The sequence below is a fragment of the Acanthaster planci genome, unplaced genomic scaffold (assembly GCF_054643075.1).
Source record: "Acanthaster planci isolate LZ-2023a unplaced genomic scaffold, COTS_SCS Contig7, whole genome shotgun sequence".
Classification (NCBI taxonomy): Eukaryota; Metazoa; Echinodermata; class Asteroidea; order Valvatida; family Acanthasteridae; genus Acanthaster; species Acanthaster planci.
Window position 1 is genome coordinate 82,575 of NW_028257631.1, and position 144,179 is coordinate 226,753.

At 39.7% G+C, this 144,179-nt stretch overlaps 5 protein-coding genes across 12 annotated transcripts in view; all 5 read right to left on the bottom strand.

Annotated features, from left to right (window-relative positions):
• Positions 1-3,552: 3,552 nt before the first annotated feature.
• On the bottom strand, positions 3,553-38,033 carry LOC110989774 (hyccin-like). Of its 4 annotated transcripts, none has more exons than XM_022254392.2 (13): positions 37,888-38,033; positions 28,870-29,041; positions 26,394-26,514; positions 25,783-25,884; positions 25,119-25,247; positions 20,980-21,024; positions 19,311-19,391; positions 12,758-12,870; positions 10,493-10,588; positions 9,106-9,270; positions 8,257-8,344; positions 7,945-8,098; positions 3,553-5,238 (listed from the first exon to the last, which is right to left on the bottom strand). In XM_022254392.2, exons 3-13 carry the CDS (start codon positions 26,433-26,435, stop codon positions 4,835-4,837), a joined length of 1,419 nt encoding a protein of 472 aa, XP_022110084.2. In that variant the 5' UTR covers positions 26,436-26,514; positions 28,870-29,041; positions 37,888-38,033; the 3' UTR covers positions 3,553-4,834. The 4 variants fall into 4 exon arrangements, with proteins under 4 accessions (XP_022110084.2, XP_022110086.2, XP_022110085.2 ...); XM_022254394.2 differs by lacking the exon at positions 37,888-38,033 and adding an exon at positions 37,697-37,856; XM_022254393.2 differs by lacking the exon at positions 28,870-29,041 and having other exon boundaries at positions 37,888-38,032.
• Positions 38,034-41,104: 3,071 nt separating this feature from the next.
• Positions 41,105-64,018, bottom strand: LOC147795547 (transaldolase-like). Its single transcript, XM_087131668.1, has 9 exons — positions 63,821-64,018; positions 49,564-49,687; positions 48,825-48,932; positions 47,052-47,183; positions 46,102-46,162; positions 45,324-45,438; positions 44,507-44,636; positions 44,341-44,408; positions 41,105-44,017 (listed from the first exon to the last, which is right to left on the bottom strand). The coding sequence occupies exons 1-9, from the start codon at positions 63,909-63,911 to the stop codon at positions 43,857-43,859; spliced, it is 990 nt and encodes a 329-aa protein (XP_086987794.1). The 5' UTR covers positions 63,912-64,018; the 3' UTR covers positions 41,105-43,856.
• Positions 64,019-74,582: 10,564 nt separating this feature from the next.
• LOC110989776 (amine sulfotransferase-like) lies at positions 74,583-98,105 on the bottom strand. 3 transcript variants are annotated; one of them, XM_022254398.2, is made up of 7 exons: positions 97,734-98,091; positions 93,500-93,762; positions 92,497-92,726; positions 91,012-91,129; positions 82,246-82,340; positions 81,179-81,371; positions 74,583-75,653 (listed from the first exon to the last, which is right to left on the bottom strand). In XM_022254398.2, the coding sequence occupies exons 2-7, from the start codon at positions 93,723-93,725 to the stop codon at positions 75,544-75,546; spliced, it is 972 nt and encodes a 323-aa protein (XP_022110090.1). In that variant the 5' UTR covers positions 93,726-93,762; positions 97,734-98,091; the 3' UTR covers positions 74,583-75,543. The 3 variants fall into 3 exon arrangements, 1 of the variants encoding a protein (XP_022110090.1); XR_015423769.1 differs by lacking the exons at positions 74,583-75,653; positions 81,179-81,371 and adding an exon at positions 89,776-90,541 and having other exon boundaries at positions 82,245-82,340; positions 97,734-98,105; XR_015423770.1 differs by lacking the exons at positions 74,583-75,653; positions 81,179-81,371; positions 82,246-82,340 and adding exons at positions 87,618-89,436; positions 89,776-90,541 and having other exon boundaries at positions 97,734-98,105.
• Positions 98,106-114,317: 16,212 nt separating this feature from the next.
• LOC147795548 (sulfotransferase 1B1-like) lies at positions 114,318-125,401 on the bottom strand. The gene is made up of 6 exons (XM_087131661.1): positions 125,093-125,401; positions 123,993-124,225; positions 119,966-120,089; positions 119,225-119,319; positions 117,168-117,360; positions 114,318-116,823 (listed from the first exon to the last, which is right to left on the bottom strand). Exons 1-6 carry the CDS (start codon positions 125,307-125,309, stop codon positions 116,711-116,713), a joined length of 975 nt encoding a protein of 324 aa, XP_086987787.1. The 5' UTR covers positions 125,310-125,401; the 3' UTR covers positions 114,318-116,710.
• Positions 125,402-130,779: 5,378 nt separating this feature from the next.
• Positions 130,780-144,179, bottom strand: part of LOC110990500 (putative mitochondrial transporter UCP3) — a 17,081-nt gene continuing 3,681 nt past the window's right edge. Inside the window, exons 1-7 of one of the 3 annotated variants that reach the window (XM_087131667.1) lie at positions 140,473-140,592; positions 139,851-140,086; positions 138,880-139,284; positions 137,733-137,982; positions 135,942-136,151; positions 134,641-134,923; positions 130,780-134,115 (exon numbers count right to left, since the gene is read on the bottom strand). In XM_087131667.1, the coding sequence (XP_086987793.1) occupies positions 134,019-134,115; positions 134,641-134,923; positions 135,942-136,151; positions 137,733-137,982; positions 138,880-139,005 (966 nt within the window). In that variant the 5' untranslated portion in view covers positions 139,006-139,284; positions 139,851-140,086; positions 140,473-140,592 and the 3' untranslated portion in view covers positions 130,780-134,018. Of the gene's footprint in view, positions 134,116-134,640; positions 134,924-135,941; positions 136,152-137,732; positions 137,983-138,879; positions 139,285-139,850; positions 140,087-140,472; positions 140,593-144,179 lie in introns of those variants that run through there. The other 2 variants (XM_087131666.1, XM_022255534.2) reach the window with 2 other exon arrangements.

Here is a 144,179-nt window from a genome sequence, read left to right on the forward strand (position 1 = left end):
AAGTATTTCAAAATAACAACAATAACAATAAATGTGTATCCATTTCAAAACATCATAAATTCAGTGTCTACCCTATTAATGGTGACCTCAGAAAGAACAAAAAGATCCTAGCTAGGACTGTGTCTTTTAATTTCTACCTTGAATCGCTACAGTGTCTATTGCAAGCGTGCGAACCTGCATGTACTGTGTCCAATCATGCAACATACATGTACACCGTATAGACTAATCCGACTAGACGCCATAACTGCAGTGGCATCGCACTCACACGTACATTTTTTAGCTTGTCGCGCACATGCAATTGGCAAATCACTCTGCTAGTCGAAAAGGCTTGTAACGCGTGCGTTAACGCGTAATGGCTTCTACTTTTGGTGGTCGAATTATGTAGGCGTTCTGCCGGTTACGTCATCAAATCAGCCTCAGAGCGCAAACGGCAAAAAGGGGATTTTTTGTGGGCGGGAAACGCAGGATTTTTAAAATTTATTTTGGGGTCACGATTAATGGGGTAGACATTGAATTTATGTTTTTGAAATGGTTACATATTTATCGTCATTTTGAAATACTTCACGTGAACTAAATGCTTCTATTTCTGTGAACCTTTAAAGCTAAAACGAGGCCGGCGTAATATTTTTATTTCAAACCGGACAAGCTGCCAACTTCACGTGTGACGAACAGAAATCAGCTGTTATTTGGTTACCACAATTTTACCAACTGTCTTTTGCGTGCACATGTGTAAAAAACAGGCTACCTGCGACAAGGTCCATGAATTTCGCCGTGACGTTTTTAATTGGATTTTACTGGTACCCAAAGTGCACCACAGCCGCCGCTTCAGAGCCGTCAAGTCACTTAACATTGACTGAATTAATTAAGAAAACGACTTTTTAAAATTTAGTTGAACCTATGCACAGAAAGACAGTCATTAAAAGACAAGCATACGAAATTGGACGTCCTTACGCGAATTTTAGGCAAATATTCCTTTTTAAACAGTCAGCTAAAGAAGTAAATAAAAATGCGCCATTACTCTGTGCGAGTGCGTCTAATTCGAACTTTAAAGATGCGCTGACGTTTGTGTATGTTGTGCATGTGCGTTGCACTTGGAAAAGGCTACGTTACTCAATATTCATCATATCTGATTTCGAATGTTCTACAAGCACGCACATGGAGTCAAGTTAAGACTGCTCCCAGTCTTAAGCGATTAATAGAGCTGTATATATATTGTGGCGGTCGTACCAACACAACCCCCAATGCAGGTTGTCCTCGGCCGATGTCAGCGAGCGGTCTACTCTGAGGCAGCCAAGGGGGCAGTCTACCGCCAGGTGCGGCAGGAAAGCAGCTCAGGCGCGCACTGGGGTAGAGGTCAGGGTGCGACACAGGGAGCATCACTGACACAAATGGACACGTCTGCCCAAGTTGACTCTGGTTTAATAATAGCTCACACCTCTCCAGACACTACTAATGATGCGACCTCCACAGGCCCTGGCAATCTCCTAGTCAGGTCCTCGCCCCTATACTGGTCGTGATCCCGATACAGGTGTAACTGTAAGCTACGGGCACAACTTGTTTTACATCCACCAAAGTCCACCAATATAAACTTGTCCCCAGATGATCCCCCCCGGTAAGTCGTTTACTTACGGGTAACCCTACCTCCATGCGGGTACAGCCTCGTGGTTCTCCATGACAGACTGTGGCCGTTTTCCAATACTCAACTTCGTCTCAATTTCGGACTTCGTTCCCAAAACCAATCCCCGATTGTGGGCCTGAAGCTTTTTAAATTAAATTGGATTACTGTAATTTTTTGCTCTCTTACATCTTATTTGATGTTTTGTGGCACTATTAGACTAATTAGTGCGCTTACAGCTTCAAAGTCAGCTAGTAAAAAAAACCAGTTGAAGCCTAAGACAGAGCCTAAGTTGAGTATTGGAAAACGGCCATGGCAACTTTTGAAAATTTTAAAATCAGTCACAAAAGCCACGCCTGGGCCGTGCATACCATGTGCATGTTTTCGTAGGTTTTGTTGTCTGGACTTCAAGTTCCCAAGTCATGGAGTCACGATACACACATTGTGCACAAAACTTTATGTGCTCTGCTGTGGCAACATTTTAGTGATCATTTTCCTGTTTTTTATTCATTCTTGTAGTGTATTTTTTGCACACAACAGTTCTACCGAGATTTTTTGTTGTTGTTGTTACCTAAAGGTTTGTTTCAACCGATAAAACAAAAATCAACTGCTTAAAGGCTTTACTTTTGTGTAGTAAATCTTTCGTCCTTTTGCCGATTGTGACAAGCTAAAGAATTCTGGGTTTGTTTTCCCTTGGGTTTTCGGATAACGTCACATTCTACGGTCACATGGTTATCGGAACGAGTCAGTGATTGGACTGTCCATGAATAGGTCTGCGTAGCAGTTAAAGGCTAGCCTGAAAGCAGGATTTGTTGTGCGGGGTGGTGTGTGCAGTGCATGTGCCATATGTAGCATACTACAACACATAGCGGTTTCCAATGTAAAAACTCTGTGTGTGATGACTCAAAGCAAGATCTTGCGGCGGTCCTGTACCCATTAGTTTTGAAGCAATTTAAGGGTGTTTTTTATTGGCTTCACAAAAATTTTGAGACAACTGGGTGTAGTGTTGTAGACATTTCGAGTCATGGAGGTATTTTTGTACATAAAAGCCTATTCGTTTGGCAAGAAAAGTTGGCCTTGGAGATAAAACGGTCTTCCCATTTAACTGACTTTGAGTTATCAAAATTTTATTAGACATGTACATCCCCGTCTGCTTAACATTTGCTGGCCTTTTGGGAAAAAAAGGGCGAGGGCTGCTGCGCGGCCCACACTGGACAATCATCTAGCCCACAAAAACATTTGAATGGTCACACTCATTCGCACTCTGCTTATACATTTAGGATAGCACGTGTAGCAGAACTATTGACTGGCACTTCTCTTCAGCACGCAGCATGGTTACCTTCACGGTTGGATCGTCAGTGCTGCGGTGCGGCTTATACACCATTTTAAATCTTAATTTGCTGTGGCTTATACACCACACTGCTTACATGTACAGTATATTCTGAAATAATGGTAAACAGCCTTGGCAAATGAAACTGCAGCATAGGCAATGTGCATACATCTGTGTATAAAATGCTCATTTACCGGCACTTAGGTTTTGGTGCTCCAGTTTCATTGATGTATCATTTTTGAATACAGACACAGATGTGCAATTAGCAATGCAGAAGCTGTACAAAATTGAAGTTTTCCATAGGCTTGGGCGCAAACACGGATGTGCCCAGCAGGGCTCACTTTGAACTGCAAGTTACCCCACTAGCAATTTAATACAGATCCAAGATCTTTTCAGCAACCACATTAAAAGTTCTGAAGAATATCAATGACATGGTAATGTCAAAAGAGATTAAGAAAATTAGGAATGCATCAAGTTACATGAAATAAATGTGTTGTTTTTACACAAGAAACCATGTTTGTAATTCCTTCGATAACTTAACAAATTACCTTGGATAGCAGAATAACACAGGTTAATATAAGATAGGCATTTGCCACTTCACAAACAGTGTTGTGACACATTTGTGTCAGTGAAGCTTAACTCTTTATTTTCGTGTATTACTCATCTTGGCATCTTGATAAAAACACAGTGTGTGGATGAAAAATGTTTGGGGTTCCCACTGACACCTATGGTGCAAGATTCTTGTAAAGGCCTGTTACTCAGAAGTAGTTCTGGCAACTAGTGACTGCATCGACCAGTCATTTGCATTTATTCACAAGAGATAGCATAACACCAGGGCATTAATAACTTTTTGCTGAGGCTGCTCACCATTCAGTAGAACAGTGTCACCCTGGGTCATGCAGTTTTCATACTACACAGAATACTTTAAGTTATGACATAAATACAATTTTTGGGACTGACTGAAAATTTTACAGAATGACTACATTCATTCGACCTGTTCATTAAAGGTATTATGCATCTTTTTTGCTACAATTAAGATATTTTCTCAGAACTAACAAAGTGGTACCAACAACTATCACAGTGGTCAGCTTATAAGTAATCTTTCAGATAAGCCTTTACATGCACATAGGTGATGAAGCAGAACAAGCCTCCAAGCTCATCCATTGAGCATTCTCAAGGCAAAGCTAAGACAAAATGCACTGCTCGATGAATCACTAATGGAGACAATACCTCAGGCTAAGTAATGATATGTTGCACACTTCATCCTCATATTCTGCAGTGTAAAGATAACCTTAATATAAACTAAAACAAACTCAAATGCAAATGCAAGTGTGCCGGTAGCTTAACTTCATTTTGTAGTCAATGAAGAGGTCCGATGAGGATGTATACTCACAGACATTCCATTCTAATTGCGATATTCTAAATGATATACACGAAGTCCTGTAGTTTGCTTTTGGTTCTTTTCAGAACAAGGCTCATGTGATACCATCTTTTTTGGAGTAAAAGTAGTGAATTCCACCCATATTTCAACATGCTGTTGCCCAACTGTGAGATGGAATATGTGGGTTTTGGTGTCACAAGTAGCATTTTCAACTGTAAGAAATCCTCGTGTCACTCTGGAAAAGTATTTCTGGATATATCTCAGACTTGTATTAAGAGGATGTACTCTTCTAAATACAAATACATGTTTGTATATACAAACATAAATACGTAAAACATTATCTGCTAGTAGCTGCAAGAAGCACTATTGTGACTTCCTCCATTCAGCATGGCAAATTTTAAAGGTATTTTCTCCATCTGTGCTTTGTCTACCACTTTATATACCCAGTAACCAAATTAACACATCCTTTCTGAATAACTAAATTTACAAAATTTGCCAAAGAACACGCTTATAAATTAGTTTCCAAACTCTCACCTGATGAATTGGAAGAACGGTGAGTAGCTGAATGCAACTCTCTTACATGTGATACAGGGACAATCTCTGGATAATCTGGACTGGCTTCAGACAAGTTACATTCATTTCTGTCTTTCTTTGTTTGTTTGACATCTAATACGAGTCTTACCTCTTCCATTTCCACTGTTTCCACTTTCATAGAGCCTGACTGATCAACAATGGTCACATCTACACCGGGTGCACACTTCTGGGCATGTGTTTTCCTTTGAGGATATGCCAGTTCAGTGGAAGAAAGAACTGAAGCTGATTCATTGGTGCTTGGTTCTTGGGAAAGTCCATTTCTTTTTGCTAGGGCTTCTGTCTTTTCAACTCCTTCGATAGTGACTGTTATGGTTGTTTCTACATGGTTAATATTAAAAACAACATCATGAAAATTAGACCCAAGACACAGATCATAAACAGGTAAGGGAAATGAGAGGACATGCGGGAGCAATTAAAGATTACCACACCTCATACATATTCATGATTCTGAGCCAAATTCTCAGTGGTCCGTTCAACATCACATGTCAGTTGCTTATTTTGCTGTTAACTGGACACACAAGCCAGGATTGACACGTGGATCATATATGCACATGTGGTACACTGCACTAGGGCAACAGTACAATGTATGTACCAACCATGTATCTGTCAATCATTGCTGTAGGTACATCTGAAAATATGGCAGCATGTAATCAACATTTTACTGTGATTAAGGATGCCTTATTGAAATGGATCACTGGTATTAGCTCTCCATTATACTGTCCTCAGCATCAGAACTTGACAAACTACAATGGAAAACCGCTACAATGAACATGACAGGGTCCACACAAAATGTTCGGTACAGTAATTTTCAGTTCGGACACACACACACACATTCCGAACTCCAGCCCATTCAAACGCATGGTCCAAACTCCAGCCCATTCAAACGTATGGTCCGAACTCCGGCCCATTCAAATGCATGGTCCGAACTCCAGCCTATTCAAACATATGGTCCAAACTCCAGCCCATTCAAACGTATGGTCCGAACTCCAGCCCATTCAAACATATGGTCCAAACTCCAGCCCATTCAAACGTATGGTGGCCTGCCCGAAAAAACATGCCAGTGTGAGGTTTTTAGGCCAACACTTCCACGCAAAATAAAGTCAAAAATTTAATACACAGTAATTCCTGTCTTTTGTTAAATCTATGTTCACCTTTCATGTTTCACCTTTTTGGTAGTTTTCCTTGAGTCATCGCTTGAAAATTGCATGCAAGGTGATTAAACTGGTTCTTGTAGGTAAAACAGCACTTTAATAAATTGGCAATGCCGGGAACCATTCTAATAAAGTAGCACTTGGAAGAACATACAAATGTCATATCTGAAGGTGGCAACAAAATGTCGGGCAAGCATTTCTGAAAACGATCAAGATATTTATCAAAGATTAATGGAAGTACAGTAACAACTGCAAGGGTCTATCAGCATTTTTTTTCTTCTCTTGATTTTGAGGTTAAATCTCCCGGCTTTGTAGAGATAACCACGCTACGTTTTCTGCTATGAGTTACCAGTGTCAAAACACATAATCAGCAGCTGGGCCCAATTTCACAGCACTGCTTACCAAAAGCGAAAAATTGACACTTACTGTAGCAGAAAATTCTGTGCTTATGGCGAACGTATTTCACGGATTAGCGAGGAATTTTGGCCTATGGGCATGCGTACATCCCGCAACTACGGATTATGTGCTTAAAGGGTTAGCGCAGAATTGTTCTGCATAGCGCAGAATAGTGGACCACAAGCAATACATACTACGTTTATGTAGGCTATCCAACGAAGTGTACAGACTGTGCTCTATGTTGGCTGTTGTTCCAACGTGAGTGCAATGTTCTTCAACTTTGAGTTACACTATCATCAATTCTAAATAATGGTTCTTTATGTAAAGCAAATTTGTAATGATTTTGGAAAAAGTGCACAGGAAGTTCAGGGGGGAGTTTGGTATACCCAAATGTCTGGCATAGCAGTGTTCCACTGTATTCCAAAAGCTGTCACTTTCTGATAACTCAGGAGACTATGTTGACTTTCGGCCCTCAAGCTATGTTGTATGCTAAAAAAAGAGAAATATCTCACAAAAGAGAATATTTCAAAGAAACAAATACATTTTTCAAATGTAATTCAAAAAATGGTTGCGGAATAACACACAGTGCTGTTTGTATAAACATTGCCAACAAGTGTGACCAGATGAAATTATATGGATTTCAATTCTTTTTTCATCCAGAAAGACACAATTCTGCTTTTTTTACAAAACTTTATGGGTAAAAAGTGAAGAGTTCTTAATTTGCTGCTCAAAAGTCTCTTTAAAGGGCCTGTGTAATCCAAACAGTTCCAGGAATTTCCACCTAATTTTATTTTGGCTTTGTGATTTTGGCACAACTCTTATGAAATCCAGACACACTGCTCTCATGAAATATCCAAATAATCAGGAGGGTCAAAAATATTTACTTTTCCCAATGACACACGTATGATTAATGCTCAGGCTGACACAAGTTAATTCACCATGTTGACATTCCCCTCCAAAGAAGACCAAATCGTATGAATGAAGTGTCATGACCAGCTGGTTTGATGATTAGATGGTTTCTATGGCCACCATAGCTGTTGCCAAGGCCCTAACAGCAATGCTCATCATCAAGGGCTTCTAAGCAGCGGGCAGTAACCACTCCCTAAATAGCTCCCTGTATTTAGATATTTTAAAGGTGTCAACATCTCAGAAACCTAATCAAGGTTTCCCATGAAAGACTTGGCACCAATAGCTTGGTATTTCAATAGTTTGTGTACACAGTGAAGCAAGATTTAGATCATTCAAGGATGTCAACATGCGCATGCAGATTGGGTCCTTTCAGGGCAGCCATATGCCAGCTGACAAGCACTGAACATGTTGAACATGGTGTAACACCATGCATGTTGTTTTCTAATGACCTTGCCCTTTTGAAATGCCCAACTGGTTCATAATTACAATGCAGTAATTACTGTCATTTCACTCATGGAAAGTAACATTAAAACTATGTAACAAGTCAATGGATCAAGACAAAGTGTACCTTTTTGCCTCCTGGTTTTAAATGAGGCATTGGTGATGGCTGATCTCTTGACAACGGGTGAGGGAGGGGTGACAGCAACATTGATTCCCACAGGCCCATCACTAGGCCTGCCTGAGGGATTAGTATCCAATGAATGCTTGATGGCATTGCTCACCTGTAAAAATAATCCCAACAAAATGCATGAAGGTGTGAGAATAAAGGACAAATTTAGCCAAAACCAGTACCTTTTGGGCCAAGATGTGGTCAGTTCTTCTGAAATGTGGAACACGCTAAAATCAACCTCACTAACACTTCTCATGACAAGCTTCTTACCAATAATACATCTGCATAGAGTTCATAGTTGGCCCTGAAGTGGATATCTTCTAATGCATGTATTCCTGCGGAAGCTTGCCCATTGAACCTACGCAGGAGAGAATTATTCTGGTAAGAAATCTTCTGTAAGCCATGCTATGGAATAACAGTATAGGGGGCTGTTGGGACCTGATGAAAGGCACGGGGATGGGCTTCAATGCTCTCAAAAGAGCATTCTGATTTTTGGGGAGTCATCTGCGAAAACATCATTAAGTTCATGGTGCAATGAGTCTAACTTTATTTGGTATTACTAACAGAAAGGCCTTTGCAAAGTGCAGGTGCTTGGATTCTACAATCTTAGTATGCCAGCTGTATCAACCAACCCCAATCTACAATTTACTATAGTGATCCTATGATGCACCCACTTCAGTGCAGTTCTTATGACAAGAATTCATTTACTGGTTTGCACTAACCAGTATCACCACTACATCATACAATTACAGATATGCCACATGATTTGATGGCAGCAACCCAATATCCTGGACCAACTGATTCCAGCATGGCAGAACTAACATGACAATAAAAATGATTTCATCCCTGAGAAGTGCCTGCAAGGTGTCTTTCAATGTTCCCCCAGCCAAGCTGGTTAACGTATGGTGTTGACTTAAAAGAAGTTGGGACAGGCAACATGTCTCCATGGGCCTGCATGTTTAACACAAAACTGGATCTCAATTAGTCGTCCCAACACTGGTTCACTCCAACATTAGGTGGATTCTGGTGTCAATAAACCAATGACAGATAACTAATCAAGACCAGTAACAACAGGCCAAAACAAAAGGTGATGATTTGCAAAAGTTCAACTTTACTCACATGACAAAGTAAATACCAGTTAACATCTCCAACATGAATGTAGAGTCAAGAGGAATTCTGGGAGTTTTATGAATATCGAGGTTCAGGTTATGTTTGGAGACTCTGTCTGAAGATGAGCTCTGTTTCCATGCAAGATGTGCTCCAGAGAAGCCACAAAGAACCAAACTGAAGAAAGAATCATCAAACAATGAGTTTACGACAGATGTATAAATATTATAGTCAAGAGTTGCAAGTAACAGGGTGGGCAACAACAATTGAATGTTTTATGGACATTTATTTGAATAGCTTTTGACAGTAATTCGGACTGGAGGTCTTGCATTGGTCTTGTGATGGTGCTTAAGTATTAAGGGATTTCGACTGGAGTACTGCGATGCATAGAGAGATGTACATGTACTATATCACTCATTGAGTGATTCTACACCTTCAAATATAACAAAAGGCAAGTTATTAGCCAGCTGAACCAACTAGACATCCAGACACTCCTGGGAGCACAAGACACTATCCAGCTCTCTACAGTTTTCTATGAAAAAATCTGATCTGGCAGTGTTCCACACCAGTTATCAGTATTATGGCGAGTATTTTATTTGACAATACCAATTAACCACTTCCTGCCAGGGCAGTTATCAGTGTTGATGATGCTGGGCTGGGATATTTATCATTTTGTTCTGTTTTCAAAATTCTTTAACAATTCCTATCTTCAATTACTGGACACTTACAAACATGTGAAGGACTGTCTGGTGGCCTCTCTAGCCTGACAGACAAAATCTATTGACGCCTGAGTATTTCAGCCAGGCCGGCAGCCTTGTAAAAAGAGCCCAGATTGTGCGGTGTTATATAACTTTCTTTTGTTCACGAACCTGGCTCAGTGTGCTGCTGACCTCTTTTCAATAGGGGCCAGAGTAGACTGCAGCGGTGCTGTGTGGCTCATTGATGCGGTCGTGAAGTGCTGTTGTTTCCGGTGGTAATCCGCTCACTCTAAATGCCCCAAACCATGGTATACTGTTTCAAAACAAGGCTGGATTATCTCCACATTTGAGAGTGAAAAAATGTTGGCATTTCCCAGCAGCCTGGTCTTTTGTTCCCAGTTCAGTCTTTTGTTACAAGAGTCTATTCCCTTTGTCCGAGTTCCGTCGGAGACCCTGGCCACCTATATAAAGCATAGGTGTCCGGATCCGGAATCCCCGGCAGGGAGTGGTTAATGTTTATCTTCTGAACTAATAATTTTCTGCAAATTTTGAAAATTCACAATTCAATTTTGTCCATCCAATCAATAAGTATTAGCTACGAACAAAAAGAGGGAAGCAACTGGTGTCTAAGATGCTCCCGGTAACCAATATTGATTTCTTGCCACATTAAACTTACTCAAAACTCAAGTGAACTTTCTTACTTTGAGCAAATCTTGCAGAAAAATGCATGAGACACGGGAGATAGAAATCCAATATCTGCATTGTACTCCGACATAACGTGGGTAAGCACACTGAACCTGAAAAACAATTACTGACTGTTATTGTCTTTTCTATTTACATGTATACTACAACTGTCATGTACATAAAACATTTCTGCTATGACTGCACGCAGAAGTGTTGGCAATGATCTAATACTTTCATCAATCCTACATGTACGTGCATTGACAGGATCACACTATACAGCAGTTCAGAATACTGTAAGCAGTCATCTGTTCTTTACATTGTCACGTTCTCTGCACTTTTCTCATGGAACTCTTTCCCCATTTTAAGCTTGATTTTGGCTCATCGATTTTCCTTGCTATTACAAATCATACAGACAAGAACATCTCTGCCAAATTTTTAAATCAAAGCTCAAGACAGAATACTGTTATCATTTATACAGCAGCCTTCAATTTTTCACGGTTATTTGCTTGCATACACACATGAAGTACAAAATACACGAATAGAAGTCGCAATGCAATTATGCTGATTTAGCACAAAAAACTAGCCATAATTTCATTAGACCTCTATGCCTTCAATTGCCTTTACAGTGATTTATGACAAAGAATAGATCTCCATATAATACATCCTGTGACTTTTGGTTTTAAATAAGACTGACAAATATGCCAGTAGAGAAAAAATTCAATTAATTGGGAGGAAAATTCAAGAAAGCAAGCCAAGCAAAAGTCCACATATTAAAGCTGGCACTATTGATCAAGAACTGAAGATAGATACAGGAATACAATACTTCAGAATTGAACTATTTCTTGCAAAAAGAATCAGACTATCTTGAGATAATTAGTTGATTGCATTTTACTGTCTTCTTCACTTTCAATAATTGCTCAATCATGGGTACAAAAACTACAATAATCACTGTTTGTCTACAAGAGACCACTTTCCAACTTTAGTTAATATTTTGCACACAATTATTATCTAACAGTAGGGGAGATGGGGTTACATATAGTTGAAATTTTTTTACAGCAACGTCTACATAACACAAACATAATTTATTCCAGAAACTGTACCAGTTTATGAACACACATGTTACAAATTTAACCTATAAAGATACTGAACTTGTTCATGATTGCTTAAACAGTCCACCTTGAACACAACTATGTCACATTCCAATGCTGGAACATAGTATCCTGTTCCTTAAAAAGTATTGCTGCAATGACTTCTTTTATAACTTGAGTAACCTTATTTTTCCAAGAACTACAGGCCAAACACCAGAGGACGGATCAACCACCCCTCAAGTCAACAGTTTTTCTTTTGAAAAATGAATGGTAAATATTTGGGCCTTTTTCGTTTCCCTTCCTTCAAAAAACACCTCAAAAGCCCTGGTTAATGTAGCCTCACCCCTTAGGGAGGCCTTGAAACGTTATATGAAAAATACCGGTATTCCAATATTCCCCCCCCCAAAAAATTTGTCCCCTCCTCCCCACCCTACCCACTCCCAAAACTTTGGTTCTGGATCCATCCTTACATGCATCTTGCATGTATGCAAGAAGAATGCAGAGAGTTCTTTACACACCCTTATTGATTCGAAGAAAACTTAATCACATTGTTCCTTTAACACGTTGACTGCCGCGCATAATTTCAAAGGGACGTTCCCATTTGCCAAGCGTTGTATGCATTGCACACATATTTAACAGGTACCCTTCAGATGTCTGAGTGTGTGCATTTTACAGATGTATGTCCTCAACACTGCCAGCAACGTATTTGTGTTCTTCAGTGATGCCAGTGTATTCAGTTTACATCACAACAGCATTTCATTTCCCACAAATGTACATGTACCTGTCATGGCAGAATCTGGTACACCTGCGACCACGAGTATGCATGTATTCATACATGTAGTCAGCAGTCAATATGCTAATAAAATCAAATCTAGCTGTGAAAAATCTCAATCTTTCGATCAACCCCTTTGTTCCAACTAATCTTCTATCTTCAATCATCAGTTGTCACTCAGCGATATGCAATGCAAATGCGTTTGGAATGCGCAGTTGGTTATTATTAACAAACACAAATTTGAACATAAAGTTTGCAACTTGCAAAATGTTACAGCTGCTGTGTCTGTGCAAGAGGATGAATGTGTAGTACGTATGCATAATGAATTACGCATCGTGGTTAATGGCGTCTCTCAGTAGTTGACAAAGTGCGCTGTGGGTGGCTGGTTTAACCTAGCTATGTGTATTCCTCCCACTTCCTACCTGTTTTTAATGGTCAGTGCATTGACCTGAGACAGAGGCCCCCTGGTCACCAGACGATGGTTACTTTGCTGGTATGAAAGTACATTTTCTGTCAGTGCTAACTGGCTGACGGGCTGTAACACATGAAGGTGAAAAAAGCCATAAGTGATAAAAGGGCCATGACATGACTTTGAAGAAAAACTATTCCTTGCAAACATTTGTGCCTATGAATGATACAATAATTGCAAGTTATAAATTTAACATTTTGAATGATTTTCCCACTCTTTCCATGCTATTTAAGTGTGCTCCTGCTCACTTCGATGTCACTTTCTAGCAATTGCTTGTGCTTTGACAAGTTGCATAAACACTCACACTTCCAGGATGATTTGGTAATAATATATAAAAGTGCACATAGCCAAAAAGAGTATAAAACACTCTTGCAAATGGCAATATAAGAACTGAATATGAAGGCACGTGTAAATACGACACAAATAAGCATGTCAACAATTACCACAAACATCAGTATTGTAGACAACACTCTTTAGACATTCACAAGATCAACACAAGACCTCCAATCTGAATTCAAGTCACGAGCAATACAAATTCTCCCCCCCCAAGTGGGTCGAATCTACTTAAGAACACTTACTCAAATTACCAATACTAATTGCATATTTCCCAAGGCCAATGATCAACCAATAGTGCACCCTCAACTCCCACAATACCTAGCAGAACAGTCGCCATGTTCTTCCTCTCTACGAAGTGCATGAGCATCAAGGCCGAGTGGGGAGGAAGGGAATGAGAGCGATAATCTGGATAGGTATTCTCTAGTAGACTTGGCCCACTCTAGGTGGGGGAGAGTCTACTGCCGTCAACCTACTCAGATTACCAATGCATTTGCAGAGTAACACCGCACCTGAGGAAGGTGGGTAGGCGAGCTTGCACAATCATGAAGTACGTAGGAGATAATCCAAAGATATTTTGAGTATAAGGGACTATCAACTTAAAAGGGGGTAAAACCCTGACTCACTGTAACAGGTTGCTTGAATTTAATGATAGTCTCTTGCAGGGGTTTGGAATGGCCAGCATGGCGGAGTTACTGCTATGCTGTCCTGAGAACAGCTAGTCCATGAGAATGGTCCCCCTGCAACACATCACTGAGAAAACAAGAGATAAATGTTTAGGGAGATTTCCAGTATGCCACTTTACGAATGTCAGTTATAGGAATCCCTTTATAATAGGTCCAGGAGGACACAGCCCAGACATTATGGGATTCATGAAGTGTGCATTGCTCATCCGGGGTGGTAGGCCAATCTTCATTGGTAAAGTTAATTGCGGAGACATCCCGCCTGGCCATCATGTCCCTGGAGGTTGGGTCGTGAGGCAGTGTAGTGGTAATGAGTTGTTGGGAGGTGGATCCCCTGATGTCCTTCATCCTTTTCATGTACCACTTCAGCATCCAAACAGGGTACCAGAGTTTGAGTGTGACTGGATTGCAGAACAAAAAGATCCGGGGAACAAAAATATCTGGAAGAAAGGTGTCTGATTTTTTGCAAGGAACCCTACTTCCAGAAAAAATCTTAACTCGAGTGGTTCCCATCTTAGGTACGCGTGACAATTTAGATCCAGTAAGGGAAGGCCCTCAGGTAAGCTAGTCTGGTAGCAAAACCCCCCTTAATACCGGACAAGCCACCGGACTTGGAGACTGGTCTGGCGGTTGATCAAACACTCTTCCATCCTGGAGTCTATTGTTTGAAGTTTCTATCTCACGCATAACAATGGAGCCTCCCTCACTGGCACATCAAAGCCCCTGCCATGCGGTTTTGCAAACAATTCCACCTTAAACCAACACATTTACCAATACTTTGCTAGCCCTGTGACTCTTATGCATGTACCCCTTGTTTGATATATTTACTTGTGACCTATATTCTTTTGGTTTTAACACCCTCTGAATGAAAAATGATGTCCGAGGTCACTGAAAAAATGCTCTCAAATGCCTTTGAAACCCAAGGCATCAATTCCTGGATATAAATGAATTATTCTGGGATTTTGTTCTGTTCAAAATGATCACTGGAAATAAAGAAACAACCACTTAAAATGTCTCCAATAGTCACCATGGAGGCCAGTAGTGTTTCCTGTTCATGTACATGTACGTGTGAGCAAAACTCGGGAACTTCCGTTGGCTTGAATTTCGAATTTATTATCCACTATGGTTTGAGTTATCGGATGTATAGAATGTATAAACTTTTTCCTGCCACAGTATCTAACACGTATATAAATGAGTCAGTCTGTTCGCGTTTGGTTTAATGGAAGTTGAAAAGAGTTAGTGCTTATTTTCGTTGAAAGGTATGTCGTTTGAGCGAAGGCATGTCCGAAAATCGCTGATATTGCATGCTTACGTACGATGGTACACCCGGCAGTCAGAACATGAAGGTACTCATCCGAAAATAATGTTCAGCTAAGAATTCTGGACCAAACCCGATCCAGAACATTGGTGGAGTGCTCTTATTGCATGCAGCATTACACTTGAAAAATATCACACCTCGATGCAAACGCTGGCACTGCATACCTTAGGAAGTTAAACACTCTTTATTCTTTCTTAATACCCATTACTTCAAAAGAATCGAGATATGCAATATTACAAAGTTTCAAACAACGCATGTGTTAATAGTCAAAATAATCCAATCCACGTCAAGCCAACTCTTGCTAGCAGGCTTTAATCCGGTATTAAAGTCTTCTTTTGTTCAGCTCTTGCTGTACTCTGAGGGGCAATAAACTGATACACCTAACTGACTTCAAAGGGCACAGGTCAGACAAGCCTGTATACCGGACTAGGGCAGGCTGAGTATCAGCCTGGTTTAATACCCGACTGGTTAGGATCGGGCCCTTTCCATATCAGATCTAAATGATCACCGTCCTTTATGTGGCTATCTGATATGGAGAGAACTTTGATTTCACAGCCCCTTTGTGAAGTAACAACAGCTAGGAGGAAAGCCAGGTTGATACTTTAATGAGAAGGCCCAAACCTGAGAGAGGCCTATCTAGAAGGTTCAAACGGAAGGCCAGCCAGGAGTAGCAGAACATCCGGTAGGTTCCAGGACGGGATGAGTTTCTTAGACAAAGGGCATTCCACAAACATTCCCCTCAGAAGGTGATGGATCACTGAGTTAATGGGCGACAGAGATGGTCGAACTGCCTCAGAAGCCTCGCTGGACAGCCGCTGTGGCTGAATGGCAGTTTCTGATCGTGGACACCAAGAGGCCAGTCGAAAAGGTGCATAAGGAAGTCAGCTACGACTGAAAGAGGTGCCTTGGCGGATCTGTAGCTTGCCTTTACACCATGAATCGAAATGCCATATTCGGCTGTTGTAGATCTTTCTCATTGACAACTGATGGCCCCTGGTGGCCAAGGCAGTAGTGTCTCGAGAAAGGCCTACCTCTTGGAACGATCTTTGGACAATGTCCAGCAGGTTAGGTGTAGGTGAGATGGGTCCGGATGCAGGATGTGAGACTAAGGTTGGAATATGACATCCAGACAAAGTGGTAGGATCAGGGAAATGTTGACTAGTAGTCTGACTATGCAGGGAAAACCATGGTTGCCTCGGCCAGAACAGGGCGATGAGGAGGATGCAACAGCTGTCCTGTCCTGACAGTGCTCTGGGGATGAGTGACAAAGATGGGAATGTGTACGCTAGAAGTCCTTTGCAGGAGACGTGTAGTGCGTTGGTTACCCATGCTCCGGGATGTGGATATCGAGTGCAGAAGGTCAGGAGTTGGGTGCTTAGGTGGGACACAAAGATAATCTACATGAGGACTGTCGATCACATAGAATAGTGTCTTGACTACCTCAGGTTGAAGTGTCCACTATTATAGGACAGACCACGCCCCAAGCGAGCATCCGCCAGGCTGTTCTCCACTCCGGCAATGTATTTGGCTCATCATAGACCAATGGAGTGTTCTACGGTCCAGTGAAGAAGATACCACGTTAGAGGCACAGCCAAGGGGAGCGTGTGCTCCCTGATGGTTGATATATGCGATGGCTGTTGCATTGTCTGATCAGACCAGGATCGTCTTGCCTTCTATGGATGAGTGGGAGTGTAGGAGGGCTTTGGAGCCTGCCTGTAGTTCCAAAAGGTTGATTGAGGAACCCCAAAGGTTGGAAGAGTGGAAGAGCCAGGGCTGACATCAAGATCTGCAAATTAAGAGAGTCCCTGCTCAGCTTGTCAAGTTAGTCAGGTTAGTGTAGTGTTTCTTTCCTCGCCTACCACCTTTGGGGGCCTGGAATCGAATGTGGCTCCGTACACATGTGGAATGGGTTTTCAGTCTTCACCTGAGTCCGTGAGTTTCCCTGAAACATTTATCCAGGGTTTTCCTCCCACCTCTAAAACTGAACATTTTTTCATTGTCTTTTCACTGACCACCACCATTCGCTCATTATCATCCTGTTATTGGAGCTAATGAGAGTGAGTCAGGAGGAAAAGTTGGAGAGGCCTGCCGCCTTATGGGGAAACAACACCAGGGGACCAGATTTATGAGGCTGGTCATCAACCCCAGGAGATGGAGCCATGTTCTTTGTGTTCACCTGTTGCTGTTCTTGAAACATGGTGAAGCACTGTTATAGGTTGTCTACTAGATCATCCGCATGCATGGCAATACCATTGCAGAGATCAAGGGTCACCACAAGGTAGGTCGGTTTCTAGGATGGAGTGGTCTGGATTTGTCCCAGTGGAGATGTAAGATTGTACGTGGCTTCGGTGGCGGCGAAAGCCTTGTTTTTAGAGCAGCCAATAATTAGCCAATTATGTACAGGAAAATGAGGATGTGGGAATAACAAAGGTGTACTCCCACGGTCTTTACCACTCTGGTGATACTCTCAGAGAACGAGAACCGGAGGAATTTGCGATTGTCAGTCTGGATGGGAATACGTAGGTAGGCGTCCTTCAAGTCGATCAAGGATGTCCACACCGAGACTACGAGAGACTCCATCTAAAACCTCTTTGGTCAAATGAACTTGAGGGGTTTCAGATTGATCTCCACTTTCCCGGTCTCCTTCTTCAGGCTGAGGAAGAAAATAGACATAAAACCCTTTTTCATGAGGCAATGTGGGACCCGCAGGATGGCCTGTTTTTGGAGAAGGTCTATTATCTCCGATGCAAAAGTTCATTGTCTGGCTTGGTCGGTTGGGATAGGAGTCGGCCAGAGGATCGTGTTTGACAGAGGGTGACTTGTGAAGTCTGGCTTGCAGCCCTGTGCAAGAGTGTTGAGTACCCATCGGGGGGGGGTGCCATTGTGTGAGGGTCACCAGAATTCAGGACAGGCACAGTGGGTTGAGCAGCCTGACTATGGGCCCGGGCCCGGTTGTTGTAGCTACATGTAACGCAGAATCCCTGGCAGGACGGTAATGGGAAGATGCCACTGACAACTTAGCCATACTTTGTTCCAAAGTCTCCTGGTCTGTGAATGCGTGACCTAACATAACACATATACAGAGATAGAAACAAAAGAAAAACACATACGCACATACAGCAATAACTACATGTAAATGCAGTGAAAGGTGACATTCTAGCACAATCTTTATTTCGTCATAATTAAGAGATGCTAAAAAAGCACACCCATAAATGCAGTACAATGACTGCATATACATGTACATGTAGAAGTGGCACGGAAGAAAGTCTCATCGTAAGCTTTATTACACTCACAAATGGAGACAATACACACCTATACATGCACAACGATAACAAAAGGCAGTGAAAAGGTGTCAAAAAAGGAACAGTCTTACCACAAGCTTTATAACAATCAAGAATAGTTTATTAGGAAGTAGTAGTTGATTGAGAAGTGACACAGAACTTATAGTGAACAAAAACTCTCAAAAACATGTCCGTTCGTAACGGCACTAAGAAAAAGAAGAACATGGCGACCATTCCATTAGGCATTGTGTGAGATGAGGATGCACTACTGGTGGAATGAAAATTTAGCAAATGGTGTAATGGTCTAGGGAACTATGCAAGTAGTATTGGTAATCTGGGCAGGTTGAAGGCAGTACACGTCATTGTTCACCCTGCTGTTTGTGATGGTTTTGTCTGGGCCCTATTTCACGGCACTGAGAAGCACTCAAGTTTACACAAACAGAGGCTCAGTGTACCGGTATTTCATGGGGACCCTAAAGCAGTAAACACAGCAAAAGGCACTTGAAGGAAAAATTTGCTTAACTCGGTGACATAACAATGGAAATCTCAATGCTGGCATACTTTTTTGTGCTAAGTACAGCAACCATGAAATGTTTGCTGTGATATACACTTACCAATAAGCAAAGTTTTGTACAATGTTAGCAAAACAATTTTGTTTCTTGGGCCCTGGTCTAGTCTTGTGTTGGTCTCTTCAACACTGCCAAAAATGGACTTTTTAAAATTGAATATCTTAAGTTTTGGACGTCACTTTCTTTTCACAAAACTTCCATTCAAGTTTTATATTATATTATGTTTAAACTTTCAGCACACCACAAAAGTGTATGAAGTTTAAATCTTTTGACCTTAATGAAACAATCACCTCCGCCCCCCCTTACCACCAGGGTAACATACCTCATGATAAATGGATGGCTTTGCAAGAGTAGGGACAGTGAAGGACTCTATTCTAGAAATGCCATCAGGTTCAACCACTTCCTGCAGTTAAACATGTAACTCATGAAGATCACATCACATATATGTGTACAAATACTTGTCAAACAACTTGGAACTCCATGAGATTCCTCTGTGTGATAACATGATCCTAGTCAGCAGACCCCAGAGTTCACTCTCCATGAGCTAAGAGTCAATCTTATGAAATTCAACGTAGTGTACGATCTTTAGTAGGACTGAAGTGTAATGATGGATAGTCATGCAACAAATTGTTGGTATGATCAGTGGAATTAAAGTATGGTATTCCCATATGTCCAATATTCCCTGTCTCATATGCTTTTGACACAATGAATAATACATGTAGAGTGAACAACCATTAGAGAAAGATGAGCAAAATTTTCCCCCCAAAATTTTCAAAATCAGAAAAAAGAAAATAAATTACCTTAATTGACCCAAACAACCCACATGACCTTAACCCCTTGACGATGGAAATTTTTTTCCGAAAGCCAACTCCAAGAATTCCAGCCTCGCTTGGCCACGAAGGCCACCTGCCAAACCGCAAATTCTCGGTTTGTGGCCCTGCGTGCTCTGCACGCTTTGATCTACGCAGTGAAAAGGCTCATTGTTCGGTGGCATGTGGCTCTACTCACGCTTCCACATTCCCATTGCTGCTTTTAAAAGTGAGGACTATAAAGTGGAAAATATTTAATAAAGAGCAGTTTCCTCAATTAAATGAGTTTTATTTATCTCCTTCATGAAAGGGTTTTACACAGGCAAGTCATTCATCACAAAAGGAAACAGGGGTTGTACAGCAAGGCGAAAACAGGAGGATTTTCTCAGAGAGGGTCTCAGTACTGTAGCTCTGTGAAGTGGAATTTGTATCTAGGAATGGTCTCCACTATTAAATAATGACCCAGGATGCAGCAAGGGTTGAGGCCACATCCAAATTACATACTGTGGCTACGACTGCAATGTACAAAGCTGTGGTGGTTGCTGCCTTACCAGCTGCTCTATTTTTCATAGGTTTATGTATTTGGCCGCAATGGAAGCCAATAATTCGAATGCGGCTCACACAAACACGCTAACAGTTTGTTGAATGTCAACCTCGTTCCCATTGGCTTGATCTTGCCACACAATCTGCACTTGTACGTGTAGATGGTTGGGAGTAATCAGCGATTTCTGGAAGTATCGTTTCCAAAGCGTATAACAGAATGTGGGATCGTCCAAAAGGTCTTTTTTTCCTTTTTTTAAAATAAATAAATAACAAATGAATAAATTGGGACAGGTGTATTTCTTAGGGGCCGGCAGGGACAATCATCATCTATTTTTTCATGTGGCCTTACTGCAAATCCCTTAAAATAACTTTAAGCTCCCATCTCATGTTACATGCTATCTATAATTTAAGACATTGCGTGTCATAATGCATCATAAAATCGATGACACCAAGTTGGCTTTAGCTGGTGGTTGAAAGGGAGCTTGCTGCTTTACAGGCAGCCAAAAGTCCAGGATATTTGTGAGGATGATTTCTGTGAAGTTCGCCTTAGGACTGCACCTGAAATGCTTGTCTACATGTTCATTTTTTACATCTACTTGTACCTCTTACTGCAATGTGAATGATTGACAAGTTGCTTACCATGTTATAGATACCAAGCAAGAGACTCTCAGCTCTACCGTAATTCTGGGAAGAAAAAGAAAAAAAAAAAGGCATTGCCACAAAGAATCATTTCACAAGGTGTTTTAGTCACATAAGCATTTTTCACCCAAGTATGCTTTCAAATAATAAATTTTTCAGTAACTGTTTTGGATACCAGCAAATGATGGACTGTACCTTACATGTAGGAAATAAACATGAATTTGACCTTTAATACTAACTTACTTTCAATTAACAGAGACTTTGAAATGCATGTACACAAAATGATGCAGAAGGATGGTTAACCATAGTTAACCCTCCTATGCAAAGACACATTCTTGACACAGTTGTCCTATCAGTCAAAACCAGTCAAATTTCCTATACATGTATGTGTCTGTGTACTGGGGGGAATCAAGTGGAAGGAATTTTTGACTGTTTTTGATGGTTACAACAAAAGGAGGGTTAATGTATTGTTTACCATCTTATATGTATCTATGGTTAACTTATTGTTAACCAGGAAAAACACTCATGCTCAGGAATGTGAACTGCCATTGTACATGTATGCAGGATCTGCCATGATGTACTCTACCCATACAATTGCATCCAATATGTACTGGTACATGGGGACTTAATTTTTCACCTTCAAGTCTCAAAATACCTCACTCTTCTGGCATGCATTCCTTCCAGATACACGTGTTGCACTTAAATACTTGCAAGTTTGTAAATGATGATTAAATGCTGCAAAACCTGGCACTACATGTCTTTTCAGTGGGAATATGAACAATTACAATGCTTTCTTTGATCAATACAAGCAGCTGCAAACCTTTGCTAATTGTACCCCCCAATGTTGCTCAACAAACACCATATTACACCTGTCAGAAATACTTCTTTCATGAGTTCTAGAAACACCATAGAAGCCTGTAGTTAAAGTTCAGTACATGTACAATATATGCTATAAACAGCACTGCCATGTGTCATTACTGAACTCACCTGCCCACCAACAAGGAAATAGAAAAAAAGTAACCACCACTTTTTAAAGCCCAAGTAGAAACTGTGTGAACTATTTCATAAAGTTCAAGAAAACTTTGAGTCACTGCTAAAAACAGTTTGAAACGTGAGCATCTGGCAAGATGGTTGTGTAGTTTGAGCAGCTTGTCGGCATAGGAATGTGCACATCCCATTCAGGCAATGTCACAATAGTTGCATCAAGGCAAGATCACATCATGGCACTGCTTATGGTTTTAAACATTGGTTTATGAAGGCAGGGTTTAGTGGATCGTTGTAGAAATCCCATCCTCATGGAGATTTTCATCAATGTGATCGAACCAAGACAGATGCTCAACCAGGATATTCCCGAGATACTTGTATGAATGAACTCTCTCGATTGACTTCCCATTTAATTAAATCTGAACATGTATGTAGGTAACCCAGGGTGGAAACCAAAAATCATGAATTTAGTTTTACCAACATTAAGCGTAAGTTTACGGACCATCAACCTCCACTTAACTACATGTAACTCAAGACCATGCACCACATTAGATCCAATATTTTCAGGGATCATGCCATCAAACATTACCATGGTATCATCGGCATACTTGTTGAAGAAACCAATTCAATGTGTACAATGTAAATTTTCTTTGTGTACTTATCACCGAGAATGGGGCATTATGGAATTCAAGAAACAACTATGGATGGCAAAACCAAGGAAAGTATACTCAGAAATGTTAAGTTGTGTCACACTTGTAAAAGTAATTCATCCATTCACAAGTTTGTAGGGCTATCCCCCAAGGTAGAGCAAAATGTTCTTATTTATGGAAATGTGGGAATAATATGTGCTTGGCCGATCTTAAACGGCCAAACAAATAATTATTCCCATTCATAGATACCATTTTTTGTCAGAGAGTCAAAAGAAGTCAATATATGACAGAATTTCAATGATTTTGTTCTAGAAATTTTACTTTCATTTTCCAGAACACCGTCGTTCATTTCATGGTATATTCCTTGCTCAAGTTGTCCCAAGAATCTCCAAATATGGACTTGGTGCACGTGTGGTGCATTCTGCATACTGCGTTGCACAAAGACTCTTGGCCATGGGGATGGATTAAACTGTCTTGTATCAGGGTGTGGATTTACGGCTATTTTTGGAACTGGGTACCCATTTTTTGTCAACCTGGGTACCCGTAAAAAAGAAAAATTAATTAGAAATACCATTGCATTGGACCATGTGCTCGAAACAGGGTTCTTTTTCGTACATAGGAAAGAAGCAGCACATCATTCTAAGTGTCAGGGTAAATCTCTCCTACCTATCAAATGAAACTGTTACCTCAATTTGCAAAGTCTTCTTTTTGTAAGTATATGAAACAGAAAAAACCAAAACTGTTCATGAACATCAAAACATGCGAGAGATCTGCAAACCACCTACATGTCACACCAGCTACTGCACAAAGGAAATGTCCCAGATGCTGCACGACCACATACATGTGGAATACACATGCACAGATGGACTAGAACGTATGTGCGGACCAGATCAGTGCTACGGAATATGGATGTCATGGGTTAACAGGCTTTTAAGTACAAAATTACCACCGTAACCAGAACAATGCCCACACCCTCATATCCCCTTATTTTGAAGTTTTTGAATAAAAAGAACCGCCACCAAAATGCTTCAAATGCCATTGAAAGATTCGTAAGTCTAGGGTCAAGAGTCATCACTGCCAAGCGCATTTCTTTTCTCACTGGGACAATGCACGCTGCATAAACCAACGTTATCTGAAACTGCAACAAATCCTGGCCTTTTAAGCCACTGAAGCTAGCCTGATTGCTACAACGGGCCCAACTGTAGTCCCCTTCAGACAGTCCAATTGCTGACACTGTAGTGGCCATGTGACTGCAAAAGGAAAGGTCATGTGACAAAAATCCAAGTGAAAAACAGGACTAATGTGCAGCGCTTCACGTTGTAAACAAGACTATTACAAAAGTTTTGCTGCACGAAGGTAGTACGATAAAGTGGTCTTTTTTAATTGAAAGAAATTTTAGAATAACTCCATTCCCCTGAGGTTCAAGTTGCACTGTGTAAGTACTTCAACAAGGATACATTTGACTGGGTGACTATATTATAATTGGTCAATATTTCCCTTTTTTCAAAAGAAAGAAACACTTAGATCTGAAAGGCTTAAGTGCACAAAACATCCTTCCTGCTTTTTTGTTTGATTCAGAATCCACAGTTCCACTGAATCACTGAGGAAATCTATTTTGCTTTAATTTAAAAGTAATTTTGAAATTAAAAGTGACAACAATTACGGTACATTTCTTGGTATCAAAAACTAAGCTGGTTCTCTGACTCCTTGTGTTTATGTAGCACATTCAGTGCTTTGGTTACGATCAAATAATATGAGGCTGATCAACAACACAATTTGTGCATGATCGCCACTTACAGCATGTGTAGTACCGCTGCTACATGTATATTACACAGGTCCATTCTCGCTACGACATCAATCCCACCATAAAATATTTTTTTTTCAATTTTGTTTTATACAAAAATACTGTTACTGAACTCACACAGTAAGCACTACCACTTCAGCACAAAAGTCATTTCGGTCATTTACATTTTTCCCTTCTTTTTTACCGGTACCCAGCCTGAAAAAATGGAACCGGGATTGATAGTGACAGGTGGGTACCCCGGTAACCAGCATAGGCCTAGTATCGTATCCAGGCGCCAGAGCATTTTTACGCAACGGGCATTATCAAATCTTTACAGCAGGCATTATCAAGTGTTAATACACAGTCATGTTGTGCATTGTTGAATAGGGAAATGGTCTGAGGTGTTTATGAATATACAATATCATAACAATGTAAGCCTCAAATGGCAGCACTGGACTGTATACTCCCCAGGGAGCTGAGGTTTGAGAAATGTTCGGACGTTGTGAGCCTGATGAGCAGAGGAAATGATAACATACATGTAGATGTACATGTATCAATGCCTGTGAATGGCAGATGACCTGCATCTCATACATGCTGTAACATTATTATTACATACAATATATAATGTAACTCAACCTTGGTCCTCACAATCAAGCCTGAATTCATCCAGGGCCAGATCTCGGCTGGTCAATTTAGTTGCAATTTAACTAATATGATCCAACCTTGTGTAGTGCTAGTCCACGCAAGTAAATCCACATCACAGCTGGAACAAAGTGCAAGCAAAAGCGCTTCAGCTCAAAGTGTCCAGAGCGGTAAAATTCATACAACTGGCCGCATACTGGTTCCTGCAGCTAAAAGTGAAATCAAGAATATGAACATGTACCTTAAAATGTGTGTTCTTTCTTGCTTTGACATGTAGAAGCATACATGTACATGTGCGTGTACACAAACAAGAAGTATGAACTTTAACATCCAAAGACATGGTAATGATGAAACAAATAACAAACAGAGTTTTTGTACAAAAAATTCTCTTCAGTAACTTCAACTTCATAATTCATGTAGACATGTATATATGTGCAAATACATGTATTGAAAATGTACATGTACTTGTATTTGTAGACACTGGTTCCATGAAGAGTTGGTATACTTGGCATCATTTGTTGCATGGGCTAACCCATAAAATCTGCCTTGTACATGTAAGTTGAGGTTCATAGTTCTTCTGTTACTTATCCCTTCCTCTATCTTCCTGACCCAGAAACCCTATAGAATTTGCCTTCAACTGATATCATAAAATTTATTATGTGTGCCCACTCACAAAATCACATTACATTTTGATCAGAAAAGTTTCTGGTTAAAAGCTTTGGGAGTTAGTCTTAGCATACTTACACTGGAGTGAGGCTCTTGAAGAATTTCATAAATTGATTTGATGAGCTGTACATCATTTTTAATCTTTCCACAAAAAGTTGCTACATCTGTTCCATCTATGAACTAAAAACCAAATACACATTATAAATGCATGAACGTTGAAAAAATGTTCAGAGTCAATATCCTGGCACTGAATTACTGTGCATATTCAGGTAGCCAAGAATTCAGCTTCATGTACGTACAGTTTCCTACACTTGTACGTAACTGACCCTTGCATGCATACAATCTTTACTAAGGTTGAGATTTAGTAATATTTAAAAATAGGCATGCTTAAAATTTTGACAAAACTTGCAAAATACTTCAATACTTAGAGCAGGAATCTTGGTTGAACCATGGATCTATCAACTGCAACCAGAATTTAATTTGTGACTATTTGTGTTCATTTACAAGCAAATATAAAACAGAAATTTCAAAGTGACACATGTACATATACAATGTGACATTGTTTAAGTTAACAAGAGAAAGACTATGTAAATGTGTACTTCATTACCCATTTTACCTTAAATACAAATCAATCTGCTACTTGAACGAACGGCTAGTATGTGTAGACATTTCCAAGTTACATCACATACCTTATACTCGGTTAGCCAGTTTTGCACTTTTTTCTCTGCCATTATTAATCCTCAGTTCATCACTGATGGTACACTTTCCACTGCCTTTCAATTTTCTGACAGGAATGACAGACCTCAAAATCTACAGTCAGACAGTCAGGAGTAAAGCAATTTACATGTCAATTGAATACTAGACAGTATAACTAGAAATCATTACATACTACTGCTTGTTGTTTCACCTTTTTTACTTCTTGCAGTATGTATTTCATACATGTATGTCAATACTTTACAGAATCAGTTGTGTTCCAACACTGTCATGTTATTTAATCATTTTGGGGAAGCCTAACAAGAAACTGTGTAGTCATACCATTTTGGGCATGAAAAGAGGACAGGTTCTCCCAAATTATAAAAACAAAATTACATTGAAGACACTTTAATAGAAAGAGTTCTGTGTCTGGCCTTACACAATTTTTATGTTTCATAAACACAAAAAAGTTAGAAAACAAGTGTCTTGTTCAGAACCCTAAGGGAACAGCAAGAGTGCCAACTCCAGCCCTTGTCAAACTTGGTGTTAATGAAACTTCACAATTATAGAGGCTGGATGTGGAACTCTTCAAGAAACTCAAAGCAAAAATATTCAGGCACGTAACAGCAAGTGTAAGATATCAATACTTAAATTATAAGTCCTGTGAAATTTTTTTAATAGGGTATGTGTGGGGAGGTAATATCCAACCACTGGTCAACTGCTTCGGGGCAATGTAGACATGCAATTACAGTTTCACTCAAATGACTGCAGTCAACCCATTTTGTGAAGTCATCATTCACATTTTGGTATTGGTTAAATCTCGCAGCATTCACGGTCTCGGCCATCTTGCAAAATTTACTTGGGACCAACTGTAACGTTTTAGCACCACCCATCTCACACTGTTTAAAAGTCTTTACTTTATTTCTTTGATTGCAAAACACTCTACGTCCATGTCAAGCTATGAACATCAATGTTGCTATTATAACTGCTGTAAGTACACTGCAGTCCTTATGTTGTTTGTGTCTTCAATTCTTTATAGCGAAAGAACTTGGGTACATGTACCCATAAGTCTCCATAACAAAACAACTTAAGTAAACCTAAAGCTACACTGTTTTGCCATCAATATGATGCATGCATGTATACATGTACATATACATGTATGTGACGATAATACACGTATGGCAAAAGAAACTAATTTCTTAAAACTCAAACCACCAAGACATTTACTGTCAGATTTTGCAGGAAAGTAAAAATTAAGAATCACCCAAAAGAGCCATGTGGGTCAGGAGTGTTCATTTTGTTGGTAGTGACGCACTCATAATGCTTGCATTTCATACATGTCAGTTGTTTGTGAACCTGCAAAGTGCAGTGATGACCAAAGGCACCTCCTGTTTCCGCTTGTGGCCCTTCACGGGGCTCACATTGTACATGTAGTCAGCAGGTCTCTAATTTTGCCACCTTTTGTCAGGTCTCATTGATTTTCACAGTAAGTGGTAAAGTGACCTGGTGACTATACTGTCATGGACGTTACATTTACCTGGCACCTGCAAATAAAATGGTACTTTTGCCAGGCACCTACACAGTAGCTGTTTTTGGACCAAGAAATTCTTACAATGACAAATTTTAGTCTGGTTCAGTGACAACATACTGGTTGTCATTGCAACTTCGTATTCAAGAGGTGGGAAGGGAATGTTATTTTCACTTTGTGACAGTCCTTGGTGTGTCTTTCTTGGAGAATGTGCACTGTACTCTAAAGCTGAATAGGGAAGGAATAGTCCTGTGTAATATGTTGTGATAATCCAATTTTAATACGTGAACCCGTTTGTTTACAGTAGTAAAGGAGGGGCATCCCCTGCTTCCCAAAGTGGTTGAGCTGATACACATGTACATGTATATACCATCAACCCGACGCATACACAGTGTGTAAGACACGTGAAATGTGGGATGTGGTTGGGTCATTTTTCATCTGGAGATTGTGAGGATGGTGAGTAAAAGCTATAAATTTTGCCCAACATAGTTGGTTACATGATCTGGAACCCTTACACGTACATGTAGGTCATTGGATTTAAATAGATATGGATTAGGCCTAGTATCGACTGCTTTTTTGGCAAAATTTGATTAAGAAAGTTTTTTTTTTATGAACCATGATTTGACATAACTGGCATGACTGGGCTGCACTCAAAAGCCTACAGCATTACGAACCTATAAAAAGTCATACTCTCCAAGTCACACGGACATGACAAAGTAATGACTTGTGGAGTTCAGCAAGTAAGTCTGAGTAACATGGACACTACAAATTGGCTTTTAAAACATTTGGACATGGTCAGGCAATAGTAGAGTCCAAGTACTTTCCTCAAAATAGCTTGTACCAGAGTCAAAATCCTCCAAATTCATCCCCAAAACAGTCCTGAAACTGTCTTTGGGATTCTGAGGGAATCAAAGATAACAATGAAGGTGGTAAAGTTTACTCACATATGGGATAAAAAGAGAAATTTTCTGCTGAAATTAGAAATACTCATCGGCCAAGCTCAAAGTCACTCTGCATGCTGTTCTGCTGATTGTAGATTGTTACTGACTAGGTTCATGGTAAACAATTTCTGCAGACCTACATGGTTTTCCAAGTCACTGCAGAAGGGGTGCGGATCTGTTTTAAACATAAAGAAAGGAAAACATAGACAGCAAACCCAAAGCATTGAGGAATGACACAAACATGCTCAGAGGGATTGATAAAGCAGAAAATGGAAAATGAAATACATGGTGAATTACGATATTTATAGGAATAAAAATTACATACATATTTTCGGTGAAATGAAAACACTGAATTAATCAGAAAACAAAAACCACTAACTTCCTGGCTACAATAACACATCTTTATGGCACCTTTCCATACCAGCATGTACGTTTTTGGTTGCGTTGCGTATACGATACGTTCATGCATTTCATTTTCACAGACACAAAAATCAACTCCATTAACAGAACATCATGCGCATTGCATTCAACCGTGACAGGTACATAGCACTTGGCACAAATGTTGATGCGCATATGGAAAGGTGCCTTTAGTCTTCTAAAAACAGTGGCTTTTCCTCGAAGGTTAGCAGCAGCCAGCACCACACAGACATTTTATATTTACGCATACAGACACTTGAGTTTAACAAGTCAAGAATTGAAAATGAATATTGACATTAATAAATCCATCATTTGCGTATTTTTCTCATTTTTTGGTTAAAAGTTATAGTAGTCGAATTTGACGACGAGAAACATTTAAATTCAGCAATGACTGTCAAATTTGGCAAAGTTGTTCAATTCGTACTTTTCATTTCAATCTTGCATAAAAAATTTAATATTGCTGAAAAATGTTGATCTTCCATGAGAAAAATACTCTCGCATGAAACTCTGAGTCTTGCGCGAAATTTCAATTTTTCCTGAACGTTTTGCATCTTCCATGAGAAAATGTAATGCATGAAAAATTAAACCTTGAATTAAAATGTTGCGTCTCGCATGACAAATTTTAGTCTTTCATAAATTTCATTGTGTCTAGCAGCAAAATAGATTAGTCTTGATTTTCTTTTTGTATCGGACTTCAGTGAGGGCTTTGAATTAATTTCGCCTTGGCATTCCATGTACACAGCTACCGAACATTGTCAGGTTTATATCAGTCAGGAACCATTTCTGATTTCAATGGAAAATTTCTCTTTTAATACTGTATGTGAGGAAATAAACCACTTTCATTATAATCTTTGATTCCCACTGAAAGTGGGAGCATTGGACAGTTTTAGGACTGTTTTGGGGAATAATTGACCCGGGGTTAAAGCTTTTATGAGTGAAATGAATTAATGGAAAAGAAAGCATATGGAAGGTACATGTACATGTACTTGGACTCCAAAATGTCCAAATGTTAAATAAGGTGATTTGTAGAGTCCAGGTACACGTAGCTCTACTGAGTGGAGTGTTAGTACTCTTTTTTTCAAATTCTGTGTTGGATTGGTCAAACTTTGAAAAAGAGGAGTAGGCCTAGGCCTACTAATGCTCCACACAGTAAAGCTAATGTCCGTGACGGTATACATGTAGTTGCCAGGTCCCTTTTTTCCCCACTTACTGTGAAAACCAGTGAGGCTTGACAAAAAGTAGGTGGCGAAAGTACATGTACAGGTAGGGACCTCGCGACTATACGGTCACAAACGTTAGTCCAAGTTACATGTAAGTCTGGTTTCAATAGGGTCGTTTGTGATGTAGATATGAACAGAAGGACACCGTGCATGATGTCATTCCACTCAAAAATAAACAAAATAGCATTCTAAACTTTGTGATTTTTTGTGGAAAATACCCTTTTAGATTGACCTCATGATGCCAAACCCATATTCAAGTTTCATGCATTTCATTGATGGTCAGCTGTTTAATTGATCACAAGGATGTAATATTTAAGCATTACGAAGAAAATGGGCAAAACTTATGTCAACTGGCATGGCTGGGCCCTTGTTCATCGAGCATAGGTCTACCACGAGGAACATCTCACCCACGATATAAATCACATTAGCACAGCGCTGTATCAGAATGGATACAAATCAAATCAAGACGCAAGACCCAAGATCCACCTCTGGCAGAAGAATCACCTAAACTCAAAGACAACTAGTTAGGGCCCCTTGTTCTATTACGTAGGTTTCACATTACAATTCTACCCGGGTTTTCTCGGAGTAATTGAAAAAAATAACCTTGAGAATACCCGGGTAATTCAGAGTGTTCACACTGCCCTTCTCGGGGTTAGAAATTCTCAGGGTTAACTGCCTCGAAACCCCACTTAAAATGGGTATTTTTAACCCTACTCGCGAGGTGGGTTAAGCCATCAACCACAGGGTTAACGGTGGCCTTGAGACAATTCTCCAGGTTACTTTGGTAGTATGCATGCTCGCCAGGTTTCCTTCAATGCGGATTTTCTCATCGAATAGATAGGATGGCGCATGCACAACCAGCACTGTCCTCAGCTCCACAGCCTCAGGCAGGCACTGCCAATGTCCATTGTGGCTGGTATCTCATCGTATTCATACTTTTATTTCATACAGAGGACACCAGTCTAATTAACTAGTAACTAGTCTTTTTGATATACGAACACCATTATTATTTGCAAGGCACAAGTTGTGACCTCATGCTGCTTGCGTGACATGTCACGGGTACATGTACGCGTCTGTGCTTAAATTACATGTACATACACATCGGCTGCACAGTGTACATATTATTTATTATTATTATCTCCGGGTTGCCCCGATTGAAATGTGAACATGGTTACAATTACCCAGGTCTGCATGAAAGTGGGTACGCTAAATATCCTGGGTGAAGTTTGGAAGGGTGAAACAATTCTCCAGGTAAGTTTATACCTGGATATGAACAAATACCCGGGTGAATAAATTACACGGGTAAAGCCAAACAAGTGTGAAACCGGCTTTACCCTCCCCTACAAAAGTCCTTTTCACACTAGTCTGAACTTACCCGGGTAAATTACCTTGGTAGTGGTTCATACCAGGTAGGAACTAACCTTGAGAATCCGTTTTACACTGCAAAACTTCAACCCGCAATTTAGCTTACCCACTTTCGTGCCAACCCGGGTAATGTTCACACAATCAGGTGCACATGATTCTACACTACATCATTGTAGAAAAATGGCACCTGTTATGAAATTGGAACCCCCTAGTGTTGATTATACACTGTACTTCTTCTTGGTTTTGCCTGTTTCGCCATAGATAATGAAATAGAAGTGTTGATGTGTCCAGATGTGTACATGTTAAAAAAACTTATGCTGATGAAGCCATGTATGTTCACACGCCCAGCATGAGGTCAAGACTAGTGCCTTCCAAATAGTATATAAGAATTTAACTCAGAAAGACAAGTTACTGACCTTTATATGAAGTACATATGAAAATAATGCACCGTCGTATCTATTTGATGAAACAAACAAAGTTGCATTTTGAGGCAGTTAACCTGGAGAATTCTAACCCTGAGAAGTGAAGTGTGAGCACTCCCAATTACTCAAGTAATCTCGGGGTTAAATTTTTCAACAACCCTGAAATAACCCAGGTAACAGCATAGTGTCAAACCTGCTCTAGGCAGTATTTCCAATTACATCCAGCAAATCTTCTACTAGCATGATATATGTATGCATTCAATTGTCCCGTACAGCCCCTTGAAGATGCAGAATCTCCTGACCTCACACAAGGCCTCAGCACAAGCCAGGAGTGTTCAAGATCCTCTGCCTATGTGACAGATGCCTCAAAGAGACTGGCAGCGACCTCCCTACCAGATGCAATGGACACAAGGCCCTGTGTAGGAAAGGAGAGCTCAAAGAGTCTTCCATCATCAAGTACTTCCACACCAAAGACACCAGGTCAACTGGAGCCAAGCTGAACTCATCACCAGCATTGAATATTTGTACCCTCGCCTCATCAGGGAAGCAATCAAAATCCTTGATCATATCACAGTTCCCTAAGACATCGGTTTCAACATCAGTGACAGTTGGTGACCCATCCTCACACTCCAGTCCGACAGGTCTCCAATACCCTAGGACATGTTCCACCCAATGGGCCTTCCTCTGTACTATTCTCTGTCATGGTCTGCTGGAGTACACCTGGGTTAGATCCCGAGTTACATGTAGCATTGTCTACACAACTCACCTTCTCTGGACACCATATAAATCGCTTCACCACTGACCACGAACAGAGATACCGTGCACTGCCTGAAACGTTGAGTACCAATAACCCTCTGGTTCTCTTCAGAACCACACATACTGGTAATTTAATACAAAAGAGATTTTTTGCTTGGTGCTACTGTAAACCGTTTGCTTAACTTACATGTATGTGTAAACCCAAAATGTGCACAAACCAGAAAGATGTGCAGAAATGTGTAAGAAACACAATGCTGAGGATGAACTACATGTACATGATTCTGATGGCAACGACAAAAATGGCAAATGGAGTGGACAGACAGCCCATATGCAGAAATAAAATTAATTTAACCCCATTTGCAACTGCTAACATGAAAGTGAATTTTGTAATGACTATTGACGTGAATTTGTGAAAGGCGTGGGCCCATGAAAATTGCTACAGTATATGCATGTATGAGAAAACGCGGTCCCCTTTTGGAGACTGCGCCAGTACGCTTTCATCTCAGCAGCACGTAGGTTGTGGAATGCCTTGCCCTAGGACATGAGATTTGACCACTCATTGTATTCTCTTAAAACTAAACTTAAAACTTTCCTTTTTAATCAAGCATTTGGTAATTCTTAGTCCTTGTATTGTTTTTACATGTTCGTGTAACTTCTGCGGAAGGAGCTACTGCTGTGTGGTGTATACTATCTTAATTTGATAATCTGGTATGTGTTTTTTATTTATACTGTGCAGATTCCTTGCTATGTATTTACAGATTTAGTTATGAGTTCTTTCAATTAAAATATTTACGGTAAATACAACTAATGATACTTTAGTTGTTTCATTCTAGTTTTTTCTTAATTTTTTAGTTTATTTTGTGCTGGTCTTTTTATATTAATTTTAATTACTATTTTAACTATGTAATGCGCTTATGAGTAGGGGTGTCCCGGAGAAAGTGCAATATAAATTTAATTATTATTTATTTATTTATTTATTTATTTATTTATTTAAATGTCCAGATTAATGACATATTAATATAAATTATTCCACACCCTACAAGTTGTCGTGTCAAACAATTGTATCATTTAGCATTGTATTCTATCTAAATATTCTGAAAGTGTGCTTGAGATACATGTAGGGGCTACAAAAACCTATGCATTCATTCAAGACACTACCCAGTATCATGAATACTGCATAGGCCTACATTGTATGAAGCACAGGCCCGCCCGTCGGCCACAATGATGCTCAGATACAAGGTACTATAGTGGTATTTTTCAAAATGTTTCAATAATTACCACAGACTTCAACCAACACTATATTGAACCATAAATTGAGTTTGGTGTGCTTTGTATAGGACACAAACTGTATTCTTATCCAAGTGCTAAGGAAAAAGTGGGCATTTACTACCAAAAAGCTACCAACCTGGGATTGCTATCACATCAATTAAGCATCACCAGACATGTACAAGTATAAACCTTCCAAAAATGTGTTATTAGATTTTGCTACCAAAGGTGGTACCAATATTGGCCTCTGGCCCATGGACTAGGTCCCTACATGTATATGCTTGCATTGTAGTCTTGATTACCTTGCTCTTTGCATTTCTTACATTATATGGAAACCAGGGGTGCGTTCAACTTACGCTAGCATTTGAGCAAACGTTTGAATGCTGTGCATCATGCTACCAGTATGGACCGGAATGTGCCAAATGCTGTATACGTACATACATGTACGCTGCAGTTTGTTCACATGGCAGAAGACAGCAGCGTTAATCTTACTTGGTGTTGCCAGAATTTTGAAGAATTTATTATAGGCCAACTCGACGACTGTCATAATGTTCCTGATTTGGTTTCTGATATGATTGGGAAATTAGTTTAAGTCAATGAGTTCAGAGGAAGTTGAGAGTGAAGATTGCTGGATTATGTGTGAGTTGTGCAGGGGAAAATGCCATCTGCTAAGGAAATCATATTAGGGGCCATTTTATTTACAAACTCGGACCATAAACATTTTAAAATCAAGCTGAATTATAGTTTGTTGCTTTCCTTCGATTTGCCACACTTTCGTCCTTTCAGGTTGAGTTTCAGGCCCGATTGAAGAGTTATAACCATCACTTTAGTCCTCAGCTTCCATCTATTTTAAAAGTCTGCTAACCTTCACTAGGCTTAACACCTCTTCTACTATTCTAGAGCGTTTGCCAAAGTTTGCTAACACTGCCTATACATGTACTTGACACCAAACACGTTCCAGTTTGAAAATGTGTGCGTAAAAGATGCAACGTTTACATTGTTTGCTTGTGTGGAACGCAACCCTGGCTTCACTCCATGAACTAACGCTAGCCTATCTGCTAATGTTACACTTCATGTACACGTAAGACCCATAAAAAGGGCCCGCGGGAGTTCATTAGCCCAGGTTGGATGTTGTCTTCATTTCATTACGACTGACGTCCAGGTTCTAAGACTTCTGTACAAAACGACCACAAACTTAGTTCTAGTTTGTTCTTGGTTTACCTTGCTGAAGAAACTAATTTTTCATGTTTACAAGTTCTTCCTGACCTTATCTATCCACCAGGGGGGGTAGGAATTTCAGAACAAACCATGGACTGCAAAATCGAGGAAAATAAGTGAGAGAACACATTAAATTTGTGGACGTAATTCATTCCGTTCTTGAGTTGTAAAGTGCACCCACATACAGGGATCCGAGCTGCGTGCATGCACTGGGGTGTGCGCGATTTCCAGTGAAGGTCTATTGCACACCTGTTGCCACGGAGGCCGTGACTGGGTCACCCCGTTTTAACTCATCTGCCGCTATCAGAAACTTGCCCAACTTTCCATTTTTGTCATATCGGGGGCTTCAGACTGACCAATTAACACCCTATTAAGCTATTGATTACCCCTAAAAGGTTCCTTTATCTGTGCCAGTGTGTTCTGGAAAAGTTCTCCATCTCTAAAAGAAATATATTTGGTGTAACTTTTAAAATGGACAAATATGAGTAAATTGCTAGCAACAGAAATAGCGCCAAAGCCTTGCTGGATAATACCCTCTCCCCTTGACACGGAACTGCCGGGAGTCCCTTAACTTCTATTGAATTTTGTGGACACCTTTTGTCAATTTTAAGTCCACCTGTTAACACATAATACATGCTAAAAAATGGCCAAGTTTTGTACAAATCATGAATTTTAGCTTTCCCGTAATGGCTGTAGTAAACTCAGCTTCCATGCAGGTAACTAGGCCAACTGTCACCAACCCACGCCCCAGCCTTGCCCGGCCCGATGTCATGTGTACTCGGCATGGAGATTAATGGAACTCAAGCTGAGAACCACATTTGTTTTCGAAACGAGTGCATTCGGTTAGACCTTCAGTTTCGGTTTCAGTCAAAACATGTAGTTTTGATGTGCGTGTACGCAGCTCGGAATCGTCGTGCATCAGGTAGTTGTGCGCATACACAGTACAAACTACTGCACTGGAGTACAAACTACTGCACTGGAGAACGGCTGAACCTGCGTACCACAATGGCAAGAATTAATGTTACTTCAGACTTCATTTTCCCGTTTTTGCCTTTGGTGGTGTTGAATTCTTATCCTACCACATATGGAGATAAGGACGCATAGGAGTTACAGACATGAAATTGGCTCCTTGGAAAACATAGAAGTGTTGAAAATTTCAGTTACAAAATTTTTCACCCGATTTTTCACCTTTTATATCCTAGACTCCCTCCGTAACGTAGAACGGTCAGGGAGTCCACCTGGGGTAGGGAGTTCATTACCTTTAGCACCCTGTTCTTATAATATAATAAGGAAACAAAGTTCACTTAATCAAACTTACTGACATTAGGGCATGTACTCAATCCTGATAGGCTTAGTCTAGGTAAGTTTTGACAATACTTAAGCAAGAAAACCACAAATTTCTAACCCACGTTTGGAAAAAGACAACTGCTCGGCTTAGTCGAATCATGCCATTTTGTTTCTCGCCTGGTTACCTGACTCAGGCATTTTGGATTCATCAAAACAAATCTCCATCCAGGTCCAGACTACATTCGCTAATTTGTCATTCACCACTCTTCGGGGCAGTCATCTGGTCATGTACGCTGCAGTTTTACTCCAAAGTTTCCTTCAAAACCAAATGCCCTGTTCTCTTTATTTGTGATATGAAACTCATTGAGAGGATATCACCAACAACTTTTTTTAGATAGTGTTTTGAAAAAGTGGAATTTGTTCCCTTATTATAGGTACAGGTTGCTAAGTAAAGGTAATTGAACACCATGTATCCTGGCATAACCGAGATATATATGCAACCATACGTATGAAGCCAAACCATGATGGTTGTGTTTGTATTGCACATGCCCAATGTGTATTAGACTTGCGTTGCAGCCCTTCATTGTTATATCAACAGTAAAAACACCATCAATTTGTGTGAATTGCGGTAGTCAAGCGGTTACGGCATAATAGTTTGTGATGCATGGGGTGTGGGTTCGAATCACGGGTCGGAATTGTGGGCAGGGAGGTTTTTTTTTTTAAAGGAAAATAAAGCCCAAATCAAATGTTATTGGAGCCTAATTTCACACATGAAGTTTTTATGGTTGGTTGAGCATCAAGATGTCTTGCATTGTGCATGGTTGTGAACCGTGGTTTGGCTTCATATGTGTGATTGGCATATATAGCTCCATAACCTACATGTACATCACCATGCAACTTGCAAGCCTACTCCTTCGTCACACATACTACGGCCCAGTCCCGATTAACACTGAAACAGTGATTTCTTCCGATCAAGTTTATCCAGGATGTCCAGGGATATAATCAGACATGCATCCGCTGGATCTTATGGGCTGAAATCGCACCAGTATGCTCACTACTTTAATACTTACGCTGCTAACTACACCCTAGGTTGCTATTTGCAGACAACTCTCCTTTTAGGCCTACTTCAATACTTGTTTGGAGGATAGGAAAATATGTCGCCTGCAGTAAGCGTTTTCCCCGTCCGGACGAATTTTATCCTGAATTGCACATTTCACAGACTCCTTTGTATGTTTAAGTCACGGTAACCCGTACGGAGAACCTGTCTAGTTTGCACTCAGACTTCAGTACATACGAATTTAGTTCAGATCCGCGAGAGTACCTGTCGATCGTGGAAAGTTAGGCTGTTTTGTGTCGCAGCTATTACGCAACGCCTATCCAGTCTTAATCATTTAATACGGCGATCGTTGAACATGTAACACGGCTTGCTCTCTGTGACGTGACACAAAACAGCCGTCAGTTTTGTTGAAGGGTCCAGTCTACTAATTCAAAATTCAAGCTCCATTGAAAACAGTGTAAAATCAGCACTAATCAGGGCCCAATAGCATGCACGCCAACATCCCTGAGATTTCTGAAACACAAATTAAATTATTGTCTGGTCACTTATCTTTCAATTTCTTTTCAATTTTGTGTGGGTTAACCAATTACATTTTTAATTATTCCCACAAAACAAAATCACCCCCCATTTTTCCGAGTCCAACGTCTGATTGCAGCCAGTTTTTCATGTGGCAACCCTCAACTTTCTCGGGCACTTAGGACCATTTTTTTAACCGTAGTTTTTAGCCCTTCTGCTCTCATATAAAAGCTCAAAGACCCAGGGAGTTCATCCCGGCAACGATTTACACAATCTCACCATTTTGGGGGCCAAACAATCTCCTTTTTCAAAAGATACTGTTGGGGGGGGGGCACTTTTAATGCTAATGAGCTGGCCAGAAATTCTCACTTGAATTAGTGGGCTGCACCCTGAAGTCGGACCAAAATTTGTCCGTTGGGGATGGGAAATTTCGCAAACTGCATGCAGGCAGCATTTTTCTTCCCAAGCAAAAGGCGAGGATGGGGGGAAGTTAGCAGCATACGCCGGGCCCTGTTTATGGGTCTACATGAAAGTTGGTCACCATGACATGATTGGAAAAGGCCTATTAGTAGGTTGGTAGTAGGCCTATTCCTCTTTTTTGATTTTGTTTTCGATTTTGGACGGGATCGTCCCGCCCAAAATCGAAAAAGAGGAATACCAACGTTCCACTCAGTAGAGCAAGACCATATTATTCTGGGAAAACAACTGTTTCTACCTCCATGCCTGTAGCATGGAGGAAGGAACGTAGGGACATGCATAAATGAGTGAGGGTGCTATTCAGTTGGGAACTCATTTTCTGAAATAGGGAACAAGCCAAAATCTAATTTTCATTGAAATAAGGCATGAATAAGAACAAAGATTTTATGAAAATATGGATTTAAGCTTTTCAGTCAAAATCCACACTCATTTACGTGTACAAAAAACCCAGTTTGCTCTGCATTACATGTACAAAAAGTCCCAAAACATCTCAAAATGCCCGGCTCTGTTTATTCCTCACAGAGGAATAAGAACACCCTTTAAATCAGTGTCTCTTTGCTTTGCAGGGCCCGATGGAGTCCAAACTTGTATCAAAATGTTTTTTATGACACTCTCTCCAAGATCCTGTCAAAAGGAAAACAGAAAAAGTATAGGTTTTCCACTGCCATTTTGGAAAATGTGTAAAGGAATCAGTAATAGCATTCGTTTTCAAGCGAAATGGAACAAACATTCAAATCCCTGTTTCTGTTGAACAAAGAAAAATTTTATTTTAAAGAGGTGCATTCAGTCGTATAAAGTCGGTGTTCAGTTTCCTAATATTGCACTGGTTTAGTGTATTGAGATTCATTTTTGCTTGAAATTGAATGCACCTCTGCCATCCTTCATTCATCTTCATTTGAACTCAAGCTATTTCACAATATGCAGGCAATTTTGCCTTTGTGTTATTTAAGGTACGGTGTATGCCTGGTCAAGAAATGGAATTTGTTTGTGTCCTAACACTTACACATGTTTACACATGTTTAGTTGATTGGTTAAATGTTTGAATATATACATGATTGAATAAACCATAGGCTGTCATTAAAACTACTGACTGTTGCAAGAAACCTATCAACAGCAGCGCTGAGGGAACCTTCCTTCTTGTGCTGCTTTCAATCATAGAAACCCTGTATATTCTCACCGTTTGATAACAAACACTATAAGCATTCATGAGTAACATGACATTTATTATCAACGTGGTGTCATGATGTGTGTAACCTTGTATTTTCTGATCAACTGAATGTATATTTTACGATTTTAAATTACGGCAAATGAAAATGAATACTTACTTTTGAAGGGTCACGGTACAAGACAGATTTTCAGCGAATGAGAATGCATATTTGTTGTAATTGGCAACAAATATGTCGATCTGAAATCCCAATCACGTACTTGTAACCTCTTTTTTTAAATGCACATTCATTTATTTGGAGGATGCAAAACAAAGTTGAATGATTGTTATTACGAATATGAAACCAGATTTTAAGTCGTTTTCAAAATCTATGCTACATGTAAATTGAAATTTATTTCACAAATTCAATTGAGCATTTTCTGAAATTGGCCGGGAAAACCTATAGTTGAAAAATTTATGAGCCTCTCTACCTAAGGCACCAAGCATCCCAAACCAAGGCTTCTGCACTGCATTTATTCTCATGCATGAGAGTAAGCGCATGAGAATATGCACAAGGCATCAACAGGGGAAATAGCATAGGAACACTTAGCTGTGATGAATGCTTGAATCTCGAAGAGTGACCCTGCACTGCATAATTTACAACTTTTCTGGACTGTTTGTGTGAAATTATGGAGAGAGTCATCCCAATCCAAACTTCATTGAAAGACTGCTGAAAGGGGGCAAACATTCCACAGGAGGGAATTAATTTCCACATTGTGAATGGAGGTGGGATGAGCCATGGAACAACCCCTTGTTTATAAAAGATTCCAAGAATTATTATTGGAAAGGGGTTGAAATGCAGCTCTTTTTACAAAATACTGAACACAATGCTGATATCCTACACCCTCAGTTTCACAACATGCCCCAACCAAGAATGAGCATTTTTTCTCCTGGCATCCCATCTAATCCATTTTTTTTCTTAACAGAATATATACTGTACAACTGAAAGATTGGATTTAAGACACTTGATTGCCTGAAACAGCAGTTACAGTAAATACATCTATGATACAGATCATACAATAATACAAGGATATGTTCGTAACAGGTCTTTCTTTATTCAAACATCCATCACCAAAAATATAAATTGCATATGTATATTATATTAAGCAGTACTACACTAACGTGTACAATAATGCATCAAAATATCACCCTCATCTATTCACTCTCTCTGTGAACTAGACACATTTAAAACTTAAAAAAGGAAATGTTCAACAATAAATTCTGACATTATCCAAAAAAGAACCACAGACCATATATATAAAATAATGAAATATATATATGTATTTTTTGCCTTTGAGATAGATTCTGCTAGGATCGAAACGTCAGGCCCTTCTTGTTTTGTGAAAAATAAAGAATTACCAAAGAACACCCAAACCTAGCTTCAACAAGCAGATAAAAAGAGTTTGCCATAACGGACCTTTGTTTTACCAGTTTCTGGTGTGGTTGTGTTACAAAATTCAGTTCATCTACCAGTGGTGTAAAACACTGACTTCTATAGTCACTAATTTCATGACTTTCCTATGCTTAATTGTGGCTTCTTTAGTAGAGAAATAGGAAAATGTGAAACTAAACAACTATTTCTCTCTTCCAAACTTCATGTTCTAATGAAATCAATGTTTCAAAATTTGTAATCAGGAAATGACAAGGGCATTCATTTCTTATTTATCACAACTGAACTGAATGAGGAATTAAATCATTAACTCTACACAATCAACTTTTTCCTTACATTAATTTTTATCTCAACCATTAACCACAGTTCCAATAGTGGTGAACAAAGTAACACACAATTAAGGGCAGTTAATTACCTGATAACACACATCCATGTACATAGGTATCACAAATTCTTCACAAAATATCCTGCGCATTTTAAATACACGATGTACTATTGTTTCTCCAAAAGAAATCCGCCTTACACAAATGACCAAAAAATTACATCACTACTTGAAATAATTAAATGTGTCAGGTTTCTTTGGGTCACGGTATTTCCTGGAAAGAAGCAATATAGCTCATCTGTATGGTTCTACCAAGTCAAGGAATGTCATGATAACTAATCAATCAACTAACTACCACTATAAAAGATTCCATGAAAATATCTTACATGTGTGAATTCTGCTGTGTTACTGTTACCTGCTCATCTAGGCCCAATTTCATGGAGCTGTTTAACCATTTCATGGCAGTACTTGGCAGTACTTGTGGTTGTGTGTGAGCGCACACTGAGATTTCTATTGTTACACATACTATTATCATGCCCTGTCATCTTTTTTTGTTTTATATTCTCCTTTTTTTCTTGTAAATTTTTTCCCCACGAGTGGCCATTCCCCCCCTCCCACAACACCTATGCATGTACATGTATGCATCTCAACAGTTAACCAACTCCCGTGCACTAAATGAAAAGCAGAAATTACTTATATCTCTGAGTGATGTGACAACAGACTTATATGCACAAGTCTTCCTCCATTCATGAATACTCCCCTAACCTCAAGACAGATGGATCCACGAGTGTGTCACGGGACATCTGACTTCAGGAAACCCATCCCTGGACCTCTCTTCTCTTAGCAACCATCAAAGCACAAGATACAAAGACATTTAAATGGAAGGGCCAGTCACACTGACATGCATTGATTTGCTTGCTAACTGGTACATACATGTACATTTACATGCTTGTAGTATGTGTGTGTATTGCCGAAACCTGAATGACTACCAAAATGCATGTAAATTTACAAGAATGTTTCCAACATGCTCATAAGCAAAGCATAACATCACTAATAGTTACCAGATTATGCCATAAATGTAAAATGTAGGCTACCCATGAACGATGCGGACTGTGCCATGTGTTGGCAATGGTTCCATTGTATGACTTTTCTTCAACATACGAGTTCTTATTAGACTTGAAACAAGTCCACTTTTGCATTGACCACATCACACATCCTGGTGGTGTTCATACTGAACTGAAATTGTACTCCATTTCTCATGTTTGAACTAGTACATGTAGCTCTGGGTCTTACATCAACCCATTGCATTACCAACTTTCTATTAGCCTATTGTGTCTGCATAAAATACTCATTCTATCCTGGAGCAATATTCAGTTTTAATCTGTCAACTCTTGAACTTCTTAAAAATAAATCATTCCAATTTATCTTAAGAATAATTCTTGGAATTGTTTCTTCCTTATTTTTGAAGTTTCTTTTTTTTATTACCAAGGAGATTGATGCTAAAAATTTGTGCATGTACAAGTAATTAGGTAACTGTGACATAATCATAAGTCCTAAACATGTTTAAAGCAACGTTGTCAGGTTGTAATGTTTGGTAAAACTGTACAGAAATTTCGGAAACCAAGGGGGGATGTTTGGATGTTCAGTACAGTGGCATTCGATATGGCACCATTCCACTTTATATTAAAGAACTGAATCTATTTAAGCAATGAATCACTGTCGTGTTACAATTAATCTAGTATTTTGATACTGAAAAAAATACATGTACATGTAGTATACAATGCATAGCATAAGCACCAGACAAAAACAGTTGACCTACTTCTGGGATCTATTTCATTCTATTTATTGTACCATAAGAAAATTCTCAATCAAGTTACAAGTACATGTGAAATCTGTCATTCAACATTAAGTGTAAACACCAGTTATGACGGACAAAGATGCAGGGTTTTTATACACCAAAATGATGTATTTGTACTTTCAGTCACTGAATTGTATTGCTGAAGATTTGCTTGAAACTACATGAGACTTGAAGATCGCTGAAGTTTCTGTAACTGGCCTGGTCATTTGTTCTGACTAATTAAGTTTTTCCTTCAGCATATTCTCAAGCTTAATGGCATCGGCTGCAAAGTTGCGGATGCCATCAGAGAGTTTCTCTACAGCCATCCGATCTTCATTGTGAAGCCAGCGGAACTGCTGCTCACTGAGGGTCAGCTTTTCTATAGCCGAGTCTTGGGCTGGTAATGAGAAAATTTATTGCAATGGTTCACTTTCGGTAGCAATGCTGATAAAATAATGGTTTATGCTAACTTAACAAATTAGCACACACAATTGACCAGTGAAAATGTAGAAACTGGAAGAGCAACAGAGCAGTGACACACAAATGTTAGAAATCAAACTGGCCAGAATCAGTGAAGTTATGAGGCTTGCAGTTGGAAAATCCAGGATAGGGCATCACTTGACAATCATCACAATGTGCTTCAACTGATGTAGGAAAAATGCCAAAAAATCACAGAGACAATTCCCAGTGAACAGTTTTGATAAGTGGTGGATTTCCTACCTGATTCAACCGACAGCTTGCGAGTCAAGGGAGCATTGGTTGATTTTAGCTCTTCCAGCAATTTAGGACTGCAGGGAAGAAAAACAATAGCACAGTCTTATCAGTCACTACACATCCGACTAGGGTGGGATGGGTGTGATACTAGTAAGTGTGAATCCTCTCTCACCTGATAGTGATGTAATCCACACCTGCAAGCTCTGTGATTTCACCAATATTGCGGAAGGAGGCTCCCATCACCACTGTCTTGTATCCAAACTTCTTATAGTAGTTGTAGATCTTCTTCACACTCAACACACCTGGACAACATTGGGTTACCTTTAATGTGTAAACCTTCATTCCCTCAAAACTACACAGGCCGCAACAATTTTCTTTTTTTTTTAGCTTGCCCGATCGGGCAGGCCATGCTATAAATTTGCTTGCCCAAGTTGGATCAACACTTGCCCAAGATTTCTTGGAATCCACAATTATTATGGTGATTTAACTTAGGCCTACTGCATGCAGGCCAAAAAAATAGTTGTGCTTGTAACAGTTGTGATTACTTGCCTCACAAAAATAGGGTCAGTAGGTCAAAACATTTTTTGTCAATTTTTGTTTGCTGATTGAATGGCACGAATGGGGACGACAGCTTCCAAAATTATCTCAAAAAGTAATTAAATACCTGTCTTAATCCATGCAAAATTTCTACAGTTGACAAGCCACAAGAATTATGGACAATTCATACAGTGCTACTCATCACAACAACAAACTGACCAACAATGTTGATAAATGTGCATGATGCATCCAAACCCAGCGAGCGACAAACCTTGTGCTACAGCGGGATATTTGTTGAAACATATTCACTTCAAGTTCAAGCAAAACAACCTCAAATTAAACAATCTCAAACCATTTTTAGGGTGACAAATTACAATGCTGATTAAGAATTTTAAGACTAAAGTCAATACATTCAAAGCCTGGACATAAAACTCATCGAGCTGTTCACCTACCAGGATCCTCGGCAGGTTCGTAACTAGCCTTGCCTGTACTGGCTTTGTACCAGTCCAAGATACGACCCACAAATGGAGATATAAGGGTCACACCTGCCTCTGCACATGCCACAGCCTGCAACAAAACATAACAGCAAAGAAACTGCATTTACAACAGTTCCTTCTGTCTAGCTTGAGAGTTGACCATCCAGTCTGATTTGTAAATCCAACATTGTTTGCTCGGTGAACACAAGGCTGTTTGAAAACTATGTTGATTAACGAACAAACAAGAAATCCTCGTTTTGGTAATTCATCAACAAGAATCATTAAAAGAAGAATTTGAAATCCAGTTTTATGTATTGCTTGCTAAGGTATCCCACAACATTATTCATGATGCACCAAGACCATTCTTAAAATTACAATGTCACACAAGCAAGAAATGTAAACTTGTGCCATCTAGGCTTCTCCCATAATCTACTCACTCTTGTGATGTTCTTATCTGCTCCGTTTCATTTTGAATCATCTTTTGCCATGTTACCGGTATGTGATTAAAAACCTCCATAGACAGGATGGAGGTTTGACTTGAAGAAAACTGTTTTGACATATTATTTCTTGACCTTCGACTTTTATGGTCACTGTTGTTTGTGAAACCATAGAAGAATGGTGAAAAATGATGAAGAAGTGTTATTAAAAATGACGAATAATGAAAATAGAAAAACTAGCTTCACGTTTTTCCAAAACGTGTGGATGCACATCTATGACTGCCATTTTCATGGCCTTCATAATTAAGAAATCTTACCTGAGCAAAGGAGAAGAGGAGGGTAAGGTTACAATGGATGCCACATTCTGTCTCCAGAATCCTGAGGTTGGCCATAGAGAAGGAAAACAAAATTAATGTTTCCACAGCAACCAATGCATTAAACTGCTACCTCTACCATTTTCAAATTCACTACTATGCAGCAATCTAAATCTTGAAAACAGAAGTTTGGCAGAAGTTGACTGCATACGTTTACATACATGTACGTGTAGACTTTATCCAATTTTGAGGCAATTTTGATGACAGGATTCCAGTTTTATTATCTACAAACTGATGATTTGGATAGTACCAGACTATTACAGCTTGGCATGCATTCCAAGCCTCCCTTTTCATATTTTTTGAAAATCTGGTTTGAAACACGAAAACACTTGCATAATTAATCATCAATTTGAAATTTGTTTGTCAGAGCAATCAATAGACGGTAGTTTTTCATGAAATTTCATTTAATTTCTTTCACTTTTTTACTAAAGCTCCAACAATGAGGAGTTAACCGTGTTTACAACTGCAATATAGCTAACCCTATGAATAAAGTCTATTGATAATTAAAGAATGTTTACGAGTGCAACGGTTCACAATAATTGTTTATTAGAAAGAAAGTGCCAGGTGCCGGTGCGGCACAACTCATTATCTATTTTTCATTGTTTGCGTGCATTCTGTGTGCATTCATTCTGTTCGTGTGCATTCTGGGCGCTATCAATGCCACATTAAAGCCTAACATCCACACTGATCAGTTTGGTTTACTTCAGTTTGAAAGTGCCATGTTGGATGTGTGCATGCGTGGACAAGACTCTGAAACTCTTGTCAGCTCGAGATCCAGAATACTCAATTCTTTCATCTATTCCATTGAGGTACTTGTACATGTACGTGTAGGAGCTGTTGAGATTTTACTATATTTCACCATTCAAGGACTTTAACAGGTGCATCTGTATTACCTTGCAGCTTGAATGCCCTCCCATGTTGAGCTGAGCTTGATGAGAACTCGCTCCTTGCTGATACCCTGATCCTCATATAATGCTATCAGCTTCTTGGCCTTAGAAACCTGACGCTCAACATCATATGACAGACTGAAACAAAGTATTGGAGAGCAAAGGTTAGTAATTATGTCTCCAACAGACCACCTTTCAGTTATACCATTGACATCAAATGGTGAGAAATGAAACAAGTCTGGCTACCATCCCAGCAGGCCTTTGCCTCAATGTAATCCTGACATTTTTCTGTGAGCATGTGGACTGGTAGTGTTCATCCAATAGCACATCAGCTGTCTGTTTGTACAGGATGGTTATAAGTGACAATGAAGAAATGTTCAGTTTAAGGGGTGGGAGGAAAATACCCTTACAGGTACTGTAGGGATCAAAACCCTAATCCATACATGTATGTAGACCCAAATGGGATTGGACCCCTGGTTCACAGAGTTGGAAGGCCAGGAAAGAACAACTGCACCAACCTGACTATAGGCACCACAATTATGTACAATATAGTTTGATTTTGTTTGTGACTAAGGTGTAGTGGATAACTAAAGGCATACATTTGTACTGTAGAAGTGCTCTCACTCATTCATGTGATCACATACATTCAACTTCTACTTTCATTTCTGAGGTTTGCAATTTGTTATATTTTGACTAACTACGAATAAATACCAGCTAACTACAGTGTACATGTAATTTAAATAATTAGGTGCGAAACACATGTACACCTCAACACCAGACTTTGGGCCAAATCAAAAGATGTCATAGTACTGGTTCCAGGAGACCACAAGGCTTCCCCAAGATTGGCCATTACTGCAGTAAGTACATGTAAGTGTTTGATTAACAACTGTAGTAACCTAATGCCTATTTTCACAGTTATTCTTTATCAAAAGGATAATAGTCAATATGGGTGCCAGATACCAGTACATGTACGTTTGTCGTTATCTTGCTGATCCTGCACTACAGTACATGGTGTTGGGTCTGCCTTTGCAAATAGCAATGGCAAGGGGTTGACAAATCCTATTGCCTGACGCCTGGGACAACAACACTGAGGTGTCAAGCTCCTGCTTCTTATCAGCAGTGAAGTCTGACAGGCTACCAATGCTCTCAAAACTCAGGTGCAAACAAAGTGTATGATAAACTCATTTTCATGACAATTATGGGCTGTTTTTACCAAAACTTCTTGCTTATTTGTTCATTTAAAAGTTACAGTCCATAGTCAGCTGATATAGTAACTATTGCCTTTTCTTGAAATGCTAAGGTACATGTACACATGTATAATGCTATGCACATCACATTTTCTTAGCTGCCACCTGTCTGTTCAGTCAAATTTTTGAAAACACAGCCAGTTTTTCCATCAAGACAAAGCATGACTAAAGGAAAGACATGCTACAATTGTGACAAAGTGAATATCCAAATCCAACACAAAGTGTGTAAGTTGGAATGCTTTAGATATTAATGAGAAATGGAAACAGAATGTTAAAGGCCAAAGTAAAAAGCCTACAGTACATACATGAACATGCCAGTGCTTGTACAAGATATGCTGTTCAAATACATCCGGTGCATACATGTATATGTAACTCAGTGTGGACAAACAATACATGTAAATCAACTATATCAAAACTATACAAACAGCTGGATTTGCTAGAATTTACAATACATGAGAATGTTCACAGCATTATTTCCAGAGGGTCAAATGATTATATAAAAGTCAGACCTCATTATCGCAAACACACTCACCGAGCATCTACCTCTGTAGACACCCTCCCTGGAACAATCTTCAGGATTTCCACTCCAAAATTGACAAAGAGTTTGTCCATGGTTGATGTGACCTGCTCCTTGAGAACACTTAAAAAAAATCATGTCACTTTTTGTCAGTATGTACTTAAGAAATGATAAGGCATTGGTGGTACATCTACATCTTTATATCTCAAACGAATCAATCTCCGTCTTGAAATTCATGAAGTAAGAAATTCCTGAGTAAAATATTTAGGTGGCAATTACATGTAGGAAAACCTGTTTAAATTCTCTGCGTATTATAAAAGACTAACTTGTGCATTCTCAAGTAGATACACTTTCAGCTCTGTATACACAAATTTATGCCGTTTTAAACAACTTCATTGTTACTCGTTAAAACTGAAGAATACACAGAACGGCAAAGTTGCAAAACAAATGACAACAAAACATATTCCATGCTTCCACCTGCGAAACAGTGCATGACATTAAAATCACTTACGTTGCTGAAAATGGGTAAAATAATACAACACTCGTGTATCACTGTTGACAGAACAAGGAAAAGGTTTTTGGAACCATTTTATGTCAACCGGGCAAAGAGTACACCACTTTCCACACTATCAAAGTGACAATTAGCTGAAGATTAGATGCTGATGCTGCTGTTACGATTCTTGACCAGGTTTTTGCAGAAACAGTCATACTTATTTCTCTCTCTGCTTTTCTGGGGATCCTTTGAGCACATTACCTGCCATTTTTCTTGCCATAGTTGATTGCATCTTCTATCAGATGGTTGTATTTGTCAATCTTAGCAGCAGCCAAGAGGAGGGATGGATTTGTGGTGGCATCTGTTGGCCTGTACTGGTTGATTACTGGAAAACAAATGATAAATTATGATAACATTTACTACCCATCCTGAGACCATTTCACACTGGTGTCATGTCAACCTACCGGTACATGTTTATGTTGATGCCAACCTTCCTTGACTAAGACTCAATTTCAGCTTCAACACTAATCAGAATGAAGCACTATTCTACAGTGGCATTAAGACATGAATCTAACTGCCTTTGAGATTTTAAATTTGCATACTTTAAAACGGTCCTAACCACAGTTGTTGAAGTGAAGTTTAAAAAATGAATTCAATGGTCAGATATACATGCATTTGTTTACTTTGGACACTGGATGGCTGAAATAGAGCAAGGGACTCGGAGTATTTTTAAGGCAGAGGTTAAATGTACTCCCCCTAAAAGATCCAGGAAGGGGGCGGAATCCCCCCTCAACATTTTTTCACGATATACCCACAGTGCATTGTTTTAAGGGCTTGAGCCTTTGAGATTTTGAGAGTAACTCTTTGTAGTTAAAAATTTTTCAGAGACGGATCAGCCAAAAATATGGATACACTTTCCACTGCGGTGCCCCATGCAAGCTGGCTGGCACACATGTACATTGTAGCATTGAACTTCAAATGACGGTAACAACAAAATCATATGTCTGATTGAGTTCAAATTTCACACTTGTAATAATAAGGAATGCCTTTACATGCCTGCTGAGTTTCCAAAAAATCAAGAGAGGCACAGCCGAGTTCTAGGGGCCGGGGCAGGGTTAAGGGATGGGGTGAGAGACTGATTGGGTTCAGGGGAAGAGTGGCCCGCCAACACCACCAGGGCACACGATGCTTGAATGATACATGTGTGATTGAAGCATTTCACATGATCAATTCGTGACCAATAAAAGTTCAATATCTATAACACAAAAGTGTTTAAATAGTGCCCCAGGTGTCAAACAATGTCCAGTAGCCTGCTTGTCCCCCCCCCCAGGAGCTCATCCTCTACACTGACATAAAAAACTGGTGAGAACACTGCTCCCCTCCTGAAAATGACAGCCCCTAACTAAGCATTCCCCTGCAAAAGGTATCACAGTTCTACCATTGTGTCTGAAACAGGTGTCAGGTGACAAGCAAGTTGACTACATGTATGTACTGTATATGAGCAAAACTGAAAGTTGAGCACTACAGCAAAACTCAGAATGGCTCAGAATATATCATTTCCTTTGATGGTTCTCTTAAACTCCAGGAAATCCTACAAGGCCAGGGTGCATACCACGAGGAAGTTCAGCCTGCATATCCTGTTTACCTGTGCAATGTACTGGTAAATGTACATGTTCAGTATGTAGAAAATAAACTGAAAAACACTACCACATGTATTGTGGCTAAAAAGTTCTGTACTGCAGGTGACACTATCAAAGAGTTTGAGCTCTTTATGTTTGGAAAAGAGATCAGTTGCATATTGTGTAAGCTGTACAATTCATAAAAATGTACGTATTTTAATATGTTTGTGAGAAAATAACTGTACACCATGTACATAGATAATCTGCAAACAGCCACATGCATGTACAGCACAGTAGCAGCACTCAGCCGCTAACTTACTTCCTTGTACCTGTACATGTATACAATTTCTATGTGTATTTGCATGCCAAACAAGAGAAAACAACAGAAGACATTTAGCATGCTGGACATTTTGTTACATGCAGGTACTTGTCATATGGCTGAGACAATTCACCTCTTGTTATTGCACAGGTTCCTCCATTCTTTTCCAGTTGGACAATACATGTAGTCCTTCATGACTTTTGAATACAGTATGACATACAGGTGTACAATGTACATGTGCCACATGTGCCCTGATCTTGAGATGTTATTATCATTTATTCAGCATTCTCCACAAGGACACAGCACAATACATGTAAGATACACAAGGCCAGCAGCAAATGCCAGGAGATAAAAAAGATAAACTTATGACTGTGGCCCAAGGGCCTCCGTTTCCGATAATACTGACCTTAAACAACACATAAAAATATATATAAATTTAATTGTAAATGTTAAAAAAGGTTTGATCCTTCCAGTAAATAAATCAGTAAATAAACAAATAAATCATAAATAAGAAGTAGCAGAATAAAATGAATAAAGTAAAATCACCAAGACTAAATAAATTAGATAAAAATGAAACAGGATAAAATAATTATTTATAGGCTAAGATCAGCCTAAAAAAAATGGGGAGTTAGTGAGAATTAATAAAAGATTAGGTAAAATTAAAAATAGGTTATAAAAAGGCAATAAAGCTACACAGATTTTTGGAATCAATCGATATTATATAATTCGGTCTTGGGTGAGTTGATCCATCGTTTCAGAGGTAGCTCAACCACCCCAGTTCTAAGACTCTCTGGGAGTTCTTCCCAGTAACGGGGAGAGACGTTCACTGGTGAGATGTGGAGTTTTGGGTCCGAGCCCCGATGTGTTTGAACTTGACCTCGTCAATTTTCTGTCCACTGACCATAACATCACAGACAACTACTTTGCTATTAATTACACCATAAAGCGTTTGACAATAAATGATATCAAAAGAAATTTCCTCCTACACGTGAGAGTGCACAAATGGAGGATTTTCAGTCCATCATTGTAAACTCATTTCCATTATCCTTTTTCTTAGGATCATACCAGTGGCCGTACGTTGGATCTTTTCAATCTTCTCACAAAGGTGATTACTATAGAGGTGCCAAATGGGAAGCCCATACTCTAGATATGGCAAAACAAAAGACTTATACAGGGACAGAAAAGCATCTTGAAATACATGTATGTCCCTGGCAACACTAGGTATAAAACCCAGTAATTTAATAGCTTTCGTGGTAACATAATGGACATGATCATCCCAGGTTATGTTGTCAGTTAGAACAACACCAAGGCATGTCATCTTATGAACAACTTCAAGCTGAGAATTATTCAATATATACTGGGGGTTGAGAGCATTTTGGGACTAAGTAACTTGCATAACCTTTGTTTTACTTGTACTAAGTCGCACGCGGTTACTCACACACCATTTAGAAATTCTGTCAATGTCATCTTTGAGAATTGCTTCATCTGTCTGGGAATGTATTAGTCAACATAACAAAGTACATGTATCATCAGCAAATAACACAGTGGGTGATTCGGTACAATTAGAGAGATCCTTGATGAACAAATTGAAGAGTAGAGGGCCTAGCATGCTACCTTGAGGCACACCTGAGCAGACAGGGAGCCATGGAGAGTACGAGCCTCTGTACAAGACTCGCTGAGATCTGCCAGAAATAAAGGATCATAACCACAGCCATAGATTACCAGTAATGTTGAAGTGGCGAAAAATCTTTTTAAGTAAGGTGTCATGTGGCATCTCATCAAAAGCCTTGGCAAAATCCAGAAAGACTGCATCAATTTGACAAGTCTGAGGATAGTCAAGAATATGCAAACAGTTGTTTGTGACATTTAAGAGCTGGGTTACACAAGAACAATTCTTAATAGACCCATGCTGGTCACGTGATAGCAGAATGTTATCATCTAAATGAACTCTGATATTTTCAGCGATGATAGATTCCATGACCTTGCAAAATATCGAAGTCAGAGCAATGGGCTGATAGTTAAAAATGGTGCTGACATCGCCAGATTTGAAAACTGGCGTGATGTTGGATTTTTTTCACATACTAGGCAATTCCCCACAGCAGAGTGACATGTTGAAGAAATTGCAAAGAATAGGTGAAACAACATTGATGCACGACTTCAAGAGTCTTAGTGTGATGCCATCAGGACCCGGCGATTTGTCATCAGACATGTTGCCAACAATTCGCTCTATATCACCAATATTGAACTTGATTTCATTCAAGGTAGGAATTGGGAGGGAACAGAGAGGAGGGCTGTTGGGCAAGTTTGTTTTGGGGGAACAAAAATGGAATCAAAGTGTGGGCAATTAAATCAGAATTATGAATGGTAGCACCTTGATGGCTGATGATGGAAGGAAGTTCATCTTTTCTTTGACTGCGCACAAAGGCAAAGCGTTTCTTGTCAAATTTATCACTGAACAGTTCATTGATATACCTTAAATACGAAAAGTTCACTGCTTCTTTAACCTTATTACAGGCCGTCTTTTCCATTTGTCCACCGAGCCAACATGTTTAGCAGTACACAAAAAGCAGTGCGCTTTTTTAGGATGATGTGTATACAGTTTAGTGTACTGTACCCACCAAACTTGCAATTAAACAATAAGGCAGGAGGGTCCCCAACAACTCAACCATTATTATTCAAACATTTATAAATACAAGATGTGTTTACTGAATAATCATATGGGAACTGAGTACTTCTCACGGGGCTACCAGTCAGCATGCAACCCCTCTGTTAAGGAGCATTTTTGGCAATTCCATTTACACGCAAAAACGATCTCACGAGTACATGAGAGTTTGCGAGAAAAGCGAAAATACAGTAGTGTCTCTTCTACCCGCCAGGAAATCTGTTGCTTCATTCGTGGGTCGAAATGGCTTGGCGAGTGGATAGTTCACGTTTTTCACTATCAATAAAGTTATGTTTCGGCGATGATCGACAATTTCCCAACGATTTATTTGGACGCAAACTTGCTTAGTGTTTTTCACGAAAATTGCAGACCTCCTCTGTTTCAAGTGCACCTGATTGTATTTGCAATAACTGGATAAAATTGAGTCTTACAATTCTTCATGAAAAGGATCAACCTTCGTTTAATACCAACATTTTTGCTGCCGGGCCAATCAAAATGTTAAAGTTTTAGGCACTACTCACTCAGCGATCTCGGCAGTGTTTACATTTTTGTAAGACGAATGGTAAGACTCGTTCCCCAGTAAATGACCGACGTTCACTAGATTTCCTTCGACGCAAAGTCTGGGTTCCAGATTTCGGTCACACACATTTACGCCAATCTCTGATGTCACTTGATTGGCCAGTATTAGAGAGAATATGTCAATCAACCAATCACAAATAGTTTTTCTCAAAACACATACGGCAGTTTTCTCGGTTAATCTCACGAAGTCTTAACCTGCGATAATGAAAATTATGGGTGCACTTGACTGTTTCGCGACAACTTGAAAAGTAAAAACTTATTGTTTGGGTGGATATATAACTCATCTATCTTTCTGCTGTCAAGAAAATTCTGCCGGCCCAGATTTGGATCCACTAATAACCAGGTTTTATTTGGTACCCTCATTATTACACACGAATGCCTACATTTTACGGCTAATATCCTTCAAAAGAGACTGTTTTACGTAGGACATGAGACTGATATCTTAACTGTTCATTTATGTAAAGATATTCCATTATTAAAGGTAACAAAAGGTGGTATACAATTTTGAAAAGTCCACTACATAGCTCATTACATATGCATGACTCAGCCAGCCGTGCATACGTAGCAAATGGGTGCTGCGCCCTGACTGGCTACTGGTTACAGGCCGTATTCATCTCTTTTTTATTTCTACTTATTGTCTTATTATGCTAGTATGCATACGAATATATATGCTTATGTAATGTCTCTGTGAATGTAGTATTTGTATGTGTACCAATATAAGTAACTATGTTATGTATATATGTAAGTAGGGGTCCCTACTCGGCACACATTGCCTTTTTTTAGGGACTTCCCCTGCACCCTTGGGTGGAAAAATTTTGTTTTGTTTGTTTGGCCTGCCATTCCTTGGACATACCAGGCATTCTTGTTATTCTCTTTCTTTGTTCTGCGTTACTGGCTTTTCACTATAAATTGTTTCTCTAAGCCAATGCATACCCTTGAGGTCCTAACACCTACTGAGTGTGGTCGATTCGTTGACTGTTTTCCCTGATCCATTATTTTTTCACGTCAAAAATTTTTCTCAGATATAGCCTTATCGGCAATGTCTATTTCGGATGATACCACTAATTTAGCCGATCCGTCAGTCAATTTAATATTTGATAAGTTTAAAGATTATTTCGATACCAAGTTTGGTTCTCTTGCCAAGTCTGGAGATGACTCCTCAGCACTCAAAGAGCTGAAGAATAAACTGGAGGCCAAAGATCTCGTCAAGCCTTTCAACATGGCTCACTTTGAGTTTTGCGGTCAATTAGAGGTTGTCTTTGGCAATATCAAGTCCGCTCTGTCCTTGAAGAACGTTGAGGCTGCCGTCAATCTGCTACAGGAAGCTACAGGAAGCCGAAAATCTAACCCTAACCCATCTGGATAAGCATTAGACCACTCGGCTACAAAATGCAAGAAATTGGATTTTTTTATGCATGGGTAAGTGGTGGTGTCACCGTGTGTACATGTAGCTCCGAGATTGGTAATGTTGACGGCACCGTGATTTCCCGAAATCTGTGCTGGGTGAAGATGCGGCCACGCGGCAATGCAGGCGTCCAAATATATCTCCCGCCCACATTGCTGGCAACAAACAAAAGTAAAGGGTAAAAAAAAGTAAAAAGGCAGCAGAACTTGTTAACCTGTAACCGTTATTGCTCTTGTTTTCATGTCAGGGTGGGAAGCCTAAGGGGATGGCAGGGTTCTTGGATACAATGTAGATTAATCAGCTGGTAACTTGAAAGTCTAAAAGTCAATAAAAGGGATGTGCACACATTTTCAAGTGTTAGGAAAATTTTTCAATTAATTTGATGATCATTTATGTGCAACTCATGCCCTGTTCATAGAGTATAACAATTCCTGGTGTTAGGTTTTGACTGCTTATTCGACATTTGCTTGGGTGTCAACTTTTTTCCACAATAAAGCAAAAGAATGCATTTTAGAGGTTGAACAGATTGTGTTTTGACAAATTCGCCTTTGGGCCCTTATCAATTTTCGACAATGGCCTCCGTGCCCTTTTAAGTGGCCTTGATGCCCCTGGAAATTTTGACTTCTCCCAAGGCCAAAATGGCCTAGGCCCCTAAAAAACGAATTTCGAACCCTGCATGGGGGTGTACATAACATGTAAAAGTACATGTACACTGTACATGCTTGTTTTTTATTGCTGGTGTTACTGGAGGGTTAAAGTTGGATACATTATATATGCTGAAAACCTTATTTAAGCATCAACTAATATCTTCCAAACGGTTCAAGGTATAAACATAAAAACCTGGAACAAACATACATTTATGTACCAGTACATTGTACCTTGATGCTGAGAAGTGCATAATTTTGTTGTTTTGCTTGGAAAAAATAATTATATGCAGTGTTCACAGTTACTAAGTAATACAATACATGAATCGGGGTATTTCCTTTTTTCAAGCTTCTGTAGTGTTAAGTACCGGTACCTGTACGACCACTCAGGCCAGCTGTGTTTGCACAATAACGTGTCAAGCTTTCCATCTTAGTTGTCTGTCACCATGAATAGCTTGAAATCCCAACATGTGTCATGATATGACCTTTTTTACACTTAAGCTCTGAAGGCACTCTTTTTTTGCAAGTTTACTCCAGCTCATGACTTGTATGAAGACTAGTCGATATCATGCCATTGTAGCCATTTTTCTCACCTCGAGAATCGAGCTTGAAGACTTAATGAAAACTTTAATGGCTATACTTTCCACTTAAGCTGTTTTCATTCGGATTCTATGGTCATGATTTCTGTTCCGTGATGTGATCGTGTTAGTTGTTTATAGATATTTTATGTCGCTTTTCTTACCAGGAGTGCTTACCTGTATGGTTAAACTAATGTTGCGGTGCAATTGTTGTAGGTCTGTCAGGACTCCTAAAGATTTGTACAAGTGTCAGTTTCCTTAGAGATGCTCAGATTAATTTTAATATTGTTCCGAAACCTAAGCAATTCATGTTTATCATTTCTCATTGTTATTTTATTAGGCAAAGGCAGGCATTTAAGACAAGGTTTTAACACCCTTTCTTGTCCTTGCGGACTAGCTAAGTAGTGTCATTCTACGCTCGGGTGGCCCGTGGAATGACATACTTTGTGGGTTTCTTTATTATCCACATGAAAATTTTTGGAATCTAAAAGTCCCCAGATGGCCGGAAACAGCACTTTCTGGGTGTTTTCAGCTGTGTATACACAGCCTGGAATTAGGGATCTCATGTCTGAAATTTCTGAAATTTAATAAAAAATTTGAAAATTTGTAATTTTGGTCAACTAGGATGAGGTGAGAATTTTAGACGGGCAATTGAATTAGAAAAAAAAGAGTAGAAATAAATATTGATTTTATTCGGTAAATCCTTAAATATTGAATTAATTTCTATCTCTATGATGCCCATAATTTTTCATTGCTATTCAAATCATTTTTCATTTTTTTTTGTGTGTTGAAAATAAAGCGAAACATGCAAAATCTTGGCGGAATATTTTCCTTATTTTCTTTGTACGAAAGTTCGTACAGTATGCATATGGGATAACAACATTCATAAATGTGTGCAGGGATTTTTTGAACAGTCATTTTAAAGTCTACATGAACATAATTCAGATTGGCCATTTGCTTTTCTGACACATCTGGCCATGTGTCACGTGTATACTGAGCGCGTGTATCTTGCCATATGGAACTCGTTTACGGAAAAGGCAAAATCATGCTGTTACTTTTGAATAAAAAATTGCTGAGTTAATATTTTCACCGTGGGATAAACAACAATTAACGAATGCGGTGCGATCGTTGGTTTAAAAAAACGATCGCAGTGATCGTTTTATGCAACATCGAGCAGAAAATACATGCACCGAATGTTGCTAACCGTGGTTGGTGCGGCGAAAACAGTCACGGTCGATAGTCAGTTTTGCAAGTACATGTAAAATTGTTTTTCTGCCAGATTGTTAAGTGTTTAAACGAAGTGTGAATGGGGTCATTTGCAATTTTGTCTTTCTGAAAGTTAAGCCAAATTTTCTTTTCAAGTTGTGGAACTGGGTAAAATGCGGAACTGGACAAACAACGCTGTACATCATGGAGAGGGGGTTTTCCGATCTTCGCGCACTGAGAGCATTGCATATGCAAGCCTATGTGTGGCCTTCCAACCAATGGAAAGATTCATTACGTACTATGTACACGTGCATTACGCGTAACAAAGCCTCCTATTGGTTCATGTTAATATTTGGTCCAGATATGTTGCATATGCACGTACGTGGGTGCGCAGACGATATGCATGGCAGTGCAAAGTGAAATTTACGAAGAAATTTTACGGTTTCTTCACGATCTTTATATCTTCACGATCGATCCCTCGACCAAGATGCTATTTTATTTGGGTTCTTATCGGGAATACGTGCCGGTCGGAAAAGTTGATTTGGCAGATTGTGGTGGTCGGCAATTCTGCGTGCCGGTCGGGCCCGACTGGCGCCGACCGGCAGCGGCAGATCCCTGGACTAGAGTTTCTTAGATGTGTTTTAATGGTTCATAGTAATTCGATAATGTGCATGTGACTCAGGAAGATTGTGTACTTCTTAAGCAAAGATATTGTTTCATTTCTAGAAAGAGTAAGCAGTGCTTGGATTTTTCAGTCCCAGTCCAGAGTGCAGTAGGATCCATAGTGTTTTTTCCCATTTATTGTTTTCAAGTTCACATGAATGTGTAGTTATTTTGCAACAGTGGAATTTGGATTTGAACGTACCGCTATTCTGCTAGATTTTAGTTTTCTAGTTCAACTTATTTGTTTTGTTCCTAAATGTTTTGTTGTTAAATGTTATTTCAGCAACATGTGGAGTTTCCATTGCCGATTCATAACAACATGGATGACCTTACTACATGTATGACTACAATACTACTTGGTAATGAATTCAAGATGCATGCACAGGTACTGTACAATTTGCTGCATCATACCCACATGTACATGTATATTACTATACAGGTACACTGTAAAAGACCAACTGACCCTGAAAGTACAAACAGCTACTGTAGTCTCCTTGCCCTGTACATCACATGGGCCTATTTGCATATGCATTAAGTGGATAAAAAAGCTTTGAACTGGCATAGTACTGGTACATGTACCTTTGAAAAGCTGCTTACATGTACTGTTGAAAGCGCTATAAAAAATATACACAGACACTACACTACAGAGAATCCCTCAAATTCAGGCAGCATGGGAATTCAAATGAAAATATAATACAATAATCTTCAACACTGAGGAAGTTCACTGCATAGGAAAAATAAACAAAACAGCAAAATGCTGAGTTGTTAACAGTTCAAAGTGTGTTATTACAGGGAAGCAAGCATGCACACATTTGTTCAGTGCATAAATTTGTCAATATGAATAAGCTACATGACAAGCAGCCTTGGTAATATCCAGTGGCACCTTGAGGAAGAATATGTCTCCAAAACCTGGAAATGTTACCCATGACTATTCACAAGTTTCAGCCTGAAAGGTTTGGCAAGCACTCTTTTATAAACTGGTGCTAAGATTTTTTTGACAAATTTTAGAGGATCGAAAAACTTCCATAACTATTTTCTATGGTCTCAAGAACAACTAAGGATCTTCAAGTCAGAGGGAAGAATATAAAAAAAAGTTTTTTTTTTTTTTAAAACAAAAAAGCGGTATCCCTTACCAGTAGCACAAGCAGCCAAGACCTGAGACTTTACCATCAGTTGGATAGCGGAGCAAAAAAAACAATTTTTTTAACACTTTATCAGTAAATTGTTGGTTGGCAGATTTGAAATTGATTTTCATTTTCTTATTGTTCAAAATGCTGGCCCCGTTTCAAGTCTGTTAAAAAGTGACACCTCGCACCTTGAAAAGCATATCATTCAATCGTGCACAATCTCAAATGTACACATTTGTGTACATCATTCATCATTCCATGAGAGATAATTTATAAGCAAAAGCATACATGTACATTACTGCAGTGCCATACGATGGAGGGTGAGGTGTTTTCCCGTGGCTAATTCCTTGAGTTTGGAAAGGTACATGTACATGTACATCATACAGCAAGAAAATGTACACCACTTATGTTCTAAGAGTGAAAAATTGTAATTAATGAAGTTGTAGAAGATGGTGAAAGGAGCCTTAAGGCAAATGCGAATGCTCAATGGGATGCTCATACTGTGCAAAACAGTTAAGGCAAACTGCAAACTACATGTACATGTATAACAAAAGTTTTTAAGAGCACTAAAAAAGGGAGAAACATTTGAAATACGCCATTGGAAGATTTGTCTGAGGGAAAGAGTCTAACACTACAATACATGTATGCCTACATGTACTGTCTGAATTCCATCTCGTAATCACACTTTACAATGACCATTCATTCATTCTGGTTCATTTTTGTTAAAGATCAGTCACATTGCTTTTATGCAACAAGGTTATTAAACTGGGAATTGGTCATTATATTGACCAGTGTTATAGGTCTCGAGACTGTCTCAAGACCTTTTTTGTGGTCTTGATCTCGCCCTGTCAAAGTCTCGGTCTTGGGAGGGCCGCTCTCGGTCTTGAAAGCACCGGTCTCGGTCTTGGATGCCATAGTCCTCTGGTCTCCCCCTCGAGACCAGTCGAGACTATAACAAAATGCGCATCTAGCTACCAAGCAGTTGCAAAAGGCAAAATTACCTACGCTCGAGTCAAATCTTCAACCAGATATAAATACTACACAGTAATGTTCAAATTTTTTTGCAATGAACAATGAAATCGATGCTGGCATGAAGACTAGTCAATGCAGCATGATGCAACCTTGTCATAAGTTGTTACTTTATTTCCAATCCAGAGTAGCCATGCTGCTTGACACCATGGAGATGAGGTTGTGAGTAGCGGAATTCGCACACTAGACTGGTTCCCGTTCCCTACATAGTCTCCTGCCGAATGTAGGGGCCGAACGGGAACTAGTCTGTGTGTGTGCGCACGCTATGAATTGTGTGCATGTGTGAAAGTGCTTTCATTCCGTCTTGTATGTGTTATGTGTTGTTTTAGTAGTTTCGTTACGGTATATCTTTTTTGGATATTTGTTTTTCAGTATTTTGCTTACAAAAAACAGTTTTAGGACATTTGTTTTTAATGTTCACATCATATCATTTGGGGACACTCGGGTTTTAAAATGACCAGATCAGGGTAAAAAGTAGAGCAGCATCACTGATAAAAGAAATGAGACATTCTTTAACAAATATTTGACCTATTTGTGCGTGTGTGTTTATGCTGATGTTCTCATTTTATTTCTTTTATACTTAATTGTACTGGCATATGTTTGTCCCGTTCTTATTTACCCTTTTTGGTAAAAACTAAACATTGATTTATGGTTGGCCTTGGTCTCGGATATCATGGTCTGGGTCTCGACCTACAAAAGTCTTGGGATCGAAGTCCTGGTCTTGGTCTTGAAGGAGTAGGTCTCGGTCTCGGTTATCAAGGTCTCGGATACAACACTGATATTGACTAATGTGGCAGCTTCTCTTCACATTTATTTCAAAAAAATCATTTTGAGGGTTCAGTTCCACTGCAAGAATGCTCTAAGGAAAAAAAGATCAATGGGGGGTGGCAAACAAATCTAGCAATTTAATGATGACATAATATGGCTCTGATTCCCCCAGAGTTTCTTGACCTTGTGGCTGTAATAGGCTGTCTATTCCCTTGCCAGTTATTCTTAGCAAATGACTGCAGGCATCTGCCTTAATATTGTTGGAATCTTACTCAGGTCCCAAATTGGGATGATTCCACTGTGTCATAGGGTCCAGTGTTCACATAACCTTGAGTTGCCTCATCAACATTGTTTGTGTGTGAAAGCAATTCTAAGTCTGCTCTCATTGTCCCACCTCTTTTAATGCAAGCTTTAGCACACACACCAATCACATTTGCCCCGAAATAATGAAACAAATGCTGGCTTTTACTGGATGCTCTGGACAACCTTTGTTTTGATTTTGCCTGAGTTGAAGAACTTCAACTTGTGCCTTTGAAGTCAGTGGCAATCTTCAATAGTTTTTACATAATAGATTGTCTTAAAGACTATAAATTAAATTAAAAAAAAACCTGAAACTGTGAATTACCAACGTGACTGATCTTTGAAATTAGAAATATGTAACCAAATGTAAAGTCCAGGGACTTAAACAATAAAAGACAATAAAAGGTGTACAATAAAAGAAACAAAAATAAGAATAAAATTTACAGAAACCCTTAAACTACAACACATAAATAGACCACAAAGAAGTAAAATGCAGATAAAACATTTGGGAATATTGAAGTTTAATTTTCACCACGAAGAAAAAACAAAATACAGTGTGTACATGTACATGTACTCACAACAAGCACCTACCTAGAATAAAGAACAAAAACATGGAACATAAATTTTGATGTGTGAGTTCATTATTGAGAGTGGTGTTGTAGCTAGGAATTTTTTAGTGCCAGCTGTTTTTGACAATTTTCAAAAATAAAACAGCCCATTCTCTCTCTCAATGCTAAAAACTTGCAATGATAAAAATTTGTGCTGGCCGGCAAGCTTCATTTTCATCCCCATCACCAAAACAGCAAATAGTATCACAAGAGGGTGCACTTCAGTTAGACAAAAGATGGCGCTGTACCGAACATTTCGCAAGGACTCCGCTGTGTTTCATAGTGGCCTTCCAGTGTAGTTGCGCACGCGCACTGCACAAACTGCCATGACTGTACTGGAGAACAGCTGAAAACTGTCCACAACAATGGCAAGAATTAACTTAAGTTTATTTGCCCATTTTTGTTTTTTGGTGATGTGTTTAATTTTTAACCAACCAACTGTGGAGACAAGCATGATACAAATTACACGGAAGCATAGGAATTACAGAAGCAAACATGATGAAATTGGCTACTTTGACATGTTTGAAAAGGTAGAAGTGTTGAAAATTTTTGTTACAAAATTGTTCAACCCTTTTTAGACCCTCTATATCCTGGACTCCCTTTGTAATGTGTCAAGGTCAGCACGGTCAGCATGGTCAGGAAGTCCACCTGGCATGCCTGGGCCAACTTAAGGCCTAGGCCCTAGGCAGTGAACACACATGTAGATGATGGTTTATTAACTTAGGCAAGATTGAACAGAGCTAGCCCCCCACCCTTACAACAGCTATTTTCCTTAACAATTCCAAATAACGTCAGGCCTACTTTTCCTTTTTTTATAGTAAATTTAACACTAAACAACATTCTTCCCATCATCTTGCACCCTCCGCACATTAGTTGACATAGCAGAACTGTGCAACTGAAAGCTTTTCTCATCTAAACCATAGAGCAAGGAACAGATTATGAACTAACATGACTAGGCCTAAGGCATATCATAAAGACGGTCACTGAAGAGGCATGACACTCTTTACTTACGTTCAAAATCACCGGTGTCTGCAACGACAGTGGAGAAATTTTTAAGCTGTTCCAGTAGAGAAGCCATTTTTTGCCGCTTCGGGGAGGACATTATGCGAAAGCCGGAAATTTGCTGCTTTTATAAGAAGAGATGATGTCACGGAAATTTGCACATGTGCATTGATGCGCAACCCAAGGACGGCCAAGAGAGGACATCTAATATAGTCTGGTTAGCAATCTGTACATAACATCATTGATATGGTGGCGGAGACTAGACATTTCCAAAAATAGCACGCACGCATGCGCAGAAATGGCATTGATGGAAAGAAGTGAAGGATGCAGTGTCCCAATTCAAGGAAAATTCTCCGCCAGGCGGAGGCGCACAAAAAGTACCCCCCCCCCTCCGAGATTGTTTCGAAAAGAGGGGTCTGTTTGGGCCAGGAAATGGTGAGATTGTGTTAGTATGGCCCAGGATCATCTCTGTAGATTCAGGGGCACCCATCTGGGGGCAAAGCAGACAAAAATGGGATTGAAAATTAGTCAGAAGAGCCTCAGGAAGGTGAGGGATGTCATTTGAAAATGGCTGCTAGGAGGGGTTGGCAACATTCACTTTTTGGGGGGGGTGAGTTTGTTTTGGGCGGATAATTAAAAAATTCATTGGTCAACCTACTAAAAATTGAAAATCAAATGAAATCTGAAGGACCGAACAACACATTTTTTTGTTTGAGAGGCCTCAGGGACTTCAGTTGCCTGCCATGGGGCTCCAAACTTGGTTGATTTTACACTCTTTTCAATGGAGCTTGAATTAGTTCAGTGCACCTATGGGTGCAGACCACTAATTCAAGTGAGAATTTCTGGCCAGCTCATTAGCATTAAAAGTGCCCCCCCAACAGTATCTTTTGAAAAAAGAGATTGTTTGGCCCCCAAAATGGTGAGATTGTGTAAATCGTTGCCAGGATCAACTCCCTGGGTCTTTGAGCTTTCATATGAGGGCAGAAGGGCTGAAAACTACGGTTGAAAAATGGTCCTAAGTGCCCGAGAAAGTTGAGGGTTGCCACTTGAAAAATGGCTGCAATCAGACGTTGGAAAAATGGGGGGTGATTTTGTTTTGTGGGAATAATTAAAAATGTAATTGGTTAACCCACAAAAAATTGAAAAGAAATTGAAAGATAAGTGACCAGACAAGAATTTCATTTGTGTTTCAGAAATCTCAGGGATGTTGGCGTGCATGCTATTGGGCCCTGAACGGTGCTGATTTTACACTCTTTTCAATGGAGCTTGAATTAGTTCAGTGCACCTATATGCACCCATAGAAAACAGTGCAAAATCGGACCGAAATAGCGCCGCCTGTTGACTCTCGTGAAGAGGTTGGCCTTCGTTGTTTCACTGGAAATTCAAGATTATGGCCAGAAGATCACTTTTCGTTTCAATTTCCTGGGGGTTAGCAACGAAAAGAAAATTTTATTCGCCTTTGAACGAAGTATCCGCCCAAATAGCAGTAAAACTAAGCGCTCATTTCTGAATGTAGCCGCGCGCCTATCCAAAATAGGCCCGCAATTTGGGACTCAGTTTCGTGAAAGAAATACCCTGAACCGAAAACTGTCAGTCCTAAATTCGGGATTTATAGAAATATGTCTATGATGCCTCCTGATTATGGCCCGTCTTATTATAAAATCCCGTGGGATCACAAAATATTAAAGAGCTCGAGCGCAGAAAGACAAACATTTGGTGGAATGCACCCAAAATAGAGCAATTTGGTGGGCCCCGTTAGGTGCAATAAAACCGTTTTATTGGGCCAAGTTAACATACATGCATGATTCATGAGAGAGCTTTAACCCAGAAGCAAGCCGTCAGCTTTACCTGTGTTTTACGCGCTGTACATGTACCGTACATGCACATATGCACAGAGTACATGTACAATGTACATGTAAGCTCACGTCTACAGGTACCACTACCAGTTTTAAATTTCTGTGTGATTATTGTACGTGTACATGAACGTGGACTCGAAAATCTAGCTCTGTGCGGAATGACGCTTGGGTGACAAATCATAGAAAGAAATACAAACTGTAGCTGCACATCGATGTCGCCAAACAACATTTTTGGTGCAAGTTTTTGTTGGCCTTGTCCATTCCTCTGGTTTTTTCAGTGGGGGGGGGGGGGGGTTGGGTGGGGGCACGTTCCCCTAGCCTAACCCCCCCTGGCTACGCCACTGCCTATATGTTCATGTACATGTACATGCATGTACAGGGCAAAAAAAAAAGTACACAGTTCCGCTAATAACAAGGGACTACATGCAGTTCTCAGTTCTCTTTCCACAGAATTCTTTATTTAAAATGGACTACGTGTGTTAAAAATATGAAGATTGTTGGTTTCGTAGTTTATTTCAAAGTGGACAACCCAAGTTTAAGATGAATTTAAATTTAGCCGTAATGTTACAATCGCGTAGGAATATCATTTAAATTTATAATGAACAGGGTGTAACATGAGGGTGTATGGGTGTGATCATTCAAGCGCGGAGGAACTTTAAAACATCCAAAACAGTTAAAAATTCACCAACTACGACGCAATCAGAAGCGGATCCAGGATTTTCCCAAAGGGGGAGGCGTGATCCTGGATTTTCCAAGGGGGTGGGTGGGTGTGAACGAAAGCAGCAATGGTAAAATGCCCTACAGCATAGGATCCGGGGCATTTTGGGATTCTAGGCCGCTCTGTTGTGCAATTTCAGGCAGTATGACTTTTTCTTCTCCACCCCCATTCTTCTGTTTTAAATTAGTTATTTATTCATTCATTTTGGGGTTGAAAGGGGAGGGGGCGTGTACCCCCAGCCCCCTGGATCTGCCCCAATGGGCCTAAATGCTAGTGTGGGCACCGATGACGTCATCGCTACATGGAGCTATTAAAAAGCTCCATGGTCACTGCATGCACGACGTTCACGAAGCCGACTGAGTTCAAGTTCTCGCTGATGTAAACCAATATGCATGCAAGCATGTGGGTGTATGTGCAGAATACATGTTCATGTGTACAAATCGTGCACGTACACAACGCGCGAAATTTAGGTGCTGATTTTGCATCTTTTGACCTTTGAACCCTGCATCATGTATGACCATTTTATGCTCAACTCTAAGGGACCATAGCGAATGTGGTACCGAAAAAATTGTCCCCAGGCTACGCTCTTGCAATTATCAAAACTGTTGCATTGTGAACAGTTTCCAGTAGATAAATAATAGTATCGTGGGAACTGTAGTAAAAATGTCTGCAATGACTATGAAAACAATTACTAAAGATTTTATTTTTCATGTTGCTGAAGTGCACTGTTCTAAAAATTAAAACAGGGAAAATATAAGCTTTTGTGTGGTAAAAAGTAATTTTTCATAAACACACCGCACATTAAATTAGGTTTTGTGTAAATGCATTTCAGTTTTAGTGATAAGTGTTAATTTTAAAAACTAAAGCAAAGTTTTTAAAATCAAAATGCATATGAAAGTGCTCCATATTAAAAAACAAACAAAATCTCCATTTCTCAAAGACCTGCGAGTTCAAGGTTGTCACTTCGTAAAATAAATGTATGAGAAGTTAGTTTCTGAAGGAAACTGTTAAGGTTCTTCTTTCAAATCATTTGAGCTAGCTGAAAAACATTGATTGATAAATTGATAAATTTTCATGCAATAAAGCGTGAGTAAATATACTGTAACTAGTGACTAACTGCACTCCGCAAGTTTTGTTTTAGCTTCAGTTACTTGCAGTAAAATGTCAAAGCAGATCTTCAAAAACGTTTTTTCAAAATCTGTATTATGCAACTTGCAACAATGATCAATCATGCAACAGTATAAAACAAAATTAACTTGGATATTTAAAAAGGTTGAAACTCGTACATAACAAATAGCATTTCTAAAACAAAAAAACCAAATTATGTACTAGTACCACTACTTTTAATAGTTGTATAGGTAATATTACTGCATACAAGCTTTTCCAACAAATTGGGACAACTGAATTCTGTTCTTACATGTACATATATATGGATTCTACCTAGTTATAAAATAAATGCTTCCACGACTCTTCATTTTAGTGTTATTTTTCAAAATGTTCACACCAAAAATAGAAGTGCATTATCTTTGAAGAAACTTAGTATCCAAGCTGTCAGATATCTTTGATTTTAAAGTTTTTCAGTATATATACAGGCAGTAATTACCTAATGATGAAACACATATATGTAACGCATAGCTAACAATTTTCATGGATATTATGTATAAACATATCTATAACCCGCCATGAATATGGAGAAGTACAAACTACCTGTACTTGCAAGCTATTGCCAATTATCTGTATGTATGTTTAGAAAGTGATTTTTCTCAAATACGAAATGGCCGATGATATGTTGCGATAAACTGTTAGGCATACATTGGATGTCTCTTGCATGTTTTGTGCTAAACACTTTTCTAAGGTGCTGTTACAATGAAATACTATCATCAACGCAGAAACAATTTTTTTAAATGTGTGGTGTGACTATCATTGTGACCAATCATGCAGTATGAACAGGAACCAACACAAATAAGAACAATTTCAATTGATGGAATGAATGAGAGCAACTAATAAAATAATAACACATATTATTACTAAAACACAGCAGAAATTTTTAAAAGAAGAAAGTTTTAAAATCCAGGAAGTTGAGCTATATAAATCCCAAGTATGATAATTTTGGATAACAGCCAGGAAATGTATTTCATAATTCTAGGTTTTTTATGAAAATGCTGCCGTAAATTTTATAATCCTGCAATCAAGCCTGCCTTTGAGAGCAAACTGAATTGAATGATTCAGAAATTATTCATGTACATGTATTCCCATATGCAGCAAGGTATGAGACGGAGAGAATCCCCTCCCCTGCTTTGTGTTGGTCATTGTCTCGCAGGAATCTGTGGAATTCCTTTCAGACATCTTGGGGGATGTGTTAAGTAACAATAGTCTGGAATGTGTATAGGGATTGGACATGTTGGGGGGGGGTACCTGTCGGTCTCATTTCTTGCTGGGTATACTGAATTGTGGGATGTCAACGGCAGCCTGACGCTCAGTATCACAACTGCTGTATATCACTTCTCCGTGCAAGGCGTTGCATGCAGATGTTGCACAGTCACTTCAGCCCAAAGGCTGAAGTGACTGTGCAACATCTGCATGCAACGCCTTGTTTTCTATCGTCGGACTTGTACGTCCTTCCCCGTAACCTGGCCATGGCTTGACCAAAGTCAAGCCATGGCCAGGTTACGGGGAAGGACTTCCAAGTCCGACGATAGAAAACAAGTTGGGAGGGGCAGATGGCGGCACTTATTCGAAAAGCAGGGATGGAATGCACGCGTGGCTGAATATGAAGCGGTGCCTTTATCAGGATAGTGGTGTGATGGACATATCTTGAAGGTCGGTTGTTTAAAGGACGTTTACTTTTGTAAAAAAAAAAAAAACCATCGACCATCGTTGGTTCACTCTAGTCAAACACCCTGTCGCACGTCCAGTCCGCAGGGCAGTCGTGCATCCAGCCAGCTGGGCAGTCACACGTCCAGCCAGCCGGGCAGTCGCACATCCATGTCGCATAACATGTCAAAACAATGAATTAAGGGGATTGACAGACGAAATAGGTGTATGCACAAACAAGTCACAAGGCGCAGTTAACAGGACAAATGTGATCTCGCAAAGGCAGGGCCGATCACCTCCTGAGGATAGATAGCAAGAGCAACCCCTGCTACCCGCAGAACAAGCTATTTGCACATTGGTCACTTGCACATCCAGCCACATCAGTCAGGTAGGCAACCTCATTTCTTGTCATTAGCCTTTCAGTTCGACGTGAAGTTATTGCTCAGAAAATATAAGATGAAGAGCTGACATTCCAAGTATATCAAAACAGAGAAACAGAAAGAATGGCATTCACTATGGATATGCTGTGCACGAATCCTATCACATTGGTTTGAAACAGCGAATTTATTTTCTAGGTAACAATCTGTGACATTTTAGGACACGTTATCACTTTCTGGAGCTTGATATAACCATTTTGGGAGAAATTAGTCACATCCGCTCATGGAACTCTTACCAAACAGAAATAGAAAACCAGTAGTCTTTTAAATACTCCCTTTGGGGATGCAAGTTGCCAGGTATGGTTTGTTGAATACATGTGCTGGTCATACGTTGTGGGCTATCGCAAGCCAATTAACACCACCTTGCGTCTCTTCACCTGGGTACTGGCATTAGGGTTGGAGCACTCCGTATTTGCATCCCAGACTTGGATATTCTCAGTGTTTCTTGTCTGATGAGCCAATTGGCTCACAGCACACCGGCGTTACTCACTTTGCATGACTTTTTGGATACACGCTTACGCTGTTTGCACAATCCCCATCAGATTGGTCTGAAAAATCATGTTTTTGTATGCGAATGTCTCAGCATTTTCACTGTTACCTTTGGCTCTTGCAATATTTATTGCTTTCAATATATAAATGAAGGCAACGAAATTTTGCACAAGCAAAAAAGGCTTGGTTACGGTATGAATTATTCTTACGCAATCTCGTGAAGTAAAATGTAGATTTCAAGAGAATGGACTTGCCCACGACGTTCTGAAAGTAATGTCGCCCTTGATGTTGAGCATTAACGGCATATAAATTCAAAAACAATGACTTCCCACTGGAATTGGCGGAAGTTTAGGACATGCTTTTGTTACAACGCAAGTTGCGTTTGATTCTGCACATCTTTAATCTTACTGTATAATGACGGCAAGTTTCTGACTTCCTGCTGGATCCCTAAAAGCCGCATCACATTTTCAGAATGAACATCTGTTATCTGTAACACGTTTTGGGAAAGGTGATATATTTTCGTTAACAGCTCAGCTGTACCGATTCTCCATCTATATACACATCCACGAGCCTCGAACATCACGACCAGCAGTATGCAGTTCAAGATTTTCAAATTTCAAGATTTATTTCATTTTCTTCAGCATAATAATCACACACGATAATAAAACTGTTAATAAATACATAAATATGATTGAATGATACTACAATACACTTTAGAAAGGATGCTGTAGAGGGGTATCCAGTGAAAGCAATGCTTGTAGATTTGGGCCGCGTTTGTAACATACTTATTAAATTACAAACACACACACCCACACAATGTACAGACGACCACCTGTTCAGCGTGTTTATGCAGATACTTCAATTTTCGAGCATTGTTGCCGCTCAACGACCACGTGGTATTGAATGAAAAGACTAACTTGGTGAAGTTGGGAGTTACCCGGTGTGAGGATATGCAAACTAACGTCTGTGAATGACGATTTTGCGTAACACCCTGCGGAACACATTTCTATCACCCTTTTAACGTTTGGGCGGGAACATGGCTATGCAAATCACGGTTTTGCCCATTTAGAACAAGACGATGCATTGTGGCCTGGTCGATTCTTCAACAGGTGGCTTTTCTCCAGCAAGGGCAGAGCGGGTGAGTCCCCAAAAATGATTAATTCTCTTGGCATGTACATGTACATAAAAAGAAAATGCTTGTCTCGTCGTAAGTGTGAGAGCGCCTGTTGGTTTTATGTAAGGTATGAAAAGGTTTTTGGTAGATAGTGAAACGGCAAGTGCTGTAAAAGCTGAGCTGGGTGGTTTTTTTCACCGCGTCACACCGTTCATGAAAAAAATTAACAAATTCAAAGAAGAGGAATAAGACATCCCGAGGATTTATTTAAGTGTTGCACTTTCAGTCTAACAATTCTTAGATACAAATTGGCAGTTTCCTTTTTACTGCAAATTATATACGAGGGATACGATGCCCTGGAGTTTGCAAATTGTAACAATCAACATAACTTTGGAGCAACTGAGCAGCTGGAATTTTCGGCGTGAAGAAGGGCGTGTCTGGAATGTCTCTTCGAGTATAAAGTGGGTGGATAAATGTTAGGGGTGTCTTGAGGGGCGCGGGTTAGCGTAGCGGTTTTTTCCTCGCTTAGCACCAATGAGGCCCGGGTTTGAGTCCCGGCTTGGCCCAGGCTTTAAGTGCGTTGGTTTCCAGTCCATACTCGCTCTCGCAGGTTTTCTGCGGGCACTCCGGTTTTCTCCTGCCTCTAAAACTGGACCTTCTTCCTAACTCCGTAATGTGATGCTGATTAATAAAGTGTATGAAAAATAGCCTGAGTTGCTGAAAGCGCCATTAAAACAAAACAACAACAACATGGGGGGTGTCTTTCATCCCTCACCATCGGAACGGAAAGGACCGTGAGCTTCACGAGTGTGCCCACCCCCGAAGGTTCAGGGGAGTTAACCCCTGGGGCACACGCCTGGGAGCCGAGACTGGGAGACCGCCGCCAGGTGGAGTCTTAACCCTGCACTTCACCTGCAGTCATTTAACAACGAGAATCAAGAACCCCAAGAACAGAACTTTGAACTTTCCGTTTAAGTGCACAAAACAGCTGATCATGACGGTTGAAATAAAACCCACACGTTTTAAGCAGGTTACACTCCAAATTCAACCGATATCCCAAAACATAAGGTAGGCTTAAGGATATGGAATTCCATATCTGCCCTCGTGCGTCGCCCGTCGCGCGTCGCCCGTCGCGTGTCGCCCGTCGCGTGTCGCCCGTTGGTTTTTTTTTGTCTCGATTGCGCAGTGGTATTTTTAACTTTGACCCTTGATCGTTTCACATGTACATGTCCTTGTTCGATCGATCCACCATGCCTGACTCTCATTTTAGCAATAGAACTAGAAGATGTACATTTATTCGTTTTTGCAGTTGCGCCAAACTCCAATTGAAAGAAGAAATAATATCCTGACATAAATAATACCATTTTGGTTGCATAAATAAATCAACAAAATAGACTTTTGTTAGGGTAGATTGTTTTTCTTGATAACTTAATTACTCTAGACGTAACTTTACTCGTTAACAGCCAGATGTTAGGTCTATAGCCTATGTGATATTTCTGTCTGTCAGTGCACGATATCCCACAGAACGGAATGTAAATAATAGATTATTAACAATGTTTGATTCCCAATAGTTTTCATAAGAGACGAACTGATTCAACATTATTTTGAGGGCGGGTATACCCATGATGAAATCTGCTGTATACTCCAAATTAGACATGACTTTATTTGCAGGTTGGCTCACAGAAGTCTTTTAAACAGTAACGTTACTTTTTAGCCCCATAAATAATACCGATGTGCTGGACAACCTGTTCTCATTGCTCTATCCACCATGGCATACACACCCACAAAAACCAACACGTCATATTTTCTGAAACTTAAACCAAGTGGTAATAGCCCCACTAGTGTGGCACGGACTCTCACTCCCGATTTATGAGAGTCCGTGCCACACTAGTGGGGCTTAAGTGGTAATTGCCCCTTAACAATACATTTAATAAACAGTTATCCACAGCACGTCTAGTATTTCTGGATTTCAAGGTGAAATTGAGAGGACAAGATGGAATATCTGTATCGGTTGGCAGATTTCTTCCTGGAATTTGATGAAAACAAGTCAGCACATTTTTACAGCATGCAAATTAGAATAACAGTGTGGATAAGTTGGCCGGAATATTTTTGATGAAAAAAAACACTTGGTTGAATTCTCAGAGAGGCAATATTTTCTTGTTAAGGGGCAGGGGTAGTCTAGCATTATTGGATTAATTATGTGACTAGTATATGCTTCGCAGGTGGGATTTGTACTTGCCTTATTCAGAAAAGATCTTTAGAAGTGAATGGAATCAGGAAGATAATTAGGAGGAATTCTGGAAGATAATTCTGTTAAGAAAAGAAATAATCTGCATCACAAGAAAATGACTGGGGGCATTTTCGTTACACAATGACCTTCCGTGATTTATCATGTTCTGTCGATTGTATTTTTGTGTGTGGTTTGATATATCAGTAATTGTTGAATACAGAACGAGAGTGAGAACTAGTTTGCTTTAATTTGTGTCTGTACACTTTGTTTTGGTTCCCCTCTGAGAAGTGAATCTAAAATATGACTATGAGGGCTGGGTTTACTCTTCGGGGTGGGGATCATAACAAATCGAGAAACAAATGAACAAACCGTACACGGACCAATTCTAAATATGAAGTAATATTTTATGAAAAAGTTTCAACTGAAATGCAAATCACGTGACATGAATAGGTGCAGTTTTTCTCCCTAGGTTTCATACTCATTTTTTCTGATTTCCAATACTCGGCACTCATCCACCCGACCGACTTTATATTAGGAGCACAATAGTCCATCAGCCCGAGAGGGTGTAACATAAAAATCGTCATTGTGACGTCAGTGGGGGTCATGTGACATGAGATTAACAGGTGCAAACCCCAATTCTCCATGTCTTCAGAAGTAGAAGTCCGATTTGGTTGAAATTTTTCAAGTTTCTAGAAGGGAAGGGCATGTAGTTGATAAAATCAACTGAAGATGACATTATCAGCTGACAAGTCACGTGACATTAAATATCTAGCTTATTTGGGGGGTGAAAGGGGGCATGTGTCCCCCATGCCCCTGCCCTGTTAACTACTAGAGATGGGTCAAAGTGATCACCAATTACCTAATGGGTAGCAAAGATTGTTTCAAACAAAAATCACCTGGCATTTGTTTAGGCACGAGACCAACTGCAGAACCCGGCAACAGGTGGCTAGGATAGGGACCAGCAATGCAGTCAGTCAGTTTTTTCCTGTTATAAAGCCTTCTGTTTGGGGGGGGGATTATACCTCCCCCCATCCCCAGGATTTATGCCCATGTACTTGGGGAGGAAAAAGTTGCAGGACACCAAGACGGAACGACGGCTGGGGATTCACCACATAATACTGGTCTCTTATTCTTTCTCTACACTTTATTGTCTTTTGAATGTATAAAATTAGAGCTGAAAAATTCAGTTCAAACAACCTTCACAATGCAATATTAAAATTCATTGCTTTCTTCAAAGTCTGTCTACTAAGAATAGAAAAACTATTTTGTCAAAAACGTATCTACAGTATAGTATTCCATTATTTACGTGGATGAGTGATTATAAGATGCTGCTTTACATTCATCACACCCTGTAAATAAGCTAGAACCTGAATGCACTAAACGCAATATATTTTGTGTGTGATGAGTTGAATACATGAATGCATGTACATCAAACTGTATCTAGTCCTCAAATTTCAAAAAAGGAAAAATCTGGTTAAAAAGAAGGTCATCACTAAATTAAGCGAAAACATTCAGGTGCATACTACAAATACTACTCATGTACTGGTCTACTTATTACTTCTTCAATATACATCTTTAAAGCACTATTTATTTAGCATTTGTATCACAGCTGAGTCTGTAATTGTACAAAGGAAACTCTATATATGTGGGGTCATGCCCAATGTTGGGGGGGGAGGGTTGTGGGGCAGGCCCCACCTTGCCAGCAGCTGCCATTGCCCTCCCAACCATAAGCATCATAGTTATCGATTGTTCTTGTATGGAACTGCAAATGCCACAAGCTAGCAACAAGGCTGTGTGGGGTCCCATTTTTTCTTGTCCTTGTCACACATGACATACAATTTTGTACAGTTAAAGCACATTCTTTCATTTCCTCAAGAGATTAAGTAAAGCAAATTACCTGCGTGTTGAACAGATATAGTTTGAAGTCAATATTGACAATATTTTCATGTGAAATTACATAGGTCAGGTGTAACAACGCCACTAAAAATGTCACAGGTTTGACCCCAAATTTATAGGATAGCCCACAAATACAAACCACCTCTAATATCAAATTGAAACAATCTTAACTGATAATTTACTCGAATTCAAATGTGAGACCAGAGCCTGCCATCTTCTCCCTGTAAAGTGCATCAAATCTCTCATTCTGGGCCACAGTCAAGTAGTTTTTCCAGTCACCGACAACGCCTGAGGAAATGAAAAGAATGGTTTAAATGAAAGCAATTAACAGTTGGAAATCATAAAAGGCCTGGTAGAAGATTCTCACACAGGTACATGTATATTGTGCTAACACTAGCATGCCTACGACTGTGGAAACACATTCAGAATGATCCATTCATCACACAAATCATGCTTCTGTACTCTATACCTGTAGCAATGAAAGTGCTGTGCATATAGCAAAGAACAACATGCATAGAAGCTGGTATTGCATGCATGTATGCATGTGGGTGTGCACATTACGAAGTTTATCAACTGTTTGTGACAGGTTCATTTTGCAAAGGGGTGGTTTGTAAAAGTGGTAATCAACTCTCAACAAATTAATACTCAAATAGTAGTGTGTTTTAATTCCATTTAGATTACATTTTCAATTCAAGGATGGGTTCGGGTCATGGGAGATCAATTAATTTTGGATTTTTTTGAGGTACCCGCTGCTACATCTGACTCGAACTAGCCAGCCAACACCGGCAAACTCGGTGGTTGAGTGGTTAAGATGTCTGCACTAGTAAGCAGAAGGCTGTGGGTTCGAGTCCCACCCGAGTATGCTTGTGGTTTTTTTTTCACAAGCCTTCCTGGGCAAACGCCGAGTATACAGTGTTATAACACATGTCAGGCAAAAAGTCCAAAATCAATTATCAATTCAATCAAGCAGAATCTGTGGGAAAGGTGATTCATACAGCATTCTATTGCTGAGGCTGGCCTCTGGATCGGGAAAAATAACATGATCCACACTCAAAAACGTTCAATATATTGTATCGGTAGAGTGGACCAAGGACAGGTCTTGTCATTGGAAGCACGTGCATAAGTACCCTCTATTTCTTGATTTGCCAAGCCAAGGGCAAAAGGATACAAAAAGGCTACAATGCTCAGCTCACGGTGCACTGGGTTGAATTAAACCTGAAAAGTTTGTAAATACTCAGTCATGCTACATAAGGTGACTTACATTGTGTTGTGTTATTGTGTTATTCAGTAGAGGCATAAAGATAATAATTGCAGGAGCTCTACTCTTAGAAAAACCACAGAAATATTAGTCTAATTTGACTTTTCAAAAATCTTCCTGTAAGATTCTTCCCCTAAAAAAGGTTTTTGCAGGTTTTTGGCCATCTAATACAGCAACTGCAAAACTCTGATCATTGTATTAAAAATAACCGTACATACACTTATTTATTTACAGGTACAAATCATTTTTGTACCTGTAGGTATTGATGTTCATAGTCTGTTTAATCAACTTTCTTTCTGTCTCTGAATTTGCTTTGGAATGTTTGCAGGGCCACATGGGAAACCAGTTTTAACCTATTTGGACATACTCCAGGTAAAGAAAATATGAAAAAAATAAACAAGATAAATGGTTTCTGTTTGATGACATTTCAACATAATTTATTTCTTTTTCCTTTTTATCAGGGGCAGTTATCTGCCTGATCCTAAGTTTATGGTCCAACCTTAGTCAACTGAAGTGGCAAGTTGTAAAAATTTAAATCTAAAACAAGCATTCAGATTATTTCTGTCTTATCCAAACCTCAATAGCATTTGGACATCAAGAAAAGTTTCTATTTCCTAGGATTAAAGCAAGTGTATATTGTATAATCCAGCTTTAATGACTTTCAAGAAGCAAATACAACTTTTCCCAGACAAGTTAGGAAAATGTTTACATGATTTAATAAGAGAATGAACTTTCAAAATCTGTTTCTATTAAATATTATCAATTTATTTTCCAGAGGGTACATCATTTGGTTCATGACTTGTAAAAAAAAAATCAGGGTACAATTTCAATTTCCTAAATGTGCAGTGAGTTTAGGATATTGACATGTCATTTTAGCTAAAAATGAAGGCACATCTGCAATCCTGTGTTCTTTTCAGTTTACCGTCTATCTATTTTGCTAACTGTGTAGCCAGTTTCCTGCAAAGAGTAACTGAGCACTTGACTAGTAACATAGTGAGGAATGTTTGATTGACACATTAACTAAACCAGGTGGTGAAGTCTTTTGAAACATACAAACTACATATAGTGTAATTAAGCCTGTAAAACCCTAAGCGTTTTTGTTCAGGTTTTGCCACAAACACATTGTACAGCCAAGTGTCACAGTTTACATAAGCTTCCTAAATTCTCTTGTAATGGCTGCTAGAGGGAGATAGAGATGATTGGTTTTATTTGGGTCAATTAAGTCATTTTAATATTCATTTACCTTAATTGCATACAAGCTTTTGTGTACAGGGTAACCCTCCCCAAAAAAGGAAAGCCAAAAGTAACAATTTTTTTTCTCCTCAAATAACTATCAGATATTATGTTTTTTTTCATCAAATTAAAGTTCAGCATATTATCTTGTCACAGCTGAAAATTTCATTAAAATCTGATGATGCATAATGAAACATTTGTTTTGTCCAAGGGAAGCTTATAACGTTAATCTTGCAAGTGCAAGAAGTTGTGTGATAATCCAAAAATTATCATACAACTGGTGGGGTTTTATACTTCTTTCAATTTTTTCTAGCTTTTGACTTGATGAAACTGATGCTTATTTAAAAAAAAAGTAGTAAATGAATTTTGCATTTTAGCATTTATTAAGCACGTTTGAGGCTTTTTCATTATAACAGAACCCTTTTTAGTTCAGTATCTTTATTTTGTTTTTGACGATTTTTGCCTTTATATCTCCCAGACACAAAAATAAACTTGGGAAAAAGCTATTAAAGACCTCAAACATAGCACTTGAACATTCATTGTACATTTGTCACCAGTCGACCTATTTCTCTTATGGTCAACAGGTCTCTCAACTACACATCTTTCAGTCTTTCCTGTATACACACTTTTCCATTAGACTTTGGCCTCGATAGAATTGGATTCTTATAATAGAGCTCATCCAACATTGTTAGTGCGCCCTCTAGTGATAGCTTTCTGTAAGTACATTCCATGTGGCGCCATGCAAATTTAACCTGTGTACTTATAGATAGCATTGCGAATGCCCTTCCTCATCTTGTCATACAAATTGCGTGTGTTATTCGGCGTTTTATTTTTAGCGACACTGACGCACTATTATGCATTGGCCACATGTGCACGCATAGGGAGTCTTGCGAACGCCCTTCTGCGTTTTGTCACCCAAATTTTGTGTATTGTTTAGCTTTTATCTTAGCGACGCTGATCCACTTTTATGCATTAGCTGGACAGTAGTCTTCTTGGCTCAAGAATGCGCATTTTTCAGAGAGAACACCTCCGAACTCTGAGGAGAACACATATCTCTCCTGACTTTTCCTGTTTTGCCTGCATCACACACTATTGGTATTGCCACGTATTCACACTCGTGAATACTGTTGTAAAACATTTTTGATTTTCAGTCATCGTGGGTCCAGTGGTGCTGGATTGTTGGCATCAGGAGGGGCACAGATTGTGGAAGGCTGCGTGTTTCATTATCATATGCCTCTACCTCCTTCCACTTTGGAGTCTTGATTGCCACTAAGTTTTGGAAATCTCTCAGTTTCAGATACTGCCACAATTGACTGTCATTTTTATTGATCTGTACAAACCTGTATCATAACTTGCAAGTAATCAGTCTTGTATAGACAGAAATTGTACATTTTGTTTGAATCTATTTTATAGTAAAATCCTTTTCTGTAATTCTGGTTGCTCACTGGGTCTTCCCTCTCTGTAGCGCTGTTTCCTATCTTATCTCCCATCTAATCCCACTTGGTTACACTTTTAAAACAACAGGCTGTACATACAGTGAGTCTTAAGAAGGAAACCAAGATCAATTTGTTTGTTTCTTGAATGTGACTGATTATTTTGGTAAATGGTAACCATCATCTGTTTTCATTATGATGTCCTCTTTTGTTCGACACCAAGAAATCCAAAATTCCATCATGGATGACTGAGCATGAAGTGGTTTAATGGACCAAGTCAGAAATGGCTTTGTACCAAATACATGAAGCTGTTTTGCTGCTGAATTAATATTGTTCAGAGATGCCTTTTTGTCAGAATTACGCAATGTTTGATGGGAATCTCCAAAATGCAAGTTACCCATTTCAAAGCGATGAGAACAAGGGCATATTGGGGACAAGCATTGGAAGAAATGGTGGGCATGTTGAAGACACCGGGGCTAGGCTGCTTCAAGAATAAGCCCCTAACTGTGGTTGTCTTTGAATTAATGATTTTGGTAGTGTACTTAATGCTTCATGCTGTGCAAACGTGTGATGCATCTGGTGCAAAGCCATTTCTGACACGATCCATTAAACAACTTTATGCTGTGTCATGCTGTTATGTGTGATGGAAATGAGGATTTCTTGATATTATGAGAAAAAGGACATCATACATACTGAAACAGATCAATTCACCAAAATACTGGTAATTAGTCACTTTCAAGAAACAGAGTTAATTAATCTCAGTTTCCTTTTTTAAGACACCCTGTACAAATTGAAAGCCTAACCACATACATGTACTTGTAATCATTGCAATGAAATGTTATGCACATTCATTTATTGGAACGATGCAAAATGAAACTGAAAAACTAGTTACTACAAAAATGAAAGCAGAATATACATGTATGGTTAGTCTCAAATCAGCGCCAAACTAAATGATTGACAAATTCAAATGCACACTTTCCAAAATCTATACATACACATATTTCATGGTAGCATTACTGAATGTGAAATACACATCCACCAAATTTAATCAGCATAAAAAGTGCTAAACTTTTCTGACTGACTACAGTGTCGTCATCAGAACAACTAATATTTGGTGGTTAAATAAGGAGTGTGACTGAGCAGCAGCTGCCTCAACTACCAACTTACAGTAGTCTTGGGCCAAGACGGCAGAACTCGATAACGGACTCGATCGCACCGATTTCTATTGTGCCCTCTCGTGATTTCATTTCACCAATTGACAGCTCCTTCTACTGTCTTGGAAAATCTCTTACAAACCGAGGTGTGGCCTTTGAATGCAAAATAGTAGTTTAATATGAATATTCCTAGGATGCAAAATAGGATGCAAAACAGGCCGTGGGAGCATTGTAGCGGGTTTGTATCAATAGCGCCAGCTTGTTGTTTCTTCAGTTCTGTTATATAAAGTCTTTCAAAGGCGTATTTCTTCGTTTCTTGTTCCAATGCATCGACTGTGGCAATTATCAACGGTGACTGTATTAGTACTTTAGTAGTATGTTTTGCGTCACATAGTAATGTACATTACATTGCGTTGTATGGTCGACGATGTACAGTGTAGGGTACTGTTACATAGGTCATGCGTTGCAGGTCATTGATCCATATTTATCACATACAGATTCAACCGAAATTTCCTGGGCGCTGATTGGTTCCTCTGGAAATCCGGAGGAAAACTAAAGAAAAAGTTCAACAGTTTGTAGGAGATTCCCAAGAGGGTAGAACGAGCCGTTGATAGGTGAAATGAAGTCACGAGAGGGTGCAAAAGAAATCAGTGTGCTCGGCATATGCTCGATTGAGTCTGCTATCAAGTTCTGCTGTCTTGGCCCAAGACTACTACATGTACCAACTCAACCAACCTTTCCGAAGGAACTTGCCCAGGTTCTCCTCGCCTTTGCCAGCAAAAGCTGCCATCACTCCCTGGTCATCTGCCTTCTTGTAGGATTTCTTCATGTGCTCCATGCTGCTATTTTGTACAACACGATCTACAGCTTCCTCTGATAACGCACAACCAATGTGATTGGCTATAGCTATCACTGCTGATTTTGGATCCTGCGGAGTGAGAATGTAGCAGCACTAATGTCTGTCCTTTGTAACTTAACTTGTCACAGTGTGTGTATTTGAAAGAAATTAAAGTCAGGAATTTCATGATCTATGGCCCAGTGTCTTGACTAGAACACAGATACTGACTACTTCTCAAGTCAGACTTTGGTCACATTTTGTGAATTCAGGTCCTCATGAACAGAGGACTCACACTTACAACTACAGTATCTACATCACAGTAATGAAAAATCAAATGATCTTTATATTCCAACGAATTACACTTTAAGAAATTTGTTTATTTGGATTTGGCCATACACAGACTGTTATGAGCCACACTCACATTTCTTTTACAGGTTTAAGAGCTAGCTTCTAAATATGCAACATTTGGGGGGGAAAAGTAGGTTTTGAAGGAAATAAAGCCAGTTTATCTAAGATCAAGGCCGAAACAAGACCAAACCATGATCACTAATGTTGAGAGGTATATATACTGGATTTTTCCCAGGGGTCATAGAGCATTTTCGAAATGAGTGGATTCAACTTAGACTTTGGTTTTGCTGGTTCCAGCAATGTTGAAGCAGCGTTTGAAACCACATGTTCAAGTCTAAGCCAAATCCACTCATTTCAAAAATGCTCAGTCTAAAGATCCATCACATTAACAAAATGAACATTTCATTTAAAAAACTCAAAGGAAAAATATTTCTGTGAGAAACACTATGTATTTCTTCAAATATAAATAGCAGAAATGGCAAGTGTCATAATGAAGTATATATATACAACTTCTGGATGTACTCATTCTCTGTGGTAACAAATGGAAAATAGCTTTCATCAGGAGAGTCTAGGTAAATATCAGACTGGAAACAGAAGAAAAAAGACCTCTACAAACCCTCTTCATGTCCTCGTACTTCAAGAAGAGGAAGTTGCTGTCGTGGCGGTGTTTCCAGTAATCCAAGCTGAAGTCAAAAAAACTGCCATTCAGCACTGTGGAAAGAATCGACACATTAGATGTTTTAGAAAATATGTCTCTAAGGCTAACATTATCCTCATAGTGTTATTATAAATTGAACTGTTTGAACATGCATTGGAACAACACAAAATCAACTAACTCAATTCATGTAGGGTTCAGGGATGCTGGAAAAATAAATACACCAAAAATAAAACAATGCAGAAACAATCTATGAGGAGGAAAGTACATGTACCTTGACTTGAATAATACATCATGGAAAAAACTGACCGCTTAAGTACCAGTAATTGTTTTATTAAACACATTTCATTAACCCTATTCAAACTAGGCTTTTCAGGTGTAGGCTTTCAAAATAGGGTCCATTTGATCCCCCCAAGATCTCAGCGAATGTCCAATTGAAATGAAATTTTTACAGAGATAGAATAACTTATTAACAACATAGCTTTATAAATAATTCAGTGATATCATGTTCATTACTATTTAGCAAAGTATACATATCTTAAGCATATTTCAATTTTGGAAAAGGGTATAAAGAAAACAGTATCCAACTGATTTAAATAAAAACCAGACATGGCTCATTATGTAAATAAGATATATACAGTGTTTCCTTGGATATTATTATTTTAAATTTGCATATTTATGTAAAAACTTTTCATATACTAAAATCATACATTGTGTAAGCATTGTTGTGTATTTTATTGTTTAACTGTTGTCACATACTGCTTACTCTGGCATCAGTATTAAATATGATATTCACAATGAGATGGAAAACACACAAATTGATAGGAACAGAAGGTATTTCAACAAGTTTGCATGACATACCCTTTTATACATATACATGTACAAGCGTATGAAAAAATTCAGTTTTTGGACTACCCTTGACCCTTAATTGTCATGAAATATAATTATCTTTGGCTGATTTTATTCAAATTTGGAATAAAAAGTTGTACAAGACTTTAAAGAAAAAAGTCATAAAAGGTCAATTTGATATTTGCAGTTGTTGGGGAGCAGCAGCCAAATTTTCATGGGGGAAGGGGTCAAACTGACACTTCTCCCAGTCTGTATATGGTTAAGTGATCATCAAATGAATTAAATGACCTTGGAGGATGCCGATTATGTCTCAAAATACATGTATATCTCTGTCTCTGTCTGTCTCAAAAGACAAAGGACTGCGTCTGAATTGTTAGTTCACTGCTGTGACTGTGGAGTCCAATTCTGGAATGGCAGTCTCCATCACAGTTACTGCAAGTGTAGGCTGTTGGTAGCAGGGGTGCTGGAGCTACTTTTGCTCTCTGTTGCTCCTTTCTGTCGTGCCACTGCTGTTCCCTCCTGGCCTCTGCTCCCTTCACCCCTGTCTGCACCACATGGTGCCAGTTGCTGCAGTCATCTGCAGCTTCTTTTAGGGTTGATCTCGGTGGACTTTTTGTCTCTTTTGCATTTGTCCTTGTAGCACAGCCTTGGATGACCAACTGGTCTGGAGTCTGATGCGAGCTTGCCGTAGAGGACATCCTTTGGCAGACATTCATCCTCAATGTGCCGAACGTGGCAGAGCCAACACAGGTGTCTCTCACACAGTAATGCGAACATGATTGGGATGTTTGCTCGCTGAAGGACATCCTTGTTGGGTACTCTGTCCTGCCGGGATATGACTAAGATGAGTCACAGGCAATGCAGGTGGAAACTGTCGGGCATAAGTTGTCCAGGTTTTGCTGCCATAGAGCAGGGTGCTCAGCACGCAGGCATTATACACCGTGATCTTGGTGTCTGTTGTCAGCTGGTTGTTCTCCCATTCTTGTGGACAGTATGGACATGGCTGATGCTGCTTTGCTGATGCACTTGTCGATCTCGCCTTATGGGACAGGTTGCTGGAGTAAAGTCCTCAACCACGTCCAGGATGTAGTCCTCGATGGAGATGCTTGGCACTTGGCTGACATCCTGACCCATCACTTTCGTATTCTTCAGGCTGGTGGTTAAGCCAACTTCTCTGCAGGCATGAGTCAGGCAGCTGATGAGCCTTTGCAGTCCTTCTTGTGTGTGGGAAGGCAGGACAGCATCATTGGCAAAAAGCATCTCTTAAAACAGAAGCTAGCACACTTTTGTCTTGTCTTGCAGGCAGAACAGGTTGAAAAGAGTGCAGTCAGATCATGTGTGGAGGAACACTCCATCTTCTGATGCACTGAAAGCATAAGACAGCGGCAGGGAGAAAAGGATGCTGAAGAGGGTGGGGTGAGAACACAGCCCTGCTTCACTCCCTTTGGATGGGGAAGGGGGAAGATAATGACCCGTCAAACTGTACTGTGCCCTTCATTCCTCATTGAATGATGACACCATCTTCAGCAGCTTCTGTCATGTCTGTGGGCATGCACCTTTTCTTCTCAAGGAGCTTGAAGAAGCCCTTCCTGCTCACAAGGTCAAACGCCTTGGTCAGGTCTACAAGGACGATGTAAAAGGGCTAGCTGCTCCTGCTTCTGGCACTTCTCCTACAGCTATCTCAAGGTGAAAATCATGCACTGCGACATGGGTAGACCCGCTCAGCAAATTGTTGTAGTCTCTTCAGAGCTACCTGGGTGAACGCTTTCCCCACGATGCTCGACAGTGAAATCCCTTTTTTGTTGCTGCAGTCGCTGCGATCCCCTTTGTTCTTGTAGAGGGTGATGCGGGGCCTTGCCATGTGCGAGGGAGTCGATGGCCTTACTCAGCTCTGCTTTGTCAACAAATGTGAAGAGGGTGCAAGATGATGAGAAAAATTTGGTCTAGTGTTAAATTTACTAAAAAAAAAGTAAAAGTAGGCCTTCAACTTCAATTTTATTTCTACATAACAAATAGAATGCACGCAGCAGGTAATGTAAACAAAAGATATGTGATTGGGGATCACTAAAAAGGGAAGCTTGTCAAGTAGTGATCCTCATAGTCAATAATAAACATTAATTTACAAACAAACACATAGTAGTAGTAAGAATATAGGAATAACATAATTAAAAACCTACCCTGCGGCTGCAACCCCGTTAAGAGGAATACTTTGCAAATAATTGTTCAACATCATATTTTTATATTTATACTTGAAGACTGAAAGACTAGAGATACGTTTGAGAGATGAATCAACCCAGTTTGGAACCTTCGTGCTTAACAGTTACTACAGACGTTGTAGTACGACGCTATATTCTAAAGAAATGGTGGATGTCATAATTTTTTTGAGAACATCAAACAAATAGATTTGGGTAAACTCTGAGTTTTAAGTTGGTGCATGAAGGAGCCCAGCTGAAGAGAGTAAATATCGTTAATTTTTAGAATACTACAATTACAAATGAGTAGATTATGTATTAAATGAGTATGTTCATAATAATCAACATTATTAATAATACGCAACACTTTTTTTCTGCAACTTAAGGATACTATTGATAAGACCAGTACTACTATTGCCCCTTGCAATTACACTATATGTAATGTACTGTAAGGTAAAACGAGGGTATTATATACAACATTATTACGATTTCCTTAGAAAAAGTACATTTAGGCTTAGATATAATACCTATGTTTCTGGAGATAACAGTGGAGATGTGATTAATGTGTTTCTTCCAAGAAAGGTCATCAATATAGAGACCCCAAAATTTTAGACAAACAGTTTTTATAATGTTAATAGTATCAATATAGATTGTCAATGGCTGAGTGTACTTCCTATTACTATATAATTAACATATAATTAATTTTTTTGATGTTAAGAGACAACTTATTTGCTTTGATCCAAGCAGATACTTTTTTCATCTCATAATTAACAGTATCAACAAGTACATTTATATCATTGTGGCTGTAACATAAGTTGCTATCATCAACGAAAAAAATATAAAAAAAAAATATAAAAAAGTACATCTGATTTATTAAAGTCATTGATATATACCGAAAATAAAAGGGGACCCAATATTGAACCCTATGGGACTCCACAAGATATTTCACAATAAGTAGAGTGGGTTCCATTGATGGAAACAAATTGCTGATGATTAGAGAGGTAACTCCTGAACCAATCTAGGGCAACTCCTCTAATTCCCTAATATTCCAATTTTGATAAAAGAATGTGATAATCCACTGTATAAAAGGCCTTGGAAAGGTCCAGGAAGGTACCAATTGTATCAAAGGACGCACCTAAGCCGCTTGTTATTTTGTTAGTTAGTTTAATAATGGCATGTGTAGAGGAATGATGAGCCCAAACTCCAAAGTTAACAGAAGGATCCCAATACGACACTTTAAGCGTCGATCTGCGCACTTCCGCGTTTGAAAACGAGGCCGTGTGTGTCAGCTTCAATTCTTAATTCGATCAGACGATTGAAAGTAAGGAGTCAAGACACAAAATACATAAAGGTATGTTAAATTCAGACTTATCAGGCTGCAAATTTTTGTGGAAGAGTCTTTCAAGATGACTCGACACGTAAAAAATCAAAAGAAAATAAACACCAATTTACTGCGGACTAACGTACCTGCGATGGTCGTCTATCTGCATGTGGCTTAAACGGAGGTGGGGTCACATTTACGAACCGGATACTGCATGTACTGTGTCGACTCCGCGGGCATGCGATGAAGTTCAACATAGAGAGCCTCGGTTTCGATACGGATATGCGCAGACGGCGCTAATGTGAAATCTCTCTATAATGAAAGTCAGAGGACAGGAGTCCGCCTTTTTGATCTTTTAATAAAAGATTTACTAATTAGATCAAAGCCAAAGCTAGTTTTATTAGGCAAATTACCTACAATATCAATTATTTCTTCTTCTGTAACTGAAGATAAGAAAATAGAAGTAGGATTTGGGTTTGATTAATACTCGGCAAAGTTGAGACAACTGGAGTCAATCACACTAGAGAGGTTTTCGCAGTATTTATGAAACAGTGATTAAAATGGTCAGTAATAAATTGAGGATTATTGACATTCACACCTTCAGTATCAATTGAATTTATTTTTGATTGCTACTTATTATGAATTACACTATTGATTAGTTTCCACTTGTTTTTAACATCACCTTTTACTTTTTCAAATTGTTTGGTGTAACAATTACGTTTAGAATTCCGAAGAACATTAGTAAGTATATTCCTGTAGTGTACATACCTAGAATGATTAAAGTTTGTAGGTCTGCTAGTGTAATTGAGTTAATTTAGATGATTTAGGTTTGTGCAATTTTGAACCATTAAAAATATTCATAAAATTGTTAAAAGCAGAATTAGCTTCACTAGCATTTAAAACTGGACTCCAATCACAGGAGGAAAGTTAGTGTTTAAAAGGTTAACAAGATTATCACTAGAGTAATCATAAATTGGAATATGCTGGGGATTAAAGTGATCTAGTTTGAAGGAACAAAATGTAAAAATAGGAAAGTGATCGGATAAATCAGTAATGATAATTCCTGATTTTGTTAGAGGTAAAATATTGAGAAAATGTTATCAATGAGGGTGGCCAGTTATCAATGAGGCTGGCAGATGTGTTTGTGACCCTAGTGGGTGTATGAATTAATGGTATGCAAGAAGAGAAGTCAATTATATTCAGACATTCTTGCAGCCGTCTACTACTGTCAGAAGTTAGCCAGTTTGAATTAAAATCACCAGTAATGAAACAATGTTACTTTGCATCAGTAACATGGTTAAATAATATCTGGGAACATGCTGTAAAATTTTCCAAATTGGCATCTGGGGGTTTGTAGACGACACCAATAATTATGTTCTTGGTATTGCGTGAAGTGGTAATTTCAGCAAATATACATTGAAAAGAATCATTCCCTACGTCATTCAAGTCAGGTCATGGAATATATTGTAAATCTGTGGATAAGTACATTGCAACCCCACCTTAACACCTCTGTTGTTAAAAATATGCAAATAGCCAGGTATATTAAATTAATTGATATTTTTATCATTTTACCAAGTTTCAGTTAATCCAATCACAGAAAAAGTGTGATTTAAGGGGTGGAGGAAAGTCTTAAGTTCATCAATGTGTTTGGTTAATCTTCTAATATTTAAATTAAATTACATTTAAAAATAACTAAAAAAATATTCAAGTGAATAGTAGCACAAGTTTCTTAGAGTAGTCTTCATCAATGGGTAATACAAGAGAGTCAAGATCAATCAGGGTCTGAAAGCTCATGGAATGATTTGTGTTTGAATTCAGGTCAGCAATCACTGAATCAAACTCATGAGGATCAAGCCAGTTGAATGGGAAGGCAGTGCCGAGGCACGGAGGACAGAATCAATTTCCGTCCTCACGAGTTTTTAGATTAAAATGATCAATAAGGTCAAGACCAGTACATTTCAGATGAGTCCAAAGTGAAAAACAATCACAAAAAATACTATTTTGGTTTTTTTTTCACGGGGTTACAGCAAACACGGCAGGGAAATTGAACAGATCAATCACAGTCAGGAAAAAACAGTAAGAAAACTGTGTAGGAGACAAAAACAGGGAAAAAACAGGTTCTTACAGACCTGTGTTTTTTCCTGAAACGAATTGTGCCACTGTCACAGTTCAGCATTGGACGGCCAGGATGACATACATACAATTGAGGACATCAAAACACAGTATTCTGTTTGTATGAATTCTTATTTTCAACTTGCTTCCCCAAAGTATTTGCAAATATTCCAAACTTAAAATATAAACTAAAAGTAGGGGTTTAAACAACGTCTCAGTAAACATTCAATATCTGCTGACCCCAAATACCTAAAATTTGACAGGACATATTCACATTTGTACTGAATGCTGGACAGTTAATGCCAGATGTTAGTCTCAGGCAATCAAAATAACCCAAAGATTTGAGTGTTTAAAATTATATCGCCTTTGATCTTATCTACAATTTGAATAAATCAGCAAGGACTTCAACACGAAATGTCTATAGTTTTCACAATGCCTTGCGTATTAAATACTAGTTTAAGTTACAGTTAGTGTACTAGACCACTGTTTCTAAAATTTAAACTGAACCTCAATCATCAAAAATGATAGGAAGCTCCGACCGGTCATAGGCAAATGAGGTCTTGAGTAACCAGGTAGCCTGCGGTCAGTCTCTACAGTAGTTCTGCATGAATCACTCCATCCAGACTTTCAAACTCAGGTAGTAACAGGGTATCTTGTTAGTCTCAAATAGATGGCCATCTAAACATTAAGATATATAAATGACTGAAAACCTACTAATATTGTTTCACTGTTACAAGTTCTTGGTTTCACATTCTCAAGGACAAATGTTAGCTAATGTCTGCCCCATAGGAATTTGCAAACATCAATAAACTTCCTCTATCATTCAAGTTAAATGGATCATCAAAATCAGAACTTTGACCTGTTTGTAATCCTTAAACACATTACCATGAATCAGACACTTAGCACAGCATAATTACTTGTTAACTCGAGCACACACAGCAATATATTTCATAATTGACTTAAACAAGCATTTTTGACCTTTTTAAAAAAATACATCAATATCAATGAATAACTTACAGTTAATCTTTTCTTGCTTCACTTAGAATCTTCCAGCAGGGCTGGTGGTTCCTTCTTGCTTGATCTTTTGCTTGGTGCAATGTTGCAGTCTGCTTGTTGAGCAATGACTCTAAGCTCCAGGTACCCACTGAAGCACGCAGACCGAGGTGGGTTGGCACCTTATTAACCAGGGATGCTGCCCGGCTTGAGGTGGGCGGTAGCTGACCACTGGGACAAGATGAACGCTCCCACCTACAGAGGCAACCCATAGCGTCGTACCCTTTGCCAATCCGATTGGACTTATCACTCATAACTGCTGTAGTTATGTGTTGTTTCTGCTACCGGTACTTGCAGCAGCACTGAAGTGACTTTTCCGGGCGCAAGGATGGGCAAGGTGTATGAAGACTTAGGGCTGCCCAGACTCCAGAATCTCCCTCTCCGCCTCAATGGTGTGATCCAGAGGAATGCAGAGCAGTACCATCTGGCACCAGGTTGGCTACAGGAGCTGACAGAAGGAAGTAGATGTTGACATCCACCCCCCTATGGGGCTTCACTCTGAATTTTTCCTCAAGGTTCACTCCCGAAGCCTTTCCCTTGGCCAGGTATCCCGCAAGGCAGCAGAGGTTTGAGATCAGGGTTTTCCATCCCCTAGGCAAGCATGCCTTCCAAAGCTGACGAGCCCCACCTACCTGAAGCAATTGGTTTAGAGGCGCCAGATACCCACCTTCGCCCCTTCTCCTGGCTAAGTCACACAAGCAGGCCAGGAAATGGACTTGGTTGTCAGAGGCTGTTTGAGACGCAAGCATGCCATCTGAGAGTATTTTATAGATACTGTGAGTTTATCTCCACTACCACCACAGGCAATGACAACCATGGAACACATGGAATATCTGAATCATGTTCAGTGTGAAAGATGTGCTGTATTAATTTGTGTTTTGAATAGAGAAAAAGCTTTGCGTTCACATGCAGGATTAGTTTGAATGTATGAAATTGAAAAACCAAACAAAACAGAAAAATGAGCTGAGCATTTTTTGTGACATTACAGTACATGTATAGAGAATATACAATTAAGGTCACTAAAGACCAAGTGGAAATGGGCTGGGATTCCCAGAGGTGCATGTTGAAGTTAGAATAGACCAGAGACACACAAGCTGCAGTAAATACGGTATAACATTCAATATCCAATGCTTCAAAAACAAAGACATTTGAAAGAAACTGGCATATGTTTACTTACAACTAAAAGCAATTTATTCTTACTTTTTTTTGATAGGAACATTTCGAACATCTCATTCCAATTGGCCATTCCAGCTTGTTTCGACATGAAGCCAAACATTGATGTCAGGCAATCTTTGGGGTTTCTTGTTACATAGACCACCTACAGGTACACATACACCAAGAATATACTGCATGGGCATAGTCACAACAAATGAAAACCAACAGAATGCATGCAACGGTGTAACAGTCACACGACAGCATACAGAAAAATACTATCGATGTACAGCATTACAGTTTAGTTTGGAAAAGTGCTTTCAACAGATTTTTTACAATCAAACAGATGTATTTTCATATGCAGTTAGATCAAATTAATCAGTTATTTCTAAAATCAAGCTGATTTTGTGGGAGAGGTGTTATAAAATAAATACCCACTGCTTTATCTTGTGGAGTAACAGTCTTTGTTAATGATCTATCCATTTTCCCTCAGCTTTGCATTCAGAAAAATACCGGTAGAATTCTCTACAGATTACCTCAGGAGGCTAGTTTTACAACAGCACTTGAAGCAGTTAATACTAAATTTGTATAATGTGCAGTGTTGTAGTCGAGAACTTTCCGAGAACCAACGTTCTCCGCAAAATACTGAACGGGGTAAGAGGGAATAAAGCCAGAGTGCACAGGCATTTGATGGTAAATGGGCAAAGGTAAGATTACAAAATAAATGTTAGACTTCAGACACTCCCAGTTGTGTAAAATTTAAGTTTTAAGGAGAAAAGTACTCGGCCAAGTACTTTCTGAGTACTATTGTCCTAAAAAGTTAATTTTAATCAAACAGTGAAGGTCTGAAGTCATTATGTTGCTCTGTAATCTTACCTTTATGCATGTACCATCAAATACCGATGTACTTTAGCTTTGTTCCCTCCCAATTCATTAAATATTTGGTAGAGAACTTGGTTCTCAAAACGTACTCGACTACATCACTGATAATGTATGTCCCACATACATGTATGCAGCCACACCAGGCCAGCTGGTATTTGATTCATGGAAAGTGAAAAGAGAAGTGTTTATACATCGACACAGTCAAATACATGTATGTGTCAGTATGATGTGTTATTACATGTAGGATGAAACTCAATTCATGCAACTTCCTTTCACTCAATATTTGAGCACAAAAATGATCAACATCTGGCTTTGTGGTCATGGTGCAGAAGTTAATGGGCTACTTACACCACAGGGCTGAGAAAAATGAAGTACCGGGGCTACTGAGTTCAACAGGTTGACAACTTCATACGTGCAGTATCAAATTGACGTTTGTCATGTCAGTATTTTGTGAATTTATCCAAAAATCTTGAAAAGCAAGCACTAACATGCCTCCCAACGTGCCCTACATACCTCTCCACATCCCTCTCAATTTCTTACCCAAACTTGCATGGACATACAGGTACATGTACAAAAGGAGAGTAGAGGCCAGTGGGATGCACATGTAGATTTCCCAGCCCAATGTCCATGTACCTCTACATGACTGCTCACCTTGCCCTTGCCCTGAAGAACTGCTGGAGGTATTACGTTTGCTGGCAGATGAGTTGGCAGAACACGCCGGGATGTTATGGTTTGCACATACTTGTAGGCCGGAACTTGATTGGTGGGAGTTGGAACAAACATCTCTAATCCACCAAATTTCATCTTCTCGTGTCGATCAATCTTATCGGGATAGCCTTCAGTCAGTATCAGGTAAACTATCTCCATTGTCCAGTGGGTGCCTGGTTAAGAAATTACAGCTGCAAATTCAAAACTGCCTCATATCTAAAGAGGCTGTCGGTTCACACAATTACATGTATGTGGTAGAAGAGTCAGAAGACAGAATACAAAGTCTCTGTTAGATTTTAATCAGACTCAAACACTAGAGTACATGTAAGTGTTGAACAGCCCCATGTTAACACTCACTTGTGTAGTTGTGAAGATTCCAACTTACAGTAGTTGAAGGGGCATTTTTCGCCTCCTTTTTTCTGATATCGTTTCAGTCCAATTAGCCGAGAGAAAGCAGTTGTTGATAGTTTCCATGACAGTGTACATGTATATACATGTACATGTATCTTTCCCATAAACATGAACACATTAGCTACACTTCATCATAGTCATGCACTTGGTAAAAAGCACACCTTATGCAGCCACAATAACTCTATGCAAAGCGATTTAAGCTGAAACAATGCCCAGGGACAATGGATCACACAAGGGTTTGGATGGTAGTCATTGTGCTCATAAGCTCAATTGGCCTTGGAAAGTCTCTTCACTTTAGCTGACTGATACTTGAAGAGCACCTCTGAGGAAAACATGTTTTCTCTGATTTTATCTGTTCAAATAAATATGGACATGATGGAAGCATCCAAATCGAACGCAGTCTAAAGTCTATAAATCCTAGCTTTATGATAATGGGGGTCAAGGAATAGATTGAAAATCTATTAACCATAACCAGGCTGGACATGTACATTAGAACTGTGAAGATAAGGGTTAAAACTATAGCTTGTAAACATACCGCATTTGGGATACGTGAGGATGAAAATATCATCATCTCGTACTTTAAATGTTTCCATGGCTTCCAAGTTCTCTCGGGGGACCATCAACTTGGGATATATCACTCCTTTGTACTCATGAGTCGCAGCCATCATTTCCTTCATTTTTTCAGGGGTCATACCTCCAGAGAATACACCACCGGCAGGACCCATGCCTGGGGGCATTTGTTTAGCACCATCAGCAGCCATGGATGCTTGCAAAGGAAGTCGAGGTATTCAACCTGAACTGAAATTAAGGCATGAAAATTGAATTATGAATAACAGACCATTAACAGTGAACCAATTAACCACTGGTCACTGAAATCACACCACAAGTGAGGTAATGAGTGAATTTGAAAAATCCAATGTAAGAAAGCATTAAAAAGGCTATGCTTAAAGGTACATATAGGCACATATGTGATGTGATCTGGGAAAACCCTTCAAATGGTGAAATTTGTCACTTTGGTGTTACACAGTATACATACTACATGTCTATGCACATCGATTTAAGGATATACTGTGCTATTTTCGGAACTGTTTAACTTATCATTCTAAGGTAGGTTGTCTATAACTTGTACTTTGTCTCAAATGAATAGCACCCTAGGTAATGGCTGATCCAGGAGGCCAATGGGGTCCCTTCCCTCCCCCCTCCAAAAAGAACCAGTTTTTTTCTTTTTCTCTCTTTGACGAGAAAAAGGATTAAGTTTATCTTCCCCAAGAGCATGTCTGAAGCCTCCAAATTTATGTGACAACTTAGAGAACTTTCAATAATTTTTGTTCCCCCTCCCCCAACAAACCTATCTAGCCCCTGAAAATTTGATTCTAGATCTTCCACTGTACTGCTACTTGCTAAATATTAAAACCCTGATGTGCATCAATCTGTGTGTCAGGTAAGTAAAGTCACTGTCAGAGCTTTACAAAACACATGTAGGTCTAATTTGAGAAAACAAATCATATGTTAGATTATTATGCTATACTAATGCAGTGCTGTGCTGTCTATGATTTGGAGAATTAGTGTGCTTCAGCATCACTAGGCAACTCAGGGTTGTATACACACAAAGAGTTGGGTCTTTCCACAAAAGAGGTACAAAAGTGTACGGAGCCCCTAAAGGGACATACCAATAGTTTTTTTATCCCGTGCATGACATACACTACCCAAAAAAGTTAAGGACCATTTTTTTTTCCTAACTTGTAATCTTTTCCATGCAATGAGAGGGGTCTAGTTCTCTCATTTTTGGTTTGTCTAGATGGTGGTCTCATTGCAATAAACAATTTATAAATTTTTTCAAAACATTATGCAACAACTGAAACCAACCACATGTGAAATTGATTACAGCGTGTTTGAGGTCATTTAGGACAGTTGTATTGGGGTATTTCTAGCAGTAAAATACCTCATATAAAAAAAGGATACACAGAATAAAAAGTCCTTAACTTTTTCGAGTAGTTTATTGTAGCGCTGGCGGGTTCGGTCAGTGGGGGCGCCAGCTTGGACCCACATGGAGCTAGCTGGCTGCCCCCGCTGGTATGCGAACGGCCCGCGGTTTTCCCGCCTCTGGAATGTCACAAAGGTTCAACAGCACATTTTTAACAGGAAGAGTATTTAACTGAATGAATTTGAAGTTTTTCATCAAAGAGGTTCGGCTACACTACACCAGGAATGACAAAGGAAATGTCAGAGTGTGCCACGAAAAGTCAATAATTGTAATTTGGGTCTAGAACCTAGACTACAACTAGTAGTTTGCGTGACAGCAATACCACACAGTCACACTGAATCCATGGCACAAATTCTGTTTTCTTCCCAAATCATGGCCCAGCCATGGATGCAGGAAAGCATACTATGTGCAAAGATTGGCAGTGAACCCCACCCAAAAAAGGCTTAGGACCAATAAATAAAGAAAACCCAGAGAAAATGTGATCTATGGTGGCTCACTTCTAAACAAAACAAAAATCGAAATGAATCTATTTAAGAATATATTATACTCGGACAAAAAGAGTTAAGCACATAGAGACGAGTAATTGAATTTTTGTCACAGCTGTTATTATTCCATCAAAACTTTGTGCTGGATACCAAGTAAATGGCCAAACCAAACACAAGAACAATTAATTGGGGCACACTAGACCCCCAGCATGGTTCTCAGACCAAACCACTGCTTGGTACCCAGACCAAGCAACCATAGTGCTAGGTGCAAGCCACTACAGTACAGCTGGGTTCCCAGTCCCAGCATCACCGTAAATTTCTTTCATGGCCAACGTGCCCAACTTACACAAACAGCTGTGAAGATGTGACAGTGTTGGCGTGTAGCTGTTTGTTCACTACCAACAGACAAAGATTCTGGGAATTCTTATTGGTGAAAAGTTTTTCAAATTTGCATAATACAGACATATTAGCTTCCTCACCTTTAGTTATACCGATATGGTATAGCGGGTCAGGTGTACACCACGTACATGTATGTTTCAGAGGGAAATTATTAACTGCACATGTCCCGTTTATAGGGTCATTTGCATGCGTAATGAGGGCCATGGGAATTCGTGCCAAGCAAACAGCTTCTTCATCTCATTAAATTTACGTCTTATTTTCATTTTTTGGAAATAAAATTTCCTGCCAAAAATATTTTCATGGTAAGATAAGGCCTTTTCCTGACGTGTTTTGTGAAAATTAAATTGAAAAATAGTACCAGAGGTCAAAACTTAGTCTGGTGATTTTTGTGAAAACCTCTTTTCGTAAGCGGTAGTTTGATTTAGTTTGTTTACGTTTTGATGCGATTTTTGAAGGATCAAAACAGATTGCGAGCGGAATTAAGTAATCGGGAACAAAAGACGAGCTCAAAAGTACAGTAAGTTTACATGCAGTTCATTATTGAAACCGAGGTCTATCTGTCATTATAAAATTGCCAGGAAAATGCTGAGATTCATGGTATACTGTATATCCCCAGTTTTACATGTACTGTACACACATGAACCACACCAGCTCCGTCAAGAATTTCCATGCACCTGAGCGTGTACATGCATATGTACGCCATGGTACATGTATGTGTGAACAAGCCGCAGGGTAACTTTTCATAGTACGTGGCCTGGCTGAAACGGTTTTGTGCATGTACAACATAGTTAGATCGCGCTGTACAAAAGTAAGATACATGTATATAACTCATGATGGTCGAACAAAAAAATCTAGCTACAGAGAACTGATTAAATTGTGTAGTTGAGATTCTAGCCTGTCGTATGCAGTGTCTCAGTGTTCTGGGAAAACTTCTAAAATTGAGAAATTTAGTGAAAAAAAGACCAAGTGATTAATTGAAAATGGAAATAATTTATCATCTTAGCAACCACTTTGAGGCTAAATTTCATATTTATGTAGCATTTCTTTTCCTGACTGTGTGATGTTTTATTCGGTTTAAGCCTTCTAGAGCATGTACAAAGAGTTTCCATGTGATCGTTTGTTAACTTTGTGCAAACAAAGTCTTCAAAACAAGAAGGCTCAACAGAGGACTGGCAAGTTGCTAAGGACATTCTTGTATGGTTCACAAGGGTCCGGTCAAGTAACCGCCGTGCACGGTTGAAGTCGTTAATTTCCACAAATTGAACAAGGATGAAACATACGTGACACGTGTACATTGTTGCTGCGTATAAGATATTTTATCCCGTAGCAGTAATAAAAGTAATTATATAGGCCCTAGTATAGTATTGGCAGAATCTGAATCTCGGTGAAAAAAGAAAGAAAGAAGCATGAACATAATTCCATGCAAGATTTATCAATACCTACATGTATAATAATTTTGCCTGTGACTCAACCAATGGAAGACACAAAAAATAATCAAGTTATGTAAGCATGAACAATTTTGGTCAAAGAACATATAAAAAGTCAATCAAATCTATTTGAGCTACCGGTACCGTATCATGCAGAAATCAAAACAAAATGAGTGAAGACCAACGTTTGACAAAGCCTAACCGACCTGATTAATTAAAACTGTCAAAACTCGAAACAACTTCACATGAAACTGTCTTGAGGAAGATGAGATGGTATGGCCTGTACGAGTTAGTGGGCAAAATTTGTTGCCTGAATAATTTGCAAACAATACCGAGAGAGTCAAGCAATAGGCGTACTTGTCTTTTTTGATTTTTTATTGGATCCGATCCAATACAAAGTTTGAAAAAGAAGTACATGTACATGTACAACCGCTCCAGCTCAGTCGAGCTAATGGGTCAAAGGGCACAGCTTACCTGACAAAACGAAAATCAAGAAAACAGTGATCTTGTGATACTAGCCTGGCTCCTGAAGAGAGTGACTAAGAGTACTGTAAATGTGAAGTCACCCACTACACCAGCATTTGTTATGTATATACATGTGGTTTTGGGCCCTTTTCCAATACTCGACTTGGGCTCCGTCTCAGGCTTCGTTCCCAAAACCAATCCCCGATTGTTGGCCTGAAGCGTTTAAATTAAATTGAATTACTGTAATTTCTGGCTTTCTTGCATCTTATTTGATGCTTTGTGGTACTATTAGACTAATTACTGCGCTTACAGCTTCAAAGTAAGCTAGTTAAAAAACAGGTGCAGCCTGAGACGCAGCCGTAGTTGAGTACTGGAAAACGGCCTTAGTGAGCTGCTTGCATAATTCATGCACCCCAGCCCCAAACAGAAGGTCATTGCTATCGTGAGGGCAAAGAGGCACATGCGTACTTGTACTTTAAAACTTGCGTAATAAACTTACGAAACGCAGTGCATGAACGGCTTGTAATCCGCCCCGTACGGCGCTTTTAAGTACGGACCTTTGCAAGGGAATGGGTGAGAAACGAATTGGGGGAAAATGTTCGTTCAAACGAAAACATTTGTTCGAAAGAAAAAAAATCGTTCGAACGACAAAAATTTGATTGCCTGGAAGTGAGCACACGTGCATATTTTGGCAAGCCAAACGTTTCAATAGCGAATAACGTTCGAACGATTTTTTTGGTTCACACCATTTTTTTTCCGTTCGAACCATTTTTGGGGTTCGATCAAACATTTTTCCCCAATATGTTTCTCATCCGTGTCCCATTAAATTAAAAGCTCCGTATCTAGGGGTGCAGTGTCCCAATTCAAGGAAAATTCTCCGCCAGACCGAGGCGCACAAAAAGTAACCCCCCCCCGAGATTGTTTCGAAAAGAGGGGTCTGATTGGGCCAAGAAATGGTGGAATTGTGTCAGAATGGCTCAGGATCATCTCTGTAGATTCAGGGGCACCCATCTGGGGGCAAAGCAGACAAAAATGGGATTGAAAATTAGTCAGAAGAGCCCCCGGAAGGTGAGGGATGTCATTTGAAAAATGACCGCTGGGAGGGCTTGGCAACATTTACTTTTTGGGGGGTGAGTTTGTTTTGGGCGGATAATTAAAAAATTAATTGGTTAACCTACTAAAAATTGAAAATCAAATGAAATCCGAAGGACCAAACAACACATTGTTTTTTGTTTGAGAGGCCTCAGGGACTTCAGTTGGCTGCCATGGGGCTCCAACCGGGTTGATTTTACACTATTTTCAATGGAGCTTGAATTAGTTCAGTAACCCCTAGGGGCGCACGGCATGCCCGCCCTCTCCGATTAAATTTCCGACATAGTGGGCACGGGGTTGCACATAAATTTATCACCGCGCAGCATATATCTTTGCGTACCTTACTATATAGGTCGAGTTCGGGCGTTCTTGACACGGGTTTCTTGTTCTCGCGCTCGAACGGCAGAAACACGACTCAAGAACACTGTTCTCGGAACAGGATCACATACCACCTCTTCGTCAGGGTTTTACAGGAACACGAGGAAAAACTCGTGAGATTTTGAGTTTTGCAAAATTAACATTAATTATTTTCCTTTACACAGAAATGAATGTTCCTGTTTATATAGAAAAGAATTCAGCCCAGCCCAACATTAACTCTCGAATAACGTCGCCTACATGGACGCCGCCATTTTGCATATTGCTTGTCACTAACTACCAGCGATAACCGATGTTTGTTCCCGGCGTTCGAGCCGCCGACCCACGAACAACAAATTGAGCTGTTCGTGAACAGACGGGAATTACATGCCGCCCGAACTTGGCCACAGAACGCGTGCAAGAACACGCTTGTAACCAATTTCGTTCTTTTCGCCGATTGGGGGTGCACATCAGCTCGGAGGGGATTCACCAGCAGCAGCCACAATCATTGACGCCTGTATATAATTTCAAGATGCACTCAGTCATGTACTCGCAAAATCTTGATTATGCTTAATTACGGAAGCGTATAAGGGCCGTCAGAAAAAGACTTTTTTCTAAGTGTTCTTTTTCTGGCCAGTGAGAAATAAGTTTTTCATTAAAGGTAGTTACAATTAATAAACAGATATGTTGATATACATTCGTCATTTGTCGGAATATTTTTGACCAAAAGTAAGACCGATCAATATAGGGACGGTTCTTGGATTTATATTGCCAAGACTGACACCATTACGTGCCCTGTTGCGATGTTGCTAAAATATTTACACCTGGCTATAACCTACACCTACAGTTTTCACGGAACAATTCTTATTTCGACCAGTTGTGTATTGTAAATCATCTCAGAGTTACAATCTAAGGAAAGGTCATCTTTCTTACTCCAGATGTAGAGTCTTTAAGAATGCCTTGAAGAAGATCGGGGCTGATCCGACAAGCTTCGGTCTACACAGCCTTCGTGCTGGCGGTGCGACTGCGGCTGCTTCCGCTGGTGTCCCAGACAGATTATTTAAGAAGCACGGCAGGTGGCAATCCAACAAATCCAAAGATGTGTACGTGCAAGAGTCGCTCGAAAATCAACTTAAGGGGGTCTCAGAATTTAGGCTTGTAATTATAGTAGTCTGATCTTTCAAATGACGCGTATATGAAGCAGTCGTTTGAAATCAATTAATGTATCTTTACAATTATCTCAGTATTATGGTAGTCTGATCTGCCCAAAGACTTGTATACGGAAGAGTCGTATGAATAAATACTGTATATATCCGCCAGCGTTTCTTCAGCTTTGCAAAAACTAATTGTCGGGTGATAGATACTCTGTATTGGTTGTGCTCGAAGAATGCGCCGAGTTGTGCCTCAGTTGCCTCCTCAATAAACGAAAGTGCAAGTTGATTACGTATGTCTACCCCTCCCCGTTCTTTGTTACTTGATTTGGCGGAGCTGTTGCTATCCGCCTGTAGGCCTATAGCTCGTCGCCGAAGAACGATGTTACCCAAGTTTTGTGCATTATTAGCATGTTCTTTCTTCACAGGTTGGCAGGAGATAGGGGGGGAGGCCGATGGCGCGATAGAAAATAATTCGCGGTTGAGTTGCGAATTAGAGAACAATGGTTCGCAGAAAACACGTGCAAGAACACGCTTGTAACCAATTTCGTTCTTTTCGCCGATTGGGGGTGCACATCAGCTCGGAGGGGATTACACACCAGCAGCAGCCACAATCATTGACGCCTGTATATAATTTCAAGATGCACTCAGTCATGTACTCGCAAAATCTTGATTATGCTTAATTACGGAAGCGTATAAGGGCCGTCAGAAAAAGACTTTTTTCTAAGTGTTCTTTTTCTGGCCAGTGAGAAATAAGTTTTTCATTAAAGGTAGTTACAATTAATAAACAGCATAAAAGGAAACAACTAAAACAGGCTTACAAATTAAGAACAGCAAGGTGGACTCTGATATCACCCCTGAGGGACTGCCAAAAAGCAAACCAAATCACTTTCCAGTGGCATTTCTAATCTGTTATCAGATAAATAAAAAGTGGAGAAAGGACAAAGACAATGATATGATATTAACCTAGAAAGCATAAAAAACACGAAAACTGAACAAGCACATAACACTTAGACTAGAACTTTAAAATGAAAGCAAACAAATGTACATTGATAACATGTACCAGGGTATGAATCACATCAAATATATAATTTATACATTATAAATAAATACAAAGTATGTATAAAATACACTTGAATATTAGCACTAAATATATAAAAAGGGTATTTTTATATGAGGGAATGATGAGCCATAACAGATGCTGTTACAACAAGCAACTATCAAGAATCTCAAGAGTTAAGGAGTCCCAAATGCGAGAAAATTGGACAGTGATTGGTGAAAAGTATTAGTTCGTGACTGCTTATGAATGAATTTTACCTGGAATCGACAGTAAGAAATTGAAAATTGGAATGTCAAGTTTAAGATACAGGCATTTGTCAACAAATAACAATGAAAGAAAATTTAATCAATTCATTATGTAAGGCAGACTCAGCCTAGTGCATTTAACCGGCTTGGAGTACTTGTGAATATGTATACGTCTACGTGAAAGGCCCTGACAGTATCGAGTAAAACCGCAGTACGCTCTCTAGGGAGTCCTCACCACAAACAGAGCCATAACAGGTCTGACTTCATGGAAATACATCCTGACAATCAATGCCACCAAAACAAAGGCTATGCTCTTTGGATCCAAATGTAAGATTGCTTCTAACGACCTGAAAATCTGTATTGATGTATGGAGGACGAAAAGTGGTCATTTGCTTTTCTGCCATCAGAGTAGTAGAAAAGCAGACTTTATGTTCTGGTAACATGCAATTTCGACTTTTCTACCACCTCAAAAAGCAGAACCAACATTGTTTGGTTATGCTTTTTTCTATTTTTCTGCTTGTCTGCTTCAAAAAAGCCAGATTTTACTTTTTCTTTGTTTGCCACTTTTCGTCCTCCATAATTCACGGTTGTTGTGAAAACGTTCGATCCTCATTTCCTGCTCGTTCGAAAGGAGAAAAGCAGGTGGCCGCTTTTCGGCCGTCAGCGAACAAAGAAAGGGTAAAATCTGCCCTTTTTTGAAGCAGAGAAGCAAAAAAATAGAAAAATGCACAACCAAATAGTGTTCGTTCTGCTTTTTGAGGTGGCAAAAAAGTAGAAAAATCGAAATTGCATGTTACCAGAACAAAAAATCTGCTTTTTTACTACTCTGATAGCAGAAAAGCAGATGGCCACTTTCCGTTCTCCATAGGTTATGACCATTTCTTTTCTTGGGGATTGAAGACGTATAAACCAATAATTACAGTCCAACCTATCTTTTATAATGAAAGACTCGCATGTTTTCTTTGGATCAAGCAAGCTTGTGTGTCTATACCTGTACAACTGTGTTTCCTTTGAGATGCTGGTTTCTCTGCCTCCCTGGGACACTGACACTGCCGTATGGGATTGCTCATTTTCTATCGCGAGCTAGAGAGCGTGACAGATATTAACATATTACGTAAAGCGAGGTGATGATATACCCAGCAAGAAATGAGACCGAGGGGTACCCCCCAACATGTCCAATCCCTATACACATTCCAGACTATTGTTACTTAACACATCCCCCCCCCAAGATGTCTGAAAGGAATTCCCCAGATTCCTGCGAGACAATGACCAACACAAAGCAGGGGGGGTTCTCTTCGTCTCATACCTTGCTGCATATGGGTGATGAAAGCCACACGGTGAGGGTGTGGCAGGCATTGATCGTTTTCAGCGCAGCTACAGCGGACCTTCCAATAGATTTCCTCCGTGCATGTAGGCCTACACTGTGTTACGGTCCCAGTTGATCCAAATCCTTTTGTGCCTCCCTGAAAAGGTACGTGTGGAATTTACGCATGTTCCAAAAACCTATACAAGACTCCGTAGTCATTGATTTCGCTCTCAGTCAGTGCCTATATGCTTTTAGCATGTGCGTTCCGAAATAGCCGGCGTTGGGTCAGCAACGCCTCGTTACTGCCGGACCGTGGTCAAGGCTGACACCGCTGAGGGACCGTGGACCCTGGAGTGTCGTGGCTCCATGTGGAAGCCGAATCTCAGGGATCGACGCTGGAACTGGGCTGTTCTGGCGCGGAGTGCGGAGGTGCTTGGCCCGACGACCGCGCTCTTTTAGCCATGGCACTGACTGGGCGGGGCCTAATTTTCTTCGGTTCTTGTGTTGGCTCCTTAAGGTAATTATTCTCGGCCGAATATAATTTGCCTCTTCGCATATTAATATGTTTTGCCGGCTTGCTAATTTTCAGTGTAATTAATTCTGCTTGGCTGTGCTAATGTAAATAATTTCCTTTTATGCTTTTGACTGTTCAAATTTACGATGTTCTTGCATGAGAAGTTTAAGTTGCAGCAAACCACTAGATTTACTTTGTTTTAATTTACTGCTTGCTGATTTAAGCTAATAATTAAATGTTATTCTAAATTAGTTCCCTTATTGTCCTTTGCTCGTATGTTTTAGTGTCCTGGTTCCCGTCTTTTGATTTTTCTTCTGCCGTGCATTCTCCGCACGTAACACACTGATATGTTGAACGACGAAGACGACCTTCGCATGTCAGATTCTGATAGGTTCTCAGATACCATTAGCCTTAACTGCTCAAGATGTCTCTAAGATAGTGTCTGCAGGAGTTTCGGAAGCTTTGGGTTCTTTTCAGTCTCGGTTCGACAAGATCATAGCCGAACAAAAGCAAGAGAACGAAAAAGCGCTGCAAGAGGTTCAGTCGTTGAAACGAGCCAGCGAGGTACAATTTCGTTTCAAAGGTAACCGTACGCAGTTCCAATGTAACGAGAAGATAGCTCAATCCCTTGAATCTATCAAGAAGCTAGTTGAAGAAGGTTCCTTGTCGGCAGAAAAAGACAGTCTGGAGGAAGTCACGAAAGACTTGTTCAAGAGAAATAAGTTAATTCGCCTTGCTGACAAGTCTGAAGCAGGTTGGGCTGTCGTGGACGAATACATCAGTGATGATCCTGAGGTGTTGGACGTTATTCACACAGTGTATAAGATTCCCTCTATAGATACCCCTCCAATGGCCTTTTTTTTCGTGATAACCGCTCTGCTATCATGCATTCTGATTTTGTACTTGAAGCCATTACGGAGCTTAGAGAAAAACATCTTGTTTCTGAGTTTGATTCTGTGGCGGGACAACTGACACCTTTTTGTGGCGGACCAGCAGACTGGCCGGATCGGAGATAGAATTGACCTTGTGTACCTTTCTTGACAGCCTCCAACTCTGCGGACAAACGGTCCCTCTCCCACTTTAACCACTGAACCTCCATTCTTGAACGGTTCAGCTCGTCCAGGACAGAACCCTTGTCAGCCCCCATCGAGCTAACACCACTGTCCTTAACCACGCTCATACTGGAGTTCCCTCCTGAGCAGGGATCTCAGTCTCAACTAGACTCTCTACACTTGGCCACTGGCCACTTGGCGATACCGGTAACTCACAGGCAAACTCAGGCTGCGGGACTCCCAGTCCCAAGCCTCCAGAATTTACCAATCTTTGTATACCTACTACCACCCGGTGAGTTTTCAACAGGATTGGCAGTTGCTGTCCTGCAGTACGTCGCAAGGATCGCAACTCCGCTCGAATCCTAAACAGAATCCCCACTAATGTCACCAACCCAACAACGAATACAATGTACAAGGCAGTAACTACCCAGGTAAGCATAACCCGCCTACCTCGTTACAATTACCCTCGCTGTGCACCTCTGTGAGGCACATCCACTTCACAACAAATGACAAAAGTTTTACTCTTTATTGGTAAATACAACTATAACAAAATCACAGAGCATCCCACTTCTGACACCATTTGTGGCGGGACAACTGACACCTTTTTGTGGCGGACCAGCAGACTGGCCGGATCGGAGATAGAATTGACCTGGCCTACCCCACAAATATATTTATTCACCTTACGCAAGAATGAGCGGCTATCCTGACGCAAGGGGGGATATCAGTTAACGAACGGTGGACTATGCCTTAGGGGCTGTTCGTTTGGTGGAAGTTTACCACCGCTCTGTGATTAGGTAATTGATCCCAATGTCAATAAAGATTACAATTAATGTCAATACAAGTGATACAGGACTGACTAAATCTCACGGTGACCAGTGACTTCTAAGGCAATTATATGATTGGTTTATTCAATGTCAGTGCTCAGTTATCCGTTATATACAACAGCAATTAGCTATATACAAAATTATCCTCACAGGGATAATTGTCCTACGTGGTCAACTGCACCACGAACGTGATTAATAAGCCTTATCCTTAACCTACACCAGAATAACCCTCACGGTGATCAGGGTAAACCTCACAGCGATCAGGGTAACCCTCACAATAACCAGGTAACCCTCACAGTGATCAGGGTAACCCTCACAATAACCAGGTAACCCTCACAGTGATCAGGGTAACCCTCAAGTCTAAATAAATAATCTACTGATGGCTTATAACTGATAAGTCTTGACCACACAAGCAATTACAATCTTCGTAACTGTACAACACAACAGGGTACACTTATACAAGAATAATCTATACTGCCTTACAAAGCAACACAGTTCCCAAACTGCAACAAGGTTTAAGGTGACTTAAATAACCCTCACCCACTTTAAGTTATTATGAAATAACACAGGTAAGTTGATTAAGAAGGCGATTATAATAGTCCTCACCAGACTCTAACGGAAACCTGCACCCAGTAAACTTCAACGAGGAAAGCAAGCTCCCAGACCAGGACCGCAACCAACCGTCGCTATGGCAACAAGCATGGAACAACGGCACACAATCCTTCTAGTTCTAAGCTTCGCTAATTCCCCAATTAACTGGTTCGCTCGGGTTCCCTAACCCTATAATCTACCACTTCTTAAATAAACGAGACTGTCTAACGATTCCCAATCTTCAAAGAGATCTGATATAATCGGCAGCTCCGGCAACTGAGAACAAGCACCACACTAACCGATCGCACCAGGTACACTTGAGGTAGATCCCCAACCACCAGCGGTCGCACGTCAGATTTACTCTCGAAACACAACACAACTCCACAGAGCTCTGGTTAGCACGCTGCCATCTTGAGAAGTCCCGGCAACCCACGCAGCCAGCGCCCAGACCTAAGGTAATGCGCGCTTCTGATTGGTTGCCGCGCGCATGTTTAATGCATGATTAAGACGGCCTGAATTATTAATGACCCAGACTAAACACAAGTCTACGCAGCTACCCTGTTTCGCCACGATTCTCTCCCTCATGTAGTAAATCCGTTAACCGTTGCAGTTCAAAATTCCGGTAAGAAAAGGCTGATTCTAGATTTCAGATATGTTAATTAATCAGTTCATTTGGCAAGACAAAATTAAATTTGAGGATTTGAACGAAGCCTTGTACTATTTTAAAAGAGGCGATTTAATGATTTATTTTTATTTAAAATCGGGATAGCATCATGTCGAGATATTCCATGAACACGTTACATATTTAGGCTTTGCTTGGGAACTACAAGGTGCAACGAGCTATTTGAGTCTAATGTATTGCCATTTGGGTTAACAATGGCCCCTTATATTTTCACAAAGATTATCAGACCACTGGTAACTTACTGGAGGGAGAAAGGCATGTATATCGTAGTGTACCTGGATGATGGATGGGCCAGAGAGGAGACGAAAGCCAAGTGTGAGGATACGTCTCAGACGGTTGAAGCCTACTAGCTCCAGGGCTCGTTCCAAACAAGGAGAAATCGGTGTGGTATCCCACACAATAGTTAGATTGGCTAGGATTGACGTTGAATTCCATTGAGGGTTCACTTCAAGCAAAGGAACGTAGAGTTACGGATACTTTGCGTTCGATTGATAGCTTAAGCCAACGGATAGAAAATTGGCGTCCATCACGGGAAAGATTGTAACCTTTTTGTGCGTGGTAGGAAATATTGCTAACCTCAAATCACGTTATCTACACATTGAGATAGCTAACAGAAAACATTACGATTATGAATTTTTATTACAAAGCAACAGTAAACCGATAGAAGAACTTTTTTTTGAGGAAAGAATTGTCCAACCTGAACAAACGTTTGCTTTTTGATTACTCCATTCCGCAGGTTCTGGTTTATACAGACGCAAGTCAATTGGGGTGTGGTGCCTGGTCGTTTGAAGCACAAAAAAGTGGAATTTCAACAAAATTGGTCAGAGGTTGAGAGAGAGAGAAGAGTTCCAAATGGCATGAGTTAAAAGGGGCATCCCTTGCGATCAGAGCAGGTCGTGTCTATAGTTACCAAGGGTAGCATGGTTCCAGAGTTACAGGAAATAAATGTAGATCTGTGGTATTTCTGTAACTGCATTAATATTAGGCTAAAGGTTGAGTGAATCCCTTGTCAGGAGAATGTGGAAGTGGATCATCTTAGTAAGTTGGTGGATTTAGACGACTGGGGAGTCTCCCAAATATTTTTCGACTTGGGTTGTGGGGTCCACATACTGTAAACAGGTTTGCTTAACGAGCATAATACAAAAATAACCTCATTTCAACTCAAAATACTGGAGCTTGAATTCATCTCGGGTTGAAGCGTTTAGTGTTGATTAGAGTGCAAGATAACAATTGGTTGGTACCGCCAATAGATTTAGTCTGTAGGGTTCTTCATGGATGGCCATCTGCAGTCTTTTGACCTATCCTTTTTTCCAACTCGAGCCCTTACCGTGAAAAAATTATTGACACGTTGAGATTTAGTAATTCCAAGAATATATTCGTCCAAGGAAAGAACTCTGGGTGCATTTTTGGTACATGAAAATGAGAGCTGCAGTGATTTTGCATCAAGTTACAGGTATAGTGTCATCGATAAGAATTTCACTCTCGGACACAAGCATTAAAGGGTCGATTCATCAAGTAATTTTTGAATTCTTGTATTTTCCCCTCTACATGTATCATGGATAAGGAATCTGCACGATTGTTTGTGCTATGTGGCCACGTGGCAATCAAGGGTAGTAATTCCGCTTGGTAGCTCTCGTCAAGATCTCCATAAGTTATATGATTCGTAACTGCAGTGCATGGTTGTACAACTTACGGCCCCGTGGCTTATAAGAATACTCATTTTGTCTGGTACAGAGCCATTAAAGAGCCATTTATTAAAGAGCCATTTATTAAAGTTGTCCGACATTCACCTGTAGGTTTAAAAAACAAACCTGAATTGATCAAGGAATTATAAACGTTGGCTCACATACTGGCGCTGGCCTGAGAGATTCATAATCTTCGTCGCTTGACCGGTTATTTTACCTAGCATATGTCCTGACTTTTGTCTTTCAGAATTGACAAGCGTGCATATACATTACAAGAAGTGTTAAAAGCTTCAAGAGCATCTCGAACGACTGACAAATACTACAGATGTTTCGCCGATTAGCAAGCTTGATGTAAGGCACACTACGTTACAGCGATGCCAGCCAACTCAGAAGACTTGGCCATTTTTTGTAGAGTTTATACTGAATGACAATACGCCATTTTTCTAAAATTCAGGGAGTTTTTTACAGTGTCAAATGGCATCATGAGTGCAGTCTGTCAGTAACAGATAATCCTTGTGATAAGAAGTTCCTACGCTTGACTTTTGAAGGGATTAAGCGTATCACCGCGAGGCCAATTTCCAAGTAAGAACCAATTACTGCTGATATTCTTAAGCAAATTGTGGTCAGATTCGGGCTTGCAGATAATCTTATGCTTGTCCATCTCTGTTCAATTTGCCTACTTTCCTTTGCTGGCTTTCTAAGGAATAATGAGCTCATTAACATTCGAGAATGTAATATTGATATGTTGATATACATTCGTCATTTGTCGGAATATTTTTGACCAAAAGTAAGACCGATCAATATAGGGACGGTTCTTGGATTTATATTGCCAAGACTGACACCATTGCGTGCCCTGTTGCGATGTTGCTAAAATATTTACACCTGGCTAAAACCTACACTTACAGTTTTCACGGAACAATTCTTATTTCGACCAGTTGTGTATTGTAAATCATCTCAGAGTTACAATCTAAGGAAAGGTCATCTTTCTTACTCCAGATGTAGAGTCTTTAAGAATGCCTTGAAGAAGATCGGGGCTGATCCGACAAGCTTCGGTCTACACAGCCTTCGTGCTGGCAGTGCGACTGCGGCTGCTTCCGCTGGTGTCCCAGACAGATTATTTAAGAAGCACGGCAGGTGGCAATCCAACAAATCCAAAGATGTGTACGTGCAAGAGTCGCTCGAAAATCAACTTAAGGTGTCTCAGAATTTAGGCTTGTAATTATAGTAGTCTGATCTTTCAAATGACGCGTATATGAAGCAGTCGTTTGAAATCAATTAATGTATCTTTACAATTATCTCAGTATTATGGTAGTCTGATCTGCCCAAAGACTTGTATACGGAAGAGTCGTATGAATAAATACTGTATATATCCGCCAGCGTTTCTTCAGCTTTGCAAAAACTAATTGTCGGGTGATAGATACTCTGTATTGGTTGTGCTCGAAGAATGCGCCGAGTTGTGCCTCAGTTGCCTCCTCAATAAACGAAAGTGCAAGTTGATTACGTATGTTTACCCCTCCCCGTTCTTTGTTACTTGATTTGGCGGAGCTGTTGCTATCCGCCTGTAGGCCTATAGCTCGTCGCCGAAGAACGATGTTACCCAAGTTTTGTGCATTATTAGCATGTTCTTTCTTCACAGGTTGGCAGGAGATAGGGGGGGAGGCCGATGGCGCGATAGAAAATAATTTATTCGCGGTTGAGTTGCGAATTAGAGAACAATGGTTCGCAGAAAACACGTTTAAGCATTGGTTTCTATACGTCTGCAACCCCCCCCCCAACGGAAATGGCGGTAACTTACAGGTTCATGACCCCATTCACGGCCCATTGAGGACAGAAGAGCAGATCGCCACTTTTCGGCCACCTATGTTGTAAAATCTGCTTCTCTGATATCACAAAAGCAGAAAAGTTGAATTCACGGTTGTCGTCAAAACGTTCAATCCACTTTCCTGCTTGTTTGATAGGTAAAAAGCAGACGGCAACTTTTCGGCCGCCATCAAAAAGAGGAAAGTAAAACTACTTTTGTAGGAGCAGGAAAGTGGGAAATGCATTAGGCCTACAATAAAATATAATTCTGCTTTTGAGGTAGCAGAAAAGTGGAAAAGTAAAAAAATGCATGTTACAAAGAGGCAAAATCAGCTTTTCTACTATTCTGATAGCAGAAAAGCAGATGGACACTTTTCGTCCTCCATAATTGGTGACTCCATAATGGAGAGGCAGTGTTGTAGTTATACTCGGTACTGCATGGTACTCGAGTACTACTCGAGTACCGTTTTCAGAGTACTCCTGTCTTACTTGTACTCAAATTTTCAAGTACTCATACTCGAACAACAGTTCTTGTACTCGGGCTACAAAGACTCGGAATTGAACTGTACTTGAGCATCGAGGCACTCGTACTTACGAAGCGTATAAGGGCCACTTTCAATTTTTTTCGAGTTACCATCTCGCTGCGGCGAGTAACTGTCTCGCCGCGTTGAATGTGTATCTCGCCGCAGCGAGAATGAAGTGAAACTGGGTTTCAGATTACTTGAAACAAAGCTTGATTCAACCAAGCTTGATTTCCAATGGGGTATGAATTTTCAATGGGGTATGTATTTCCATATCCGCAAGTGGAGTATACTACTTTGACTCCCTGGTAGACTGCCTTTTGAAAGGATTACGGTGCCTTTTCATATATTTTAAATAATCTTATTCACATAAGCGCCGCAAGGGGGGCCCTGAAAATATCGAAAAAAAACAGCCAAAAAAAATAAAAATTAGACATCAAATAGAACATAATTATTTGCTTGAGAAAAAAATCGAACCTCTTCTAGCAGTTAAATGTTATTGTTTTGACTAGACGGTTTGCCCTCCCCCCTTAAAAAAAATCTGGCGACGCCCGTGCATATTTTAAGCCAACATGTGTTGCCATTTCGGACCAAACCGTGATGCTGATATCATTCTAACATTACAATCTGCTATGGTTTAGGAGATTTCAGCAGGCAAAGGAAAATGAAGTGAAGGTGAAAGGAAAACTAACACACACTTTTTCATCAACTAGATTGAAATCCCCAGGCTCTTTGACCTTACACCCAGTCGTTCATATGTCACAAACCATCCATACAGCGCAGGGCGCTAGGCTAGGAAGGGCAAATACATAACGTATTTAACGTATTTTTTGTCAAGAACTTATTGAATGGAGTCTATATTAACACCTGAACACGGGCCGACTCTTCCGGCTCCGTGCGCATGACACGTGTGCACATACTATACTGGTTTGAGCGTCCAGAGCTGTGAGGTATTTCATGCGTTTGTAAAAGTACTGTTTTTAATCTACCATTTTAAGTATAGAGATTACTATAGATTAATAAAATGGAAACTCACACCACAAAATAAGATTTCATTGTCTTTGTGTTGGAAAACAAGCTTTGTTGAAGTGTAACATCCATTAATTACCTTTTTAATTATACTTTTTAAACCCTACTTACAAAATATAAATTTATCATGTTTGTGCTTTGATAGCAAATACTGTTTATATTTTATGTTTCTTAATCATTTTTGTTAATATTTTATGTGGTTTTGTTTAACGTGCTTTTTTTCATTTTTACAGGAAGAGTGTTTTTTTATTTCTTTTAAATCATATTAATTAATAAATTGTTTTAATGCAGGGCCCTAATGAAAATCAGCTTTGGCCGTTTAGGCTACCTGGGCAAAAAAATAAACAAACAAATAAATAAAAACTGTTACCTCGCCACGGCGTAAGTCACTGCTAAGAGTCTGCGGCGAGTTAGCAGAGAACAAAGAGGAACGGTCTAATGCGGTGGTCTTGTATGCAGATGAACAGTTACACATTACACTTTCAGGAAGTGTTTAGGTAGAAGCCAAAATTAAAAAGAGACCAAATATTTTGAGGATTTTGCAATTTATCAGGAAATAAACTTAAAACAATAATTGTTTTCACTAAAGATTCTAATATTTAATCTAACCCTTGCTGACAAGAACAGCGTCAATGCAGGTCAACTCGACTGAACCTAGAACCCATCGACTGCAGGTAGGTAAATCTCTGCAACGTTGTACAATCTTGTTTTCATGTAAGTGCAGGGAGTGAAAACAAACGTGCATGAACAGGGAGACCTAGGAACGATAATACCGAAAGTGAAAAGTCGTTAATAGAATTAGTTTTTGCCCTTCTCCAGATGACTTTTCCAAAATAATACTTGAGGAGCACAAATGGAAATTTCGACATGAGTGTTTCTTTTGGGTGGTTTAAGTTAAAAAATCATTCTTCCCAAAATTATTGAACATTATAGGACAGTCCCATTGAAAACCCCCATAGGAGGACCGCGTGAGGGTCTCGGAAGGTTGCTGCGCGACCTTCAGGGATGCACCGCAGCAAATAAATTCCCATATACAGCACTGACAAATCCCCATACTTCACAAATATTCTAAAAATACAACTCTCGCAGGTGTTCAGGCTGTACAGAAAAATGATGTTCGATATGTCCTCTTTCATTTTACTTTCAGTTTTAGTCGATTGACCAATGAATTTTTGAGAAATTCTCACCCAAAGCAGACCACCCCTAAAATTAAGAAAACTTCAATACCCAGAAAAGTAGCCATTTTGGAAATGCACCCCTCTGCAAAATGGCCCAAATAGTGCCACTTTCGGACCCGATTGCATCCAAATTGCTCACAATTGGAAGCCCTTGATCCGGCCCAGATGTTCAGTGTCATTTCTTCAATTCCCCAGTTCCTTGGCTCTCAGAACCCTCAAATAAAGAATATTTTGAGTGTGTAACTTTTGTTAATGAGTTCAGCGGACATATTTCTGGTCCATATACGTGGGTGCACCCTCGGGCTCTTCCACCTAGAGCAGAAGCACCCCCTCATTCGGGTTGAAAAGAGCCATGTTGGTTGGGAGTGTTTTGCTGGTAGCGATGCGACCGTGACGCGTATTGCTTAGTCGTTCGTGAACCAGTGAAGTTCAGTTCTGACCAAAGGATCCTCCATTTCCAAGAAATCTGCGCCCTCCTTGGTTTTGCTCGAGGCTCGTTGATGTGAGTGATCTAATGTGGAAAACTAATGCAATCAATAACAGGTTCATAAGAGTTTGTGCCAAGTTTCATCTTTGGTTATTTCACAATTAACAGGTTATATTTTGTCAGTCCGCTCAGAGACCGCCATAATGTTCATCCTTGGCGGGTTTACGGTACTCAATCCCCCCCTGCCAAGTCTACTGCAGTGCAGACCGGATCAGTTCCCTGCTAAATTATTACGCACAAGAATTTCCGTATGAGCTATGTTTTCCATCGTGTGACATTCTTAATACTAATAGCCTATTTCGAAATCGAAACCTCCAAATACATCGACAAAGTAAGACCATTGTCAATCACATCTATCTTTGCAAATATTGCTGAAGGCTTAATTACGGATTGGGTTCTTAAAGACCAATCACATTGGTAGTGCACAACTTCAATGTTATGAAATTTAGTTATATTTATAACAATCTAGTTAGGTAAAAACTAAATAAAGATTGCTTCTGACGTCAAAAGCACGAGTTGAATTCATCATATAAATTATGTGGTGGTTTTAGTCCTATAGGTTTCGCAATGGCCAAAACATGGAAACCGAAGACATTTTGCAAGAATTGTTGGCCGATAGCGACTCAACCATGTCATCCTCCGATGCCAGCGATGCCAGCGGTATGGACGACGGTGAAGATGATTTCTCGGCAGCAGCAAAGCCCGATTATCGGCGTGAGTGGAGCAAAGCTGGACCTTCATGGCGGAAACATGGGACAAAACAGCACCCGAACTGGTGAGCAGTCTGATGAAGATGTTGTCCGTTTCCAGAATTTCCGACCTCAGTGTTCGAAGCAATGCATAGTGAGCTTCTGGTGCAGTTCATGGATGTCGGAAATCCCCCAAAGAACCCCCCCCCTTATAACCCCACCCCCCAAGAAACCAGTTATTAATCACTAGGCGTACCTTTTTGACGTTTGCAAAGCATTATGGGTTTTGGATGATAAGAAGGAGCCCAGCCCTATGGGAGAAGTATACCTGCAAAACGTCAATTTATTTCCATTTTGTTCCAGACTCCAATTCATGCCATCCTCCTCTAACAGCGTTGCATTATTGATTTGGGATGCAGATATTCATAAACTTCACAGTTAGCAGAAAAGAAAAGTTTGGAAAATCCTTCCAACCACACAAGTTTTTGTCATGGACTATGCTTTGACTAAGTATGTGAATATTAATGCTGCAGTACTGTCAAATTGAAATCATGACTTGTAGCTCATTCATCCGGCGTTGACCAGTCACGTTTAATTTCAGCCTGTATAGTGACTGGTATGCTAACAAATACAATTAAGGGTGATTTCGTCTTCATACTAACATGTTAAAAATAGTTGATTTTTGAAAACTGTTTCTTGTATAATACGCATCTAATGATCAGCCAGAATAATCCGGGTAATTGTCAGGCAGCAGTAGGTACTACCGTAATGCCATACATGTTCCTTAGCAACCTAATGGGTTTTCCTTGTTTCTCTCACGGGCCACACTGGGGCATCACATTCTGAAGAATAGCTAGACTTCCAGTTATTTTTCTCGCAAGTAGTGTTAGAGCTACTGGTCACTGAAAACCAATCGCTACGCTGAGCAGGCTGAGCATTCTCGCGGTGGAACTGAACTCCTATAATGACAATTTTTTTAGAAATGCGAAGAGAAGGTGCCACGTTAGTCACGATATGGGTAAACATGGCCAATTCCCTATTAAATAACCATTTTACGTCAAAGCAATGTGATTGATCTCCAAGGAAATCAGTAATGAGGTTGACCTCCATCAATTTGGCATGGTTAAACATCATCTGGTCATCCTGGTTCGTCATCTTCTTCATGGTGCGGCGAAAACTCGCAACCTCGGGAAGATGGTCCCAACGGATTTTTTATTTTCTTCATGACAGAAAGCAGTGTGTTTGTTATAACTATGTGCTGTCTGACTATGGTTATCTCAAAGGGGGATGAAGGCACAAACTATACTGATCAGTGACGCTGCACAAGATTCTCACTCAGTTATACAGGGAGTATGTGGATGTCATAAGCATATCCGGAGAGTCTTACATTCACGCACCAAATAAATGGTGTGACTGCAAAGCTTAATTTTACACTGAGTGTCAGGCCATTTGAGTGTGCTTTAGTAAATCTGTCCCCTGCGAGCCAGGAGACGGCAAACGCCGCAGCTTAAGTGAACTTGTGCTTGAAAACAACGTTTTCTGGCATACATGCAAACTTTACTACCCGTCAGAGAGTTGACATTAAGCAGGTTCAAAAGAGAGTTTGTGAAATTGTTTTGAACACTCTTATTGTCATAACGATGCCCTCACAACTCTTGGTCATGAAACAGTCGTCAGTAGGAGGGAAAACCATTGTCTCAACTTGATGAAAAAGATTCCGTGTAACTTTCGTACTAAATCACCCTTTCCTCCCTCCGGATTCGAAAGCCATAGGACAGACCTACGAAATGGCAACAGTAGCTCTGTCTTCCAGATGGAAACTAGTTGTTTAAGAAATAGCCCCATTCCCTTAATTTATTAACTTATCTTTTCAATTGTTAAGTTTTCTGAGTTATCATTTTACAAATACCTGCAATTATGCGGTTTTATGGTACAGGATGTCCTTTTTAGTTTTTCCTTGGTTACATTTGTATTTGCATTCATTTGTATGTGTAGTCTTTCTTCGTGCGTCGTTTGGTGCTTAAACTAGTCTCCTCCTGCTCCTCGCTCTTGAGCGACTATCCATTTCGCCGCGGGTGCCTTGATCAAAGGCTACTTCATATTTTATTTAGTCGCTTACACATTAAGAATCATTTTCATTCCAAATGCTGGTGTACGTGACTTTCGACTAAAAACAAAGCTTGTTTGACTGGACCTGTATAGCAGTGTTGTGCGGTGTGCTTCTTTTTGAGGTGTAGACTTTTCACAAAAATGTCTTCTCTGTTTGACATCTAGTATAAAGTTTAAGGTTAACTTGTCGTACTAAGATAATCATTTCAAATGCGCCTAAATGGCGGAGGTTATAAAGTGCAACAATGATTCAAGATTAATGAAGGCGAAAAGTCCTTTAAGAATAAATTTTGCATTACAGTAAAAACCAACGCCCATTTTGAACGCGTCTTTGCGTTAATTACAAACGTGTACGGTAACCGTTTAAAATTAAATTTTTAGAAATAAACGTGTGAAGGTAACCACCCGATACACGTCTTTATGTTTCCTTTTTTTAACACTCAAACATGTCTTTTTGTCTAAATTTATAACTTCCTCGATACACCATAACGTGTTTACCTTTACCACAACGATTTCATAAAGTGTTACCGGAGAAACGTTGAAAAGGCGTAAAAACATTAACACTTGGGGGGTCGGCAGAGCGTAGGCCTGGAATTATGCAATTTCGAATATAGAAATCATAGCTCAAATTCGAAGTCGAGGCCAGATCCCTTCATCTTTTCTGCGTAAATCATGTCAAAGAGGGCACTCTGCTCGAGAGTGAAGACTTCCTTCCAACTCCCAACTTTACCTGTTGGGATACAAGTAAATATATATATATATATCAATCGAATAAAGACGTCGCACAGAATAAGACAAAAATCTATCATCTTTTATTTAATCACACAGTTACGGTCTGTAATACACCAACCATACTTGAGCCAAAGAAAAAAATCACATAATGTATGTTACATTTCTCGGCCATATATTTCTTGAAATTTTATTACTATTTAACTTGTTTTGTAAAAAACTAGCTGAAGCTACAACCCAGACCTATGACTTTGTCCATCAAAGCCATCTCATGTCCACTGCTAACAATTCCGTAACCACACTGTTCAACATTCCCCAGATTACGTAGTCTTATTACAACCTCACCTTTCCTCAAATATGGTGCCATGCCAAACATGTGGGTCAACTGTTTTCCCTTCTCACCATGGACATCTTCGAGATTTTTGTAGGTTTTCTGCATTCCGCCAAACGTAACTCGCTCCGCTATGCTATCGATGACGTCATCAGAAAATGTTTTACCCAAGTGAGTGGCAATTTTGCGAACGTTTCCCTTCAGGTCCTGCGGAAATAAAATGATATAACATCAAACCACGAAATAGTAGTCAACAGTGGCGTTAACAGACTGTTTTATACAGGAGCCAACAATTAGTATTTGGTGGCCCACACGCCAGTTATTTTTTCTTCTCCCTCCAGGGCCAAATTTAGAGCCTTTATTCGAGCTGGGGTTCCCCCAGTGGCCTGAACATAATTTCCAGGCAGGTGCCTTCACAGGAAAAGCCACCCCCCCCCCGCACACACACACCCAAGTGTGTAAACGCCTTCAATCGTGGACTCCCAATTGTTGCGTCCTCTTTTGTTTATACTTAAAACTTTTTTCGGAAGACCTCCCATATGTTTTGTACACGTTTTCCAACCCTGGACTCTTCAGCAACCGTGGACCCTATTGTCCCCTATTGTTATAGGTCCACGATTGAAGGCGTTTACACACACACACCCCCAAGTGTGTATTTGCCCGCAACTGGAGACCCCCTATTGTTCCTCTTTTGTTTGTACTAACTTTTTTAGAAGACCTCCCATATGTTTTGTACGCAGTTGTCAATCGGGGACCCTCTGTCAATCGGGGACCTTATTGTCCTCTATTGTTCAGGGTCCCCGATTGAATGCAGAAAGAGACTCACACAGAGATACCTGTTTTACATACAAATTGTGGACTTTCCTTTGTTCTCCTATGGTTAAAAAAAACTTGAGGAAAATGCTCCTTTTTCTCTAACTGGGATAACTCCTTCAAGCTGGATTTTTGATGGTGATTCCCTGGACTGTTCCTCTTCATTTTGCCACGGATAACCTTGACCCCAAAATGCCTCTGAAACTGTTTTTCAGATTTCAGATGTCACATTTTGTGGACATGTGCGTGTCCACACTACGCCATTATGTGGACTTCTTTTGTGCAGAGGTCCACACTATATTTGTATGGCACGCCTGTACAAAACGGTCCGGGGGGAAGAATCTCTTCGGGAAACGTGTCCTCATGGAAGGAGGGAGGTTCTTTACCCAAAGGGAATTTATCCCCTCCCCTTAATGTCATTGAAAAACCGATCTAATCTTTATAAGTGGTTCCAGTTTTTATCATAATGTGGTACTCGTAATGTTTCTTATCCAACAGATGCCATTTATCTTTTATTTTATTTTCTCTTGTCTCCACTTGGGCGAGTTATACCTGCTGGGTGCATGATAGGTGCGCAGGAATACCAATCGTAGTAATACTATGTGCATTTATACGCCGTCCTAATCTTAAGCTGTTACCACGGCTCAAGAAACTACTTTAGCTGTAGATGCAAAGAACATTAAACAACACTCAACCAAAACGCTTGGCAGCTACTTAAAACAAGCGGGGAACTAATAAGAGACAGCAGTTGGGGATTCTCCATTGGAGGCCCAAATCTCTATTGCGCAAGGCAAACAAAAAATTAAGGCAATCTGTCTGAAGAGCCACATTATCTGCGACAAACCAGACATTTTAAATTGCCCCAGGGACAACACCTCTTGGGAACAAAATATCTGTCCACATCACAACTTTTTATCCAGTGGAGATAATTATAAATTTGACTTCGGACCAGTACAGTAGATTTTAAGGAACTCCTGAGCTCTACAGTTGAGATAATATACTCCCATTACATGTATAGGTTTTTTCTAAATAAATGGAGGTTTAAAAAACAAATTCTTGCTATCCGGCTGCCGTAGTTTTACGAACAAATCGTTTTTAGAAAGCAAGAAAAAAAAGAAAAGAAAAAAGAATAAATAAATAAATAAATAGAACTGAATTGAAATTAGTAAATAAAAAAAAATCCTATTCTGCCCCCCACTGACACCACACTGAGACTCAATTGAACAGAGCATTGTTGTGCAACGAGTTTTGCGATTACCTTGTGAAGATCTTCATATTTGACGAACAATATATTCTTTTCATCCCGTTGTTCCCAGTATCTCAGTACGTGATCAAACCAGGACCCACCAATCACTGGAAGATGAAAAGAGACATTTTGATAGATAAGACAGCTAAGAAATAAATTTTGCAGTTTTGCAGTACTGTCGATGTGGTTTTGGACTGTATAGCTGAAGACAAATTCTTTGCATAGCAAGTATGAACCAACAATCCGACATTAAAGATTAGCCACATTGCTTTCATGCAAAATGGTTATTAAACAAGCAATTGGTCATTATCACTCATATAATGACTATGAACGTGGCAAATTCTCTTCGTATTATAAGAAATTGTCATTTTTGGAGTTCAGTTCCACAGCGAGAATGCTTAGAGTAAAAAAAAATGCTTCGATGAGAGCGGCAAACAAATCTAGCGATTTGATGATGTGACAACACGGCTCCCGTTTCACCCAGAGTCTCTTGACCTTGCGGCCATAACACGGGCTTTGTACGATGTCATTCTTGGAAAATGACTGTTGCCATCTGCCTGAAATTCATCAAGACCTAACTCCGGTTCAAATTGGGACGGTTCAACTTTATCAAAATACGATCCATACAATCATGCGACCTTGACTTGTTTGATCAACATAGATCAACATGTAACATGGATGGCATGGCAGGCTTCCAGAGCTCCCTAGTTATCAGATGTCAAGTCGAAATTAGGCAAAAATGGTGAAACTTACTTTGTCCTGTAACAAGCATAAACAGAAATCCCTCCCACGTCTGAAGTGAAGGCGTTACAAATGGTTTGATAAAGGTGAAGTAGGAAACCAGTAAGTCTTTGGGGTTCCGAGCCAAGTAAATCACCTTTGAAAAAAGAAAAATCTATTTAAGTGATCAAAGCCATTTACTATGGTAGTGCATCGCCCGTGGTGCGTCGCCCGTGGTGCGTCGCCCATCAAATTGGTTTGCACAGGGCCTGCAAAAGCCGGGGTTTAACATATGACAATGTGACGATTCAGTTCACTTTTAAGGATCTTTTCCTAATAGGGAAGTACAAATCCCACCTACAAAGCATATATTAGTCCAATAATTAATGTCAATAATGCTAGACTACCCCTAATTTGCATACTGTAAAAATGTGCCAACTTGTTTTCATCAAATTCTAGAAAGAAATCTGCCAACCGATACAGATATTCCATTTTGTCCTCTCAATTTCACCTTGAAATCCAGAAATACTAGATGTGTTGTGGATAACAAACTGTTTATTAAATGAATTGTTAGGGAGCAATTACCACTTGGTTTAAGTTTCAGAAAATGTGATTTGGCTTGACTCAAGTCACTGCGAGCAAATGGCTTGACCCCACTCGACTTTTTACCTGATTACTTGACTCGAGTCACTACGTTACAGTGACTCAACTCGAGTCACAGAAATTTCTGACTTATTACAAACCTGTTGTTTGCTTGCTTGTTTGTTTTTGTTCTTTTTATTATGAAGAACCATCTTTTATGCTTATTTTGTGTTTGCGTTTCAGATGAGTTTCATCTTAGGTTCCTAAGTGTACGAGTAGGTACATACACTTAGTGTTGGTCACTGTAAATTATGGAATTCCATATCTGCCGTCGTACGTCGCCCGTCGCCTGTCGTGCGTCGCCCGTCGTGCGTCGCCCGTCGTCCGTTTTTTTGTCTTGATTGCGCAGAGGTATTTTTAACTTTGAACCTTGATCGTTTCACATTTCCATGTAGTTGTTCCATCGATCCATCGTGCCAGACTCTCATTTTAGCAATAGAACTAGAAAATGTATTCGTTTTTGCAGTTGCGCCGAATACCACTTGAAAGAAAAAAATAATATCCTTTCATTTTTAAAGACTGACATCGGTAAAGTGACGTGTATACGGAATAATACCATTTTTGTTCACTTTACTCGCGGCCTGACGTTAGGTCTATAGCCTATGTAATATTTCTGTCTGTCCCTGCACGATATCCCACAGAACTGAATGTAAATGATAAATTATTTACAATGCTTGATTCCTTAATAGTTTTTATAATAGACGAACTAATTCAACATTATTTTGAGGGCGGGTATACCTATGATGAAATCTGCTGTATACTCCTAATTAGACTTGACTTGAGTTGAGTTGCAGGTAGGCTGTCAGAAGTCTTACTTGTTAGCCCCATAAATAATGCTGACGTGCTGAACAACCTGTTCTCATTGGTCTATCCACCACAGCATACACACCCACAAAAACCAACACGTCACATTTTCTGAAACTTAAACCAAGTGGTAATTGCTCCCTAACAATACATTTAATAAACAGTTTGTTATCCACAGCACATCTAGTATTTCTGTATTTGAAGGTGAAATTGAGAGGACAAAATGGAATATCTGTATCCGTTGGCAGATTTCTTTCTAGAATTGATGAAAACAAGTCGGCACATTTTTACAGTATGCAAATTAAAATTAGACTGTGGATAAATTGGCCTGAACATTTTTGCTGAAAATGTTTTGAAAAAAACATTTGGTTGAATTCTCTGAAAGGCGATATTTTCTTGTCAAGGGACAGGGGTAGTCTAGCATTATTGGCATTAATTATGGGACTAGTATATGCTTTGCAGGTAGGATTTGTACTTGCCTTATTGGGAAAAGATCCCTAGAAGTGAATGGAATCATCACATTGTCATTTGTAAAACCCCGGCTTTTGCTGGTTCCTAGCAACCCATTTGATGGGTGATGCACGACAGGCGATGCACGACGGGTGACGGAAAACGGCGTGTTTGGAACTGGTAAATGGCAGAATTGGGACACAACAAAAAGCAAAAGACGACGGGCGACGGCAGATGTGGAATTCCATAATTCCCCCTCCCATTATGGCGGATTGTGAAGAATTTCTTGCAATTCCCAAGAACCGATATGTGTTCAACAGCACTCAGAAAGGGAGAACAACTTTTCAAAGCCATATATGCCGCTGTGATGTAATGCTATTGTTGTGAAACATTCTTCACGTTTTGTTGAATACACCAGCTTCGTGGAATTTCCTATTATTTGTTAGATTACGTAATAATGTCTTTATATCCATCCACGTTGCTGTGCTCGGCGTAGTTGGTCCGAGGGAACCGCCGACAGCGCCCACCAAGTACGATTCATTTCTGTATTATGTTCTTCAAAATGTGAGTTTTGGAGTTAATAAATTATTTAGAGCAGAGTACAGTTCTCGTCGTTTCTTCTTTGGTGTTGCTTTCTCATGATCCCGGGACCTTAATGTGAATGACACAACAAATGTTGGAAGATCCGGGTGCCTCTCACATGCCAAGCGAGTACAGTGATCGGTAAAACAAAGTACATTATCGATTGCCAGAATTTGTCATCGGCAACAGACCTATAATATCCACACTGACTCTTTCAAACGCACCAGAAATTTCCATAGTCTCTAGTGGAGCCACTTTTTGTGTCTGTGCGTTTTTCTCTGTGAACACGACTGACATGAATCCAGTTGTTTATATCACGGTACATGCCCTTCCAAAAATAACGCTGACGGATCTTATGATATGTTTTTGTAACCCAAAATGTGCAGCTAAGACGTGAAGTTACTGTGCACTGCCAAGAATATATTGCTATGTGGCCTGGTGAGTACTTTCTCAGTACTCACACTCATTGGTAACACAGATGAGATCCTGCAAATTACGACCGAACACCACTCTGTACAGTTCAAGACTTGCTGTCACCGGGATGCAGCATCACCCAACCAACCCATGATCTCAATTTTCCTGGATGACAATTCAACATACCTGCACTATTGTACAAAGTTTCACCACAATTCATTCAGCGCAGTTTCAGTTGAAAACTCTAATCCCACTTGACCAACCTGCTTTAGCGGCAGCATACTCTAATTTGAATTTGGTTCTGAATGAACAGACCACTCGGCGGATATTCTACTTTGCTGGCAGTTAAATAAATTGATAACCTTTACTTGCAATAACTTTATGTTGCACCTTTTGAGAACACTTTCCCAAGAACATTCTACTTTTTGTTTCTCAATGTACACTGTGGGGGCGTATGTTTTTGAATTCATGTAGTATGTTACCGGCGTCACTAGAGGTATTATAAAATAAAAAGAGGTCTGAATAATAAGCATTACAATTATAAGTAATTAATTGACCAGCTTCGGTGTCCAGCCAGCATCTGGAGGAAAGCCGCCTTGGGAGTTGTAGCCAAACTCTACCTCCAGACGAATCTTTGCGCGCGAAGTCTGCTGAGTAAACTACAGATTGACGTCAAACTGGACAAAATCATTGGAATTTATTTTAGATTAGTTTTTGGGTGTAACTTCTTTATCAATTGGCAGGTGCCGATTTTATTAAGTGGGGGCGTATGTTGTGAAACATTCTTCACGTTTTGTTGAATACACCTGCTAGGTAGAATTTCCTATTTATTTGTTAATTACATTACGTAATAATGTCTTTATATTCCGGCCACGTTGCTGTGCTCGGCGTAGTGTGATCTATGATATGTATCATGAACATATCGCCCCATTGTCATGTGGTGTCAGCACCTGCCCCTTTCAAATTCCCATGGCCAGGCAAGACCCCTCCCCAACACACCCATTCCCACATACCCCATCCCCCAGTTTGCACAAATTCACGCCACATGGTCTCAGAACATGGTCTCAGATTTTGCGCGTCCCAGGTCCATTTTAATACGTGTATTATCAAGTTCGACAATACTGCACAAGCTCATGTGTTGACACGATTTAGTAAAAGGCCAATTTACCTTGGGTTTTTTCTCCCAGACTTGCGGAGGTAACAGGTTGGGTAAGCAGTGAGTAGCCATTATCCGGGGTGGTTTCATAGTTTCCAGAATCTTGTAGCCTGGAGTGCCACTGGCAACTTTCGATGGGTCGGGTTCCATGGTAGTCTCGAGCACAGCGGACATGTTGGTACGGTCAAAATCGTCCCAGCCATCGTTCATGACGTAGTCGATTATCTCCCCAAGCCAATGTGTTCCTGTTGAAAAGAATAAGGGTTCGGACCTGTGTAGGATTTACCCTATACATGTATTTAAGGGCATCTTTGAATTAACCTTTAGAGACAAATTGGGACTATAAAAGCAAAGTGAGTGAATAAGCACGACATTAAAAACCAAGCAGATGCTAGCAGCATCCGTATCCAAATGTTATAATATTTGGGGGCGGTCAGGAAAAAACCTGCCTTTTCGTTTATCCTAACCATTACCAAGTGTGTAAGTGGTGATTGAAATAGTTGACCCCCCTGGTCAAAAGGTGATGAGGAAATTTATCCTCCTCATCCTTGGTCAATGGTGAGGAATATGCCTTTGCCTTTCGTTCCATAGGTGCCACTGGTTTGTATTTGGTCGAGTGAAAAATTCGCATCATGTCATGATTAAATGTCGCTGTGGATATTCCTAAACTACTGAACACAAGTTTCCCAACATTCCTTGGAGCACGTACCGGCACAAACTATATAATTTCCAGTCATTTTTAGTTCATTAGTTTAGTTTAATTATTTCAGGGTAAATAGTGGGTAAATGCAAAAAAACAACTACTGGGCAAAACAGTTTTCTACATCGCATTAACCGCATCCACGCACCCACAAGGCTAAATCCAGAACAAAAGTTTCGCGCAAACCGCTAAAAGGTAAAACTTGTTTGGGGACAAAAATTGGAGAATTTCTCAATGTCACACATTCTGGCTTTTCTGACAGGTGAGGCTAAATTTGGGGGGTTTCATAGGCTTTTTTTTGGGGGGGGGTACCGTCCTAAATCCCCCACCCCATATCCATCAGTGACCCCACATCTATCCAAAGACCTGAGGCTCGTCGTTCCGCCCTCCAAGTTTTACATCGATGTCTCACCTGATTTGGGGAATGTTATCACGAAGATGTCGTCGTCCCGGACTTGGAAGTTTTTGAGTGCATCGAAGTTCTCTTTTGGCATGAGCCAGGAGTAGTTATTGCCCTCTAACTCGTGGCCATAGTTTGTATTGAACTCACGAATTTCCTGCAGCAGTTCACTATGAGTTTTGCCGTTGATGATGGCAGGAAAAAACGACAGCAACGGATTTTCAGTCATGGTCTTGAAATTGAAAAAAAAAACAAGGAGGGAAACACTCTGAGTTGGGAAAATGGCTACTAGCCGGGGAAGGTACACTCACTGAATGAATGATCACGAGGCGTTCACCAATACGATCGCTTGGCTTCATTATGTACGCGTATTTAATCAGCGTTTATTATCTACTGTAAGCAAAATCTAAGCTGGATTAAACGATAGTCATCAACGGAATGTATTCTGGCATTTATACCGGGGATCCAGCGTTGCAAAGTGTAGAAGATTACGTAATGGTAACCACTTATAGCAACAAATCAAAGGCCAAGTATATTTAACCTTATTGAAGAGATAAAGTGTCAATTGTTCTCCTGGCAACGACCTTGTCAAAAGTGTCTAATAATTTCAACACACTGAATACCTTCTCCACCTTCTAACAAGGGGGTGGGGGCGGAATCATCACTTCCGTTTTTGCAGTGAGACCCTTTTTGTAAAGTACCGCTTTCCAGTCATCTGAATGTGACTTTTATGAGGATTGAAAAGGCGTAGTTTTAACATTCACACTTATATAATTTCTAAAATTTAAGTGTAATATATTTTCACGCCTAAATCTATTATTATTGATTTATTTATTACTAAATCACACCTAAAAAAAATAATCATGAAGCCCACAGGCATTTTGAAAAGTAATTGCCTACACCCCATAGCAAAATAGACTTTTGTTAAGGAAGTGATTAATCCAAAATTCACTCAAACACAAGCTGACATTCCTGTGGCTAGCCTCCACCTTTCTTCCCGTGCAAATCTTCAAGTTTATGACTCGGATAATGCTCAAATAACACAGAATGTGACAGCCTACAAATTGTGATTTGTAGCCTATTGACTGGCCTGCAACCTTAATGAAACGGAAAACTCCCTCTGTGAACAGCTCTGCCTACTGCCATTTAAGGGGGCCATCAGGAGTGTTCAGTGAAACGTTAGTGGGTTTGTCTTTGGCACAGTATAGCACGTGCATCGTTGGCGTGTGTAAGGCGCCCTTTTTGGCTTTAATAGTGCAAAAAAATCAAACAAAACTAATAAATGTAGGACGACAGTGAAGTAAATTTCAAACGAAACAAATATATAAAGGACGAAAGAAGTGTTTAAAGGACGAAACTAATACATAAAGTACTAAACCAATCTATATATAGGACAAAAGTACATTTAAAGGACAATGGTGATTTATGAACGACGAAAACTAATAAATATACGACAAAACTCATATAAATGACGAAACTAATAAATAGAGAACGAAAAGAATACATAGGACAAAACCAATATACAAGGACGTAACTAATATATGTAGGACGAATCTAGGACCAAACTAATGAATAGAATGAAGTGCCGCCACCTCGATGCCAGACCAGTTGTGATATAGACCAAAATGTAAAATATATAGAACAAAAACGCAAAATTATATAAAACGAAAACGTAAAAAGACGAAGCGCCATCTACCGACTGGTCGTTCCGCATGCGCGCAAAGCCAGACATAGACTTGATTCAAGTCGGGATCTCTGTGAATTCGGTTATGCTTTGCATACATATCGAGACCGTACCGCGCGGCATTGTTTGCTTCGCGCCCTCTTGTGTTCACTTATTACTGTGAGTTCGGTCCAGAAATCCTGACTTGACGAACCTGCCAACCGTTTGTACACAGCGAATGGGATCATCTACCAAAAGTGGTAGCAGCCAATCAGAGTGCCGGACTTATTTTTACTTCGTTCAAACCTGCATTGCAATGAACCAGTCTAAAAGTCTGACTTCTTTGATTAATGCAAATTTCGTATGCATCAAGCAAGATCATGTTCATATGCAATTGTGAATTACTAAATATCACCGACGGTGGGTCCGATTGGCATATCCGTCAAGTCGGACTTACTGGGTACGTTCGAGCGAGCTACTTGCAACAACACAGAGCATGCAGAGTGGCGGTCAGTGAGTATGTCGCCTTTACTTGCCGGCCTGGCCGTTTCCCTGGTTGCTGGCATTAAAGGAACAGGGTTGGGTGCACTTGTGGGCCCCGTCACCAAACTTGGCATGATACCAGCACACGTTGGCGTCATCTCGAGGAGTTGGAGTGCTGGCACGGGGTCGACGACTGCGAGAGTGAGAACAGGAGCGTTGAGGATTGGTCTAGAGTTTCTGGACTTGAGTGGTTAGGCTCCCACTCTACTTCTCCGAAAAAATGTACACGGGATCTAAATTCAAGTGTTCTTATATTTACAAGGGGGGAAACGCTACAATTTCTATGCTTATGAATAGTGAGGAATATCATGAACGCTCTAATGAGAAAATATCATACAAGAAGGAAACCGTGCATGTGGATAAGAACGGAAACTTTTGATTGGGCCTTTAGTTGGGCAATTTGACGTTGTTGTACTTATTAATGCAATGCAGTAAAAGTCAACTCGTACCGAAACGCACTTGTACGTATCCAGGTGTTGTGTGCGTGAACGTGTATGCCATGCCCAAAATCCATACTCGTTTTTGACCTCTGTCGGTCATGTCGGTATGGTGTACTATTTACGACACACATTTCTCTCTCTCCCTAACCTCCCTCCAAGGGACGCAACTACACAACGCGACGGCACGAAGGGTCCCTTGCGTCGTGCCGTCGAGTCGCACCGTCGCCTGCTTGCCATTACGTTTGTACACACACGACGCGTCGCGTCGTGCCGTCGCCCGTCGCGTCGTGCAGTCTCATTTATTTTCCATGTTGCATTTTTTCCCACCTAAACGTCGCATCGGACTCAGTGCGGAAATTTGGATCTGCATGAAAAATGAACCGCATTTCAGACAAATGGCTCTCTTGAAAAAAAAATGAGCTGATAGATACAAAAAATTTTCAGTCTTCCAGACAGTATCACCGATGATCTGAGGGGAATTCGACGAAAGTGTGAAAATCGGGCACTAAGTAAGGTGAAAACACTTGGCAATTCATTCACACACGAGGTTTTCAAGGGAAATGGCTGTACAATCCCTCACATGGGTCACCACCGATATACATAGTCTGCTAGAATAATTTTTCAGGCTTACGACCATTATGTCACTATTGCGCATGCGCAATATACAAACTGAATGCACGCGCGCACAGCCTATCCGGTTCGTAAGTGATTTCGTCACAAAGGCTGACGCGCCACGGTTTGCAGGCTCCCATTGGACGATCGCTGAAGTTGCGCGTTATAACTTCCAGTTCCATGGTTCCACGTGGCAATCAATGCATGTAACCCTTTGTGCAGTGCACATGTGCAGTGGGCGTAGTTTAAACTGAAGTGACGTCACACTTACGAACCGGATGGGGACCAAACATACAAGTACGTGCCGTCAGCTCAGAATCGCTCCTTAGAGCGATTTTGACGGCCGAATGCAACAAACACGTGTGTTATGTTAATAGAGTGGATTTTTATGTTTTTGAAAAGGAAACGCATTGTTTACAAATGCAACGCACCAGAAAACGTACATGTGGAAAGACGCCTTTACACGGACACTTGGTGCCCCTGCGCACAAACCTATATGAGACTTATCTGAAAAAAACACCACACTTTACTTGTCCTAAAGATTTATCGAAACGAGTGGAGCTGTCATCCTGAACCATATATGTTCTTAAACTCGTTGAATTGAACAAAGTGATTTGGAATGCAGGAAAGTGTATAGAAGATTTTCAAATCTTCTTGGGAAAGGTATTCCCCAGATCTTTAGAGCGGGATACGCCTTCATTCAAACATCTTCCTCCCCCGTCTCCTGCAAGCCACGTCCGGTTGAGGACCCACTATTAACAGAAACAGTGTTCAATTTTAGAACAGTTAAGCCCTTTATCTCTTTATAAATTATCAAGTGATGTAACTCAACGATAACAATATAATACTCCATCGTTAGCGAAGCCCAAGATATTGCGGCGTCTTCTTGTATGACAGCGCATTACAAAAATTGTGGTGTGTAGGAAAGATGAACGGATTGATACAGTTGAAAAATTCTCCCCAGAAAGTACTACTTGTAATTCTTGTGTGCTGCTGAATGGTGACATTATCCAGGACCTCTCGATGGCTGCTGTGAGCAACGTGGAATGCTTCAGGTAAGAAACAAACATGTAATGCAGGTGACCAGATTACAAATTAGATGAGGAAGCGCACAAGGGCCCAAACCAAAAACAATTGTTTGGAACTTGGAGCCTGGCTCTTGGTGGGGGGGGGGGGTTGCTCTCTGTGGCTCCTTCACGGCCATGCCAGTGAGTTTGTATAATAGACGGCCCTTTTATAACCTTGTTTAATAAGTAGGTCTATGTCCACACTAAAGGAATGCATATTAACCTGTTACGAATTGCGCAGCGACAGCCCCTCATCCCATTTTTTTTCGGGGGGGGCGAGGAGGGGGAGAGTTCTCACAAGGGCAAGGGACCGGGGAGGGGCAGTTTCCTTCCTCCCCTTGACTATGACACTGATAATGTGTCGTGGCGAGATTGTGCGTGGGGGCGAGAGAACGTGTCCCTTCTGTGTTTTCTTGGGGATGGGTCCAGATCGATAGGTTTTTATCGGAAAAATTAATCGCCAACGTGCCTAAACATGCATGTAGAGAGCACTCTCACAATAGCCCTAAGCCTCGGTATTAATTTCACGGAAATGGCAGGCATTATTTTTAAACTTATCTTTAAACTTTGAATTTTTTCCCCAACGAAAGCACGTTGCCCAAGTTACTTGGCCTTTAATACCAGCCGCTTTGGTGATTGAGCACCGGCTCACAAAACGCTTGACAAAAGATTTAATAATAACTGTTGGGCAGTGGCGTAAATTGTTGCCGACAATTGGGGAGATGGGGATGTGGGTGTGTAGGGGGGGGGGGGGACTTACCCAGCCGTGGAAATTTGCAAGGGGGTGCGGTGGCAGGGTTGCTGACACAATATGGTACTAGGGGGCGCTGTTCACGATAATGTTGTACATTTTAATATGTACTGCATTCCTGTATAATCTGACACAATAACGGCACATTTGTGGCTTTTAACTGTTCTCCGCTTCTAAGCGCTACTGAATACAATTTGGCTGTTGGGAAGTCCGAAAAAGTCGTCACAACCCGGCCTTAATTTTTTCCAAAACGGAAAGTGTAGGGGGCACGATCAATGATAATGATCCACCCCCCCCCCGGTCAATCCCCATCCGGATTTACGCCTATGGTGGTGAGTATAACCTGTCACCATGAAATCCTAAATGACCAAATCGTGGAAATAGTTCATGTGCATACTCCTTTGGAACGAACACTCTGCAGCTGTTTGCGTGATTCTCTAAAAGTGGAACAGGAACAAATTCAAGTACCAATGGAAGGGGCAATCTTTCCAGTTACAAATGACCCCTGGCTCCCGGCGAAAAGCCTAAACAAACCTTTCCTGAATTCACATACAAAAACAAAACAAACTATGTCCCTTAAAATGGCCAACCACAAAAAATGAGTAAATATTACAATAACAAAATTTGCTTGGCAAATTTTAATTAAAAACCCAACACTTCCTTTTTCATAAAGTAACACTATGTCAAGCGTAAGCAATTTATTATAAAATCAATGTTCCAATAAACACCTCTCTCTTTATTATTCTCTGTAATTTGAAGCCCCAGTCCAATCCCTGACAAAAGTTTTGGTAGATTACACCAACAAGAGCATTGAAATCTGAAACCGCAAGAATGAATATCTCCTCCTTAATATAAATTCATATTTAATGAGAAGCCTAAAGATCTTTGTTGAAATAAATCAAAAACTCCTATAATTCATTTATAAAAATTGTGCTTTTGAAAATCCCCTCAGTTTGAAAGTCAAACCTGGGTAGTTATGTAACATATGGCCTACCTGACTGAATACGTAAGTTTTGACAATTTCAAATACCTGCCAATGTAAAACCAATTCCCTCCATACAGAATATGCTGTAAATAGATAACGAATGCTTGTGTTGTCATGTCATCTTTTTATCTGATTACAGTTTCTGGAAATATCACAGTAAATACTTATTCTATATCCCCTGTTGAATCCCAGCATCACCAATTGTTTAATACCATCACCAATATTAGTTTATATCTTCCAAAAATTTAAACAGATAACAATGGTCGGATAAAAAAAATGATCTAAATCTGGCTTCAATGCAATACAATGTATAAATCTCGTTACACACAACTTATTCCAATTTCTCCCAAAGAGAATTTCTCATAACTCAAAACACAAGGAGTAAGGCATTCACAGGTTTTTCCATAACCTACAATTAAGAGTTTATAAAACTGTAAATAGTGTTCAATTGATGTTTCCTAGAAACTAATACTACCTTTGGATGATTTGTAAGGAAGATTTTAATCTAAATGGGGATTGGTTATGAAAAAACTTGCAATTATCTACAAAAGTGAAAACTCTTATAGAGATGATATAATGGCACCTACACAATCGGCTACACTTTCACACTTTTCACAAATTTTTGTTGTACAATTAACAGCAATCTCCATGCGATAAAAACCTACAAAATTGATACAAGTACATGTACTACCTGTCAAGGTGCAGCATCAAATGTTGCTGCCACCAATATAATCATTTACAAAATATGCAAATGATTATGCAAATTACAGGCACTTGAGGCACTTCAAATGAATGAAATGTCTTTGCAATGATTTAGAGCAATTATTACTTTAAAATAAATTTTCATAGTCTAATGAAAAAAGTTTACCTTTGAATTCTGGAATTCTTCCAGTGCAGGCAGCACATACTACATCTAATATATAAATATAGTAACATTAAATTGCAGGTACATGTACAATCAACTTGTACAAAAATAGCTCATTCTGGCAATATCTTGATACATGTAACTTGATGCGTATGTTTTAAATTATGATAAACTAATACAAATAATAAACGAGAACAAAGGATCGCATTGCTTTCTCCTAATACCTTGCAAAAATGTGCGTAATACAACACTGACTGGATGCAAAATCACACCTATTAACAACTACGGTTGCCAGCCAACCAAAATGGTGCTTGTCTCAACCATGAACACATTTCATGCAATTGCAGAAACTAATACAATGCACACTAGTTTTCAATCACACCACAAATTGATAGTTTCTCATATCTGGTACACATACATGGGATAAAAACATGCACTGGTGGTGCACTTAACATGTAAGACATGGAAGATTGTGGTGCAGATATGACTGGTGACACCATGAGATTTGGCGAGATTGTTTCTTGGATAATGTGAATTAATTGGTCTAAACTGGCGATGAGAAGTTTGTTACAGCAAATGTGGAATCACTTACAACACTTCCACACCACATACATGTCAAGATAACTCACCACATGTACATGTATTAGGAATTCAATGAGAAAGACTCCCAGCCTCCTTTCATATCTGACCTACATTTACGACAGATGCACCATATTGATTTCATAATTTTCTTGCAAAGTTATGAAATCTCATCATTTATCTTTTTAAAAGTGGCATCCTCTAACAAATCCACGAACTGTCGATCAATTAATTTATAAAACAAACCAGTTTCCACAATTTAAGACTACAAAAAACATGCAAAGTTTGAATAAAACTGAACAATCCCAAGTTTCCTAGTGGGAAGTCCACCTCTAAATGAGGTGGCGGTGGTATTTAAACACTGTCTGAAGGAAATCAATCAAATTATTGAAGGCTGAACCCACTTATTATTGTCACAAACCCCTCCCCCATTAACATTAAAACTAATACAACAATGTGAAATACATGGAATGCACTTCCCATTTTTGTTACATCTGCATTTATTTATTTAGTTATATCTGATCATCATTTAATGCCAATTACAGGATGATCATGAATGAAGAATTGTTCAGTTTTAGAGGTGGAAGGAAAACCCCAGAGAAATGTTTTGGGGAAAACCCACAAAGTCAGCTGGATTCGAACCAAAGCCCCAAGAGGTGGAAGGCGAAGAAAGAAACACTGCACCAACCTGACTCCCAAATGAAACGTTAGGTGGAGATTTTTTTGGTGGTTCATTTTGCCAGTCTACAGTAAGTGTCCCACACATTCATCACTATAGGATCTTGTCAAATCCAAATAAGCATGTTCCTGTAGTCTTGAGTAAATTTTGTACCTTATTTCATAGCTGTTTCATTTAGAAATACATTGTAAACTAAAATAATAGGCTTGGTGAAAGTTGGACCATATCACAGCAATCAGTAGAGATATTTTCCATCAAGAACATGTTATCAATGATCCACCAATTCCCTGACAGGGATTTATGCACGTGTTGTATAATACATGTACTTGCTGAGGACTTGTGACTGGAATCAATTGCTATGCAGGTACATGTATCCGTATGGAAGCATTCCAATTAATCTTTTTGAAATTTCCAATGCATGTTAAGACTTCCATTATAAGTTCATCTGTGAAATTCAATTCACTCTGACACAATGTTCATTGTTGTGGTCTTCCAAGGTTCATGCTTTTACCCATGTCAATTCAAACACTAAACACGTTTAGTTGGGAAAGTTAGCATTTCTTGAAAACAGTGCATCCAATTTTCACAAAGTCTGCTGACAGACAACCATTTTGAAGGAAAGGGTGGTTCTATTTTAATGATTACATTCCTTCCCACCATTCCACACATTTAAAAACAGCTTGATCATTTAAGAGTTAGGACATATTTGCAATCTGCTTGCTGAAAGTCACTGACCTAACTTAAACTAGGGGTGCTAGTTGAATAGGAGCACACAGCCTCGTTTCAGTTGCTCAAAGCAGACAAACATGGCAATGTTCCAGGAACCAAGGCGTACAAAATTTGGCATGAATCTGGGGAGCAGAAGATGAGGAAAAAAACAATTTCAGCAGGTAAATAATGTTTGTGAAAATGATGAAAAATGGATGACCCTATAAGCTACATGTAGCTCCAAGTAGAACAATGAGCTACATTAACAGCTTGTTTCAGTTTTTGTGAACCGTGTGCCTGAAGCAAATTTCCCCTTACCTTTTTCTTTAACAACTTCAACAAAAACCTCAACTGTATCAATGACAATCTGAGAGCCTGAAATTTGTCTTTTTCCCCTTTGATTTCTCCTTTGTGGCTCTTTCTTTACTTTGGCACTCTTTCTAATGACTTCCACAGAACGACTGTAAAAAATCGGAATTACTTATAACTTTGTATACCATCAGAAAGTTTTTTTGCTCTCTTAACCCTAACCCTCCTCAATCCTCCAACAGGTGAAGGATTCAGGAGGGTTAGGGTTAAATTAACTTTAAGTTTAGTAGGCGTCCGTGAAATTTGAGAAAATAAAAATCACCAAAATCTGTGCAGAGCCAAGTGACATTCCACCTTACCCTTTATAGAACGCCATGGGACCACCTTCCCTGAACATCTTGACTGCAACATCAATGGCCCCTTTGTACTGGCCTGGTGGGGAGTTCATGTACCTGGTTTTGACCACATCAACAGGAGAGGCAACACACGTAGTGACAAACCCAGCACCGAATGCTGAGAGGAAGTGGCAGGGGAACATGTCAGCTAGGAGTCCAGTCCGCAGAATCCGCTCTTTGATCATGTCATAGGCCACTAACTCACTAGCGTTGACTATGGCATTCCGTGCAATATTGGGAAATGTGCCTTTGAAAACCACGTAGAGAGAAAATGATTTACTAACAATAGTGACTTTTGTTAAGAGTGAACATGTTTAAACACAGTAGCACGTGTGCTGCACTCCATGCTTTACAAATCCTTACAACACCAAAAAAAAATAAATGTATCCTACAGTTCATTTTAACTGAAATAAATGAAAGTAGCTGATTGACAATATGATGACCTCATGGAAGTCCACGAATATCAAGACTGTTGTTAATATGCTTGTCCCTTTGTGTCTGTATACTCAAAAGGTTATTCAGTAATAAAAGTAGCAGCTTGTTCTTGAAAGAGCAAATGCAGTGACAATATGCATCTAACTGATAAGAAGACAAACATAGGCATACAATACATGTACATGTAAATCAGGCAGTGGAGAACATATCCCTCGTTATGGCAAGGGGGTATGGGCCAGATGATCACATCCTCCCTCACAAACACATTTCAGTAACGTAAAACTGAAATTGTTAGTTCAGGTAACTTTGAACTAGCCCAAGACCAGTTTGTCCAGAATACTGTTTCCACACAAGATTAGGGCAAACACACCGTACGTCACAGTACATCTTTATCATGAACAGCGCCCTCTAGTTAATGGGGTGCCCCCCTTCTCCCCTCACCTCCTATTTTTGTGCCATCTCCCATCAAAGCACTCGCCAGCATGGATTTACACCACTAAACACATGTCCACTCAGTATTGACGAAGTCAATCATACATGTAGACCACTGATGGACTAGTGATTAGTTGACAACATGCCATGTGCCTGCATACTAGTGACTGTGATAGTCATATGGTCAGCAGTCATCATGGCTTTGTTTGTAGCCACAATGGTAGGGGATATGAGTATCATGGCATGTTGTGCTATGATACTCATACTAAATGTGCCAGCTAAATTTCCAAAGCGTGAAAACAAAGGACTGTACAGAAGTAGTTACGATAATTACTCTTTGGCTATATGGTCAAATTATGCATCATGATGGGTCGATCAACAGTCTGATGACTTCTCACCTTTCCATAGACCCTTGACACCTTCAGTCTGAGCTATTGTCTTGTACGCATGCATGGCTCCTGTGTAGCGCTTTGGTTTGGTGGGGTCAATGTTATTCTGTGCTTGCATGCGTACTTTCACCACGTCTGTTGGCTGAGCCAACGTCACTGCCAGTGCCCCTGTTGTGATACCGGCCAAGATTCTTGTCACAATGTTCATTCCCAAGTAACCTTTAAAAGAAATCAAGTTTGAAATTATTGATATTAACGTTAATATTTAATACAGGCATAAGTACAACAGCTTGTACTAACATCCAAAATAATTTGTTTGAAAAGATGTGCCAATGATAAGTACCCAACCTAACAGAAATCTTGGCACATACAGTGTACATGTAAGTGAAAAAACACACGGTGGTTAGGGGAAAAATTCAAAAAACTAAAATATTGTTTTCCAAAATTAACCAGGCTGAGCATAAAGAGATATCCTACTAGATTGGTGCACTACATATGTCATTTTTTTGTCTAAATATGTATGTAGATAGGCCTTAAATTGTCAAAACTGTAATGCAATGAAAATGTACCTGTAGAGCAAGTCATGTCATGACAAGTAGCTCAACATGTTCCAGGTTATTCCATGCCAAATCAACTTCAGGTTAATATTGATTGAATCAGATTTGAATGAAACTTTTTTTAACTTTCAAGTCTAAAAAATGCAGAGTATTTGGGTCATTCTATAAGTTCTATCACTGCTGATATATGATTTTGTAAACTCAGAACAGATTCTGTGATTTCAAGAATGATAAAGTAACTATCTGCCAAACAAATTAAACATCTTTTGAAGTTGATTTTAATTGTAATTCCTTGTCAAATTAAAGAGGTCAAGTGAATCAGATACACAAAAATGTCTCATGTTTTGGACCTGATTTCTATAAGGGTAATTCCAGAAATTAAGGGGTCCATTTTTTGTGTCCCTGTCACATCTGACATGTGATTTTGTAAGTTCAGAATACATTTCTGAGTTTCAAGAGTGATGAATTAATAGAAATTACCTGCCAAATAAATAGTGATAGTCCGAAATCAATTCCAAGGATATTTCCATGTCCAATAACAAAGGTCTGATGTAACAGGGACACGAAAATGTCACACTTTTGGATCCCTAATTTCTGGAATTACCTATAATGGCCAACAATTTAAGGAAAGGGTTTTCAAAACTCATGAATACTACATCAAAACAGGTTTATCAAATCCTTCATCACTGCCATCATGCACTCTCTTCTGCTAATGATGAATTCTTCCACTAAATCAGTTGTAACATTTAACTCCTATAGTTCACACAAAATATCACAGATGTTCACTAAAAATATGAGCATACACATACAGAATTATAATGTCTCAATGAAAGAGCTGCCTCTCACACTCTCACAAGGTATGCGAATTGCTGTGAACATTAAGCGTATACATGTACATGTAGAAAAGCTGACATTTTATGCAGCAGTGAATTTTGAAATGTTCTCAAGAACATGCAAATTAAGCCAAGGGTATGTTCCAAGCAATTCAGAGGTGATAAATGGCAATGCTCCAAAGATTTCAATGGATGACCTTGCTTAAATCTTTTCAATTAACAGGTCAGATTGTTGCCATTGTAATCCCTTCAATTTTGGAAAAAAAGATGGCTGGTGCTTTGTTACATGTAAGTAAAGACTGTGTAACTTGGCATTTCATTGTGATGCAGTTGCTATGATCAACAATTGAAGCGATGTGTTGCAAGTCAAGCACAATGATGACAGAGAAAAAGGACAAGAATAAACCCACCATGACTACCGTAGAGACTACCTGTGTACACCTGTTTCACTGAATCATACAGTCCGATTCGGACAGAGGCAAAACACATCTGGCGTTGGAGGCCGGGCACCAGACCATTGTACAGACTGCGAGGCCCTTCCTGCCGGATGATGGTGGTGATGGTTCCAAAGATGCCACGATACTGGAATTTTGCTTTCTCCTCTCTTGCTTTGGAAAAGGAGAATGAATTCTTCTGGGCTGAGGCACTCTCACCTTGAATCTTTTTTTGTAACAATGAGAAAACCATACAAAAAATGTATCAACTGGTACAACACTGCTAAGGCTAAGAATATCAGTTCAACTCCCATCACACTCACACATGATCTTGCTACATCCTCAAAAACATTTGGGAGAGCATGGCCAATCATGGTGAGATCTTGTACATCTCAGTGTAGCAGTCTGGTTCCCCTGCCAAGGTTGTGCAGAGGGTGGAGGCCCATTTGCCAATAAAGCAGGATTTGGAAACTCAGACACAAAACAAACAGCAGGGCAGGCACAAGACTTGGGTACTTTACATGGGCTGGATTCCCTTTAATTCACTGTCAAAATAATTGTTGAGAAGAAACCTCTGGGACAATATGTGTAAAACGCTGATAACTGTGTGATACCCAACAAAGCCTTTGCCATGATCTATCCACACATTTGTCTAGCTGCAGTTTGCTGAAAAAACCTCGACAGCCCACCAAACTTCTTCAGTCCTGCCAAAAAGTATAACAATGTAGGCTACTTCCAGCTGACAGGCATGACATTTAGAAAGTACATGTACATCGTAAGTGTGCAGGTGCATATGGTTCAAAGGTCACATTGTAATTTGCTGATATAACTGGGGAATTCCAAGACTCCCACATTAGTAAGAACTCTGTGGGAACTAAAAGCAACATGGTAGGGTCTTCATGGACACTTAGGCAATTTATCAGCTGCAAGCACCAATTGAATACAAGTAGGGTATATGTACAATGTATGTACATGTGTGCAGTCTACTCACAAAAGCAGCGTCTTTAATGACACATGTTACATGTACCAAACATGGGAGGAAGAACCACACCAAATATCTCTCTCCAAATTCAAGCATTAGGTCTATTTGAAAACCAAAATCACAAGACTTCACAGTTCTCACCTGTAGTCTTACTTTGGCTGTATCCAAGGGGAATGTAGCTGCATCGGCAATACATGCTGCCAATCCTGCACTGATGAACTTCATGCCCAGAGTGGGTGGTATCTCAGTGGGTTTAAATCCCACCATTTTGAATCAGGAATTATATACTGTTCCTTCCAAAAATCCTATGTCTTCTTTTAATTTCACAAACTTAGAAATTTGGATTATATATTCAACAGCTCACTTCATTATAAAAACAAAGAATTCATGTATGTCAGAAAAGACCACAAGCAAGGTATGTTTTCCTTGTAATGTGAGGCCAGAAATGTTAAAAAGCAATTTTTCTGACACAAGAAATATTATCACTACAATTTTTTTCGGTCCAGAACTTTGGTATTGCACAGATTTCAGGCTTTTTCCATGGCCCTGCAGAAGACAAAGACAAAAAAAGTATGCAAAGTTTGTTCACATATGAGTAATTCCAGAAATTAGGGGTCCATCTTTTTTATGTCCCTGTCACATCTGACATACTGGAGGTATGATTTTGTAATTTCAGAACACATTTTCTAATTTCCAAGAGCCATGAATTAATGCAAATTGCCTGTCAAACAAATAGTAATAGTTTGAAATCAAGTCCGGTGATATTTCCATGTCAAATAACAAAGGTCAGATTTAACAGGGACACGAAAATGTCACACTTTTGGACCCCTAATTTCTGGAATTACCCACGTGAGTATTCATTATCATGCATACGAATACCCAAATACAAGTATATTTACTATTTCTAGGGATGCTGTGTTGGAAAAAAATCCACAAATTTAGTAAAAAAATTAAGATGATGAATTGCATCCAAAAAGAGAAAAATTATATAAAAGGAAAATGTACAAAGTGCAAAAGGTTACATGAAATATGACTTAAAATATTTAGACAAGAAATTACACATAATGAAATACAAACAACAACTATTCATGCAACATTTTGTTGCCACATACCTAAAATACAAAAGAAAACTTGTATGTACAGAGGTATGCTGTATCCCTGATGATGAGTGTAATTCAGCTCACTGTTGATTGGTCTCTTGGAAATTACTGCCAGAATTCCGTGACCTTTTATCACTTTGTAGTCTAGTGTTCATCTGTTCAGATTTCTTGCAGTAATTTAGCTGTTTCCTCCTCCTTGCCATTGGAGTTGCACTCATATCTCTCACCAAGCTTGGCCAATGATCAATCTGAACATGGAGGAAGGAACACGATCTTGTAGTGTTAAAATGATACCCTATTCATTACTGGCCAAGCACTGGCAGACACCATGATGGGCTGCTTCTCTCCTCAATCTACAACAAAAGCTGGCACCACAGGGGCTCATAACTTTCCTTCTCATGCAAATGGAGTTGTTTAAATTCTTTGTGCTTGTCATAACATACCTTACTACACATGAACCCATTCCATAATGTTAACATACATGTATGTACAGTATGTCTGCTGCTCAATTCAATTCTTCCCAAGCCACTGACAGACAAAATACATTACATGTACATGGCTTAATCAACAACATTTCACCTAGGAAAATAGAAATCATATACCTACCAGTACATGTACATGTAACAGTACTCACATTATACTTGTCTGGTGCACTGAGGCAATGTACGATCGTAGAGCAATTAGAATAGAAACAGACCAGAAACAACCTGTCCTTTTTGTTGCTACTGTCGTTGACAGGTGGCAAGACTCCCCCCTCCCCTCGACCCCAGGTCAAGATTGCATCAGCTGTGCTGCAGACTGTGCAGAGAGTCACCCTGGTAATGTAACACTGCACTGTACATTGTACATGTGCATGTATCAAGTTGAAGTGCGTGAACCTATGGTACACACGTATGTAATGGTATTGTTCTGATTCCTCTCATTACATTACAATCTTCAGGGTGATACAAACATGTGATGTTCTTACTTGCAGGTCGCAGCCCTTGATACAGGAGCTTTGTCTTTATAATGTAGCACACTTTCAACAAAACACACCGGTACATCCTCAGCTCTACAGTTACTGTGTTTTTTAGAGAATCACATTTCTGTTGTAGTGCTATGGAACCAGAGTGGGATAGAACAGGAGTTTCTTGAGCCTGATAAATTTTTGTTCTGCTTATTTTTTAATCAAATCCTTCTTTATGTCCAATGATTTTATTTTTTTCTATGTTCCTTGGCTCTGGAGGATGTATATTTTAAGGGCTTGTCCAGGGAAGATCAGTAATAACTAATAACAGCTGGTTCATACTTGGTGTGAAAGTGAACACAATAATGTGGATTTGTGACATCAAGTCAAATATTCGCACAGCAAAGTCGCAAAAGTTGAAAATACTTAACTTGAGCGAAATTTGGCTGCAAATCTTTCACGACGTCAAATTTGCTTCACTTTCACAATTGTCTGTAGTATGAAGCACATACAAAAAGCTGACCACCTCAGCATCATGATGCAGGGAGCTCCAGTATTAACGTAAACACAACTGGCACTGTTGAAACTAAAATCTGATCTGTTGGCATTATCAACATTAGGGGACTAACATGGTGAACAATTTGTTTCTTTGATTTCACAGATTAGCCCCCAAAAAGACTCCGGTTTCTGGTCACGGGCTTGCTCCAAAAGTGGTGCGGTGAGGCAGCCTTTTTTTTCCTTAGAAGTGATGTACATGTACGTATACATGTATTTTAAAGCACATGGCCTTCTTACTACGAGAAGTGTGAATTAAAAACTTTGAATTAATAAAATGATCATAAAATATGACGAGAGGCGATGTTTCAGTCATCTCACTCAAACGAAGCTTCTATTCTTGGCAAGATTGAGCTTGTTAAAAATACAGTAGCACAACCATGGAAAAATAATATGTGAAAAATAAATATTCTGCTCCAGTTTTCAGTTTTAAATGAAATTCTCATGACTTGACATTCTTTGCACATAGTTTTCTGCTTTAGCTTAGAGGAAACAAGTTGCACGTCAAAGAGCCTATGAAAAAATAAATCAAAACAGTTCAGCTCCAGGGTCAGAATGAAAAAAAACTTCTCATGAGGTACATGTACATGTATGTGATGTCCTGTGCGCAATGTTTTCTGTTTAGCTTATAAGAAATAAGTTGCATATAAAATATCGGGGAAAAAATTCAGCTCAGAAAATAAGATCTCCTCTCACTCTTATCTAACTTTGTTCTTGGCAAGTGACGATGCATGAGTTGTTACATGTATTGTCGTAAAGCGATGTCCATCGCCACTGCATGCACTGCATGTGTATGTACCGACACTGAAATAGACTGGCCCACCCATAGACTGCACCTCGTTTGTCTGGTTCAGAGACGTAGGCCCGGGTTTGAATCAATTGGTTACGGCCAGAATTAGACCGAGTATTTGGCAGCATCCACAGTTAGTTCCCATAGAATCATGCAATATCGAGCCACAGCCAATTGATTCCGACATGGCCTTGGTATAAAGATACACGAATGACGTCATCTGTTAAGAGTGCCCGATTGAAATGTATGGAGGCCTAGGAGATTCCTTAACCGTACATATTACTCAACCCCACCCATTGAAAACACGTTAAAATTTCGCGGTAGCAGAAATCTTGCTGCTCAACTGAATTTGGGTGCTTTTGGAAATCATTTCATGCCAAATAAAAAATTCTTTATATTGCCGACGTGCGCGGTGACCAGAAACCGGAGACTTTTGGGGGGGCCTTGTAGACAGTGAGCAAATGTACATATAACACATAATTGTTTGCAATAAGCACCATTTCGGTAAATCTTTAAACATTGTGTCTTTACATCTATACCAGTAGCATGGCATCATCATGATAGTGTCTTGACACAGCTTTAATTGATGGCAAAAAGTGCATTGCAATCATTTCATGCTTTACATCAGTACATTGCAATATATTGCATGTACACGTACATGTACATGTAAAGCTCATGGCATGACACATTCAAATGCAAGAAACTCCATTCATGTATCCAGGAATTGTCAGTCTTTAATGCATTCATGTATATTCATAAATACGGTGTACTTAGGACAGTTTTTCCATTCCTATTGGTCGAAACACATTACGTGACCATGTATTAACATGACATACTGTACGTTTGCGGAGAAATGATATAATGCCTGCCATGTAAATCATGCGCTAGTACATGGATACGAAACAGGTTTGATTAGGCCTGATTGGTCAGGAGTCTGTGCGCACACGATGCAACACGTGCATGTCAAGTTCTTTGAAGGGGATTCTATTGGACAACTTTCAATAGGAATATACCATAAAACGGATGGGGTGTTCGGGAAAATGATAGTAATATTTTACAACAAAATTGCGGGAAATCCATCATGTGTTGACCTCTTTTGACTCTCAGAGTAAAAAGGTATTAATGAATGGGAATAAATATAATAAATGTGCTTGGCTGGTCTTTAACGTTTAAAATAATGTTTTAGACCTTGCTCAGGAGAACAAACACTGGTAATGCCCTTGCCTGTGGCTCAGGCATTAGTCGTGTCCATTCTCCTAAGACTGGCCAAGTACATACATGTATCTATTCCCTTATCAATACAGGTGATCAGAAAATGCTTTGTACATACACATGTGTACCTGCAAATGATGTCATGGTTATGACTTGATGGTGTTGGTAGTGTGTTAACTGAGGCCTGGCACTTTTCTTGCAGCTGTTGATGATTTCCAAGTCAGCATGTCAGGGAAGAATTTGATGAGTTCCGCTTAAATTTGTTGATGAGTTTCTCACCCTATCTTGCTCTTACTGGCATGCACACTGCATAGTTTCATTTTAAAGTAAAACTATGACAGGTGCCCTCACTACCTTGATACAGTGTCAAAAAATAGCAAACTAAAATTGCACGTACATGTATATATACAAAGGTTCACTGTTCAGAGCTTTTTTCTGTATCGGTAAAAGTTTCTTTTGCCAAGAAGTTCAAGAGCAAGTTAAGGGGGAAAAATTGTTCCCATAACATTTCTGGTTCCCACAACATATGCATATAGGTTTCAACAAGATCCCCACAACTATGGAATAAGTATTGGACTAGACACTTTTTTGCTTTATTTCAAAATGGATGGGGAGAGTTGTGTTTTTGTATTTTGTTTTGTTACCTTAAGTCTAAGTTGCATTTATAGCCTGTAAGTCTGTTATAGAGAAAAACCATTTACAGATCAAAATTGAGATAGAAATGAATACTCCTTTGTTGTATATACTAATATATGAATGTAAAATGAGAACCCTTTGGTATTCCAACAATAACAACCCTTTAAAAATTGTTGCTGTACAATTGATTTGAATAATCTTA

What these genes read in the sequence shown, in the direction of transcription:
- LOC147795547 (XM_087131668.1), bottom strand. Translation starts at nt 63,911, where the DNA reads ATGTCCTCCCCGAAGCGGCAAAAAATGGCTTCTCTACTGGAACAGCTT. An exon ending in TATGGCAAGAAAAATGGCAG is followed by an intron (nt 48,933 to 49,563) that starts GTAATGTGCTCA and finishes ATTTTTTTTAAG; the next exon opens with TGTTCTCAAGGAGCAGGTCA. An exon ending in GAGGGCATTCAAGCTGCAAG is followed by an intron (nt 46,163 to 47,051) that starts GTAATACAGATG and finishes GGCCAACCTCAG; the next exon opens with GATTCTGGAGACAGAATGTG.
- LOC147795548 (XM_087131661.1), bottom strand. Translation starts at nt 125,309, where the DNA reads ATGACTGAAAATCCGTTGCTGTCGTTTTTTCCTGCCATCATCAACGGC. An exon ending in GATAACATTCCCCAAATCAG is followed by an intron (nt 124,226 to 125,092) that starts GTGAGACATCGA and finishes TCTTTTCAACAG; the next exon opens with GAACACATTGGCTTGGGGAG. An exon ending in GGCACCATATTTGAGGAAAG is followed by an intron (nt 116,824 to 117,167) that starts GTGAGGTTGTAA and finishes GTATCCCAACAG; the next exon opens with GTAAAGTTGGGAGTTGGAAG.
- LOC110989776 (XM_022254398.2), bottom strand. Translation starts at nt 93,725, where the DNA reads ATGGCTGCTGATGGTGCTAAACAAATGCCCCCAGGCATGGGTCCTGCC. An exon ending in AATGTTCCTATCAAAAAAAA is followed by an intron (nt 82,341 to 91,011) that starts GTAAGAATAAAT and finishes TTCTTTCCACAG; the next exon opens with TGCTGAATGGCAGTTTTTTT. An exon ending in GGGCAAGTTCCTTCGGAAAG is followed by an intron (nt 75,654 to 81,178) that starts GTTGGTTGAGTT and finishes TCATTTCCTCAG; the next exon opens with GCGTTGTCGGTGACTGGAAA.
- LOC110989774 (XM_022254392.2), bottom strand. Translation starts at nt 26,435, where the DNA reads ATGGCAGAGAAAAAAGTGCAAAACTGGCTAACCGAGTATAAG. An exon ending in TTCAAGAGCCTCACTCCAGT is followed by an intron (nt 25,248 to 25,782) that starts GTAAGTATGCTA and finishes TTTCACTTTTAG; the next exon opens with CTGCAGGAACCAGTATGCGG. An exon ending in GCACTGACCATTAAAAACAG is followed by an intron (nt 10,589 to 12,757) that starts GTAGGAAGTGGG and finishes ATTGTTTTTCAG; the next exon opens with GTTCAGTGTGCTTACCCACG.